The sequence below is a fragment of the Suncus etruscus genome, chromosome 5 (genome assembly GCF_024139225.1).
Source record: "Suncus etruscus isolate mSunEtr1 chromosome 5, mSunEtr1.pri.cur, whole genome shotgun sequence".
Lineage (NCBI taxonomy): Eukaryota > Metazoa > Chordata > Mammalia > Eulipotyphla > Soricidae > Suncus > Suncus etruscus.
This window is the reverse complement of record NC_064852.1, coordinates 43635899-43780077: the sequence shown is the minus strand read 5'-3', so window position 1 is coordinate 43780077 and position 144179 is coordinate 43635899. Positions and strand designations below refer to the sequence as shown.

At 33.2% G+C, this 144179-nt stretch overlaps 1 non-coding gene and 1 pseudogene across 1 annotated transcript; one reads left to right on the top strand and one right to left on the bottom strand.

The window, feature by feature from the left end:
- Nucleotides 1–29938: 29938 nt before the first annotated feature.
- LOC126008573 (zinc finger protein 462-like) lies at nt 29939–123599 on the top strand (annotated as a pseudogene).
- On the bottom strand, nt 63770–63876 carry LOC126009765 (U6 spliceosomal RNA). The gene has a single exon (XR_007495976.1). It is a non-coding gene; the product is annotated as a U6 spliceosomal RNA (small nuclear RNA).
- Nucleotides 123600–144179: the final 20580 nt, after the last annotated feature.

Below are 144179 nucleotides of genomic sequence, written 5' to 3'. Positions count from 1 at the left end.
AAGGCTTAAGAAAAGATATGCTTCATAGTCTCAATTGTGAAGGCAACAATGTCTAACAAGAAATCTGTCTACTGATGTTTGTCATTTGTAACAGTATCCCTGTTCAGAGCAGTGTATTAACAATTCCAGATAGTATTAATTACTCCTTTCAGTTTAAGAAGAAAATGAGAAGTGCTTAATAATCAATCTCAAGTTTATTAGGACCGAAATTCCATTGGAAGTGATAGACAGTTACACATTAAGAATGCCGGAGGAGCACATCTAGTGACCCAGAGTCCCACTGAAATTAAAATCATTAGAAAACAATTAACGTATGTAGACTAAGCAGACTAGATGACTAACTGACTGAATTTGGCTGTGAAAATCCCACACCTGTCAATGGTTATCACCGGCAAAGTAGTACATATAGCTTTAAAAGAAAAAAAAAAACCTTTAAATTTCTGTCCAGTCAAATCTAAGTGTATTACACTCAATTTTCCTTCCTTAGTAATCTAAATAATTTCCCACCTTACTCATGATGAATGTCTTGCCAGTTCCTACTCAGTTCCTCCACTTTACACGACCTAATTAAAGAAAACATTTCATGATTGCCTATTTTTTCTCATGCATGACAACCTATTATTTTTTCTACCACCTGATTAGGGCTTTATTACCCTTGGATTTAGATTGATTTGCTGAGCACTTTAATAAAACACTACTTAGTTTGATTTAAAGGACTACAGGTTTCTTTCATTCAAACAATTATTCTTATAACCATTTCACATTCTAAGTGCACTAGTCCCTCAGAATAGAATTTTTAAATTGCCTCTGAACAAGATTACATACTTGGAATCACAGGTGCCATTCCTGTTGAATATAGGAATGCAGACTTTATTTGGGAAGTCATGATATGGCAGTTTGCAATATAATTTGTCAAGAGTGATAAATCTATTTTATCATATCTGTTAGGAATGGCTCCTGTGTTAAAATAACTATAACATTTGCTCAAGAAATACTAAAGTTTTTATATGATTAAATAATCATACATTTATGATGACAAATTACATTTACTATTATCTCAAATGTGAGACAAAATTAGATAGAGTTTAAATGGATGAAGATGCATTTTTTTATATCTAGTGAATATTTATTAAATGAGATGTGCCACATTGATAAAACTCTCTTTTATTGGGGGCTGTTTTAATTTAAAATTCATACCCAATTTACAAAAAACAATAAGAAATATAATTACATTAAATTATTTACTAATTTGAATAAATTTACAAAAAATAGAAAAAATATTTAAATATTGTTTGGTAAATAATGTTTATGGTGCTGGAACAGTACCACACATTGCTGATGTATTCAATATTTATTTTTTCTTTATTTTTAAATATCCATTTGTTTTTGTAAGTTTGCAATCCAGTGTCTCATGTAGTGCACTTGCAATCTCTTTATCATTGCCATTTAAGTTTATTTAGTTGTCAATTTCTGCCAACCTTTGATTTAGGATTCTCAAGAGTTTTGTATTTATCTTTTCGGTCTACAGTACCACTTTCTGTAATACTTTTCTATGACACTAAATAATATCTCTATGCCATTTAAATAAACATGTTGCTATCTATAGTTCTCATCTAAACTTAGACATTTTTCTGTAAATTGCCTAGTTGATATTGTACTTGTTTTTTTATTATGCATCCAAGTAATTTATTTCTGATTTTTGTGCCAAATTATTGTTCTTTTCTTGGATCTTCAAACAAATTAGAATATTATTTAAATAAACACTAATGCCAGCAAACTTTAAGATTATACTCCATGTAAATTTTACCTTTCAAATCTAAAAATGTACATAATCTAAAACTTTTATTTTAAATATGATTTTTTTTTCATGTTTCCTTGTCACCATTTAAATGCAAGCTATGATTTAATAGACTCCACATTTGTTAACACACTCTTATCCAGATCATGGAAAATAAATCAGTGTACTTATATCATCATAAAGAATAGAGCCTCAAGGCCAATGTTTTAAGTTGTAATTCCCCGAAAAGAGATTATGGTATCATGGCAAACTAAAAATCCTGTTACTACATTCTCATTCACTATGTTTGGGCCTATTTCTCCTCCCAAAAAACTAATCTACTGGTTTCAATACCTTTTCTGGTAGTGTATCATAGCGTTTCATATATGACTCTTACCTCTTATAAGTCTCTTCCGTGTTATAAGTAATTATTGTGGTTGTCTATTATTATCACTTAGCATAGAAATAGCAGAGATCCTTCAGTGAATACTGTGGGTATTAAAAACATTACTCCCTATTCTTGTTTTGTACTCGCTACCAGATCCTCCTGATGAACACCATTAATTACATCAACAAATACAATTGCGCTTCCTTTATTTTGCCTGACGTTTCATGAGTAAGGCTCAAAGTATAAAGTTACAGCTCACAGCTTATCTTGTCTCTCAATAGAAGTGCTCATTCACTTTGTCTAATCTCTGGAGACTTGAACTTTTAGCACTGCAGAGCAAGTTTCAAACTGTTATCTTTAAAAATCTCACATCTGTCTGACAGTAACTTACTTTGGTTTTTATTTCCCTCCTCTTAGAAGAAAGACTACTTAGGCATTTGTTTCCCAGGGGGTGGGGTGGGGTGTCTCATTTATTGAATTTTTTTTCTCATTGGTGGTTTAATCCAGCAACTTTCCTTCACAAGTAGTTGATCAGAAGCTCTCCACCCCTCTTTTATACATGCCTTGTATCAGTACTTGAAGAATCAGCATTCACTTTCACATTATGTGAAAAGTAAGGATATTCTTGTTATTTGTACTGTGGCAGCAATCATCTTTCCAGTGACCTAGGGCAATACCAGGAACCAAAACTAGAGAATTAAATAAGTATGCCTGCCTTCTACGCTGAACCACATCTTTGGGTCCTAAATAAAAGAGCTTGAAAAATTTAAACCATCCAGAGGTGGAAGTACTTCCAGAATAACGTACTTAAAAATTTTCCCCATATGGAATTAGTATTTTAATAATACAAGAGGGATACACTTATGTGTCTGATGTTCAATTCAACTTATTGAATATTTTTTCCATATTTGATAAAGGCTGTTTTGAAAGTTTAGCTAATCTCACTGTTTACAATGAAGCAGATCCTTTAACTGTTTGTATCACATTATTTCATGTTCTTCATCATAGTAAGTTATATGATGGATGTACATGCCTGATAACTACCTTTAGCCTTAACTAATTTTCTACTTATGTAGTACCCAGTAGCTTTTCAATTTTTCCCAGGTCAGTCACTTGGCAAAGCTGGTAAAATTATCAGAAGATTTTGTACATTTATTGCGCATAACAAACAACAGGTGTTACATCAAGCTCAAGAAAAACAGCAGTCTGTGTATCAACAGAAATATGAATAAGAGATGTATTAGGCTGCAAACTTTACAACAACAGTAATACTAAGCATTAAAAGTTTTGAAATAATCATGATAAATGTAGCTGGTAGTAAGTAATCAAAATGTCATAATGGGGTGCATAACTATACATTGTTGTATTATAATGGTGAATGGACTACTGGCCAATACACAAGAGAAGAAACTATCAAGTAGGTTAAAGAGTACTTATAAATAGTTGCCCAATGATATTACTTGAATACATAAATTTTATCTAATACTTCTGGCTTATTTTATTTCTCAAGTTGTATAAGCTTTGATTTGTGTTATTTGAAATGAGTGATACTGACTTAAAATTTAAATCACAAAAAGTTTTTTTATTTTTTTTTTACTTAAATGACTGTGGAAAACAGTGGTAAGTGCAATATTTTAGCTGTGTTTCTGTATCCATGTATATTAAAACAGGAGTGATAAAGAACTCTTCTTTTTCACAATTAGAACAAATTAGTATGATTTTTGATAACTTCAAAAGTCATTTTATTAAAAAAAATTACTCCAGAGAAAAAGAACAGAAATTACCTTATTCCCTGCCTCGAAACCACACTACAAAGGAATAGTAAGAAAAGCAAATTTGTATACATATTTGAGTATATGTATATATACTCAAATTTGAGTATACATAAATAAAACAATACATATATGATATGAATATTTAGAACAAAAGAACTAAGTTCTTTTAATAGAACAAGAGAATAGGCTTCAACATAAGCTATTAGAACTGGAAAACTACATGCAAATAGTAAAACATTATATAGTTTTCTTTCTTTAGTATTAAGACTCCATATCTTATTCATGATTAAATTTTGGTGCTAAATGTGTCAACACCAACCTCTTAATTAGTGTTCATTTTCCTCTACCATTGTATTCAGTTTTCCACCAATTTGCATTCGATCATTATGCTAGGCACCATCTGATTTTTTTCTAAAATTTGAAGCATAAACTTCCAATTAAATGCTAGTTCTCATGTTATTTTTATTGCCTTATGTTGTTTTTATTTCTATTCTCCTCCTATGTTTCTTTATACCTTTCCTATGAAAGAGAACATTCCTATGAAAGAGATAATTTCTTATGAAAGAAATCATGTCTGCCATCTCCCTCTGACAAACTTTACTCCAGTTGATTCTCTCGAATTATCCACATAGGAGAAATTTTACATGATTTTATCTTATGATTGTGTAGTATTTCACTATTTATATAACTAGTTTATTATTCAGTCATCTGTCCTTAGGTACTTATGTTATTCCCAGATTTTGTCTATTATGAATAGTCAGGCAATCAACATAGAATGCAAATGTATTTTCTGCACTAAGCTTTGGAAACCTTGGGATATATTTTAAGAAATGAATTTGCTGGATAATATATAAAGTTAATTCCAAGGATTATTTTATTTGTGTAATTCTTGCGCCACAAACTACAGTGCTCTGGGAATATTGTTGGTTGGCTTAGGGGACATATAGTAGGTGGGGGATTGAACCTGTGCTGGTTTCCTGCAAAGCATGTGCCCAAACCACTGTACTGTCCTTTGGACCCTGATTCTTAGATTTTAAGTAATGTTCAATGTTTTCTATAAAGGATATACCAGTAAATTTGAAGTGGTAGTGGCATTTGCCTTGCATGCTTCTGACCTAGGACAGACCACGGTTCAATCCCCCAGCATCCCATACGGTCCCCCAAGCCAGAATCGTATTTTTGAGCGCATAAGCCAAGAGTAACTCCTGAACGTCATCGCGTGTGGCCCAAATACAAAAATAAAATCAAAGAACAGAAAAATAAAGATGTTCAATAAGCATATAAAATATAACATTATCCTTTATTATGAATTAAAATTAATTCTAAACAGTAATGTAATACCAGTTCACATCATTGAAATTACTCTTATGCAAAACAAAAGTGCTGTTGGAGAGGATGTAGAGAAAACAAGTAAATAGATATACACTGTTGATGGCAATTTAAATTATTTTAGTCATTACAGAATATTGAGTATTCCCCCCAAATTTTAGATAGCAATTTAATCAATTCCAATTATCTCAACTCGTATGATTGAACAAGAATATACAAAATACATGATATTTTCATAGAAATATATACCTCCATGTTTATTCCAAGATTATTTACAGTAGTCAAGACCAAGAAATAACCTAGGTGTCTATCAAATTGTGACTGGATAAAGAATGGCATATATACTGAATGGAATGTCTAACAATAAACAATGATGAAATACTGCTGTTTATAATATATATCATGGCTATATATAAGGAGTAGCATGCTTATTGGATAAGTCAGGTACATAAAGTTGAGCACTGCCAGGTAATATGGTAATATTTTATTAATGTTGAGATAAAAATGATAAATTAACCAACAAAAGTGCACTTTGAAAATAAGACCAATTAGTGGATTTCATAAACAATGGGGGAAAATAAGAGAAGAGACAAATAATGAAGTGTAGAATTGGACTTTTCAGTGACTCACAACTGAAATACATAGTATACTGTGCTTAAAATAATAAATTAAAAAAATTATTAGAAATTACAAAATTCAAAGCCTTTGATACTTAGAATTCTAAAATATTCTAACTTTGTAATATGTACTATATAGAGAACATTTATTTTCAAACTTAAAATTTAAATAATGGAGGGTAGCAAGACCCAACAGTTACATGAACATTTAGTAGAAATAAAAAAAGGATCAAACTTAAGCACCTAATTGAAAGCCAACGACAACAGAATTGATACCAATTTACAACATTCTAGACACAGAGAGAACCACCTATACTAGCAGCCTGGGGGGGCGGTTAATAGGGGGTAATGGGATGCATGCTGGGAACAGGAGTGGAGGGAGGACAATATTGGTGGTGGGAATGCCCCTGATTCACTATCACTATGTACCTAAACTATTTTTGTGAAAGATTTGTAATCCACTTTTTTAATTTTTTTTCTTTATTTAAACATCTTGATTACACATATGATTCTGGTTAGGTTTCAGTTATGTAAAGAACACCCCCTTTCACCAGTGCAACATTCCCACCACCAATGTCCAAAATCTCCCTCCATCCCACCCCACCCCCCACCTGTACTCCAGACAGGCTTTCCAGTTCCCTCACTCATTCACATGATTATGGTAGTTCTCTGTGTAGTTATTTCTGTAACTGCACTCACTACTCTTTGTGGTGAGCTTCGTGAAGTGAGCTGGAAGTTCCAGACCTCCTCTCATTGTCTCTGAGGATTGTTGCAAAAATGACTTTTATTTTTCTTAAAACCCATAGATGAGTGAGACTATTCTGCGTCTCTCTCTCTCTCTCTGACTTATTTCACTCAGCATGATAGATTCCATGTACATCCATGTATAGAAAATTTCATGACTTCATCTCTCCTGACGGCTGCATACTATTCCATTGTGTATATGTACCACAGTTTCTTTGGCCATTCGTCTGTTGAAGGGCATCTTGGTTGTTTCCAGAGCCTGGCTATTGTGAATAGTGCTGCAATAAATATAGGTGTGAGGAAGGAGTTTTTGTATTGCATTCTTGTGTTCTTAGGGTATATCCCTAGGAGTGGAATAGCTGGGTCAAATGGGAGCTCAATTTCCAGATTTTGAAGGAATCTCCATATCACTTTCCATAGAGGCTGTACTAGACGGCATTCCCACCAGCAGTGGATAAGAGTTCCTTTCTCTCCACATCCCCGCCAGCACTGATTGTTCTCATTCTTTGTGATGTGTGCCAATCTCTGTGGTTTGAGATGGTATCTCATCATTGGTTTGATTTGCATCTCCCTGATGATTAGTGACGAGGAGCATTTTTTCATGTGCCTTTTGGCCATTTGTATTTCTTTTTTATCAAAGTGTCTATTCATTTCTTCTCCCCATTTTCTTATGGGATTAGATATCTTTTTCTTGTAAAGTTCTGTCAGTGCCCTGTATATTTTGGATATTAGCCCCTTATCTGATGGGTATTGGGTGAATAGTTTCTCCCACATGGTGGGTGGCTCTTGTATCCTGGTCGCTATTTCTTTTGAGGTGAAGTTTCTCAGCTTAATGTATTCCCATCTGTTGATCTCTGCTTCCACTTGTTTGGAAAGTGCAGTTTCCTCCTTGAAGATGCCTTTAGTCTCAATGTCATGGAGCATTTTACTGACGTGTTGCTCTATATGGTATCAGGTTTGATATCAAGGTCTTTAGTTCATTTGGATTTTACCTTCATACATGATGTTAACTGGGGGTCTATGTTTGCTTTTTTTGCAAGTGGCTAACCAGTTCTGCCAGCACCACTTGTTGAAGAGGTTTTCCCTGCTTCACTTAGGATTTCTTTCTCCTTTGCCAAAATTAGGTGATTGTATGTCTGAGGAACATTTTCTGAGTATTCAAGCCTATTCCACTGATCTGAGCGTCTTCCTTTATTCCAATACCATGCTGTTTTGATAACTATTGCTTTGTAGTACAGTTTAAAGTTGGGGAAAGTAATGCCTCCTATTTTCCTTTTCCCTAGGAGTGTTTTAGCTATTCCAGGGTGTTTATTGTTCCAGATGAACTTCATAAGTGTTTGATCCACTTCTTTGAAGAATATCATGGGTATTTTTCAGGGGATCACATTAAATCTGTATAATGCTTCGGGGAGTATTGCTATTTTAATGATGTTAATCCTGCCAATCTATGAGCAGGGTATGTGATTCCATTTCTGTGTGCCCTCTCCTATTTCTTGGAGCAGGACTTTATAGTTTTCTTTGTATAGGTCCTTCGCATCTTTGGTTAAGTTGACTCCAAGGTATTTGAATTTGTGTAACACTAATCACTTTTATTAAAATTTGAAAAAAATTTAAATACATTGCAAAGTAAATACAATTTAACTATTATAGCAGTAGCACAAAAATAAACCAGCATTTTTCTCATATTATAATTTTCTTGTGTATTAAATTTATTTTTTGTATATAGCCTTATATTGAGGATAAGACACAGAAATCCTTAGAAAGGTAGCACAGATATTTTAACTAAATATATTATAGCACATTCATATGTACAGAAGTATTAATTCAACAATAGTGTACTTTTTATTTTAATAGTTAACAAATTAATTATAATTTAAACAAAGCTTGTGTATCTTAGGTCAGAAATCAATTTTGCCAATTAATCGTTTCATGCCTTAATTTCCTTTTTCCTCCCATATTCTGGGTTTAATAAGGATTTGTTTATTTTGACATTAAGGTCCCAAAGTCGATTCATAGTATCAACTTTAGAAAACAAATCTTAAGACTATTACATTATTTTCTTTATGGAGAAATTAACTTTTAAGAATGATTTATGGATGACGTGTTTATAGTTTTAAATAGTTCTATTAATTTGTGACTTAAGTGAAGCTTACCATTATACTTTATTTTGTTCTGTATTCATCAACTAGAGGTGCAAAAAATGACAAGTGGGAAAACTATCATTCTCATTCTAGACACACTGACATGTTTTAAACCTTAATTGATGATGTTATTCAAATACAAAACAACTCTGTTCAAGTAAGTACATAAAATATTGCAATTTTTATTTTATAAAATATAAAGCAAGGTCTGTGTACATAAAAAACAATTATTTGCTGTAGATAAACATCAAATATATTTTTCTGCATTTGTTGATATTAAAATTAGGTTCTTTATCAGTGTAATAGTTGAAAATGATATGCTCTAGTAGTATTTTGATGAATTACATGATTATAGTTAAAATGAACAATTTTATCATGCTTCAATTAATAACAGTACTATGATTTGGCAAGTACTCACTCTTGCTACATTCTCTAACTCATCACTTTAGAAGACAGACAACTACAGTTTATACAGTGTTTTTTAAAGTAAACTGATTCTCAGTTTCAGAGAGCGAAAGAAAGCACACGAAAAACATGTCAGCTATAGAAAGGAATACATTCACAGATTTTCATAACATCATTGCTTGATTACATTACCTCTTATTGCTCATTTTAATCTCTTGTGTAGCTAACAGTAAATCAAAAAATAAAGAGCCATTTCAGAATGTTTCATTGTTTACCAAATTTAATTAAAAATATTATACACCCCAAGGTACTTCTGAAATACAGAAATTGAATGTATGCATGTTTTATTTTACAGTTAGACTTAAAAGGATTATGAAGGATAATATATAATCAATGTAACATTCATTTGGGTATCAATCAAGTAAAACACACATCAAGAGCCGAACATTATATAATTTCAGATCTAAATAGTACAAATTGTGAATTGATTTAATATATTCATAACTAAGTACTCTGTTAGTGAAACTTGTAATTTGTCTTACAAAATTATTCTGTTCATTTCCTTAATACTTTGTATGCCTGATACGTTTTTTAAAAAAATATCTGTATAGTAGTATTCCTTTTAGGATTTATACTTATAATTTACATTGCAGATCAGAGAAGCAAAATTAACATTTTTAACATCTTTTGTTACAGAGTTATTTTAACATAACATTACATCACAAATGACTATTCTTAAAGGTGCATATATTTTAATACAGATTATTGTAATGTATGTACACAGTGAAATTTCTAAAACAATGTACATTCACCATTGTATGTGGTTTATATGAATATATTTTATATATTTAATTTCAGGAGATAGAAATAGCATAAGATTGCATGTTTATTTTTAACATTTTAGTGTTGCTTATTTGAAATTTGGTATATTTTATTCTAGTTCATGTGGTATTTTTATATATAACCTTTAATACTAATATTTCTAAATTTTGATTATAAGCAAAATAAAAAATTATTTCAGTTTTATTTTATTTAAAGCATTTAAATTTAAGTTTGTGAGGTTTTTTTGGGGGGGGGTTGGGTTTTGAGCCAAAACCAGTGATGCTCAGGGGTTACTCCTGGCTCTGCACTCAGGAATTGCTCCTGGCTGAAGGGAATATATGGGACACCGGGGATTGAACCACGGTCCATCCCCAGGCTAGTGCACTCAAGGCAGATACTTTACCACTTGCACCACCGCTCCGGCCCCAAGTTTGTGTTTTTATATCAGAATATATATAGTAGTTTGGGGTTCCATTGTTAGAAGTCTGCCTGTATGAAGTAAAAAGATAAAAGATTGATAATCATCTGGTCACTTATTTTTGTCTTACACTAATCAATACTTTATTGTAGAACTTTATGTTCAGTTTCTCATAATGTGTTTGTTGACACTAGATAGGAGCTATCCCAAATTAGATTAAAATTCTTTTGAAGTTAGGAAAATAAACAATATAGTGTCATATTTTTGGAATCATCTGTTTTTAATTAAATATATATATATATATATATATATATATATATATATATATATAATTTTGCTTCTTAGAGTTTGGGCCAGAGAGATAGTACAATGGTTAAGGTTCTCCTGAAAGCAATTGACTCCCTGATACTACAGGCAGTGTTAGATATGATTCCAGAACACAGAGCCAGAATTAAGTCTTAAAAACTGATATATGTGACCCTAAAATTGAGCTAAATCAAATAAAAAACACACATAAAGTTTTTATTCATGTACAAATTTAACTATTACAAACTATATTTGACTTTTAGAAAGTTGTCTGGATCATTCATTCATAATTGCAGAGAATATATTATACAAATATATAGTAAGGTCATGAATGACTGGAATAATTTTTGTGTCTTTGAAATTCTGTAGAATAATAATAACATTCTGTTTCTAACAAGAACATATTACTTTGCTAGGAAGAAATTATATTTCTATTAAAGTTGAAGTCTGGGTGTAATTTATTTAATTGTTGGGGTAAGAAAAATCGTACAAGGATTTAGGTGCTTGCCTTTCATGTTTTTAGTGCCAGGCCACTCACTGGCACTGCATAAGACCCCTGAACAGAGAGTCTGGAGTGACACAAGCCCAGAATTAGTAGAACCACTGAGTACCCCAAGATGTGAAAACCCTAATTCCGTTTAGAAAATTTATTCTATATTTAAATATTTAAGAACAGATAAGAATGTTCATAAAAATTTTGAAGCAGATTAAATGTGAGTAAACAATAACTGAAAATATATAAAAATAAGAATGAAATTCCAAGAGAATATGGATTATGAAGAGACAAACAGAAAATTTTAGGAAACAAAATAGTAAGTAAAGAAGACACATTTATATTTAGAGTCCATATTTCTAATGATACTAACTTAAAATTTTTTAGAACTTATGAAAAGATATTTATAGAGTCAACAAACCATGAAAATCGTATGTAAGCTGTATATAAAACAATAACTGTTGTTGGGACTTGGTTTCTGATTAAGGAGGGACCCCGTTTTGTAAAGGCCACTTGGAAGGTTTTTACTCAGATTCTGAGCAAGGAGAGATGTCATTTCCAAGGACCACATGGTGTAAGCCACATGCTAGGTTTCCACAAGTCTATTTGCATTAACATAGCCTATCAGGGAAGGATGTAAGGGAGCAGTAGGAAGGTACCCCTAGACAATAGCTAATCATTTTAAAGATTATCAGAAAGCTAGAACCTCCCTATATCCTTTCCTATATAATCCACTTCATGATCTTGAGCGGGGTTCATCTACCTCTGGAGATGAACCTGGCTGCCAGTGTGGGAGCTTTTTGGCAAGTATTCAGCTTTATTCCAGTTGTGTGGTCTCACACTTCTCACTTACAAATTTTATAAAATCTCACAAAATTTACAGTAAATTGTTAAAAAAATAAACACAAGGATGCCTTAAGGGAATTCAGAGATAGAAAGGTATATAGCAAAACAGAGACTAAGAGGCCAGAAAAGAGTTTCTTGAGGAAATAATCCTATATTTATCTTACCCAGGTCTTTAGAGAATGGCAATAGAGTCTTTTTCACTTCTAAACTCAATGTTTATTTTCTTCTTTAATAATTATCAACTCCACATTTCCTGCTACTGCAATCATCAGAAAGAATGAAAAAAATTAGCCACAGCCTAAAAAATTATGTTAGGGAAATGATTTCAAGAAGCTTTAGAGTTTTGGCACTCGCTTTTGTTTCTAGATTTTCTCAGATACAGAATTATTTCTCAGGCAAACTTCTGTTTAGTCCCTTTGAGCAATTGTATGATTGGTTCTTTCTAAAGACAGCTTGGTAGTTCTTTCTAAAACCTGGAAAATACATCCTGTATGATAAATAGCTGCCTAAATGGAAGGGATAATATCAAGTATCTTAAGCACCCCCACTGCTGTAAAAATGGAATTCCTAGTCGGGTTCATCTTTCCAAGATAAACCCCACTCATCTATGATGTCAGATGATCAGACTTTGGCGGAGAAAATCAAACTGTAAATAAAGGACTTGAAACTTCTCTTTAAGGAAACCAAATACAGAACGTTAATGTTTCTTTGTTAACTTTGGACATCTCATTACAGGTGCTCAATAAGACAGAAATTCACCATTTCCTTTTACATCAAGCATATTAAATTACAAAACATGCTATGACTTGTTTTCTTGTTCTCTAAAACACTGTCCTCCTTGGACCATAAAAAGCCTTTTTCCTTCATGGCCTGTTACCACACACATACACACACACACACACACACACACACACACACACACACACACACACACACACACATTTTAACACTGTGATATAATCTGTGTTCTCTCTCTCTCTCTCTCTCTCTTTCTCGCATTTTTGGGTCTCACTCCATGATCATCAAGATTTACTCCTGTACCTCCTGTATCTGCAGTGATCAGGGATCACTCCTGGCAGGACTTAAAGGATAATATGAGATAATATGAGATGCCAGAGATTGAACCTGGGATGGCTATGTGAAAAGTCAACATTGTAATATTGCCCTGACATTGAACTATCTGACTGAAAACTCTGAGACTCAATAAAGCCATTGCCTAGGCCTAATTATTACAATGTTAATTATGTTATTAAGTAGTTCTATAAGACAGACATTCACCAAATTCTCCTTAAAGATTTATGGTGTAAAGGTAGAAAATGTTGCAAGCAAATATATAAGAGAACATTGTAAGCAGCTTGTAGGGAAAAGTAGAATTTAAGAAATTTCTCTTAAGTACCCCAAAGGCACAAGAAAGAAGTCCCTTTAAAATGTAAACCCTCAGCTCTTAGAAATGAAGACAATAGGCCTCCAACCAGAAACAGAAACCTGGACACCCAGTCTCAAAGTTTTAGGGGTCTCAAACTCGTGGCCTGAGGGCCGCAAACAGCCCCTCCGTACAACATTTTGTGGCCCTGCCCTAGAGGAATCCTTTTTTGTTTTGTTTTGTTTTAGTTATTTGGGCCACACCCCCCTCCAATGTTCAAGGCTTACTATTGACTTTGCACTCAAGGATCACCCCGACTTTGCCTCCTGCGGCCCTCAGGTAAATTGAGTTTGAGACCCCAAAAGGCCCCTCAAAAACGGAGAAACTAACGGAATATGAAAGAACCATCAAAGGTCCAGGTTTTCCTATATTTACATAAAGCACAAGGTCAAGACATTTAGAGAAATTGTAGACAACTTTTTCAAGAAAACCTTTCTCTTAACTTTTTCTCCTTGGGAGAAGTTGAGTTCTCCTTCGAACACGTATTCCCCTCTTTCTTTCTGCTAACATTTCTCTAAGTAAATTTCTTTAAATCAAACTTTTTTTTTCAATGAAAGACAGGCCAAAACAACCATATAGATTATCTAAATCCAATGAGAAATGAGAGTAAAGTCTTTCATTTGAAATAGACAATTTAATTTCAATATTAAGGCCACTGAATATTTACATTCACAATGAAGTTAAAAGATATTCTATACAAATATTCTCTTGAAAAGTGAAGAACAGGTGGCGCTAGAGGTAAGGTGTCAGAACAATCATTTGAATACTTCTCTCCTTTATTAACAATGAAAATATTTAAATGGTTAATAGATAGTATTGGAGTTGGTATTATTATAGGCAGACAAGTTATGAAGTGTATGTGGGGGTGGGTTGACATGTATTCTTTTGTCTTTGTTTTTGTTTAGGGATCTTACCTGCAGCTCTCAGGGTCTCTTGGCTCTGGGCTCAGAAGTTACTCCTGGCAGGCTCAGAGGACCATTTTGGGATTTGGGGTATGGAACCTGGGGCTGCTGTGTGCAAAGCAAATGTCCTGTCCCTTGTGCTTTGGCTCTGTCACCCTGTAGAGTACTTCTGAAAAATAAAACTAAAGAAGAGATTCCAGCACTAGGTAGCCCAAAGGCATGAAACCAAATCTCTTTGAAATACAAATACTGAGCAAAGCAAGGAATAAGATTAAAGAAAGATTATCAGTTGTGCAAGTCTTTCTCTCACAATGACTATATTGTCTTCCATATTTGTAGTAACTGCAGGTCATATCTCAAGATCTTTAATACATTTTGAGTGAATCCTTTATTTTTCCTACTTTTTTTTCTGGGCTGATAGCAGGCAGGACACTCATCTTGCACACAGCTTACCTGGATTCCATCTGGGAAAATCACTTAGTTTGCTACAGGAGTGATTCCTCAATACAGAGCCAGAATACAGAACACAGAACACCACTGGGTATGGCCCCAAAACATACAAGCAAAAACAAAAACAACTTTCTTCCTTTCATTTTTATCAAAATTATTTCAGAAAGTAAAACTATTCTTTAAAATGTATAAGAAAACAAACAAAATAAGCAATAACCCACTAAATACAATGTTAATTAGAATCTATAACCTTAGCTATTTATAACAGTACAATGAAATTATAATTTATTAAAATACCTTAAAAATAAGAGCTATATTCAAACTATAACTATAAATTAAGGCCAGTTTTATACCAAAGTTATAAATTAAAGAAGACATAAGGAACAATCTCCATGACAACAGACATTAGAAATCTATTTATAACTTGTTGGAGGCCTGACCCCCACATGATGGGTCTGAGCACTTAAGAAATAATCGAATTAACAAAAGATAAATAAATAACTGAGATATAGATTTGGGGAGAAAGAAAAAACATGAGAAAAAAATAAAGAAGAAATAAGTAAAAAAAAAATTGGGCTGGAGTCTCAGGATGGGAAGGTTTTCCAATTTCTAGGCGTTTTATAGATGAGAGGAGTGAACTTTGCTAAATGAAGCTTCCCGGGTTAGATGGTGGCTGGAGCATTTTAGGATAAGCATCATTTTCACGTCTAGAGTACTAAGTGATATGGTAGTGAGCACTATAATAGGTGTCTAGTCTACCCTATGTAATCTCATCCACCTGTCTTGTGCATCCAGTTTCCTTTCCTAAAAAGAAACTGTCAGCATGGGCTTTAAGATATTGGTGATGGAAATGCCGAATTGGTGAAGGGGGGGGGTGTTGTTTATATGACTGAAATCTAACTACAATTACATTTGTAATAAAAATTGTATAAATAAAGACATTAATAAAGAAATAAAAAAGATCAGACAGACTTAGGTACCAAATCCAAAGTCGATGACAACAGAATCGATACCCAATCTAAACAAGCTAGACACAGTGGGGACCACTTATACTAGCAGCCCAGGGGTCAAAGGAGGGAGATATGGGATGTATGCTGGGAACAAGGTGAAAGGAGGACAACATTGGTGGTGGGAATGCCCCTTACTCAACATCACTATGTACCTAAAATATTACAGTGAAAGCTTTGTAATCCCTTTTGGTCAAAATAAAAATTATTTTAACAAAAGTTATAATAGAAACATGTTGAATTGAAGAAGAAGGAAAGAAGTAAAAAAGAAAGGAAGAAAAAAAGGAAAAGGGGTAATAGTTTGCATAAATGTACTCAATGAGTGAGACCTATAACATAAATCTGAGGCTTGCAGTTGTCTGTTCCAGTAGTCTCAATGGTCGTATACTTTAGATCCTAATAGAAAACATAATCAAAAGGGAACACATAAAATGGAGAATTGTATCAAACATTGTCATAACATGCACTGTAAATGGTGTAAAATTAGGTGTCCACCCAATATCTCCAAGAACCAATGTGGACAAAGAAACTGAAGAATTATTTTATATCTAATTAAATTAAAGCATTAGAACATATTGATAATAAGCACTGCAGCGGGAGTCCCTGGCTTTCAGTCATATTCAGCACCTGGTTTTGTAGAACATTATTACAGGCCTTGTATTGAAAGGTTGATTGAACAGCTGTTCGCTCTAAACCACTGTTTCCATTGTTGCCGGTTTCTTTATGGTATAAAGATAGTCAAGGTTTTGTGTTTTCCCTTTTCTGCTTGATTTGATCGCTTCTCCTTACTATACCCTGGTACTTACGGTCTTTGGAGTCTCTACCATTTAGACGGTTGTGTTTCTTCAGGGAGTATTGTATGCAAATATGGTATATATTCTAGATACCTCAAATAAGTGCTATCATTCTATATTTATCCTTCTTCTGTCTTACTTCATTTAACATAATATTTTCTAGTTCCATCCACGTTGCTGCAAATTGCATTATTGTATTGTTTCTTACTGCTATGAAGTATTCCATTGTCTATATGTAGCATCTTCGTGTTCCACTCACCTGTTATTGGATAGCTATCTTGATTCCAACTCTTGGCTATTGTGCTGAGTACTGCAATGAATAGTGGTGTGCATTGGAAGAATGTTTTTTTTTGTCTTGGAGATAGATACCCAGGAATGCTATTGCTGGGTGACTGGGTTATATGGCACCCTCTGCGTTCAATGAGCACCCTCCATACTGTTTTCCATAGGCAGCAAAATCAAAAATTAAAAACATGTATTGCATTCAAAATAAAAGCTTCAGCATGGCATAGGTAGCACACCATCAACAAAATTAAAAGACAACTTACCCATGGACTTGGTAATCCTATTTGGGAAGATGTTAAAGTACGAAAAGTATGTGAGGGAAACAAAAATCATACGAATTAATAGTAAAATAAAATAATCTCCTGGAAATGAGCAAATGTTTCTGCCATCTTAGCAAATTTGCACCTTTTACTGCTAGTTTCATCTCAGACCTTTTTGTTTGTTTCTATAACTTTCCAGACAAACAAATACATAGTCAATCACACTACAACATGGTCCTCAAAAAATCACTGAGAGTGAACCCCAGGCACAGAGCAATATGAGTCACTGATGAGACCTACTATGTGTGTCCCCTTCAAAATCAACAAATAAAAAAAAAAGCCCACAAAAGCTCATTTTTCTTATAAGACACCATTTTTATTCTCACACAATAGTCAGTGTTTATAGATTTATTTATTTTATATTCACTAATTCATCTAAAACCTTTGATTTTTCAAGCATATTATTAGGTGTGTGAGAATGAGAGAAGATAATATAGATCTTAGTAAAATATTAGTTAATTTTGCATCATAGTTCTCTGCTCCTTTTGATTAATACTGCACTCATTTAAATAAAAAGTCTATCTTTTGTGAATAAAAATTCATGTCATTTTTTCTTGTTTTCAGATATAATACATGTCCTATAGTTTCAAACATGGATTAACTGCACAAACCACCTGTGGACACCTTCTGTCCATGTATCTAAATGAAAAGATCAAGCTATGAGACCTTAATTAATCCCTTGAAAGTGATGTTTGTAGTTATCAGAGTCAATGTAATTGGAGAAAACTTACTGTTGTTAATGATAGAGGCATGATAAAAAGCTAAATCTTCTACATTGGTTCCTGCTTCATTCTACAAATTAATCAAAATATCTGAAAATTATATTAACTACTGCATTAAACAATGCACAGTCTTATAATAATCATGCATATGTTTTTAATTTATAAATTAATTTCTCAGTGTCTGAGATAAATAATTGCTGATTGCACATTTTATATTCTAAATGCTTAGTTAATTTATTTTTATAAATTCTCAGAAAGCTAATATATGTTCACTGTAGGAAGAAATAAAAAGTATTCAAAGCAAACAGAAACTAATTTAAAAAATATTGTTTATCCAAACAGCAAGAGATAAATTTAGTATATGTTTTGTACCAATATATGTATGAGTACATTTTTGAAAATGAGATTATAACTGTAAAGAATATAATTCTTCATGGCTGCCAGTAGAATTAAATGAGAGAAGTAGCAGTGTTTTTGTTGTGCTGTGAGTCCTCAATAACATAATTATTATAATGTAATATTTATAGTTTTTAAACCAGCCTTTATCATTATAATAAAAACAATGAATATTTGGTGTGTCTCTTCATCAATTTACAACTACTGGTTTTAAATGATTATGCTATACTCAATGTACAGATTAATTTTTACTATTCCTAAAATATTTGATTTTTTATAGTAGCAGATAATATCTAACAAACATGCGTTCTTTTAGTTTATCTTTAAAAATTTTCTCTAAGTTAAATATACTTTATTTAGTTTCTCTAAGAGATACCTTTTTAGATAGCCTTGAGTCTGAAACATACTATGTTGTTACATTTAATTTCATTTAAAATTTTATGATTTTACAAACAAAAGCAATTACTCATAAACATTTAAATGTATTCTTCCTCCAAACACGAGGGAAAGATTTATTTTTCAGTTTTGATACCCAAGCATCGTTTATGATTCCCCAAGCATTTTTAATGTGGTCCCCTGACTTCCAAGTACTGAAAATTTAAAACGGTGTATATTTTCTATTTATTATATATTTATTATATTTATTAATTCTTTCTAAAATGAGGTTTTGCGTTTCCCTATAAAGTCATGTTCCTTTAATGTGATTAAAACTACTTAATATTCTTCTGTCTTTCTTTTTTGAAAGTTTTTATTGAACAAAACTTGCTAAGAATGATACAAGGTGGATAAGTCTTCAAGTAGTGTGTGATCTTGAAGGAAAAATAAACAAGCAAGCAAAAAGACATAGAGCCAAATAAGTAAGATACATGTAAAGGAAGATCATAAGATTGAAGAGCAAGCCAATATGTTTAATGTTTCTTATAGTGGAAATATAAGGTATATAAGTATTCCAGTTTTTTCTTTGGCGTAGAAAGTTCCTTTATGCTGTCATCACTAAAATTATAATTTTGTGGATAAACTTCTAGCTGAATATACATTTTCTAATTAAGCACTTTAAATATTCACTATACTATCTTTGAGCTATAAAAACTTGGTATGTAACTTCAATGAAAGTAATATATTGCTTCTGGCTACTACATATATAATTTTGTTACTTTTAATTTTATTTCATATTGGCCTCTAGTTGCTCATATTGGGGCCTCTACCAGGGGAGGCATGCACTTTTTTTCTCTTTGAGATATTTTATGGCCCCCAAATATAGTTTTCTTTGTATATTTATATTTCATAATTCATCAGATTTTTTTAATATCTATGTTTAATCTACTCACTGAATTGTTTCCAATTTTTCTGTTTAATTGTCTATCTCCTCTCTTAACATCTAATTCAAGTTTGTTTGACTTTTCACAAGGGTTCCAGCTACTCCTTTGTAATTTTCCCCCATTATATTTTCTCTTTATATTTTAAACTATGGTGTTCCAAATCTTTAAGCATAGTGAATTGTGTAAAAATATTACTCTAACTTTTTCTCTATTTTTCTTGGTTTCTTTGAACCATAGTACAAAGTTACAGAGCTATTATTATAGAACTACCAACATTTTTTATATGTTACTATTTTCTTAAACATTTTTGTTTACTTATTTTCCAATTTTATGAAATGTAACTTGACTGTTACATTTCTATACCCATTATTTTGTTTTCATTCTACTTTCTAATCTTTAAAAATGAGCAGACTTCCTTTTTATAGTGAGTTCTTGTGATAATTTTACAAGCAGATCCTTTAGTTTTTATAATTATTATATTTAATATTTTTGGTATTGTTGTTTACCATATTCTTCCTTGCCTATCTGAAATAATTTATTATGTTCGTTTAAATATTTATTAAATAATTGTTGTCCCAATTGCAATTTATTGCAATTTATTACCTTTCTGTTATACCTGTTGAATTGTCAGGTTACATTTTTAACTTTTTTATGTCTCTTACCTTTGAATATCAGTCATCTTTACTGGTTGATTACTTGGAGATGTTGCTCAGACCATTATCCCTCCTGATGACTTTAGGTGATCAGAGATATACCAATACACAGAAAAAGTGAGTTAATTTATACATTTACTTAGACATTGTTGTTTTTAAATAAATAGTTTTCCCTCTTCCTCCCTATACAACACTATTGCTTTAAGTATACACAAAACCACTGTATAAAAAACTAAATCTCAACTCCTTCAAGAATTTGACTATTTTAATCAAGAAGTAGTCTTATTATTATTATTATTACCTTTTAATTACCACATCTTGATCAACCTACAACACTGACTCCTCATTCTCAAACACACATTAATATCTTTTCACATCATAGATCAAGATATAATTCCATCTATAATTTTTATTTGATGACAGATTTATCAGTTTCTGAAAATACTTTGTCTTTTTTAGGAGCTTGAACTTATGAGATTCTAAAATATAAGTATAGAGGTATATAAACTAATATCTTTAATTAGTTTCACCACTGAGGAATTATAGAAATTAAGTAGCATTTGAAGATCAAACAATCAAAAACTTTCCCATATGATTTGAATATAAATAATAGACCATATATATTCATTGTATTTTCCTAGATTGTGACTTTGCTAAAGGTAGGGAAGTCAATAAAGGTCTAGGCATCTGTAAAACTTTTCTCAGGAAATTGTATATTTCCCCCTCCACAAAAAATAAACAAAAACTTTTTAAAGCATTTTTTAAAATATCATTGCATTCTTTTTTATATTCAATTTCTATATTTTAAACACCATGAGTTTGAGTTGCTAACAATACAGTTAATTATAGCATTCAATGTTCTAACACCTCCAGTTTAACATTCTCTCCAGTATTGTCCCGTTTTCCAACCTCTGTGAAATCTTTGATCATAATAATAGTCATATCTTGGTAGATATGAATAATTTACTTAATATTACTTGGAATAACTAAATGGTAGTAGAATTATAAAAAGAATTTCATTAAAAGAAAAGTATGAAATTGTTATATCTTACAATGAAGTCTTTATGTCAATGTCTCAGGTATTTAGTACTATTGAGAATTTTGTTATTGATTTTACTTGTTGAGCTTATGTGTCTTTTTTTAATAATTTAACATTAATTTGGTGTAGTCTCACTGGGGAATCAGTATTAATATTATAGAGGACTTTCAGGATCTGTGAACCTGGGCTCATATGGTGACAGGGGTGATACATATGCTTGACTGCCAGGACTTCTGGAAATACAAAGGTAGAGTAGATGGCAAAGGGGTTAGAGAGGGTCCTTCCACTGCTCCAAAGAGTGCTGAGTTGTCAGCCACAATACTGGCATACCTGAAAAAAATCTATTTGCTTTTGAAGTTAAACAGAAAAAGTAAGCCATTCAAAATAAATTAGTATAAAATTAGCCTACTATAGTCTACACTACATATTATTCTTTGATTAATATATTGTTTTGCAAAGATTTGGACATGTTCTACAACACATGTAAAATTACTATAATATCTATGTAATTATTAGTATTTTTACTTATTTATCTAAAGCTACTCTATAAGTTCTCATATGCTATTATAAGTCACTTAAAATATTTATTTTATTTTTATCATTTTAAATGTTTAGAAAAGGAGGAAATCAAGCGAGAAAATATGGTATTCTCCTAACCATTTAAAATGATTGATAGATTTCCAAAGACTAAAAGCAATTTTTTTCTTTGATTTTTTTTTTCTCCTTTTCCACTTCTTTGTATTTCATTAGTCAACCTTGGGAAAGTGGGATTACTTTACTCGTTCAACATCAGACTCTGAATGAGAGCAAAGACCAGTGGTAAGAGAAATAAGACTGCTGCAAAAATGCAAACATTGATTGTTAAGAAAAGGTGTATCCAATAACTTGCCCTTAAATTTAAAGAGAATTAAATGAGGAACTTCTGGACAATTTATCTTGCTGTTTACTGATAACAAGTCACTTTGTTTTTATGTGCTCAGTCTAGTATTCCATAATTTATTTGAAAGAAGATGAGAAATAATGTAGATAAATGATGAAGTGTCAGGGTTTGACGCTCTTAAATGAAGCTATTATGGTCAAAGAGAAAACGTAAAACCTGCGGCTCATTATGAGAGTGTTCTACTTGTCAGTTAAGTGAAAAGGCCTGGAATGATTTCCAGTTTATTTGTCATTGCAGTTATTAAAGCTGTCTTTTTGGTGCCATGAAAATGAATTGAAGACTTTATTCGAAATAAATTTGTACCAAAGCTTTCAGATGTATCTTATGTGAACTCAGTGAGGCAGGGAAGCAGCTTAAAAGCTAAAATATTACAAGGAGACAACTACTCAAGTCTGTGAAACATACCAGAGTATAGAAATGCCAATACATAGTGTTTTCTTGAAGGAACAAACTTTTCAACTGACACAGAAAATGAGAATAGTAAAAAAATAGAGCATTACTAATTTTGAAAAGTAGTTTTTTTCTTTGAGGAATAAATTGACTACATATTTAGCTCAAATATGTACTTCCAATCTACAGCAGAAGTTAATATTTAGAAGAAAATTATCTTGAGTAAACCTAAATTGCATAAGCGGTTTCTTTCTTTTTTTTCTTTTCTTTTTTTTTTTTTTTTTTTTTTTTGGTTGTTTGTTTTTGGGCCACACTCGATGGACGCTCAGGAGTTACTCCTGGCTATGCCCTCAGAAATTGCTCCTAGCTTGGGAGACCATTGGGACGCCTGGGGAGGAGGGGCGGATGGAACCACAGTCCACTCTAAGCTAGTGCTGGCAAGGCAAAAGCCTTACCACTCTGTGCCACTGCTCTGGCCCCTCACAAGCTGTTTCTTAAGAGAATTAATGGATTATTACAGGTTGTCTCTCTTGAGAAGGAAGGTTGTATTGACATATTTATCTTACATGAATGTTCTTAAAATACTTAATTTTCTTTCTTAAGTATGAAAATAACTTATGCTTTAGCTAACATTAGAAGACCAAATAAGAAAGTAAATTGATAGGATTACCAATAAAACTGACATTTTTAAGTCACCTTAATTTTTCTGTAGTCCTTATTTTGTGTCCAAACATGATACTGTTGTGGCATGCTGGCAGTTACAAATAGCTTTTCCTCAGGACCTGAACTATAGGTAGCACAGTGATAGGGCATTTGCATTGCACGGGGCTGACCCAGGATGGACCTGGGTTTGATTCCCAGGGTCTAAGATGGTCTCTGAAGCCAGAGTGCATAGCCAGGAGTATCCCTTGAGTGTCACTGGGTGTGGCCTCAAAAACAAAACAAAACAAAAAAATCTTTGCCTAGTTTAACTATATTTTACTTTTTAAAAATAATTTAGAAATGTTATTAGTAGCTTAAAATAATAAAATTGAAAGACCCTTTCTCAACATCAATTTATTAACCCAACAAATGAAATAGGTAGAATTATTAGAGATATTTTGTTTTTAGCTTAACACTTTATCTAGTTCTTATTTCTTTTTAACTTTGTATTGTATATATTAAACATTTTTGACACATTTCAGTGTCATCTTAAAAACAAAAGGCATTCTGTACCCCACTCAGAGGTTATCTTTCAGTGTTTCTTACAATTTTTGTTTTAGATAATTTCAATGTAACAGGTCTATCATATTCTTTGTTGTATGTATTATTTTTAGGCATTTGTATAACAAAAACTTTAATTGTAATCATTTGATGTTATATTTGAGATATTTTAAATATTTCTATAACTCTAAGTGCTGATGATTACAAAACAATGCTTTAAAAATAAATGCTTTACAAATTTATAAGTATGATAGAACACTATATCAAAACAATTGTTAGTTAAGGTGTAGACTTAGATTCAGCCTGTTTCAGATTCAGACTGTGTTTATACTCTCAATAAAATTTTGCCGGGCAGTGGCACTAGAGGTAAGGTGCCTGCCTTGCCTGCTCTAGCCTTGGACAGACAGCGGTTCGATCCCCCGGTGTCCCATATGGTCCCCCAAGCCAGGAGCGATTTCTGAGCGCATAGCCAGGAGTAACCCCTGAGTGTCACCGGTGTGGCCCAAAAACAAAACAAAAAAATTTTAAAACAAACAATTGGTTTAATTCTGTTGGATAAGCAGTTATTTAGATATAGAGAAAGAAAAAATTTAATGATCTGTGTATTACTATTTTCCATATATATAAACTTTTGTGAGTAGACATAACAATAAATTCTGTATATTTTTGAGCATACCAAATTTTAAATCATTGTATTTATTTTACTTATTAACATATAGGTGCATATTAATCTAATTCGTTAATTATAAATGCAGCAAATTCTTATTTTTCTGAATTTGTGAAATAAAGTAGGTAGAATCATAAAATAAGATGCATGCACAAGTCTATGATAAATTAGATCTAATAAATGAAAGCATTGGGATTGAATGCCATAAAATTTACCCATAGATAAAAAGAAGTCCCCAGTTAAGATTCCTATTCTTAAATATTGAAAAGATAGAAAATTTATGTGGACAGATTATGTTCATGGTTATATGATCTTTAAAATTTATCTAGCTAATTTTTTTCACAGTATTAATTCTTTAGTTTAAAACTCATATTGTTTGCCATGATATTTTATCTTCAGATAAAAAAATACATTAGTTAAAATTTTTGCTTTTTTCTTATCTTAAAGCTACTTAGAGTGGGCCAGAGAGATAGTGAGAGTGGGTAAGGCACTTATTTACCTTTCATGAGGTAACCACGTTGACCAGGGCTTTGATTTCCTAGCATTCCATATGATCTCCTGAGCACCACCAGAATAATTTCTGAGTGTAGGTCCAGAAGTTATCCCTGAGACTCACCGGTTGTGGCCCCCAAACTAAAAGCAAAACAAACCAAAACAAGAACAACAAAAACTACTTAAAGAGGCTGGAGAGTTAGTACAGCTAGTCAGTCTCTTGGCTTGCATATAGCGAACCTGCATTTAATCCCTGACACTATTTATCCCCCCACCCCAAGTCTTGCAAAGTGTCAGTAGTAAGCCCTGAGAACTCATGAGTGTGCCCCTTCCCCCAATTACTTAATTTTTGACAAGGGTGTGACTCAAAGGTGAAAGCCCATATCTTACATAGTGTTTAATACCCACAACACTGGATCTGATACTAGAGCTATTAAGTATGGTTTACCAGCATTCCAGAAATAATAAAATAGCAACAAAACCACTTATAGTCAATGTGAGACATGAACTGAATTAATAATCAGGACTTTTTTCTAGGTTTGCCACTGATTTTCTCTACTATAAATATCATAAATTAAAATTACATTCACTCCTCAACTTTATCACTATAAATATAAATTCATGCAGTATGCATAAAAATAAATCAACATTTATATTAAGTACGTATGATAGTAACAAATGAAGAAATTTAGAACCATACATAAGCTTTGCTATATAAATTTATGGTCAAAAAGCTTAACATAAAAGAAAATAATTTTTAATGCTCCAGCTGTATTTTTAAATTTTTAATTCTCTATTTTATTCTATTTTAATTCTACTTTACTCTAAAAGCACAGCAAGTAGTTTTAAAATTAAACTATAAATCTATGGTATTATAATATCTACTTTATTTTCAATTTTCAGGTCAGAATGTTTATTATAACAAGTAAGTTAGAAGGTAATGAATGCATACTTATTGTTATGCATTATTTTCAATATGGCAAATATATGCTTCCAAGAAAATAAGGAAACAATTGTCTCTTTAAACCTTCAATCAATGAGTGAAATCCTAAAGCTAAATCAATTCAAAGGACACATGATGAGGCTAATGTAGAAGTACTTTTAAAAATTAATAATAGGATAATATTGGTCCTATATAGAAGATATAGAAGTGGTTTATTTCTTTTTAAAATATTTTTTATTAATTAAAGAATCAAGATTTACAAAGTGATGACAATTGAGTTTTAGGCATATAATATTTCAGTATGATCACCAGTGTCAATTCCCTCCACTAATGTTTCCATACTCCATATTCCTAATTCCCCACCCCTATTTTCCCACCCCACCCCTTGACAGGCACATTACAAATTTCAGTTGTTGCAGCTTAGGTCCCATGTTTTTTAGTGTTGTTGAATCTGTACTTTGAATATACCATACACTCTAATCACCAATATAATTGAAATTTTCACCCCATTACTTACCTTTTTCAGATTCTTTCCCACCTTGATGTTTTTCTTTCTAAGTCCATCTTTTGCCTAAGCTCTTGGTTCAAGGGTGATCTGGGCATTCCCCTCTATATTATAGTACATTTCTCATCCTAAGCTGATTAATTTATTATGGCTAATACTTTTTGGTGTCATCTCTTCCTTTGAATAGAAATTATTTTCACTTAAAGGGGCCAGATCAGTGGTGCAGGTGTAGGGCGTTTGCCTTGCATGTGCCTGACCTAGGACATACCATGGTTTGATCCCTCAGTATCTCATAAGGTTCCCTGAGCCAGGAGCGATTTCTGACCCCAGAGCCAGGAATAACCCCTGAGTGTCATGGAGTGTAGCCCCCCCAAAACAAAAGAAAACAAAAAAATTATTTTTACTTCTATCTGACAAAATACAAGGGATTCTCATTTCCTACAGAATTGTAAAACTGAATAACAAGTAAATTCAAGTAAATCCATACTAAACAAGTAAATTCAAACTAAAACAAGTAAATCCATACTAAAGCAATAAAGATGTTATCCAGTAATCTATTGTGTATTTTTCAACTTTTGATTTTAGAGAATTATTTTAATATATGTTCTGGTTATCTGTACATTTTCAAAAATACAATTCTAAAAAGAGATCACTGCTTTAGTGATTGTGATTGCATAACAAATAATTCCCATAGTAAATCACAAAAGTAAATATTGTTGGCTTCCAGATCATATTAGTTACCTAGACTAGTGGTTTGCTCTAACTTACATTTGATATTTAAAAAATTTTTGATATTTATTATTTAAAAATAATTTATATACTTTTAGGATGAGCAATATCATATTATTTAATTAAATCACTTAAAAGTATATGTTTTCATGACTTATTATTATTTTCATTTTCTTCATATTTTGGGACCATACCTGGCAGTGTTCATGACTTTCCCATGGCTCTGTGCTTGGGATTCTACCTGGAAGTGCATCATGTGGTTTTAGAAACTAAAATTGAGTCGATCACAATGTAAATCCCTTACCAACTGCACTTTTTCTCTAACTCTATTCGTTTTTCCATAATTGAATTAGTGTTTCTGGGGTTGGAACTAATTTGAACCACACTGGCTGGTGGAACTCAGGTGATATTGGAGTATGGGGATCAAATCTGAGTCTTACACGTGCAAGGCAAGCCCATCCTGTAGTATTATCATTTGACCCAGGCATTAGTTTTATATATGTACAGAAATGCACCACTAATGTGCCTGGATCCCTTTCTCATAATTAAAGCTCTGATTTTTTTCCTTTTATTTTAAATTGTGGGGCCACTCTTCACAGTGCTCAAGGATTTAACATAACTCTGTAATCAGGTATCACTTCTGTGAAACTTTGGGGACCATATATTGTGCTGGAAATGGAATTAAGGTCTGCCATGTCCCTTTTGTACTAACACTTTGGTTTTCTATTTTTAATATATTTTCTAAAATGTCTTGACGAATCTAGTTACATATCATTGGTGATAATGATATTGCTGTGATGACAGAAATTACAGACATGCTTGGTTGTAGTAGTACTAATAAATTTAATTGTGGGAATTGCAACATATTTGGGTGCTTGTACATTTAGCTGCAGCACTCATTTGACTGTTTACTCCTGACACTGTACTCACGAATCATGCTAGCACACATGGGGGAATCCTATGGGATGCTGAGTATTGAGCCGAGTCAGCCACATGGAAGACACGTGCCCTGCCAACTCTGCTACTGCTAAGGTGGTTATTTATAATGGTGATGGTTTACACATATTCTTGAGGAGTTTTGCTCCTTTGGCTGTGTTTTCATGCACATTTTGGTTATAGTGTTCTTCAGGGGTTAACTAATGCTCATTTCATTGCTTGTGAGGGGTCACAATTACTGGTCATAGTGCTTGCATGTTTTTAGTGGTGCTCACAAACTAGGAGGTCACATCCCTTAGTTGTGCTCATACATTTCTTGTGGCAGTTAGGACATAAATTCTTTGAAGCACTTGGCAGGAAAGACCTCATCCTTCATGGATAGGATGCAGTTGCTGCCCAATACTGCGATGCCCAGCTCTGGATGCCACATGTAGAAACGCCTTGTACCTCTCATGGATGACCATTGGGGTTTAGGGTTACCTGTAGGATGACCAGCAGACTCCCACTGTTGCTTGACCACTTGCAACCTGTCCAGCACTGCCTGTAGCCTCTCCTAGTACTGCTGGCATAGCATTGTACAACATATGAGCCAGAAGAACTGATTATCAAGTACTAGGCACTGCCCCTAGTTAGAATGTAGGTCAGGTCCAGGTAGATTGGACAGCTTCTTTGGCCTGAACAGTAAGGCCACTACTGAGCCAAATGGGGTCCAGAGTAGGCATTTTCCTTGGGCACAGGAGACTTTTTTGACAAAGCCACCTGAAACCCCATTTGCTAGACTCTTTCTGACTACCCTTGCCTACACGCTGGTCCCTTGCTTTGGACTGTAGACACTGGAGCAATATTCAGGGCATCTGATCCAGAGTGGGGGAACCATCAGGGACTTGTGGTGTGGGCACAGCCTTCTGGCAGGCTGGTCTGGCAGGCCACCATGCAGATGGTGGGTGGGCACCGGCAGGAAGAACTTGAGTGTAGTTTTGCTCTGTTCAGACGAAAGAGTTACTGGGCTCTTGGTTTAACCAGAAATTGAACAGTTCAGCTTGTTTTTTTGTTTGTTTGATTTGGTTTGAGTTTTGGACTTTGAAAACACAAGGTTTACTCAGGGCTTACTCAAAGTTTTATAAGAGATTACTCCTTTCCCTCCCTCCCTCCCTCCCTCCCTCCCTCCCTCCCTCCCTCCCTCCCTCCCTCCCTCCCTCCCTCCCTCCCTCCCTCCCTCCTCCTTCCTTCCTTCCTTCCTTCCTTCCTTCCTTCCTTCCTTCCTTCCTTCCTTCCTTCCTTCCTTCCTTCCTTCCTTCCTTCCTTCCTTCCTTCCTGTTGTATGTGAAAATATTTCCATAAGATTATCCTTTGCCTATTGTCCCAGTGGGGGCGCTGTTGAGAGCCAAATATATAGCTTAGGTTCCTGGTGTTGGGGGGGTCTTTTGCCAGAGTTGGCTGGCTGGCTTGAGGTGTTTTGGAGCTAGCAGCAAGCTGACAAAGGACTCTTCTCACCCAACCTTTTAACCCTTGACCCTCCTGTCTGTGTGGATTATTTGCTGCGGATAAATACCAAGATCTCCCTCCAAAAGAGGACAAGGGAATGGGAATCAATTTCTCATTCTGGGAACTATTTGTGGATTCACAAACATCCAACAAAGGATTTAATTGCACACCATTACCACACCTTCCATCCTTTCTTCTGATCTTCTTTCTTTCCTTTCCTCATTCCTGCCCTCCATCCTTTTGCTGCTCCCTCCCTCCTTCCTTCCTTCCTTCCAAAATGTGCAATGAGGTGGAAAATAACAAAACAGATGTGCAGTGGGCCAAGGTGCTGGAGCTCCTGAGCAGGGATGAAGAGAAGGCTGTGGTGAAGAGCAGTAGCACAAAGGCTCTGTGTTTCGGGGTCAAACCCTCTAAACTTTTGATTTCTCTTCCTCTATTTCTTCTCAACCGCTACTTCACACATGGGCCCACCTACACCTCCATGACTCAACATGTACATTGTTCGATGCCTGGGAGGGACTGTCCTTCCTAAGGTCACTTGACCAACAAATTCCTGACTGCCACTTTCCCCAGGTGGAATTCACCCCCTGTGAAAAATAAACACATTCAAACCTGCATGTTACAGTGTCAAAGAATGAAGCACTTGAGCTTTAGACAGGTAGAAATTCTTGATATTTTAGGGGTGCATATAAATGATAGTTATTATTGTTGGATATGAATAATTTATAAACTTAGTCTTGTAAAAATATAATTTATTTTTCTTTTTGGGTCACGCCTGGAGGCACTGAAGGTTTTTTTCCTTCTCTGCACTTAGAAATCACTACTGGCAGGCTCTGGGGACCATATGGGATGCACTGAGTCAAACAAGGGTCTGTCCTGAGTGGGCCCCATGCAAGGTAATCATTCTCCCGCTGTGCTATCTCTCGGGCCTCTGTAAAGTAGAATTTGGGATTTTAAGATTTGTAAAGATAGATCAGGGCTAGAAAAAATAGTTCAAAAAAGATGGAAGCCCCACTTTGTATTTGGGCCCCATTTTGAATCTCTTGTGTACAGTGGCCGTCCTTGTATTTTCTTTAGAGGCCCCAGAAATAGGGTGCATTCCACAACTATTATTTATAGTTCAGAATAATTTTTGTAATGGCATTACCAGAGGGGTTACAGGGATTATAACACTTTTGATACATCATGTTCAATCCCCCAATCTCATTCCTCCCTGAGCTCTCCTAGAACTATTTCCTGAGTCTGATGTTGGGAGTAGCTCCCACTTCCCACCTATATGGCCCAATTAAAATTTAAATATTTGAATAGAAATTTTAGCAAATCATATCTATGATTAGATGAAAATAAATGCTTAATACTATATTTATCTATGGGGTAAAAGAAATTGATCCACAATAAGATAATCTGTGATAGTCATTCAATTATTTTAAAAGAACACACAAGTAAAGAAGAGAGTATGGTGAGGATGTGTAGGACCTGAAATCTTCATATGAAGTACAAACATCACAATGCTCAAAGATTTTAAGTATGAATTTAAATTATTAGTTGCCTGAAAGCTCAACTTCTAGGAATATATAAAAGCAAATGGGACACATACTTTCACAAATTTGTATTTAATATTCATAGCTTTGTTCCTCATAGAAAAGAACCAAGAGACTACTTACTGGTAAAGGAAAACTACAACGTTGTGGGTGCCTATGATAATTTAATAGAATCTTCCAATCCATGTTACAAACTTGGACTAACCCAAGCAAAGTCCTGTTACTTGTTTTTAGAGTATTTGCTAGCATCTCCTTGAGAGGTTCATGAAAACATATTAGAGACACAAAGATTTGTGGGGTACATAGAATGGTGGAATAATGAATGGGTTGGTAACTGAATAATACTGGCATGAAGGATCTTGTTAGGAGGACACATATCATATTGAATTTTGTTGATGTTCACTTATTTCATCAAATTATTATAAGTTGAGGAATTATATCTATATAGGTGATTCTAGATATATGCTATACATCTTACAGGCATTTGAAATACCTGGATGCATAGAAGTATAATATCCTATTTCATTTTGTGATAGTATTCGATGGGATGCTCCACAATGATGGAAGAAGACTTTATGTCTCTTCTGTTGTCTGTCATTTCATTTCTCTTTCCACTGTTGGGGGCCACAACTCGTAGTGCTCACAGATGCCCATAAAAGAGCCCGGGCCTCTTAGCGGTGGCAATAATTAAACCTGTATTAAATTTGTGCAATACAAACATGGATGTATTTGTTTTGAAACCATCACAATCTACACTAAGAAGAGAATCTAAATTAGAAAAACTGGTATTTTCTTCTTTATATATGGTTGCACTTTTGGTTTGTATCACAATATTAACAAATGTAGTGTCTATCACACATACATAAACAATATCCTTGCAGTGGCATATTTGACAAGCAATTAAAGGCTGTTATGCAGTTTATAAATAGGTATAAAACTACAAGATATAAAAGAACTCAATAGCCAATGAGTTCCTCATGTCTCTGGAACACAAGATGGAAGAAGTGGCAGACGATTTAAAGAAGCAGTTATCACCTGAAATATCTGGCAGTGAATTATTTGAAACTAGAGAAGCTAATTTAGGAGGCAGAGATTATCCAGGAAGCTCAGTGGAATGAGTATCAGATGGTTAAATGTTAGAAGCAGATGGGACAACTTCTATGTAAATATACAAAATGCAATGGACAGACACTATAACCACTGGGCTAGATCCCAGATCTAATTTCATCTGTTTAATGTGTTTACTGGGAGCCACTTTTGTCTGCACTTAGGGCTTCTTTCTGGCTCTGCTGAGGAATCACTTCAGAAGTGTTTGGATGATCATATATCGAGTAAGGAATGAAACCCAGATCAGCCACCTGGCAAGACAATTAACATGCTGTGGTAACTTTCTGAACCTTTCTATTTTTGGTTTTATTTTATTTTTTAATTTAATTTAATTTTATTTTATTTTGGTTGTTGGGCCATCCCCGGTGACAATCAGGGTGACTCCTGGCTTTGTGCTCAGAAATCGCTCCTGGCTTTGGGAGACCATATGGGATACTAGGGATTGAACCCCGGTCTGTCCTGGGTCAGCCGTGTGCAAATCAAATGCCATACCACTGCGCTATCACTCAGGCCAGATGAACCTTTATGTTTAAAACACAGTTGATTTACCATTCTGCATCCCATCAGGAACTACACTCCCACCCACTCATTTCTTTTTCCTTGCTTCATTGTGGCATATAGACAATATACGTAGCCCTGAAGCAGGGGTTAGAGAGAAAACAATCCAATTGAAACATATAAATTTTATTTTTAGAGCCAAAGAGTGCTATCTAAAACTGAACACCCATAATCATCAGTAATGTTTTCTCCCTCCGAAACAGAAAAGATCATTTTAAGAGCTCTCATTTCCCAAAGTTGAGAAGGTCTCCTAGAGAGTAGTAGGGATGTTTCTTGTGTCTTGGGAGGGTACACAGGCCCCAATAGGGACTGAGAAGTATGCAGAAACCCCCTTTGTTGCAAAAGAGTAATTATCACTCTATCAATCAATTATCTATCTAATATCGATCTATCCATTTTATCTACAAATAAATAAATATAGGTACATATATATGTGTATGTGTGTGATGGTGTTGGCATATATTTAAAAATTCTTCATGCTCGGGCAAAAGCGGTGGCACAAGCAGTAGAGCATTTGTCTTGCATGCATGTTTTAACTTAGGACAGACCGCAATTCAATCCCCAGTGTCTCATATGGTCCCCCAAGTCAGGAGCAATTTCTAAGCACATAGTAAAGAGTAACCCCTGAGTGATACCAGGTGAGGCTGGCCAATAAAAACAAAAGAATAAAAAAATAAAGATGTGAGGAAGGCTGGGGTAACACCTAATGATGTTAATGCTTGGGCTTAAACCTGGCTCTTCACTCTACAATTATGCTCAGGAGAACTGATGGGATGCTAGGGATCAAGACCTTGTTGTCATCCTGGAATGCAAACACCCTACCAGACTATCACTCTGGCCCCTAAAATAAAGATTATTTTATCTTAACAAAACCTTCAATACTATAGAGTTCTTAGTACTTATATATGTCTTTTTTGGATTCTCATAGTTGGGCTCAAACTCACCTTCCTTCCTTTCTTCCTTCCTTCCTTCCTTCCTTTCTTCCTTCCTTCCTTCCTTCCTTCCTTCCTTCCTTCCTTCCTTCCTTCCTTCCTTCCTTTCTTCCTTCCTTTTTCTTTCCTCCTCTCCCTCTCTCCCTCCCTCCCTCCCTCCCTCCCTCCCTCCCTCCAGTCCTTCCTTCCTTCCTTTCCTTCCTTCCTCCCTCAATCCCTTCAGTCCTTCCTTCTATCCTTCCTTCCTCCCTCTCTCCTACCTTCCCTCCCTACTTTTCTTCCTTCCTTCCCTCCCTTCTTCCTTCCTTGTTTTCTTCCTCCCTCTCCTCTCCCTCCCTCCCCTCCTTCCTTTCTTCCTACTTTCCTTCCTTTCTCCCTTCCTTCCTCTCTCTCTCCCATGCTCCCTCCCCTCTCCTTCCTTCCTTCCCTCCTCTCCTTTCTTCCTTTCCTCTTTCTGTCCTTCCTTCCCTCCTTCTGTCCTTCCTTCTTTTCCTTCTCTCCTTTCTTCCTTCCCTCTTTCTGACCTTCCTCCCTTCCCTCCTGTCCTTTATTCCTTTGTCCCTCCCTGCCAACCTTCTACCATCCCTACCCTTCCTCTCTCTTTCTGAAACCTCCTTCCTTTCTTCCTCCTTTCTTTCTTTCTTTCTTTCTTTCTTTCTTTCTTTCTTTCTTTCTTTCTTTCTTTCTTTCTTTCTTTCTTTCTTTCTTTCTTTCTTTCTTTCTTTCTTTCTTTCTTTCTTTCTTTCTTTCTTTCTTTCTTTCTTTCTCTTTCTTTCTTTCTTTCTTTCTTTCTTTCTTTCTTTCTTTCTTTCTTTCTTTCTTTCTTTCTTTCTTTCTTTCTTTCTTTCTTTCTTTCTTTCTTTCTTTCTTTCTTTCTTTCTTTCTTTCTTTCCTTTCTCCCTTCCCTCCTTCCCTCCTTTCTTCCCTCCTTCCTTCCCTCCTTCCTCCCCTCCTCCCTTCCTTCCTTCCTACCTCCCTTCCTTTACTCCTTTCTTCTTTCCCTCCTTCTTTCCTTCCCTCCTCCTTACTTTTCCTTTCTTCCCTTCTTTCTTCCTTTTTTTCTTCCTCCTTCATTTTCTTTCCTTCCCTATTTTCTTCCCTCCTTCCTCTTTCCTTATCCTCCCTCCTTACCTTCCTTCCTTCTTTCCTTCCTTCCTTTCTTCTTTTTTCTTCCCCCTTTCCCTCCCTCCCTTCAGTCCTTTCTTCCTTCTATCCTTCCTCTCTCCCTCCCTCCCTCCCTCCCTCCCTCCCTCCCTTCCTTCCTTCCTTCCTTCTTCCTTCCCTTCTCCCTCCCTCCAGTCATTCCTTCCTTCTATCCTTCCTCCCTCCCTCCCTCACTTCAGTCCTTCCTTCCTTCTATCCTTCCTCCCTCTCTCCCTCCCTTCCTTTCTTCTTTTCTTCCTCCCCCTCTCCTACCTTCCTTACCTCCCTTTTCTTCCTTCCTCCCTTCTCTCTCTCCCTCCTTCCTTCCTTGTTTTCTTCCCCCCTCTCTTCTCCCTCCCTCTCTCCCTTCCTTCCTTCCTACTTTTCTTCCTTCCTCCCTTCCTTCCTCTCTCTCCCACACTCCTCCCTCTCCTTCCTTCCTTCCCTCCTCTCCTTTCTTCCTTCCCTTTTTCTGTCCTTCCTTCCCTCCTGTCCTTCCTTCTTTCCCTCCTTTTATCCTTTCTTCTTTCCCTCTTTCTGACCTTCCTCCCTTCCCTCCTGTCCTTTCTTCCTTTGTCCCTCCCTGCCAACCTTCTACCCTCCCTACCCTTCCCCTACCTTTCTCCCTCCTTACTTTCTTCCTCCTTCCTTTCTTTCATTTCTCCCTTCCCTCCTTCCCTCCTTTCTTACCTCCTTCCTTCCCTCCTCCCTTTCTTTCTTCCTACCTTCCTTCCTTCCTTTCTTCCTGCTTACTTTTCCTTTCTTCCCTACTTCCTTCCTTTTTCTTCTTCCTCCTTCCTTTCCTTTCCTCTTTCCCTCCTTCCTTATCGTCCCTTCCTTCCTTTTCCTTCCTCCCTCCCTCCCTCCCTCCCTCCCTCCTTCCCTTCCTTCCTTCCTTCCTTCCTTCCTCCCTCCCTCCCTCCCTCCCTCCCTCCCTCCCTCCCTCCCTCCCTCCCTCCCTCCCTTCCTTCCTTCCTTCCTTCCTTCCTTCCTTCCTTCCTTCCTTCCTTCCTTCCTTCCTTCCTTCCTTCCTTCCTTCCTTCCTTGACATTCTTGGGGCTCCTGACTCAGTAATTATTCCTGGTGGGTTTGGAGGACCACATGTGCTGCCAACAATGAAACCCAGGTCAGTCATATCCAAAGCAAATGCCTTCCTTCTGTACTATCCCTCCAGTCCTGTCTTACTATTATATTTTTTCCAAGAAAGATGTTAAATTAATGCTGAGTAAGACAAATATATAGAATTCCTCACATATCAGACATGCTACAGGAGAACTAGAATTATGTTATATGTGTTGGGTTTTTTTACCTTTTTTTTTAATTTCCATGTACTCTCTTTGAAAAACAAGAGTATTAGTCTACTTATAAAAATTTATTCTTTGCATTTGCAAATATATTTGCAATAAAGACTCTGTGGCTATTGGGGCCAAACTGATAGTACAGTGAATAAGTTGGTTGCTTTACACACTCACCAACATGGGTTGGATTCCAGCATCCCATCTGGTTCCCAAGCACAGTCAGTATTAATTCCTGAATGCAAAACAAGGAGTAACCCTTGAACACCAGGTATTGCTTTAAAGCAAAAACATAAAACTAAAAATAAATTTCAATAAGCAAACTAAAAAATTACCTTATGGCCATAATGTACATATTTTTGTTTGTGGCCCAAATTGTCAGCTACCACCAAAATCATTTCTGTTACATAAAATACAACATGAATTTATAATTCACTTATAATTTGTCATCTCTTTAAGTCCCACCTTCACTTCCAAACTATCAAAGCCAATCCACATGTAAATTAAATCATTCCAATAATTAAGAATTTTATTTTGCCTATCCCGTATATTGGATGCATATACTGAGCCTAGATGAATTTATATGATTTCTCAAGATCACCCAGTAGACACTTAATAGGTCTTGTAGATTTTTTTAACATGGCTACAGAAAACACATACCTAATATTTTGTATATTTTTCTAAATAAAATGTAATCAGTGGTCAGACCTGTGGTGAATATATTAGACTGCTGCTGTTACTCTGGTGTGCTATTATTTGCAAGTTATGAATAAGAATTTAAAGCAATCTCCAAAGGAATTTTATTTTAATGTTCTTTCAAAGAATGAACGATTTTTTAAAGAAGGGCTTTAGGATGACAAAATCCTAAGATTATGGGAAACCTGGTATTATATCTTTACTTGGCAAGAATGGAGTAAATTATTACCGGTGAGTGGTAAACAGAGTTCATTTATTTTCTTTTGTAGTTGAACTACAGAGAAACTGTTGCCAAAGGCATTGTGGCAGAACATTACATCAAAATCTTTGTACTGAAAGAAAGATGGCGTCTTTCTATTCTTTTTTTTTATCTTCAACTAGTATCTGCACTTACACCAAGAATTATATGTTTTGATTGTTAACATTCTAATATTTGCCTATGTTGCTAGAGAAATTTAAAGCTTTTCAATTTTCATCATGTTGCTGAATGGTGAATTATTTTCTATGAAAGTATTTAGCTTAAAGTACAACTTCTACATAATATCATAATATTATAGAACATTATAAAACTTATACATAGCCATTATCAAGCATTTTCTCATGTATTTTCTATCCCCAGTAATTATATATGCAGTCTGTCTTTCTACTTCTTAATCCCAACCAGAGTAATTTTATTTAAGATGACAAATGATAAGGGTTTAAATATATACTCTAATCTTCCTGGCTTCATTCTGAATGAAGTATTTCACTTCTGAATAGATTTTCAGTGTTTCTCTCTCACATATACAAATGTCTGTCTTCTGAAAGATGCTCTCTCTTAATGTACCTTTGTTCCTTGAGTTCACAAAGTTATCATTTGACTGACTTATTTTCCCCCTCTCACTAATAGGATAACCAAATTAATATTCTAAGATATCCTTTTAATACATTTTGGCACATTGATGTTTCATAATCCAAATACATTTCATAATATATCATAGAAAAATATAATGAAGAATTTAGGATAGATTAAACCAATCCCTACACATAGTTTATTTTAATGTTTGTGAGAATTCCTAGGAAACACTATGAAAAAAACTTGACTAAGTTAGAGATAAAAAAAAATGAGGACATAGTTATGAATGGAATGTGTCACATTCATTTTAATTAGGCTAAATAATTTAGTTAAATATATATTAAAATGTTATGATATTCATTAAAGTTAATTTTCTCTTCTGTTGATATATCTTGGTCTTAGATGTTTATATAGAGCAAAGTGAATATTTTATTTCATTTATCTCAAAATTGGTTGTAAAGTTCATCTCAAAATTATAACTTATCCCAATAAATATAGCATTATATATAATATAGTATTTTGTATGATAATATAATTATATATCATATATATCAAACTTATTAAAAATGTTATTAAAATGTATTTAAATGAAATAAAATTAAAAATAATTCTAGTAAAGATTTAAAGTTCAAGGAGGCATCAAACAAAAATTCATAGCCAGATAATTCATATAAATTTCTCAATCTTAGTGTTCTCGTATATAGAAATATTTTTTAAAAATGACTCCTTAATTATGAATGTTCAATTTAAGTGGAAAAATCATTTTTTGATCATGAATATAGTACCTGCTTAAGCAAGATAGTTAGTTTTATATATTACAATATACATGACATTGGTTAAGGTACAACTTTTGACAGACATGTCTAGATCATAAAAGACTCAACATAAGTTTGAAAGTGCTTTAAAATGCTGGAAAAATTAGATTCATACAAGCCACCTTAGGGACTATGTTAAATACCAAGAAGTGTAAGAGCACAGAAGTTTGAGATCTTGTCATTCAAGAGTTTATATATAGTTGGTGGCATAGTAATCGTGATGAAAATGGAACTTAACAAAAATTGAATAAGTCTTTAAAAATAAAATATTATAAAAGAGATACTACTTTGTTGCTTTATAAATTATAAAGTTTAAAGTAAGAGGGAAATATCACTCTAAATATTATGGCTGATAAAGTTTTTTGTAGTTGCCATTTTTTATTTACAATTGCTTTTTGTTTAAACCATAAATTTGTTCAAAAATAAACTGCTTGTATAGTTACAATTGTCAAGTGGGATATCATTTTTCCTGCAAAATATGATGATAATATAATTAGGTGGAATAATAGTAGTTTTAGGTGGATAATAATATAAGGTGGAATATATTAGGCTAGAAGACTTAACATTATATTCATTAATAAATAATTCCAAATTTTATTTTGGTTTTGATTTTGGGTCACAAACTACTGTGCTCATGAGTTACTCCTGGGTCTGCATTCAGGAATTACTCCTGGCAGTTCCAGAACCATAAGGGATGGCAGGGAGCAAATCTACTTTGGTTGAGCAGCCTGCACAGCAAGCATCCTATCCACTGTATTGTTATTCCAGCCCACTACATTTTATTATGTCTCATCTTCCAAGAGTATAAAGTAGTATATATGTTCTTTTTATTTTTGTTTATGGAAATGTAATTTGAAAATATCTATTCAGGAATCATTTTACTGCCTTGAATTGTTGTGAAAAATAGAAACAAAAACAAAAAACAAAAACAAAAGCACAACAACAACTTTCTGGGGCCAGAGAGATAGCAGAGCGGTAGGGCATTTGCCTTGCATGCATCCAACCTAGGTCTGACTGTGGTTAGATTCTCAGCATCCTATATGGTCCTTAGAGACTACCAGGGGTGATTTCTGAATTCAAAGCCAGGAGTAACCCCTTAGCACTTCCTGGGTGTGACCCCAAAACCAACCAAACAACCAACCAAATAAACAAACAAACCTTTCTAAGTTTTACTTACTACATGTCTATTTAGTGAATATTAAAATAAAGTGAAATAAAGTGGTAATAAAAATATGATTAATTCCTGGGGCCAGAGCAGTGGCACTGAGTTATAAGGCTTCTGCCCTAGGAGGGACCACAGTTTGAACTCCTGGTGTCCCACATGGTCCTCCAAGCCAGGAATGATTTCGAGCGCCTAGCCAGGAATAACCCCTGAGCGTCACCAGGTGTGGCCCCCAAAAAACAAAAAAAAAATATGATTAATTCCTAAACACTAGCTTTAATTGTTTAACTTATGCTTTTTTAATAATAAAATATATTTTTATCAACTTTTGGATTTTTGATCAAGTAAGATGACCCTTTCTTCATATGTGTTTGTTTGTGTGGATGTCTTAAAGAGGTCTCTTAAAATGACATATTAACACGTTTGTTGAACATAGATAGCTAAAGTTTTTATTCATCAATGGCATTATGATTAGTCAAGGATGGGTAATTTAAGTGCAGTACTAAACTGGTGGCCACAAATTTAGAAAACCTATATGTCACAAATCACGTATTTGTGTAGAAACTTAATCTTACTTGTAGAAAATGCTGTAAATTCTCAGATAAAATATTTAATGGCTTTTACAAGTAGCCTTAAGGCATTCAAATGAACCATGAATATTCAATAGATATTGTCTCTATGAATAAAGTTAATGATAAATTAATAAAGTGTTTTAGAAACAATTTGATTCTGAAAATCAGAAAATAAAAAACATTTAAATTTCTAAGTTGTTTACTTCTAAAAATTTTATAAAAAATGTTACTTATAGGCCTCAGTACATACTTCACATGCAGAAGCCCTTGATCCCTTTCATTTCATGATTCCTTGAGCATCACTGGAAGCAACCATTGAGTCACCAAACAAAACCAACCAAACAAAACAATATAGGATATGGGAAATAAAGTCTGTGAATTTCTAAAGTAATTTTTGAGACATTTAACATATATTAAAACGTTGTCAGAAAATAAAATAATGAAGAAAAAAAGAGTCACTAATATGGGCATTTTCAAGTTTGGACAATTAATTATATAGTGGAGAAAACCCAGATTGTCATTCTAGAACCATGCTTAGATATTACTAACCAAGAAGAGAAATGCAGTCAATTTTGCCTCATCCATTCTAATAAAAATATTTACCAATTGGCCATTAAGTTGTTCATCATGTGATATTTACAACATCTGAATGGATATATTATTTTTTATACATTGGCTAAAATCCCTGAAAATTTATGACCCTTATGCAAACAAATGGCAGTTGTAGTCTGTTCCCTCTCTCCCCTTTGAGAATTCTGCCTGAATGCTTATTATCAGGTTTCATTAGCTTTTCACTAAGGCATTCTAATGTCAAATCTTCAGTCCCTTTAGTTATGGAGTCATCAAATACTTAAACTATTGCACTGCTGCACTACCATTTCCACTCTGAATAAATAGCTATTGTTCTTTATTACTCTTCCAAACAATAAACACCTGAGAGGCAAATTTATCCTAGTAAGTTGATGCTATAGCCCTCAGCAGTCTGATTCTGCCTCTTTGTCCTTCTCTTTCCTTAGCCTGAGTTCTCATTAATGTCCTCCTAGCAGTTCTCAATGGTCACCTTATCAAAGTATAGAAAATCTTTCTAATAACAGTAAATAACTTAGTAAATTTAGGTACTGTCTGGCACTACTTTAATTTTACTAGAATAGCCATTAAAGTCTTAAGTTTAAAATTGGGATTTGACATTTTTTGTTAGTGTAATTACTAAATCAGGTATTATTTTTTAATTATTTGTTTGTTTTGGAGCCATACTTAGCTGTGCTGAGAGCTCACTTATGGTCGTGTGTTCAAGATCACTCTTGATGGGGTTCAAGAGACCTTATGGCATGCTTTAGGTTAAATTTGCATTCATGATCTCCAAATACAGAATTCCAAGGTGGTTTTGCTTCTTGAGGTGCCAGGTGATATTGTAAAACACTGCTTCCCAAATTTCAAACAACATTTACTTTTTAAAGTATAAATTAAATTTTAAGTGTTAAATTTATTCTGCAAACCAAGTAAATTTTCTTTTATATTTAAGCAAAAATTCAATTTCTCCAAATATATGTCTATAACTATTAGTAGTTCCATGTGAAAAATGATATTTTCAATTGTCAGCTATTGAATAACAAATTTTATTAAAATGTAAATATAATATATATAAAACTACAGGCCCATTTTGACTTAACATTGGACTTTCATTTCTTCATAGTTTTGTATCATGTGTAAGTAACTTCATCATATTTAGTTCTATGACAATAAGATTTTTCTAAGGTATCCTTACATATAATTTCACTGTAATCAGCAAAAACAATTTTACAGGGAACTAATATTTCTAAAGTTATACATAAATTAAAAAAATACTGCATTAATTTCACTACTATTTTGTTTCTATTCTGATCTCTCTTTAATTCAGATTGCCTAACTAAACATAAATACTGATATGAGAGTTGGGTTTTTGCAAAGAGTAAGCTGACAATTAGTGAGTTCTGACTATTATTTCTATTTAGAAGTGAGAGATTTGAGCTATTCATTTTGAATCTGACAGTCATCACTACAATTCCTTGAAATCCCAAGACTTCTCATACAGCTTCCTCAAGGACGGCTATCATGTCTTAGTTACTGAAATGACAGATGGGATATAACATGTCATGTGATGGATAACTCTGGAGCCATAGTACTTAATCCTTCTAATACTAATAGCTGCATTATCATAGAGATTTATGGGAATGTCAGTTTCAAGTTCCCAGTTCCATTCATGGTTTTTTAAAACTTCAGCTGCAAAAAATATGCATCCATCCCATTAATTCTAATTATCATGGTTCATCTTCTCAGCAGTTTTGCACTCCGGAACCTTTCAGTGCAAATTAACGTACCAAAAAAGTGTATTAATTAATATTTGTAGCTTTTAATTTCTGCAAGAGTGTTGTCTGGAAGCAGCTGGCAGTACATGGCCGCTGCTATTGAATCTTTGCCAAACAAGTGCAGATGTAATTTTGTTATCTCTTGCTTAGTCATTTACGCAAATTAATTTGAACAATTAGCCTTTTACTGGTCCTTCATGAATCATGCAAAAGGGACCTGCCAAAAATTGCTAGTTGACAGAAAAGAATTGGTTAATGCTGTGCATTTTGTGGGAAGGTAATGCAGAGTGAAGTTCAGCATTATTTTAGACTTGACATTTACCTAAATATTAGATTTTAAGATTTATTTAGCACTTCTAAACTTTAGAATTTCTTTGTGAAGACTGTTTATTATGAAATTTCAATCCATATTATATTTTTCCTAAGAAATAAAATTTTAATAAATTTTAATAAAATTTTAATATATCTTATATATATGCAGAATTAAATTACTTTTTATGAAGAAATAATGAACTAAAAGTTACTATTTTTTCAGGTCATAAATCCTTACCTATATTAATGTTTATATGTACATGTAATGATCTATTTAACAATTTATGACATTTTAAAGTTATGGCATAATAGAACAACAGTTTTAGTTCATTTCATAATTTTTCATATTCTTCTAATTAAAGAAACTTGCAGTAGAGAGTATTTTTAATAGTTAAAACACCTAATAATTAAATTTAAAGGTCTTAAAAAAAGATCTTAAGTAAATATATCGAATAAAATCAATACTCATGTATATGTATATGTATAGATAGTTTAAACAACTTACCAGTATCTTAAAAAAAAAAGAAAATAGTAACAGTTAATTTTGCAATTCTTCTCTTGCAAGTATTTTGAACTACAATAATTTTATGTTTTAATTTGAATTCCAATATCTCTCACTTGACAATTTTAATCACTGAACAGAATATCTTATTCAGTATTTTATACAAGTAGTTCTACATTGTTATAATGTCAAATTAGAGCTCACACACAAAAAATACTTTCTTTGTTAAAAAAAAAGCTAGTTTAGAAAGGACAAGACTTTATAATAATTATAAATGCAGACCAAAAGTTATGCATTTATATATTTCAAATATTTGTGTATATATTTACCAAAAGAAAACATTCTATATTTAGTTAATATGTGCCATCTATCTTTTTGATATTTAATTAAGTCTTAAGGTAGCAACTTAAGAATACAGCTTTTAAAAAAAATTGCTTTCTTCCTAGAATAAATACATTTTAAAGATGATTCTTTGAAATAGTACTAATAAAATCTCTACTAAAAATATTTTAAAATCTAAATTACTGATCACTAGGTAGGTAATAAGTCACTGAAATCATATAGACTTAATTTTCTCAAGTATAACTTCTATAACTGTAATTATAATGAAAATGTCATATTAAATGAACAAAATCTTTTAAAGTTTCATTTTTAGAAAATATATTATTGCCTATTTAGTGTTCTCAATAATTGTAATTATTTGTCTTGAGGACTTCAAGTAAATAAATTATGCCAAAGAAAATTTAATGTTAATGTATATCTATTTTGTATTTAATGAATGAATTTTTACATAAGTTTATTTTGCAATAAACAACAAATAGCTTACTGTTGAAAATATAAAAATCACAATAAAGAAATACTTTTAAATTTTCTTAATACTATTTTGTAAAATAACTGCATTTGACATTTGATGTATTTACTCTCATTTTGTTCTATGTTTGAAAATATCGGATTGTAAATCTATAAATATGTCACAATATAAAATTTTCATATTTGAAACAATTATTAATATGATTTTAATAAATGTTATTTTAATTTTGCTGCACAAGTTTAATTTTATCTTCAAATAATATAAAAGACATTTTGATTATAAACTCTTCCCTATTTCAGTCAAATTCTTTTGGTCCAATTATCTAAAATAGAATGATATTCTCAAAAATAATTAAGTTTATTAAAATTGCTTGAATTTCCATAAAAATAAAAATATGTGTCGTCTGTATTTCTAATATCAAATGTTTCTAGATAAAAATTTCTTTTAAAAATTGCTTCAATTTCCAAAAAAATAAGAAATATGTATCATCTGTATTTTGAATATGAAATTTAAGCAATACCAAAGTAATCTTTAATGTTATAGAGTAAAATTTAAAGTTGCATTTTATTATTAGTGAAAGCAAACATTTCTCCATTTCTCATCTGCTAAATACTTAGTAATATAAAAGTCAGTGACTTTATTTTAGAAGTATTTGCAATATATTATTGGTATAATACTCAATAAAAACAATTATCAATATCACACTAATTTATAATCTTTACCTAAAAGCAGCTGATACTGAAACTATACTACTGTTTAATTCAAGTTAGTGTTTGATAATAGGACTGTGTGCTTTTCAAGAGAGGATTTGTCTATATTTTTATAGAACCTTTAAAATTAATTGTATCTATATATCAGATATCAGTCAATAGACTTAATATCTTAAATTACTTATAACAATATATAAAATAATTATATAATAACAATATTTTATGCTATGGAGTTTTATTTTAAATATCTTCACTGCAAATATCAATATATTTACTTAATATATAAAGTCTCTTGTAATTTATATGAGACATACAGTTAACGCCTTAATGTTAATTATGTTATAAAGTAACTCTTTTAAAACAAAAATTAAAATATGGCAAATATTTAAACAAAAAATTACTTTTAATTCAATTATTCTAGGTTACTGCAATTACTTTCATTATTCACTAAACTATATGCACACAGACTCTATGTTATTGTCACAAGCATAAATGGTATACAATAGCTATTCAGGTAATATATTTTAAAGACTGATATGGTTGGTATAACATAACTGTAAATATCTAGGGAGACAAAATAAGGTAGCAAAATATTCCATTGAATCTTGACTATAAAGATTTATGCATTAAAATTTCAATAACATGAATTAATTTTTATCTGATTAGAAAGCAAGGCAGATGGTAGAAAAGCAGATTTAAAAAATAAATGTTTAAATTATCAAAAGCTATTCATTCACTGGTCATAATTAGATGATTTTGTATTGAATACATTTTGTTTTTGTTTTTTCTTGTATTTGTATGTATTTTGAGGAAAACAGACTTTGCAGGGTTTCTTTTAATTTTTGCCCCTTGTTTTCACTTTCTTGTACTGGACAAAAAACTGAATTTTTCACTTTTCAGTTAAGAATCTTTACATTATTAAACCTTGTTGTGTAAATTATTATAATACTTATTTTGTGGAATGACTCATGGATGTAAAATCATTTTAATTGAGTACTCATGTTACTCTAAATATTTGCTATTATGAATGACACTAAATCAACCTAATTATTGATAAATCTCTAAAGATGTCTAACATTATTTTCTTAAAATTAACCCCCTTGCTAATTTTAGTACTGCAAAACTTATTTCACCATGTGTCTTAACAAATGCATATTATGTATCACAGTCACTCATTCTCTTATTTTTTTTAGCAATGAGCATCAGTACATAAAGTTTTGGAATCATTCTTAGAAATCATGGTTTAAATAATTTATGTTTTGCTTTGTTGCCATCAAATCTACAATTACTATAGTAGCCAATGCAAGTGTAAAACATTTTTTGTGGCTTATAGAGTAACTGACTCATCAGGTGAAAAATATCTTCATCTGTACATATTGAGAAAGATGAAGCTAGTCTCTCTATCACTGAAAGTTCCAGGAGTAAACTTGGCTGGAGCTTGATTAATAGTATATTAAAATCAGAATCTTCTTGGTGAGTGCTGGATAAGAAGTCTGGGGCAAATTACTTGGTTACTAGGAAGCCTTTAAATTTTAATCATAGAAGTACTTCAGTGTCATTAGAAACAAAAGAGGATGGGATCTGCAGGCAAGTTCTCTGAATTATTGTTTTTCAGGCTTTGTGCAGTGCTTTTGAGAGCCAAGCATGAGCTGCAATCGAAAACCCTTTTACTCCCCATGACTTTGATTGCTATTATTATAATTTAATATTACATAGTATCATAGAATAAAATAGTTAATGAAAATGGAGGAAATAATGTTGAGGTAGGGGCAGGGAACATATAATGGAAACGGAATTTGAAATTAGTCCTTCAAATAAATTGAACTTTATAAATCTTTCCTCAATATATTGCAGTTACAGCAAGGAAAAAAAAAAAGATAATAATGAAGTTTTATGATAACCAAGAAAAAGGTATAAAAGAAAGAAACTGTTTCATTCATAAACTTTTCAAACAGTATCAGTGAGTTAACTGCAAGATGAGAAATGTATAGGAAATAAAAAGGTTATTTCAGCCTCAGCATATTCACATATTCAGCATATTCACAGCTTTTTAGTTTAAACTTAGAATCACTTATAGTTTTGTACAATTAAGCACACGAAGTGTGTAACACCCGGTGATGTTCAAGGCTTACTCCTGACTATTGGCTCGGAAATCACTCCTGGCTGAGGGGACCATATGGGACTCTGGGGATTGAACGAAGGTCTGTCCTGGATCAGCTGAGTGCAAGGCTGTGCTATATAGCTGGGCTATATAGCTCCGGCCCCAAGACTTATCTGTATTATATTAAGTTAATATAATGTCGAACAGGTAAAGTGAAGCATCTTTCTTGAATACATGGATTCTTTGAATTGTGAAGTAGTAATCTTAGAAACCCAATAAAATATATTTTTTCTTTTTAAGAAAATAAAAAAAATGTATAAGAGTAGACACATTTCAGATCAGTGATGCATATTAAATAAGCTTCTTACAATTTTTTTCTTTCTTTCAGGGGCATTCTCTGGCAGTGCTCAGCGGGCCCTAAGGTAACTTCCCATGATGCTTCCTTGGAACCAGCAGTGATAGGCTACCGAAGCCTCATCCCTTTCTCCTAGGGTAAGAGAATTGTCTGGTCAGGGGTCCAATTTAGGTACTTGAATAATCAAATCATTGAGCCCCTACACCCTTTACTATCTTGCTTAAAGTATTTTATTTTATAAAATTATGTATTTTATTTATTTGTAAGTTGTACATTATTTTATTATGTTTCACTATTTTAAGAAACACTGTCTCTTGATGATTTCTTGTTTTTGTTTTTGTTTTTGGGCCACACCCGGCGTTGCTCAGGGGTTACTCCTGGCTATCTGCTCAGAAACAGCTCCTGGTAGGCACGGGGGACCATATGGGACACCGGGATTCGAACCAACCACCTTTGGTCCTGGATCAGCTGCTTGCAAGGCAAACGCTGCTGTGCTATCTCTCCGGGCCCTCTTGATGATTTCTTATGATGATTTATTTTCTAAAAAATTGACACCAATATTCTTGCAACATTTGAAATACTTCAGTGAATGATCGTAAGGCACCGAGTCTTTTACTTCTTAGTTTGATGAAGTACACATGCGTAATGTTCTGCACCAAGTTTCTCTAATTTCATCACCTATGTCTAAAATTCTCATTTTAGTATAAAGATGACAAAACAAGGAAGAGTATATACGACCAATTTATGAAAATAATCACTGTTTAAGCATAGATATTAGCTCATTCAATGAGTGAGACTATAATCTACATATCATAACTATACTACTGAACAATAGTCAACATTTTCAATATAATTTACTAAACAGTGGTTCTAAAAAGGATTGAAAAGAGCTGGGAAATCGATGTTCTCGAGTCACATAAAGTCACTTGGTTTAAAATAAAAGCAAAACCTTACAGAAAAGTTGTTAATATGGAACACATAAAATTTTGGGACTCTTTTCTATATTGATTATACTTTATTGCCCTCAATTCCTTTCACCATTAAATATGTCGTTCTCTATTACCTATAATGCTTTAATATAAATATCAAAATAAATAATTTAATATTATCTTATCATTTCTGTTCTATCCTTAGAGGATCCAGGTCTGAGTCAAATGGTATAATTAGTTACATGTATATAGTTTCATTTAGTAAAAATTTCCCTTTATTTTACCACTTTGATTTTTTTTCAAGCTGATTATTTCATAAAATATTTTGTAGTTTGGATTGCCTCCTTTAATATTAGATCTAGATAATATGTTCTCACAAAATACTGATACTGTGATAAATTGCTTGCAGTATTTTTGTCTGTTTCATTATGTATATCACTTATTGCTTGTCTAAAGTATTTATTGCCAGATTTTAGTAGTAGATATCTGTCATTCATCCATCATTCATCAAAATTTTGCATACATACTCAGGGTATCTTGTTGTTTTTTTTTTTTTTTAAGTTTTGGCACTATAACTGGCAATGTTCAGGGGTTACTCCTAGTTCTGCGCTCAGGAATTACTCCTGGTGATGCTTTTAGAGTCAAAGTGGATACTGGATATCAAACCTATATAGGCTGCATGTGAATCAAGTCACCATTTACACAATCTTTCAGGCGTCTCAGAGGAGTTTTTAATAAGTGAACAAAATCACTGCACAATTTTTGTTTTAAAATTAATGATGTTTTTTTTTTTTTATTTTGGTGTTTGGGCCACACCCAGCATTGCTCAGAGATTACTCCTGGCTGTCTGCTCAGAAATAGCTCCTGGCAGGCACATGGGAACATATGGGACACCGGGATTCGAACCAACCACGTTTGGTCCTGGATCGGCTGCTTGCAAGGCAAACGCTGCTGTGCTATCTCTCCGGGCCCTAATGATGTTTTTTAATTAGGTACTTTGTAGCTATGGAATATTCTCCTCGTAATATTTTTATTATTTTGCATATATCTACTCACATTTTTATGAACTTGTGATTTTTAGTCAACAATTTCTAATTCATTAATATCACTTATTTTGACATGTCTGATGGATTTCTTCAAAGTAATTTCTGTGTTCCTTCATTCTTTGAACTTTTCAATCCTTTTGGTGTGGGATAAAATATTGGATTCAAGATGATTTATTTAGCTCTTACTTGCTCCATTCCAATCCTCTAAAATAGCCATTTATCCAAATGATTCCTTTTTTTTAGTATATGATATTCTTTCAGAGCCAATATTCCATTTTTCATTGATATTTGTAAATAATTGCATCATTGTCCTTAGTCTCTGTTAGTGGAAATAATATCTATATAGGAAAATATATACATATATGATGTACATATATGTACATGTGTAAACATGTAAATTTCTGAGTATCAATTGTTTCATTGCTTTCTGTAACTTTTAGTTTTTGGATGTTTGTTTTTATGAAGAGCCTAAATCAATACATTTATTTATGGGTAAAAAAAATAAAAAATTTATTTTTTATTATATAAAGTACCATTCCACATTTGTTTTATATAAAGTTTTATATAAAGAGATGGATGCCACGATGAAAACAGTTATCTCCAAGCTCTTTCCCAAAAGACTACGTTATAAAGAATATTTATGTATCATATCACTACTCTACATGTGTATATATACTATATACTTTATTTTGGACCACACCTAGTGATGCTCTGTGCTGAGGAATCACTCCTGGTGAACTCAGGGGACCATATGGGATACTGAGGATCAAACCCAGGTCAGCCACATGCAAGGCAAATGCTCTTCCTGCTGTACTATTGCTCTAGCCTCAGTATTTCCTATTTTTATTTTATGCTTTATATACTATTTTGTATGATTTGGAAGGCTTTTAGGTAATCTTATAATACAATTGTTTTTCTGTGTTACTTAATCATAACTGACTTCCATTTTATACCACTTCAGATTATGTAAGATTTCATAAGAGCTCTGTACTTTCTGATAGTAAATAGCAAAAACAAACAAACAAAACAAAACAAAAAAAACAAGACTGCATTGTAAATAGTACAACTAAATTTGGGAATATATATATATATATATATATATATATATATATATATATATACTATAGAGCAAGCTTCAAAGATAGAAGAAAGGGTTTTGTTTATATTTTAGAGTAAGCACATCTCTCTAGTTTTCCAAGAAAACTTGAAAACTTGTACATATTTTTGAGCAGGAATAGTTAGTATGAACAGTTAAGAGACATAAAATGAAAATGTATATATGATGCATTGATTGAAAAACAGAAAATTGCGGCCCGGAGAGATAGCACAGCGGCGTTTGCCTTACAAGCAGCTGATCCAGGACCAAAGGTGGTTGGTTCAAATCCCGGTGTCCCATATGGTCCCCCGTGCCTGCCAGGAGCTATTTCTGAGCAGACAGCCAGGAGTAACCCCTTAACAACGCCGGGTGTGGCCCAAAAACAAAAAAAAAATTGAATGCGAATATTTTATTTATTGTAATGAGAAGAACATGACTGTACTTCAAAGATAAAACACATTATGCATTTGTGCATTCTGCATTAATCAATGTACTTCAGAGAGTGATGTGAGGTAATTAGTGAAAAGATATTGGAAAGACTGTCTTGGTCAAATAAATATCAAAAATAGATAATATGGTTTATCCCATATAAGGATTCTTATTATCTGTAAGTGATGATTCTAAATAGTTTATATTTTCTTTATTAATCCAAAGTGTCAAATTTGTGAGAGATAAAGAACAAGCAAAATGTTATTGAAAAATAAGTAGGTTATTTTATATTACCAGTATATATGGTTATTGTTACTAGTCCATATCTAATACAAGTCTACTTGACTTGCATCTATATTTTAATATATAAATAGATATATATGACATTTATGCATGTGCAAATTATATATACATTCCTACCAATGCTGTCATTCAAAATCTATTATCACAGGGTTTATTTTAGTTAATTTTTTATGTTTTAAATTTATCCTTATAAAATTATAACATCTATTTTCTTAATGAACATATTTATTTGTTTGAATATCTGTGTAAATATAATATAAATAACTACCTCACTTCATATAGTATGTATTATTTTTGTTAACGGAATTTAAAATTTGTCTTGTTAAACCCAGTCACCTGTATTTTATTCTTTTTCGTGCTACATTCTGAATCATTTATCTTACCTAGCTTTATTATTATATAACACTACTCATGATTTATCAGGATCTTAGGAAAAATATCAAAGAATTGTGCATTGTAACTTCATTAGTGTGTGAATATTATATGTATGCAAGCTAATTGTATATTACTACAAAGGACAAAAATAAATTTAAATATAACATAACATTTTGATATTAAGAATGTAGTAAAAAGCAATATGATGGTACAAATTTAAGAGAGACCTGGGGGTATTGGATCCTCATATTATCTAAGAGTTTGGGTCTCATGCTTTATTAGTGTGGGACTCAATTTGAGTTTCATCACTCTATGCCCCCCTAGGAATATCATCAAGAATAGCACTGAACACCCTGAGTAGCACACAGGATTTGATCAGAGATGCATTCTGAAATTCTATAATTGAACCATTTTCTTTTTTTTTCAATAAAAATTGAATTTACTTTTATAATATTTTTTATTTAAACACCTTGGTTACAAACATGATTGTGGTTGGGTTTCAGTCATATAAGAGAACACTCTCCATGACCAATGCAAAATTCCCACCACCGATGTCTCAAATATCCCTCCTCCCCTCCCCACCCCCACCTGTACTCTAGACAGGCTTTCTATTTCCCTCATACATTCTCAGTGTTAGGATAGTTCGCAATGTAGTTATTTCTCTAACTAAACTCATTACTCTTTGTGGTGAGGTTCATGAGGTGGGCTGTAACATCCAGCCCTCCTCTCTTTTGTCTCTGAAAATTATTGCAAGGATGTCTTTCATTTTTCTTAAAAAACCCATATATGAGTGAGACCATTCTGCATCTTTCTCTCTCTCTGACTTATTTTACTCAGCATAATAGACTCCATGTTTTAATTGAACCATTTTCTTTGCTGGGTTAGTGTCATTAAGACTGAACACTGCTAGCGACCACACCCCATGAAATGTTCCAGACAAATGCCCAGCATGCTGACATATGATTGAAATTTGAGATAAATTCCACAAACACTAATTTTAAGCTATTTTGTACTGAAGACATAAGTAGTTCTCTATTTAAAAAAAAAAGTAATGTCTTATACTGTAATTCTACACCCCTAGATAAATTTAATTTGGTTACTTTGAAATATTCGCTTTGCTTATGTGTTTAATTGCACAATGTAAAAATGACAAAGTTTTCTTATACTTGATACTTATACTTGCAGCTTCAAAGTTTTGGGCATAATTGACCATGAGTAGTTGCAAATGTATTACAGTTATTTCAGTTAAAGGATGAAGAATAATCCACATTCAAAATAAAAAATCATTTAGATTAGATTGAAAGATTCGCCTTGAATAAAGAAATATGTCTAAAGATAGTATTTTTTTTGTCAATGCAGTCATTAAAATCATGAAGTAGAACTATAAAGATAAACAAGTTCGGATTATTTGTAAGGCTCTGTTCTGTACATGTAAGAATCAATTTGGCTGATAGGCAATGAGTGTCTTGTATTTGATGTCTGAAATTTTCAATCAGCATTTTCTGAACATGGTTTCTCATTACAACAATAACCACAGGATTAATTATCAGCATGAGAATTGTGACAAGGATATTTTGAATTGTACTTGTAACCCTGTGGCACAAACCTTTTTGTGTGTGTGTGGGATTTTTTTGTTGTTGTTGTTGTTTTGTTTTTTTTTTTTTGTTTTTGTATTTTCAGAAAGTTATTTGCATTTGGAAACATTGGATTCACTTGAAGAAAGAGATACTATTAAGTTATTGGAGTTAAATGATGGGGAGAAACATTTTAAAAACATTACGTTCACCACTGGCCATCCTTTTTACAGTTTTAATTGACCAGTTAGAGCCGAGAATAATTAACGGTATCACTGTGGATGCTTATGTCAAATAGATAGTTCAATTAGAGTATTCGCTGGTTTCTTCTAAAACTCTCTACTCTAGCAGATAGAATGTTGTAAGGAATAATACTGCTAATTACCTTTCCAAAACAATATCCTTCACTAGCTCAAGTGCAACAGATTAGATGTAAGGCATTTAATGAGAATGGCACAGCATACTGGATTTTAATTTTAGTTTATTTGATACATGCATGGTAGGCAATAATATAATTGAGAAATGACTGTGTTGCTAATTGATACTAATGGAGGAAAAGTATAGATGTTTGGGTATCATTATTTTTATAGGAATTAGAAACAATGTTTACAAAAATGATTAACATGCAATTCCTTATATTGTATTAAATTTTTAGAGTACCTCCTGCTTATCATAATATAGAAGATTGTTTAAATGAAAATATTAGAGTTCTGAAATGCCAGGTACATTTATTACAGGTAGTTAGTTTTTGATTTTATAATGCACATCATGGGAGCATGATTTAGGAAATTATTAAAATGTTGTAAGTGAATACTATTCTACATCTAACACTGCTGATTTTAGTGAATATTAGAAAAAGTCACTTTACTTTAATATTTTGTATGCTGTTGGGCAGAAAGTTACATACCGTACTTCTACCACTACCAATTTGCCAGAAAGAGAAAGCAATCATTTTGTTTGTTTGTTTGTTTTTGTTTTTGTTTTTGGGCCACACCCGGCGTTGCTCAGGGGTTACTCCTGGCTGTCTTCTCAGAAATAGCTCCTGGCAGGCACGGGGGACCATATGGGACACCGGGATTCAAACCAACCACATTAGGTCCTAGATCGGCTGCTTGCAAGGCAAAGGCCGCTGTGCTATCTCTCCAGGCCCGAGAAAGCAATCTTAATTAATTTATGCTTCTTAATTATTTTATGCTGTTTTATTATGTTTCTAAATAACTATCAGAGCAATAGTTTTCAAAGTCTTCTGACCTACTCCAAAAATAATATTTAACATGCAACTAGCATATTTTAACATAATTACATATACAAAATATATTTTGCTACAACATATTATACACTGAAACATGTATTTAATGTATATTTATAGACAATGCTGGTTATGCTCATTAAATATATCTGTTAGAAATATATTAGTTTACATACCTGTTGATGGGCAGGTATGAAATAAGAGATGATTCACATATTGCATTAATTAACTACAATTATAACACAAAGCAAATTATAGAGCATTTGAGAACTTGTTGTTTTCTTTCGAGAATATTTCTTAAGGGGCCGGAGTGATAGCAAAGCATTAGGACGTTTGTTTGCATGCGGCCGATTTAGGACGGACCTTGTTTCGATCCCCGAGCATCCCATCTGGTCCCCCGAGCCAGGTGCAATTTCTGAGCGCATAGCCAGGAGTAACCCCTGAGCATCACAGAGTGTAGCCCATAAAGCAAAAAAAAATTTTTGTTACAATATTATATACATAATTAAAATATTTTAAATAGTAAAAGATTTAAGTGAAAATAAGTCATTATAGGTTTGATATAAATATAATTTTTAATATTTAGCATACTAGATTTTGTTATTTTGTAATTTTATGTGTTTATGTTTATATTTTATTGATAAAATACAAGAATCTATATTGCTTTATAGTATACTTTTAATAACATATTATAACATTATTTTAATACTTTTATATTATGAATAAATTTGGGGTATTTCAAGTTTATACTTAGGTTTGGTTAGAATGTTTATAAGCCCTACCTGAAGCTAAAGGTAGACTACAGAGATCAATACAAAAATCAATAGATTATCTTCCAAATCATAAATGAATTAATTCTAAATATTCAATGTTTGACGAAATTAAAGGTAGTCAATGGAAATTAAATGTCAAATAAACTAAAAGTGGTTCAAGATAAAATATGAAAAATGCACAAAAGAAGCAAAATATTCAAACATAAAGTTGTATCTAACTTTTAGAGGGAATAAAAGACTAAATGATTGTTGATCTTTTATTGCAATAAAAACATCTATAACAACTCTGCTGCCAAACAGCTATGAACACAGAATGCAATAATAATACCTGCTGTAAGGCAATAGAATCAATTAATGTGTATCTTCAATATAATTATTTTGTGACATATAATGAACTCATACTGTGAATGTATCTGATAATGCTGTTAAATTAATATGTGATGACTATAATATTAAGTTGAAGTTTAACATAAGGCTTTTATGATTTATTCATTACATATGACTAATGATCAATTTATATGTCCTTGGATTGTGACAAACTGTCTTTTAAACATACCTCAGTGCCTAACAAGGTATGATGAGTATGCTTCCTAAATATGGATGTATTTAACTATTCATTTTGTTTAAGTCTAGAAAGTTTATTTGACTATGTTCAGTCCCATTTGGTTCTGTCATTGGTGAAGGATAATTTCTTTTTTCTTTTTTCTTTTTTTTTTTTTTTTGTTTCTGGGCCACACCAGTTGACGCTCAGGGGTTACTCCTGGCTATGCGCTCAGAAGTCGCTTCTGGCTTGGGGGACCATATGAGACGCCAGGGGATGGAACTGCGGTTCGTCCTAGGCTATCGCAGGTAAGGCAGACATCTTACCTCTAGCGCCACTGTGCTGGCCCCAAAAGATAATTTCTAAACCATAATGTCTTCTACTAAATTTGAGGATTTTTTTTTTAATTGTTGTGAACATCCAACAGTTCACACACACACACACACACACACACACACACACAAAGGTTTGTGCCACAGGGTTACAAGTACAATTCAAAATACCCTTGTCACAATTCTCATGGTGATAATTAATCCTGTGGTTATTGTTGTAATGAGAAACCATGTTCAGAAGTTCATTCTACAGAAATTCCTGTATTCGAGGCTTATTCCTGGCTGTGTTTAGAAGATCATATGTGCTCCTGGGTATGGGCCATATGAGCCAGCTGTATACAAGGCAAGTACTATTCTGTAATTCTGTAGTATCTATATTCTGTAATCTCTTTGACCTCTGAGAATATATTTGACCTTTCACATTAAACATTTAGATATGGCTTTCTGTAAGATTTTACTTCTGGAAATAATGTTTAAACCCTGAAAGGAATGTATGAGTCATCTGCTCTCTTTATTTCTGTTGTGTTCATATTATGAAGCTTCTCACTTTTTTATTACATACATTCTTTAATTTTATGATAACATGATACATGCTTACAAGATTGTTACTGATTGAGTTTCAGTCAAACAATGTATTATACCCTTTACCAATGCATATTTCCCAGCACCAATGCCCCAGTTTCCTTCTAACTCTGACCCCTGCTTTTTCTACTGCCTGCTTCTGTGGCAGGCCTACCCGTCCCCAACTTTCCTTTACTACAAACTATTTGCAGTATTGCAACTGAAGAAGTATTATACATATGACTTTATCTTTTTTCAGCACCCAGTTCTTGTCTAGAGTTATAATTTCCAGATAATATTGTAATAATGATCACTCTCTGCCCTAACTGCATTCCCCTACAATTGGTTGTAAAGTTCCTAACATGGTCTTCCTAGTCCTCATCTCTATTGTCTCTGAATATTATTACCAAACTGTATTTTTATATATCCCACAAATAAGTACAATTATTCTATGTCTACTCCTCTTTCTGATACTCTACATATCCAACCATGTTTAAGAAAATTTCATGGGGCCGGAGAGATAGGACAGAGGCGTTTACTTTGCAAGCAGACAATCCAGGACCTAAGGTGGTTGGTTCGAATCCTGGCATCCCACATAGTTCCCCGTGCCTGCCAGGAGCTATATCTGAGCCGATAGATAGGAGTAATCCCTGACCACAGCTGGGTGTGGCCCAAAAACCAAAAAAAAAAAAAAAAAAAAAAAAGAAAAAGAAAAAAAAAGAAAATTTCATGAATTCACTATTCCTAACAGCTGCATAGTATTCCATTGTGTAAATGTACCATGGTTTCTCTTTTTAGCTTTTGGGTCACACCTGGTGGTGCTCAGGTGTTACTCCTGGCTCTGTGCTCAGAAATGGCTCTAGTGACCATATGGGATGCTGGGAATCGAACCTAGGTAGGTGACATGAAAAGCAAATATGCCCTACTGCTGTGCTATCTCTCTGGCCCCATACCATTTTTGTTCGTCTTGTTTTGTTTTTTTTTGTTTGTTTGTTTTGTTTTGGGTCCACCCATTGACACTCAGGGGTTACTCTTAGCTATGTGCTCAGAAATCGCTCCTGGCATGGGGGAACCATATGGGGCGCCAGGAGATCGAACCTCAATCCTTCCTAGGCTAGCGCTTGCAAGGTGGATGCCTTACTTCTAGAGCCACTGTTCCATCCCCATACCATGATTTCTTAATTCACGCATTTGTTCTTGGACACAAAGATTCTGGCTATTGGGAATAGTGCTGCTATGAACATAAGAAAGCAAATTGATATTCTGCATTGTGTTTTTTAGGCTCCTATGTTATATACCTAGGAGTGGTATTGCTGGGTCATATGGAAGCTCAGTTTCAAAAAAAGATAGAATAGAGAATGAAGAGCCCCTTTATCCCCATATCCATACCAGCACTGGCTGTTCTTATCCTTTTGATGTATGCTAGTCTCTGTAGTGTGAGATATTCTCTCATTGTGTTGATTTATATCTCCCTGATGATTAGTGATGTGGGACATTTTCTTGTGTCTATACTTCTTCCTTGAGGAAATGTATTTTCATCTTCTTTTCCCATTTTTGGATAAGTTTGAGTGTCTTATACTTGTTAAGCACTACCTGAGCCTTATATATTTTAGATATTAATACCTTATCAAATGAGTATTGGATGAATAGTTTCTTCTAGTCTGTTTGCAGTCTTTGTATCCTAGTCACCAATTTCTTTGAGGTAAAATTGCTTACTATCTCTCCAGTAACATGAGCTCATTTAAATCTGCTAATTAGAGAATTTAACTAGGTTTTAAATGAAAAAAAAAATGGAAACAGAGAAGAACATATACAAACTAAAGATTTGAAGTATCTAAAAGGTATTTTGAGTTTAACTTTTGTTTGTTTTAGCAGTACTAGTAGCTTACTCCTGACTCTGCACTCATCTGTCACTTCTGGTGGTGCTCAGTGCAGAGTAGAGATTATTACATGTGATGGCAATGATTGAGCACTGGTCAGTACATGTAAGGCAAATGCTCTACCTGATTGTCAAACTATTATTCCTGCCCTCACCTTGAATTTAATTCTGAGCTCCATTATTTTCTGATTAGATGATTCATTCTACAGAAATTTGCACATAGTTTGCTACCTGAAAATATATTTGGGGGCGGGGGGCTTTGGACCACACCCATTTGACACTCAGGGGTGACTCCTGGCTATGCGCTTAGAAATCACCCCTGGCTTGGAGGACCATATGGGACACTGGGGGATCGAACTGCAGTCTGTCCTAGGCTAGTGCTTCCAAGGCAGACCTCTTACCTCTAGTGCCACCTCTCCGGCCAAGCTAACTGAAAATATTAAATATATTAATATTTTATAATTTTATAATTTTATAATTAATAATTACTGGCTATTGTGAGAACTACATTAATCACATGCTATAAGTGCTCATGGTCAAATTTAGTTATATATTACTAATTTTTTTATTTTCCAAACTATCTGAGAGAAAATGAAAGATTTTTCACAAGTGAGTACATTTTACTTGGATGAATAAATACAAATAGCTGTACAAAATACAGAATAATTATTAATTCAATTACTTTTTGTAAAATTCAAATAAAAATTTTATTTTATATTTCCAAATCACCTAGTTCCTAATTTTGCAACCAATGCTTAATGAGTAGGTGTTAAGAATCAAATTAGTAATAAATGTAGTTAGTAATAAAAACAAAATGTACTATTTCTAGAATGAAAGTAATTCATCAAAACGTATTACATGTAGATTTAATAAAAAGTATATCTTGATAAAACATCAAAATTAGTTCCCCTAGAAGTGATTTAAAATGTATATAAGCATATGTATCCATGCATAGAAAATAAGCACATGGTATTTTCCTACATGTAAATCTATAGATATATGTTTTGTGCACATTTGATCAGTAATTGGGGGCTATTTATTTCTCCATGCTAAGAAGATTTTCTTAATAATGTTTCAGTGAAGACAGAGTATCAGAGATCAATCTGGGAGAGCTGCATGCAAAGCTATATTACATATGTTTTAAAAGTAAATTAGAACTATTTGACTCCTATGGACTTTGCAACTATTCACAGAACAATACTATTAAAAATATCACCAAGACTGTTCCCAGAATAAATTATTATAGCAATGGATTAGAATCCAGAATTAAGATCTTTATATTCAAAGTAATTAGCAGTATTTAGTAGTATTGCTAACATGACCTTGAATTCTCTGGTCTCTTCCCTAGACTATGTATAGATGTTTGTGTCAAGCAGTGTCTAACCAGTGCACAATAGATATTAAATTATAGGGAACACATAATAGAGGCCGTGGAGCAGCTTTGGCAGCAGAATGTGCATCTGAAAGTTGATGTGGTGGTGGAAGCTAAGAGTATACTGAACTTGATGCACAAGCTTGTCATAATGTGGCAGGCAAGTTATAACTTTGTTCTGATTCTTCTTGAAATTTTTAAAGAGAAAATAAAGCCTATGTTACATAATCTTTTTATTTTGCGTAGTAGAGATATATTTCTCACAGTTCAATAAAAATGTATATACAATATGGAAGGTCACATTTTTTGTTTGAACCTGCATTTTTTAGAAGGTAGAAAAATATATAGAAAATAGAGAAGAAAAGAAGGGGGCCGGAGAGATAGCATGGAGGTAAAGCGTTTGCCTTTCATGCAGGAGGTCATCGGTTCGAATCCCGGCGTCCCATATGGTCCCCCGTGCCTGCCAGGAGCAATTTCTGAGCCTGGAGCCAGGAATAACCCCTGAGCACTGCCTGGTGTGACCCAAAAACAAAAAAAAAAAAAAAAAAAAAAACAAAAAAAAAAAAAAAAAGAAAATAGAGAAGAAAAGAAAAGGAAGGACTCCTTGGCCCCAAATTAGGGAAGAATTTAGCATTTGATATAACTGCTTATTCATTTCAATCTAAGAAGAAAATAATTATATTTATGACACAGAACACAGAAACAATTGCTTTTAGTGAAAGTCTAGAATCTATTGATGAAAGCTGAAAAAATATGTTTTCACAAACTTCTTTTAAAATAAAATGTAACAAAAAGATAATTTTCCACAAATATAAATGTGACATGATAGATTCAATAAAAGATAATTTAGTATATAAAAATATAATCTGATTAAACTGAGGTATATAAATGTGATATTATCTTCTAAATTTCTATTTCATTTACCTTTTCAGTGAAAATAGATTGTGGCCTTTTAAGTTACCTTTTATAATTTGATTAGTATTATTTCAAAAAAGTATGAACAAATTTTATATTCTTTATAGTTGATTTTCTATTCAAAATGTGTAAAACTTTATTAACCTTCTTTTAAATCTTATTCTCTTGCTAAATTACTGTGAGTTTGACTAATTTGGAGCTAGAAGAAAATGGAACACTATTCACTGAAATATATTTAATTGAACTTCTGATTCTACAGCTATATTTCATTTTCTCCTACATTCCTTTTTTCATTTTCTTATCTCCCTCATGGCTATATTTTATCATTGTCTTTCTAGCTATAATTTATTTATTCCATTACTCCTTTCAATTCCTTCCTTAGCATTGGCTTTTCCTTTCCTCCTCTCTTCACTTTCTTCAAGAAGACTGATTTCCTATGGCCTTAATGCTGCATTTCATCCGTTCCCACATACAAGAATTCAAGCAAAACTTAAGAAAAAGCTAGGAGAGCAAAAATCATATTAGTAATTTTTTGTGAGTATTCTGTTAATTAGTTAAGTAAGTTGTAACCTGGGTCTCCATCTAAGTGTGTGAATTCTCATATAACCAATAGGTAAAGTATCACAAGAGGATTATTTCCAGAGCAGAATGTTCCCAACCTCTCTTAAACCTAATTATAAACTAATAATTACAAACTATCAGTTTGAAACTTGACAGGTCTCATTTTTTAGGTAACCCAAGAAGTACAGACCTTGATATTATACAAATATTTTCAAGAATATCTGGAATATTCAATGACAAAATTTTAAAGTATTTAAACATTGAAAGCCAGAGAATAGTACAGAGGTTATGATAAAAAGCTTTGCATGCATGCAGTCACAATTCACTACTAGGTATCACATGCCTCCTAACTATACACTCCTGAGCATATCAGGGTATATCCCTGGAAGTCTTCAGGCATCAACTATAAAGATTATAAAATTTACTCATACTTTTTTGAAATAGTTCTAATCAAATTTAAGAAGGCAACTTAAAAGACCACTGTTACTAATTTTACCAGAAAGGTGACTGAGAGAAATTTAGAAGATAATTAAAATGAGGGGCCTGAGTAATCGCACAGCAGGTAGGGCATTTGTCATGCATGTAGCCAACCTGGGTTTGATCCCTGGCATCCCATCTGGTCCACATTTACTTTCAGGAGTAATTTCTGAGCACAAAGCCAGGAGTAATCCCTGAGTACTGCTAGGAATGGTATAAAACCCAAAAAAGGCAACCAAAATAAACAAAAACAATGTAGATATGAAATATATTAGCTTAGCATTTTTGTTTGTGGTTTCTGAGATATGCACATGGGCTATCATCAACCTCAAGGTATTTAAATAAATAATAATGATAATTTTCAAATAATTTTTTGGGGGGTCACACTTGGTGACGCTCAGGGGTTACTTCTGGCTGTACGCTCAGAAATCACTCCTGGTTTGGGGGACCATATAGAGGTACATCCTAGGCTACCATAGGCTACCATTTGCACCACTGCTCCAATCCCATCAATTAAAACTTCTTAATATGTAAAAAAAGTTTATTAATTTTTTCCTCACTCCTACTAAAATGCTCTTTGTAATGGTAAGAATACTTGATGTTTGGTATTTTTCTATTAAAATTTTAAGAGCTTTTCTGTCACATATTTATTATATATGTATATCTATATATAAAGTTTTATTTTAGTTTGTTTTATTTGGAGGCCATATGCAATGATAGTCAGGGCTTATATCTGACTCTAATTTCCAGGATCACTACTGCTGGAAGTTAGAGAACCATAGCCAATGCCAGAATGGAGTTTGGTTTGACAGCATGCAAGCCAAGTACTACCTCTTTGTTGCCAGATTTATAAAGTTTTAAAGAAGCTATGAAATTATAATTTATACCAATAAAAGACAGAATAAAAAATGAGGCTAGAGAAATAGTACTGTAGGTAGGATGCTTACTTAGTGCTTGGTCAATCTAGATTTAATCCCCTGCACCCCAAATGGTACCTGGAGCCTGCCAGTATTGATCCCTGAGTGTTGAGTCAGGAACAAGGCCTAAGTAATGTTAGGTGTGCACCTCCCAATATCACCAAATAGAATAATTCTAGGGTGCATATTGATATGGTTATATATATTAACTTTAATCCAACACTGTAATTTATAAAATTATTCATATTTGAGTTTTAATAATTCCCAACACTAGTGTAACTAGTCTTCATCCACCATCTCTATCTGCCTCTTTGACAGGCACATTTTTAAGTTTGGTTGTTGTAGTTAGAATCTCCTGCTTTCAAGTATTATTTGTTTCCTTTAATAAAATTTAGCTAAAGTTACAATCTTTTTAAGTAGTAGCTAATTTAGACAGTATTTTAATTTTTAATGGTGTCTTTTAATTGACAGTGTTTAAGCTTCTCTAATTTGTCTTTTCATCTTTCTACTGCTTTTACTTTTCATGAAAATAATTTTCAAATTGTGTATTTTCTGTGATTAAACCTAGGGAATTATACATGTGAAGCATGTGTTCCACCAGAGAGTCATATTCACAGCCTGTATAATTGGAAAAGTTTAAAGTGAAGTCACATTGTAATGGCATGTTTTATTACTTTCTTTCAACATTTATTAAGTAAATATAAAATAACTTTTTTTAAAAAAGCTACCACCAACAGCTTTTTTTTTATTAATATATATATGTATATATATGTATATATATATATATATTTTTTGGAGCCACACCTGGCAGCGCCCAGAGGTTACTCCTGGCTCTATGCTCAGAAATTACATCTACCAGGCATGGGAGACTATGGGAATGCCGAGAATAGAACCTAGGTTGACTGTGTGCAAGGCAACTACCCTCTGAGCTATTATTGCTCAACACCCCCCCACAACCACTTTTTTTAAAAGGGTATTTTATCAAAAAAAAATATGGAACGGTTCACGAATTTGCATGTCATCCTTTCGCAGGGGCCATGGCTAATCTTTTTGTATGGTTCCAATTTTAGTATATGTGTTGCCGAAGCGAGCACTCCACAAGCACTTTTTTTTTTTTTTTTTTTTTTGGTTTTTGGGCCACACCCGGTGACGCTCAGGGGTTACTCCTGGCTATGCGCTCAGAAGTCGCTCCTGGCTTGGGGGACCATATGGGATGCCAGGGGATCGAACCGCGGTCCGTCCTAGGCTAGCGCAGGTAAGGCAGGCACCTTACCTTTAGCGCCACCGCCCGGCCCCTCCACAAGCACTTTTAACTCAGTAACATTGCAATATTTTTAAAGAATCTAAAAATTCAGAGGTATTCTACCTGAAGTCACTATTCTCATTTATTATGTAAAGAGTGTGAAAGTTCTCACAAAGTTGTTACCAGGTTAAAATAGTTATACTTCTTCATCCTTTCATTATTATTATAATCAGTAATGTGTAGCTAAGAAAAATCTTGCAATTATAATCTTTCTTGGACAAATCCTTTTCTCTCTTCACAGTTTAAGAATTTTTGTTGGGAAGCAATGGGACACACACCCAGTGGTTCAGAGGCCTTACTCTTGGCTCTGTAATTAAGGATCATTGCTGGCAAGGATTAAGCGATGTTTAGACTGCAAAGGATTGAACCCACGTCAGACATGTTGAATCAAATGTCTTACCTGTTGTACTATCACTCCAGCCTCTTATATTAGCATTCTTGGTTTTCTTCATGTTCTTTCCATCTTCACAGTCTTTATACATTATGTTCTTCTATATGAAGTAAATTTTGAACTTCTTATTTTCATCAATTGCTGCTATATCTTTGATTATCAGTCTAAACATGAGATTATTGATAGTCTTCCTTATATTTATATATGAATAAATATTCTTTTAAGTGAATGTATTTCTTTCTGGCTTTTATCATAAGAGCAATAAAAATATAAATTTTTATATTGCTCACAAATATAAATTTTTCTATTATTACCATGGCAGTAAGAACTAAGTGTCTTTATTATTGACTCTGTTGCTGACATGTACTCCAGTACCTGAACTCTAAATTATAAAGTAATGATTTAGTGACAGAAAATGAAGGAGAGATTTATTAAGAAATAATAACTTCAGTTTCTTTGGTCTACTTATGAGAACATAAGTGCAACTAAATTCTTTCAAAAATATCTACTATCTATTTGACTTTTATAAAGCAGCTGAAGGGGGTGACAAAGTTATTAGTTTGTGGAAAAGGAGAGTAGTTACTATCCTGAGATTCACTAATGTCTCAACAGCTAATTCGAAGGAAGTTACTCCCTTGGAACCAAGATGTCATACATATGAAATATCTTAAAAATAGCATTCAATATACATATTTGAACAGAATTTTAAGTTCAGCCCACAACTAGCCTTATTTCTATTCAACAATTAATGAAAGCACACTATAAGGGAAGCACTGTGGCAAACTCCTGCTGAGATGTGGAACTGAGGAATGTTCTGTACTGGCCTGTAATCAAAAAGGCCAAACAGCAAAAGGAGGGGGAAATTGCAAAATAAAGGAGTACAGTATTAGAATAGTCATAATTTCCTATTATTTCCTGAGAAAGATTAGTGAAGAAAAGATGTAAACTTGTTCTAGCATTGTACATACCTTTACAAAACAAAAGCAACAAAACAATGATGAAGTCAGTTTAGACTTCTTCTGAATGACCTTAAATATTATGCTGAGATACTTTGAGGGTGGTAAATATATACACTTTTAAAAATATTTTTCTGCGGAAGTATGAAGAATAAACAAAAGAGGAAATGAAACAATGGCAAAGGTAAGAAACTATTGAAAAAATTTCAGTAAGATGATCAATTTATGCCTTTTCTATTAGTTAGTAGATCAATTATTTAAAATAGAAAATAACTTTAGATTGAAATAAACACGTCTAAATAGTATTCTGGGTAGTATATGGAATATACAACCTGAGCAGTGTTGAATATAATGATAATAATGAAAATTGATCAACTTTAGGTGATTATAATATCCAACTTTATTGTAGTTATAGTAAACCTTGAACATATTCTTCCATCTTTTAGTTCATAAGATAAATAGAGGCATTCAGAGGAACTTTATGAAACTAAATTCATTTCTTTACTTTTGGGATTGGGTGTCTGGAAAAGGCACCTTAGAGATGCTTTGTGAATTAAAGCACCACTCCTGGGGATACTCATGAAATCCGGCCAGAGATTTTAATGATAGGATTCAATAAAGAAGTCCTTCTTGGACCTTAGTATTTGGGAGCTACTCCAACTCTAGCCTTTTGAATGAACTCTTTGACCCACACACATGCTTTCCATTTCTCTTCTGAAAAATCAGATTATTATGCTTAGCTTCTTCTCTCTGATGATTATACATCTTTCAGCTTAAGTTTAATCAGGGCTTTAAGGACTAATCATCTCACAAGCTCAAAAAGACCAATTTATAGTACAAGTGCAAAATTTCATTTTGAATTCCTTGATTTTTTCATACTAGAATTTCAGTTACCAATATACTGGTTAAGAAATTTTTTTCTAAAACACCAGTTAGTAATTTTTTGAACTACATTCAGAGTTTTTATATTTCTCTATAGTTAAAGGTCATATATCTCCTGGAAACACATAGTCTATCTGACATACTATATATTTATAGTACTATATATAAAATATACATAATAATTTATATTATAGGAACCATGGGAATTATACACGGTTTAATGTACCTGTCATTCATGTGTGTACCAGTTTGATAGCTACCAATCCAGGCCCCTTTTGCATTGCTGGTTGCAATCCTTGAGGCCCCTAAACACTACCTGAGTAGCACCAGTGAAAAGATACTTTATTTTATTTATGTTTTGTATAATTTTTATAGTATTAGTTTTTAAATTTGTTTGTTTGTTTGTTTGGGGTCATAGCTGGTTGTCTTTAGGGCTTACTTCTAGGTTTGTGATTGGGAATCTCTCCTGATAGAATGCAGAGAATCATATGATATACCAGAAATCAGACCTAGACTGGCTGTTTGCAGAGCAAATTCTCTACTTGCTGTACTATTTGATCTGGTACTTGATATACTAATTTGATGCAGAATCTCTCAGATTCTATCATTTGGATGTTTTAAAATAAAGACAAAGAGTGTTCAAAAGGTTTAAGGCATCCATAATTACTTGAAAATTGGGAAATATATAAATAAAAATACTATATTAATTATAATCATGTACATAAATACTCTTTATATTAATGTTTATGTTAATATATTTTCTTTCAGTCATGTATATGGATAATAATATAGTTAAATTATACTGTATTGTTTCATTTTTGTTATTATAGTGTGCACCAGAAATTATATAAATCTATGTTAACAAATAATTAAAATTTAAATTAAAAATATGAGGATATAATTTGATTAATCATTTTATAGGTAGTTATTGACATATTTCCAAAGATGTCAGATATAAAATAAATTTAAAACAATTTCTAGAAGTAGTTCCTTCTGTTTGAATATTTAGTTAAATCTTAAATTTCCTTAAAATAATTTTCTATAAATAGACTACCTACATCAAGTTAAAGTTTTGAATGTCTTATTACATTTTCCCCTGGAATATTTCTAGAAGACTTTATAAATATATACATTAACTAAAAATTTTAATGAATAGTAATATATTTTATTTTATACTATTTGATTATTAGTGTGTTGATAATTTTATATGGTATTGTTTTGTTTGGTTGGTTTTAGTTTGTTTTTTGGTCACACCTGGTGACAGCAAGGGGTTACTCTTGGCTCTGTGCTCAGAAATTGATCCTGGCAGGCTCAGTGAACAACATGGGATGCCTGAATTTAAATCACCATCTGTCCCAGATAGTCTGAGTGCCAGGCAAATTCCTTACCGTTGTGCTATCTCTCTGGCCCCTGTGCTTATTGTTTAATTGAGTATATTCTCTGGATTTTTATTATTCTGTTGCCAATGATTCTTTGAACTTGTGTTTTAATTGATGATTAAATGAAATTTTACATTAAAGCATCATCACTTAAAACAAAAGTTCAAATATAAGTTTTCAAAATTATTGGTTTGAAAGATTTGAACAAAATTTATTTACCTAGAAAACTATGATTATACTTTCTTGTTCATTTTAGTAACTTTATTAAAATCATTTTCATCTTTGGTTCAAAGTATCAAGTGCATGCCTAAGTACATTTAGTTGCATCCAAATATTAGATAAAAATGTGATTCATTTAAATTCCTAGAAAATATTAGAATAAATTACATTGAAATACTTTTATATTTGATACACATTCTTTACATAAATATAGAATCCACAGCATTTCACTCTAATTTGCATTTTATCATATATCTTCTAGAAATTGGTTCTAGGGAGTCTGGATCTAGACAACATGTAGAGGAGCTGCAATTTTTTACAATCTGCATATAGGAAGAATGATTAGAAATAAAACTAAGCATTTAAGTTAATATAATTTAGTGCTTCCATAAAAGACACAGTGTTTTCTTTAATCCTCTAAACACGAGAACTCACACCCTGCTTTCCCCTAAACACACAGAGCTCACTCGTTACTTTCCCCTAGTCTGATTGGCTAATGCACATTAAAAGTATTCCACACTAGTTTTTTTTTTTTTCGTTTTCTGTTTTGTTTTGTTTTGTTTTGTTTTGCTTTGAGCAGAGTTGGAGTGCCTTCATCCAAAAACGACCACTTTTCATATAGGCTCTTTGGGGGGGCTGGCTCCTGATACCTACTTCAACCTACCCCTGCAATAGGAAAGAAGACGTCGAAAACAAACAATGTTGTTGCTGTGTTGAATGACAAAAAAAAAATAAACAGTTCAAGCAAAGCACAAGGAATAAGTTGGGAAAAAAAAAAAGTATTCCACTCTCACCTAAAATAAACCAAGAAATCTCCCCGAAACTGCTCCCAGATGGTTTGAATCCTTATGGACTCTTCTGTCCCGCCCCATGCTAAGTTATCCAGTTACAAATTCATCTGGGATCCAACATCACTGGCATCCTCTAAAATTAATAGAATTTATAAGTCTCTAACTCTACCTTATTCAACTTACTTTCATATTCAATTCATATTCACCATATACAAATGACTCATATTTCTGCAATTCCCACAATTCAATCAAATAACTAAATTGCAATATTTTATTGTCGTGTAGGATTGTTCCTTTTATAAGGGATACTCAATTTCTTTTTATTTTGACACTGACATTTATTTGCTATTTGTTACCATATATTCACTGTCTATCATTTTTTTGCTTAGGAATTTCCCTTAGAGTTATGGCATTGGGGTTTTTAATCCTCTGACTTGCATTTGATTTCTGAAATGGAAAGGAAAAAAGAGAAAGCTATAAAGAAAATCATTAACCCTGTTGAATTAATGTGACGATTCCTAACTAGCTATTTGAGTCTTGCTTGCTTCTAATTTCAGTTTTTTCCCTCTGTTATCTAATTTCTTTAATCTTTGGTCTGGTCACAATACTATTCCTGGAGTCCTTGAATATTGTGTAGCAATGTTTTAATAATTATAGATTTTGGAGTTCAATTTTTTTGTTTGTAACTAAATTATAACTGGACTGATTTGGGATATATTTTCCCATAATTCATTCTTAATTTATTATTTATTTTGAGAATTTATTCTGGTTGTCTCTGTGCTTGGCTACAGAATATTTGTATGATGTAAGCAGGGGTCTCAAACTCGCGGCCTGCGGGCCGTTTGCGGCCCTCCATACAACATTGTGTGGCCCGTGGCCGACCTTCAAATATCGCAGTACTCACGATTATTCACTTACTGTATAATCGCAATAAAAATCGCATTAGTAAGAAAAAAATCGCATTAAACATTCGCATACCCCGCGAGCAGTTCCGTTCGGGGTATGCAAATGTTTAATGCAATTTTTTGTGATTTTTTTCTTACTAATGCGACTTTTTGTTGCGAATATTCGGTAAGCGAAATCCCTTATGCGGCCCTGCCTCACCCGACTTTGCTTCCTGCGGCCCCCAGGTAAATTGAGTTTGAGACCCCTGATGTAGAGTATTTCTACGATGACCTTCTTTGGAAGATAATCTCTCACCTTAGCAAAATATAGTTATCCTTAGTGTTTATTATACAATACTTGGATTTCTGAAGCTCAGGACCTCTCATAAAATTCAATACAATGGCTCATACTCATACATGAAAAATGACATTGATTTATAATTGACTTATTTGCCTTTGACCAAAGAATATTGTATATACTAACATCAGGTTTATGTTTTACCTGACTTTTAGCATAAAACTTAAAATCTCCCCAAAACATAATAGACATTTCTGACTTAAATCTACTTTAATGTTACCTAGGATTATATTCATCAGAAAGCTTAGTTAAAGCTTAAAGATTTGCTTTTAAGGAGCTCATTCACACAGCTGGCATTTGATGCTGACCTTGCCAATATGTTGTTGAAATCTGCAGAATCTGGTTTGAATGTCTTCCCAATATGACCTCTGTTTTCCCAAGATATAATTATCCAAAGAGTATAAAGTAGAAGACAGGAAGTCTTATGGTGTCTTATGATATCCATAAAGAGATGATATTATGAGGTAAAGACAATTGAAGACCAGCTTGGATCTGGCTACCACATACTCTTTCTCAAAATATCCCTATTTTATAACTGAACATTTTGCATTTGGTTTTCCCCGTGGTCTCTACAGTGATGTTTGTATCCATTATATTAATCCATATAAGAAGTACTTGTGAGGTCAGTAATTCTGTTTATGATAAAGTACCATTTAATTTTTTTTGGTAAGTTGGCCAAAATGTTGTGATTAGTATGAAAGTAAAGAAACAGAATATTCAATAAGCTTTCAATACTCAACATATTTTTGGTAATAGATATAAACATATTGGAGAGTAATGATATTGAAATTAACCTTTAACTATATTAACACATAGGTCATGCAGACAAAAATAAGTGGCATAAATTAAGGATTCAGTCTTTGGAACTATGTTTTTATGTTTCTACAGGATATCTCAAAAATATTGTAAAACTTTCAGATGAAAAGTTATTGAAAAATTATGAATTTTGTTTTATAATGAATTATATTTTATCAGAAGGTCTATGTATAATTTTGTCATGTGGTCATGATTTAATGTGTTGCTTTAAAGCATATACAAGAAGAATATTTATTTGAAGAGAGGGTGTAAAAAGTTTGAGAAAAGTAGATTTTTAGGCCTGAACAATAGGTAGGGGTGCTTAACTTGCACACAACCAACCTAGTTTCTATCCCAGGCACTCAGATAGTTTCCTGAGCCTGCCAGGAGTAATTCTTGAGTCTAGAACCAGGATCCTGAACACTGCCAGGTTTGCTCCAAAAACTAAAAAAAAAAAAAAAATTATTACTTTACTCTTCAGAAATTGAACTTTATTTGACTTTCATAGAAGAAATGCTGTTGTAATTCACTTCCTGTAGTAATTTACTTTTTTCTTGTTTTCTTTTTGTTTTGTTCTGTTTGGTCACACCAGAAATACTTTGGAATTCCTCTTGGCTATGCATTCAGGACTCACATCTAATGATGTTCTGGAACAATATAGAATGCTGGCAATCAAACCTAAGTCTAAAGCATACCAAGCAAGTGCCCTATCATTGTAATATTTCTCCAATCTCATTAATTTAATTTTAATAAAATATTTATTATTTATATATTATTAAAATAATATGTTTTATAAATAATCTTAAAGAACTTAAAGTTCCTCTTGTTTGCTTTGTTAAAATAAAGTATTATTTGCTCCACTAATGTTACATTATTGTTAGGGATATTTTGATAATAGAACATTTATATATATATAAATAGAACATTTATATATATATATATATATATATATATATATATATAAAGACTTCTCTTCAACTTTTTATTGAAGGTATATTTAGTTTTCTTGGAAAAGTTTGTTTACAATTTTCAATTTTATTTCCAACATTTTTTTCTTTTAAAAATCTTATAACATGATTCCTGTCTATAGCTTCTGAAGCAATAAAATTATTCTAATTGTCCTCTTATATGACTGAAACCCCACCACAATCATGTTTGTAACCAAGGTGTTAAAAAAAAAAGAGGGAAAAAAAAGACCGAAAAAAAAAGAAAAATATCTGCAGAGAGACAGGTTGGAGAGGAGGACAGAAGGGAAACTGAAGATAATGGATGTGAGAAATATGTAGTGGTCAAGAGATGGGTGCTAGAAAATTGTATGACTGAAAACCAATTATGAAAAACTTTGTAATTATGCACTTCAAGGTAATTTTATTAAAAATTAAGAAAAAATAAACACAATTAGGATAAAAATGAAAAAATCCTTCAACCAACGTTCCACCAGAGACATCAAATCTTTGAAGTATCTGAGCTTTTTGAAGCTACCATACTAACCTGATAAAATAGCTGACAGCTTGGAGTACTTTTAGAGATGCCTCGGGTAAGTGGTAGGTTTTAATATAAAACAACTCAGCATTCTGAAGATTCACCAGTTCTTTAGTGTGTGGGTCAAAGTGTAAGTGTACTCTTTCAGGATATCTAAGGAGTTGAGAGTGAATTAAACTCAAGTGCACATTGCATTTTTACATTCTTGCATCTGACACTAAAACCCACTTTTGGATACTGCTTGGCATGCTCTCATAAAGCTCTCTCTGAGGCAGAAACAAAATAGGCAGGCTAATTTCTTATCTGCTGTCAGAGGTGCTGCTCCTGTTCAATATTAACCCTCTTCGAATGCTTTTGTTGGCCAATGATCAGGGATTATTATATCATCAGTAGAAGGATGTGGAGGGTTTACATTTAGTAAAGGTAGACTCAGAGAAATTCTCTGATTTTCCTTCCTTTTCAGAAAAGTGATGTTTGGCCTTCCCTTCAAATGGGTAATTTTTCTAATTTTAAGACAATTGGTTTAATAAGACTTATTTTTCACTTAGAGTCTGGATTTCTCCTTTTCCTATTCTACTCATTTTACACCCTCTTCATCCTCTATTCTCTTATTGTTCTTGCTTTTTATCTCTCTTTCTTACTTTTTCTCTTTTCTTTTTCACATCACATAAGATATATGCACTAAACAGATCCCAATTATTTTTGGTGGCTGTTTTAAGAGTACTGCTAGTGCAAAGATAAGAAAATAGAACAGATATAATAGAATTAGGCCCATTGTTGACACCTTCAAACCTTTCTGCTTAAACCTATCAGATTTACATTTAGGCAAGAATGAGAAATTTACTCATCTTAAAAGTCACCTTGATTAAATTTTTTTCTCGTGATTGTAATTAAAAATCATCTACTCAATTATAGATGGCACTGCAAAATCGATTGAGAAATCTGATGAGTGGAATAACTTCTTTTTGTCCATATTTAGGCTAGGAAGGAGGGAAGAATTATCTGCAAAGTGTTTTTAAATATAAGCATTCATATATATGTATATATATTAGAGAGATGATATTTTCAGTGATTAAAATTTTAAAATGTGTTGAAATCATCCTTTTAAAAATATGTCTATTTCATGGTTTTGTAAACATGTAGCAACAGATTTAATGTCACTCTCTAGGAAGAAATATTAGCCCACTCAAGAGATTTTTCTTTTAGTTTGATATTATGGTTCAGCTGATGATTTTTTATTACATTTAAATATTATACTTGAAATTAATATTTAGCAAATAGATATTCATTCTGTCATTGTTCTATAGTGAGCACAATGTGTGCTTGTCACCACTAATTTTATGTCATCTTATTTTTTTTCTCTTTTGGACCACAACTGGTGGTGCTCAGGGGATACTCCTAGTTATGTGCTCAGAAATTGCTCTTGGCTTGGGGGACCATATGGGACACTGGGAAATCGAACCAAGGTCAGTTCTAGATTGGCCATGTGCAAGGCCTACTGCATGTGCCACTGCTCAAGCCCCATTATCTCATCTTGCTTATAATCTAACTGGCTTCTGGCTGCTGTGGCCTCTGATTCTTTGTTTTGTTTTGTTTGTTTGTGTGTCATACACTATTGTGCTCGGGACTTTTTCCTGGTTCTGTGTTCACATGTCACCTCTGTAGCATCTCAGAAGACTATATAAGGTACCTAATCCTGTTTGGTTGCATGCAAGGCAAGCACAATTGCACTATCTTGCTGGTCTGTTTCTGCTGGTCTGATATGCTATTTTTATAGCATATCCATGTGAAAGAAAAAAGATTATTATTGTATATCTCTTTTTTTTGTCTTCCTCTTATGGAACATGCAATTTAATCAACATTCTAAAGCTCTTCACCCTAGGCATAGTCAATCCACATCTTCTTGCAAGTATAAGTTTGTCTTTAATATATATTTGCACTATAATATTAGGGACAAAAATATTTGTAGAAATAGTAAATGTATGATATGTTGACTTCTGAAAGTTATTTTGAGTCTAAGAAGTCTGAAATTATATATGCACACATATATATACATGTGCAATTATGAAATTAGAAGTTGAATTTGTTCATTGAAAACAATACTCTGTTAAAGTTCAAAACAATAGATACTGAATAATTATCAACAACAGTCTACTGAAAAAGAATAAAAATAAATAACTGCCTTTACTCCACAATTTTTATGTGTAACTCAAGCTCTTTGGTAAAATATCAACTGGTAAAGCTGAACTAAAATGGTATATCAGATGAAACCTAAACAGCTTGCTTGAATACTAAGGAAGATTCTGCTTAGATAATTTCTGAAATCTATATTTTATTTTGTCTTGGGAAAAGATTAAAGAACAGAATTATATTAGAACTGTTGCAGGCATGATCCATGCCCCCTTGATTATATTGAAACATTAAAATGTCATCAGCATGTTAATTTTGTCATCTCAACTGCATGAGATTTATTCAGCACTTCTATCTATTACATTACTCTGAAAACACAATTTATTCTGATTGTGGAAATGTCATAGGCAGCAACTAAAAACATCTGGAATTCTTAGTTTAGAAATAATGCCTGGTTTCAATAATGCCATCTCTAAATTAATTTTATTGATGAAGAAGGCAGTAACCAAACATTTTTGAATTATTTAAATTGATATTTTCATTTGGCTCACCAATTTAACCCAGAGGTTAAACATTTCAGAAAGAAAAATTGTGAATAAAAAGTGTTAGTTTTAATACTTACATTAATAAGTGATTTCTAAAGAAAGTTTAATATCAGGAACACAAAGAAGTCTGCCTTTTTTATTTGTTTCTCTTCATTATTTCAAGAAAGTGTGACAAAATTCACATAGAAGCAAAGGAAGGAGACATATAATTAATCCCAAGTAGACTAAAAGAAATGTCAGAATAGCACAGGAAAATATGAATTTTAACATTTATGTTTTATTTTTCCTTCACAAAAATCGTAAATAGATTATGATCCCTTTCTGTTTTTGACGTTAAGTGAATTCTTGTGCTAATTATTTGTTATGTAAGTTTGTGGGAAAAGAAAGAAGCAAATTCAAGACAATCATAATTTAGACATTTTCTTAATATGCATGCTAATAATTTGATATTTGAATTGTTTAAACCCTAAAACTGTGAAAACTGAATCTTGGTGGCAAAATTTGACCTAAACTATGTTGAGACTACATATACTTTCACTAATTTATCTGACATTTATAATTACTATACAACCATAAATATAGATAATAACAGAATGGTATTCCATGTACTTTGCTGAATGTTTTATAATTCATTTTTAATATTTGAAAGCTTTAGAGTTTCAGAAAACCTTTGGTCAAAAAAGGTTTAGAGAGGATATTTTGAATATATAGTACATTCTAGAAAACCCTTTTATTCTATTCCATTATGTAGAAAGTTTTTTTTTTCTTTTGCCTGGGTGTTACTTAGAAACCTACCAGTTTGTAAGGTATTATCTGAAATCCTTGACTTAAGTATTAACTAAATTTTAGCTTCAAATTGCACATATATCAAAAAATCAATTTGGTACACTATATAAAATATTGTTTTTTTTAATAAATACACAAAGTTGTCACATTCTTTTGTTTTCAACATTTAATGTTTGGAATATTTTTATATTTTCATAAAATGCATGGATGTAGAAAATGAGATTCCTATGTACTAGTATATGTTTTATTTGTTTTATGCTTCCTTAATTAAAAAGCTGACTTTTAGATATATAAATTGATCAAAAATAACTTTGTTTGCCTAACCAACTTGATCTTTACTAGTGCTTCTCTTAGTGGTATACATACACTAATTATATTTATTATTTTTAAAGTCATCACGTCTATGAAGAGGCTCTGATTTTCACACAGTTTAAAGAGATCGATTGAGTCCAAAAGAGTGCATGTTGCTTTGCATGTTGACAGCTTTGGTTTAATTCCTGCACCTGAGCAGTACCAGGAATAACCCTTAGCACTGTCTGCCACATCCCCCAATCAACCTCCAGAAAAGAAAGAAAGAAAGAAAGAAAATGAAAGAAAGAAAGAAAGAAAGAAAGAAAGAAAGAAAGAAAGAAAGAAAGAAAGAAAGAAAGAAAGAAAGAAAGAAAGAAAGAAAGAAAGAAAGAAAGAAAGAAAGAAAGAAAGAAAGAAAGAAAGAAAGAAAGAAAGAAAAAGAAAGAAAGAAAGAAAGAAAGAAAGAAAGAAGAAAGAAAGAAGAAAGAAAATAAGAAAGAAGAAAGAAGGAAGAAGGAGGGGCCGGGCGGTGGCGCTCGAGGTAAGGTGCCTGCCTTACCTGCGCTAGCCTAGGAGACGGACCGCGGTTCGATCCCCCGGCGTCCCATATGGTCCCCCAAGCCAGGAGCGACTTCTGAGCGCATAGCCAGGAGTAACCCCTGAGCGTCACCGGGTGTGGCCCAAAAACCAAAAAAAAAAAAAAAAAAAAAAAAAAAAGAAGGAAGAAGGAAGGAAGGAAGAATGAAGAAACGAAGAAAAAAGAAGGAAGAAACAAAAAGAAAAAAGGAAGAAGGAAGAAGGAAAGAAAAAGAAGGAAGTATAAAAAGAATAAAAAGAAAGCAAAAGAAAAACTGAAAAGGTTTATCTTTGTAAAAAATAGAACTAAATATGTAACTTGATTTAGAGAAGCTTCAAAGCACACATTCTTTAAAAAATAATTACCATTGTTTTTACTATTTCAAAATTAAAAAATTCCTAATCAGAAGAGAAAAAATTAAAAATAATTAAATTGATGACCATAAGACCAACCTCCCTCATCTTCAGGGCTGTTCCTCAGGACACAATGAAGGCTCTGAGGGACAGTTAGCAGGAAGCTGTTTATTAAGATGCATATGTAAAAGCTTACATTACATTTCTGAGGTTAAAAAGCAAGGATTTTCTCTGCATTCTCTGTTTATGAAAAAGCACTCTATTACCATTGACATCCATTGATTGTCTTCTAAGTGAAAAACAAGAAAGTCGGAACCTTAGAGGCTGCTTTTTAGACGTTGGCTTTTATGTGGAGAAAAAAACTGTAAAATACCCTTATAATATTTAGAAAGTTAAAAGGAATGCTTGTGAGACGATTAAAGTGTTGCATTTTGCTTTTGTTTTTTAAAAGATGTAACTTTGTGTAATCAAAGACATTGTGAAAACAGAAAAGAAGAAAATCTATATTCTGAGCATTGAGGAGAGGAGCTGAGTTAAGTTTTTCTAAGAACGTAAAATTCGAAATTTCATCTCAGGCTATTACAACTAAGGTCCCACCCCGGTTAGATAGATGCCTAAGAGGCTGGAGCTGTGCTCAGATTTTGTAACCATTTGTTAATAAATATGTCATAATACTTGATTTAAAAGCTTATGATCTGGGGGCTAAAAAGAGTGTAAGACTTGCTACCAACCTGGGTTAGTTTCTCCATTATTCCAAATAAATCTCCTGAGCCCTGCCGAGTGATTTTTAAAAGCAGATCCAGTAGTTAGTCTGTAAGTGCTGGTTTGGCTTAAACACCTAACTAAAGGAATAAATAAGTAAATAAGAATAATAAAACCCAAGTTCATCATTAAAATTACTCGTTAAATATATAAGTTCATATGAAAATATCATAGAGAGTTTTCAAAATCAGTTGTGAGTTATTATAATATGCATAAATATGCTGTTTATATTATATAATTGTTTTATTTTATGATTATTAATATAAGTATACCAATATATTTATATTTCTTTTTGTATTTAAAACATTAATCATTGGATCAGAGCATTGTTACAGTGGGTAAAGTGCTTGCTTTGCACACAGTTGGCTCACATACAATTTGCAACATATATAATATACTGTGACCAGACAGAAGTTATTCCTTAAGCACAGAAATAGGAGGAACCCCTGAATACTGAGATATGTGATCCCAAACAAACAGAAATTAATATGAAACAGCAATAATGTTTCTGATCTATGAGTGACTCTGAAGCTCTTTCCATTGTTTTGGCTTCAACACACTTCAACGAAAGATTTCAAACTTAACAAGTACAAGGGATATAGAATTGCATTTGATGGGGGACAGCATGAAGATTGCAATTTATAGTTCACTTTTGGATGTAGCTTATATAATATCTTCACAGGTTACTTAGTCAGATACAACTGTCATTCATTCACGTATTCAGAAGTAAAAGTAATTAAAATGGTAAAAAATGTTCCATTTATCAATTTAAAATAACCCTATTTTATTAGAAATTTCATCAGCAAAAGTTCATTATCTCTTAATTCCATTAAATAGTAACTCCATTATCCTTTTCAAACAATCCCCTTTATTTTTCATTTCAATTTCTTTTTATCTAGTTTGGTTTCAGTTTTCTTCCTTGTTATAGTCAGGTCACTGGGCAAGTCACCCTATTTCTGCTATGTACAGTGACTCCATATCCTAGTTCTGTCACAACTGTCATGTCTTGGTCTTCTGCTTTCTTTACCTTTGTTCCACATGTAAAACAACAACACTGTCATCAACACCAGAAAAAAGATTAGTCCTTATAAAGATTGTTTCTGATCCTAAGTCCAAAGTTGTTTAGCTGTCATTGACGTGTTCTAATAACAATTATTTTACTCTCAAAACAATCAATTACTTTTTTCTTTTATACTTATTTTTCTTAACATTGCATAACTGAGAAGAAAATCACATGTTAAATTCCCTATATGCACCCTCTAAACAAGTCTACTTACAAAATCCTTTTTTGATTCCCGGAAGTCTTTTAATCACATTGATCCTGGTCTTGGTATATACTTTATCTATCTTCCACTCTTCACTCTCCTTTCTATCCATTCTTTGGATTCTAATCCATATGGGTGTTTTGGGGGGCAGACGGGGAACTACACCCAGTGACTCTCAGGGCTTATTCCTGGCTATGTGCTCAGAAATTGCTCTAGGCTCAGGGGACCACCTGGGACCCCGATGATAGAACCCAGGTCCTTCCTGGGTCAGCTGCATGTAAGGCAAATGCACTACCACTGTGCTATTGCTCCAGCCCCTCATATGATGTTTTTAGTACAGTGTAAAGGTGATCTGTCCCTCAATTTGCACCTGAAGTATCATTGTTTTATTTCTTTGGATAATAAAACAAAGTAATAGATTGGGAAGGTTTGACAACAAAAATAGTTTTCTTACCTTATATTTTTTCTCAAAAAACAACTTCAAAGAAGAAAAGAACATCTATTTTCTCCTTTTATCTTCCTTTCCTTCTTTCCTTCTTTCTTTCTTTCTTTCTTTCTTTCTTTCTTTCTTTCTTTCTTTCTTTCTTTCTTTCTTTCTTTCTTTCTTTCTTTCTTTCTTTCTTTCTTTCTTTCTTCTTTCTTCTTTCTTTCTTTTTCTTTCTTTCTTTCTTTCTTTCTTTCTTTCTTTCTTTCTTTCTTTCTTTCTTTCTTTCTTTCTTTCTTTCTTTCTTTCTTCTTTCTCTCTCTTTCTTTCTTTTTTCTTTATCTCTCTTTCTTTCTCTTTCTCTCTTTCTTTCTTTTTTCTTTCTTTTTTCTTTCTTTCTTTCTTTCTTTCTTTCTTTCTTCTTTCTCTCTCTTTCTTTCTTTTTTCTTTATCTCTCTTTCTTTCTGTTTCTCTCTTTCTTTCTATTTTCTTTCTTTTTTCTTTCTTTCTTTCTTTCTTTCTTTCTTTCTTTCTTTCTTTCTTTCTTTCTTTCTTCTTTCTCTCTTCTTTCTTTCTTTCCTTTCTTTTTCTTTCTTTATCTCTCTTTCTTTCTCTCTTTCTCTCTTTCTTTCTTTCTTTTTTCTTTCTTTTTTCTTTCTTTCTTTCTTTCTTTCTTTCTTTCTTTCTTTCTTTCTTTCTTTCTTTCTCTTTCTTCTTTCTTTCTTTCCTTTCTTTCTTTCTTTCTTTCTTTCTTTCTTTCTTTCTTTCTTTCTTTCTTCTTTCTTTCTTTCTTTCTTTCTTTCTTTCTTTCTTTCTTTCTTTCTTTCTTTCTTTCTTTCTTTCTTTCTTTCTTTCTTCTTTCTCTTTCTTTCTTTCTTTCCTTTCTTTCTTTCTTTCTTTCTTTCTTTCTTTCTTTCTTTCTTTCTTTCTTTCTTTCTTTCTTTCTTTCTTTCTTTCTTTCTTCTTTCTCTCTTTCTTCTTTCTTTCTTTCCTTTCTTTCTTTCTTTATCTCTCTTTCTCTCTTTCTCTCTTTCTTTCTTTCTTTCTTTCTTTCTTTCTTTCTTTCTTTCTTCTTTCTCTCTTTCTTCTTTCTTTCTTTCCTTTCTTTCTTTCTTTCTTTCTTTCTTTCTTTCTTTCTTTCTTTCTTTCTTTCTTCTTTCTCTCTTTCTTCTTTCTTTCTTTCCTTTCTTTCCTTTCTTTCTTTCTTTCCTTTCTTTCCTTTCTTTCTTTCTTTCTTTCTTTCTTTCTTTCTTTCTTTCTTTCTTTCTTTCTTCTTTCTCTCTTTCTTTCTTTCCTTTCTTTCTTTCTTTCTTTCTTTCTTTCTTTCTTTCTTTCTTTCTTTCTTTCTTTCTTTCTTTCTCTCTCTCTCTCTCTCTCTCTCTCTTTCTTTCTTTCTTTCTTTCTTTCTTTCTTTCTTTCTTTCTTTCTTTCTTTCTTTCTTTCTTTCTTTCTTTCTTTCTTTCTTTCTTTCTTTCTTTCTTTCTTTCTTTCTTTCTTTCTTTCTTTCTTTCTTTCTTTTCTTTCTTTCTTTCTCCACTTTCCCCCATCTACCTCCTGTTTGTCTTCAGGTCAGGCATTCTATCTTTCTTTTTGACTGTTGTCATGGTAGTTGTGAGTGCAGTTAGTGCTCTATGTGGTGAGCTTATCATGGGCTAATCCTTCCAGTTCCCATCTCTATTTTATCTGGATATTACTACCATCCTCTCATTTTTTTCTTCTATCCCATGGGTGAGTGAGACTATTCTGTGTCTATCTCTCTCCCTTTAATTCATTTCACTCAACATAATAGTCTTCAGGTATAACAATTTATAGGCAAATTTCATGACTTCATTTTTCCTAAGAGATGCATAGCATTGCATTGTTACTATGTACCACATTGTCTTTAGGCTACTCATCTTTTGTCAGGGCTGCTTCCAAGTACTAGCTGTTATAAATAGTGCTGCAATAAACAAGGGAGTATAGAGGGCATTTTCATATTGTATTTTTGTTTGTGTTCTTTGGGTGTATCACTAGGAGTAATAATGCTGGACCATATGGGAGCTCAATTTCCAGTTTTATTGAGGAATATCTATATTGCTTTTCAGAAAGGCTGGACTAGACAGCATCCCACCATCAATAAGTGAGAATTCATTTCTACCCACATTATGCCACCACTAGTTGTTCTGGTTCTTTGTAATATGTGCCAGTTTCTGTGGCAAGAAATGATAATGTATTATTGTTTTTATTTGCATCTCCCTGAAGATTAGTGATATGAAACATTTTATCATGTGCCTGTTGGCCATCTTTTTTTTTTAAGAAGAAAAGATGCTCAGAAGCTCCGCCTCCAAATTCTTTATATTAGAGGATTGTTTTATTCTTATTTATAAATTTGGTTTAAGAATGCATTAAATCTAGTTATGTGAATGTGGCATTTAAAAAAAGTTGGCAAGTTTTAGGGTATGTTATGTTGAATTTCAAGTTAAATATTTTTGACGAACACATATAATCACTTCATAAAATGTTTCTTTTCAAAGTGAAGGATATTTTGATATGAATCAGTGACTCTGGCAATCTAATGCTGCATTATATGTTTATTAAATATAATTGTTATATTATTTATATTGTGTTGTGTTGCATTGTATCATGTTATGCTATATTATATTGCATTATACAATATAACATATGATATGACATGATACAATATTATTTATTCTATTCTATATGATCTTTACAGCATATATGGCAGTGCTTAGGGGATATTTCTGGCTCTGTGCTCAGAAGTTACTCCTGGCAGTCTTTGGGTACCATATGGGATGTCAGGGATCAAACTCAGGGCAGCTTCCTGCAAAGCAAACATCCTATCCACTGTACTATCACACTAGCCCCTTCATGATAATTTTTACAATAACATTATTTATTTTATAGACTCCTGCTTTTGGTCATCTTTGCATAGACATTGTGCTTAGTAGTTTACAACTGTGTAGTTATTTAATAGCTCTTTTTTGATTGAGCCAAATATTATGGAAGATCAACTAAATCATCAAATATAGACAAAATAATGGCTCGTTCACATTAATGAGATATATTTTTCTTTTCAATTGAGGATATTTTGAAATTTATTCACTCTACAAGGCATTTATTCATTTGCAACAGAAGACTTAATTTAACTCAGTTCTATGATCATTTGGAGACAATGTCAACTTGAGTACATATATAAATTGCTCCAGAACTGGAACGCCAAGATTAAAGCATCATTGAATACGTTTATTACAGAAGATTCATTGTAGAAAGCTTCAGCTAGAATGAGCTTATCATGAATAAAATGGGTATCTGGAGTTTTAGTTATTTGTTTTCAAGGTATTTGGGTGCAAGCATATGTTTTAAGAACTTAAAACTTCATTTGCTCATTGTCATCATTTTAGTTCTGTCTTGATTCAAATATTTTTTTCACCAATTAAATCTTGGAATTGTTGATTAAACTTTTTTAGCTTGCTGTTTGTGATTATTCTTACTAGTTCATCAACTCCATTGTCAGAAAAGCATTTTTGCATGAAATTTAATTTCTACAATGAAAGTTGAAAAATTTTGTCTCATCAATGAAAAAACTCTACCACATTTCCTCACTCTCCTTGTTTTCTGTCAGAGCAAAATAATTTCTTGAATTTTCTGTATAAAATATTTTGCATTGTTCTGGCAATCATCTGGCTCAATCCCTTGATAGAAAATTGGGCATGTGTGGCTATGCATTTAGAGGAATATGTTTACCAATGAATTATTTTCCAAGGTTTTGACACCACCATCAGTTATGCCAGATACAAATCATTTACTCTCTGTCAGTTCAAATACACAGTCTTGTTTGGATGGCTTAAATCTATGCTGGCACCAAAATCTAGCAGGCGATATTGCTAAACTTTTGAGTTGAAAGAAAGGGTATGTACATACAGTACCAAAACATGAAAATATTATAATAATGTAGTCTGGATTTTACTAAGTGTAACTTAATGCTAGTATTGCATGGGTTTGTCAGAGGTATTGTGATATTTCCAGCAAAGAACATAAATTTTCTTCCACAATCATAGAAATTCTTTTTTAGGATATAGTTTTAAAATGACCATCATGGCCCACAAGATTGCTGAATTTTATGGAGTAAAAAATAATCTTCTGATCATTTACATTAGAGAACTACCATATTCAATTCTTAAATTTGGAGATTTAAGATTCCTGACTTCTTATTGTAACATTTCATATAGATTATAGTCTTGCTTATGGACCATAAACTGGTGAATTAAAAAAATCAAGAATTTAAAAAAAAACACCAATTTTTCTTAATTTTTCTACTTATGATCAAAAGTATATTGTGGCATATAAAATTTTAGATTATGCAATAATTTATTTATTGACTTTTGAAATAAGAGAGCAGAATCAAATATACTTTTACTTGCTAGATTATTTTTACTTACTAAAAAAGTATAGGCTTAAAAATATAATGAAAGTATTAATTTAAACCACTTTTCTGAGGACAGTGGGCTGATCATAGAACTTTGTGCTAGAAAACTAAGGTTTCAATATTAGTTTTGACATTAATTGTAGGATTAGCCTTATTAATCCCATGATTGTTTATTTATAATATAGGAAAGATAATTTTCAGTTTATAAAGCCATTGTATTTATACAAATCTTATGACACTTAAATATGTACTCAGGAAAAACATAGCAACTGGTTATTGTTCTGAACAATATGTCAAGTCATAAAGACCTTATAGGGTTGCAATATAATCATAAACAATTGAGTTAAATAAAAAGTTCCATATTTTTCATAGACAGAACAAATCTAGCTTATTTAGTGTTCTCCTGGCTTCTTCAACTTACAGATTTCATTCTGGTTAGGTTTATATTAGGTTAAAGAATCATACCTAGTTCAAAATTTTCTCAGAACTACAGAGTTACAGAATATCCTCAGCTCCAGCAACAGAAAACATATATTCAAGCCAGAAAGATGTGTTAATTAAATCTTTCTGTATGTATTAATATAAAGTAGGCAAGAAAAAATGATAGTGGAATTATTTCAAAGTATATGCATTATGGTCATATATATTTTCCTATTGCTTATTAGTCTATAAGACGATTAGCAACCAGGGTAAGTCTGCTTTCTAGAGGAAATCTGGCAACATCTAGATGAATTTTTAAACTTTTCTGATTATACATATGTATGTGTGCATGTGCATAGATGCAGTTACTATAAATATTTTTGGGTACAGTCAATGTAGGTTTAAAGTATCCTGTAAAAGAGACCCAATATTAAAGATTTATCTGGTTTGAAATGTATTACTCTTGAAAATATCTTTAGTAGTTCAATATTATATGTAGAAAATTTTTCTCTTTTCCTATCTAGTAGAAGGCATATTTGAAGATGCTACAATATAGTTGATTACATTTCTAGCATCATGCATAGGTGACACATTTCAGGAAGAAATTACATACATACAAATAATCACTTCGTTCAGACAATGAACTCATAACAAGGGATGTTAAAGCATTCTAATCGGAGCACAAGAGGGTATAATATTTTGTAACAATTATTTTGTAGGGAAAGGAAAGTCACATACCTGCTAACATATTATTTTCTGCAAAAGCAATATTAATATCTTTGGTTAAACATAATTGACTTTTCTTTTAATGTCTATTTGATATTTATATGAAGTAATAATAAGGCAAATATTTTCTAAATTGAGCCAAGACTTTTATCTCTATATTAGTAATAGTTATTAGTTGTCCCTTTACGACTAATTCATCCACGTCATTTTACTACAGAAACAATTGTGAAATAAAGTGACTGAGAAATGTTCCTAAGGTTATAAACCTGTGTCATAATTATCAATGTTTTAATTTATTATATATGCATACATACCTTCAAGTTTTTTACATATTTTCCCACTATTCCTATCCAGACAAATGTCACACTTAGCATTTCTTTTTGTATAAATTTTTCCTACCTAACTCAACAGAGCAATAGTACAAAATATTTAATTTGATACCTTGCCCAAAAGTCTTTCTGAGGGGTTTTATGCCAAATTGGACTCCGCAGATGTAAGGCTGTGGAAAAGCTAGATTAAGCTGGCTCAAGTTAACTAATGTTCTACTTGGTCAAAGTTTTAAGTGGTCTATGCTGCAGTTCTTCATCATCAGAGAAAAAGCTCTTCTCACTCATGCTTGTTTAACTTACAGAAATTTTAGTGATCCACAAAACAAGTGAAATTTAAGATACACATCTTAAGCTCAGTTTGTGAAGGCCTGCTCTTTCAATAACAAAACTCACAGTGACAGTGATGTATGGTATTCTTTATGAGACCTGAAAACTGATGGATATGTGATCTTATAAATGCTTAGAGAAACTAATGCACATAATTATATTTTCCATTTGAAGTCTATTGCTAGGCATTCTAATACAATATCATTAGTTGAAATGGCCACGATGATACAGCTTGGGCAGTTTGTCACAGTAATTACAGGGTGATTATTTTTGACTGGAATAAAGATTTCAGTTTTAGTATGGTGGAAAGCATCATCACAAATTACAAACAGTCTTGGAAAATACTAATAAGAACTTTAAGATTTTAATGCATTTTGAAGCATTATTCTAAAATAATTTCTCATTAAGGAAAAGGCCCATAAATTGGCTAAATAAATTATTTTAAAGTGATTAAAATATGGCTTTTCCCAGAGGAACCCACTTATCTCATTAATGGTTCCTATGTATAAAAATGTCAACATTAGATAAAATTTGAGTGTGGTAAATAAGGCTTATGTCATAATTAACAACCTTTAAACAAAGGATTTTTTAAGCAGACACAAAAGTGTAGCATTTATCTTCACTATTTTCAGAATGGTTGATTAAAGTAGACAGTGTCCTAACATTGCTATTGAAAACTATATTAATCAATTGATTAATCATGCAACATTAATCAAAAGCCTCCCTAAGTGTTTTAGTATCTGAGCAGCTCTTAGTATTTTTCTATTAGATCCCTTTTAAGGTGTCCATTAAAAAGATTAAATTTGGGTGGTAAATATTGAGGGGTTGTGGAACTTGTGGCTTCTCACTGGAAGGTCATAGCCACCACTCATTAGTGCTACTTTTAATGGGATAAGAAGCAAAAGTTTTGAATATGTAACTAAATCAATTAATCAGTCCAGCAGTTGACCTGTTCCAGTAAGCAGTTCAGTATTTGCCGAATCGGCACCCTGGCCATCTGGCTTATCTGTTTTCAGTAGATTGACTTAAACCAAAGAGTACTTGTTTGAGTTTAAATTGAATGGCCAATAAATGGATGCAACAATTGCTATCCATATATTGGCTTATAGAAAATAGTTAAAACTCAGCCTTTATTATTAAGAATATAGTTAAGTGATCTAACTTGCCCTGTACAATTAACATAAAAATTATTTTTACTGGCGTGGATCATTCAAAACTAAGTAAATATTTCTGTGTTTAGTGAGATTCTATTGGAGTTCAGAATACACTTTAAAGCTACTGTAAATTTAAAGATTGGTGACATAAGAACTTTTTAAAGTTATTTTACATGTAAAATTAATTAAGAGAATTTCATGCAGAAAATGTGCAGAATGATAGTATCAAATTTCTCAACATAATTCATAGAAAGGTATTAGCATATATAACTATTGAACAATGAACAAATATATATAGAAGGCATTAATGTATTTTCTTTTGTGTACTTTCCAGTACTGAAAGAAAATGTATTTCAATATATAATATGTTTTGATAATCATATTAAATGAAAAGAATTATATGCACTGTTTCATGTAATGGAGAATAGTTAAGTTTTGCTCTTACTGAAAAGTGGCATTCAAATAAGTTAAATCTTGTCTTTTTTCTGTAAGTAATTTTAAATTGTGCTAGCTTTTTTTTAACAAAATCCAAACCTGTAGGTATTTTAAAAACATGATATAACTCAATCTGCTTATTACTGCTGTTGCATAAAAAATATTCTCAAATCAAGATAATTTACAGAATTTGTATAAAGACATTTATGATTTGGGAATGTCTAGTTTCTGGTTTACAATACTTTTTTTCTTTTCAGAAATTTAAAAATATATAAACATGTTGTTGAAACTTTTGAAAAGAAGCCCATATTGTGATAATTAAACCAAAAGATACTGATTATTTTTTGATTTGCATAAATAATATTTATTCATCCATTTAATAGAATAAAATAGCTTAATAAGTATAGTTCAATGTTGCTCATCTACAGAAGGTTGATTGAGAAAAAATGTTTTCTCTGCACTACTTTTTGGGTAAATACAAGAAGGCATCTATTTTAAAGGTTTGCTTTGTTCAGTCAAAAAATTCTATAAATCTAATATAAAATGAATTTTCATTTTTTTCCTCATACAGAGAAAATATTTAAAAAATGAGCAAATGAGCAACTTAGTTATTATTTTTTTTCTTCTGAGTTTTTTATTGTTACTAGAACAGTGCTTTAAAGAAAGTTGCAGTCCAATTCTAATTATGGCATGGTATTATAAAAAAAATGGTTTCTGTTAGCATGCAAATTCCACATCATAATTCTGAGTGTGTGTTTCTTATTGAGTATCTGAATAATATTCCTAGTTGATTAATACTTAGAGCTATGCAGGTGCCCACCAAATGTTATAATCCTTTATTTAAGTTCTTTATTGCCACATAATTACATGAAAAAGAAACATGACTAAAAATAATCAGAAATAGATTTGGTTATAGTCTCTGTGTATATATTGTTTCATATTTGAGTTATATTTTCATTTTGCTATTGATGTGAAGCTTGGTTGCCTTCAGCAGGGAAAGAAATATAATCTGCATAATTCCCATTAGTTCTTCATTGGGCAAATGCATTTTGATATTTGATAGTAGGTTGGCTTGTGGCTAATCATTTTTGTACTTATCAGGTGTTACTGCTACACTGAAAAAAATAGTACACATTTAATATATGGGTATAATTTATTCAAAAATAGCCCATTTCAATAACCATAAATCCATTAGGTGCTAATAAGATTATCGTTTCATGATATTATTCCCCATTTGTACTTTTCAGAAACCACTTGAGAGAGATTTACTTTTGAGGTTGCTCTTGTGGTATGAAAGAACTCATGATAAACCTATACACAGACAATGTATTTGCTGTGTCTTTCTTTGGATCAACCTTGTATAAAAAGCCTTACTATGAATAAATGAAAGTGTTATATATTGGAAAACTTGGTTTTGCTAGCTTTGACAATGATTTTTAATTTTAAAGCTTCTTATTTGAAAATTTATAGAAGTAAACTTCATTTGAACACAAATGTCAGGGTCCCAAGGAGCAGGGTGCTTGGCTTTGCATGTGGCTTACCCAGCTCTGATCTGCACAACACCACATACAGTTCCTTGAGCCTTTCCTTGACTATCCTGAGTAGAGAGCAAGAAATAAGCCTAAAACATTGTCAAGTATAGCCCCAGAAACACACACAAAAACTGTATTTAAAAGTTATGACCCCTGAATATATATCATAATTATTAATTTTTATGATTCTAGCATTAACTATGACTTATCATAAGTGGTAAATAATAGATTGTGCTTATCATATGTTATGTCATTTTTCCTCTGTCCTACCTTTCAAATATTTAGGAGTACTAGGAAAGTCACAAAACCACTTTTGTTTTCTAACTTTTAACAAAAATGTTATGATGGATTTATTTTATTTTGTACAGATAACATGTAATAGTTATTGTTACTGAAAAAATGTGTTAAAATGAGTTATAAGATGTATACATCTCTATTGATTGTTTTTATCAAATTTTGTAATTATATTTAGAACGCAGTATTATTTCAGTTACAAATTTTAGGAGTTACCTTGACTATATTCGTCTACAACTTTTTTCCACCTACTAACTGTAGACTAACTAGATCAAGTGACTTGACTGTGCCTTCTTTTACTTAGTTTTGAAATATTTAAATTGTTAGGTCATTAGGAGAGCTAAATTGGTTACAGAGAGAACACCTATCTTTGCTGCTGTTTCTATCAACATTATTCATGACTCGTCATGAATAAATGACCATTTTCTATTTCCTTCGTTCCTATGATTAAGCCTGGGCAAGTAGTAAACAAGTGGGAAACTGTGAAAAAAGAATCACCAAATAAATTTAGAACAAAATTCTTATTTATTTGCGTATTACTTAACTCTTTTTCATTTTTTTTGATTTGAACACTCTGCAGTGTTCAAGACTTGGGGGGTATCGTATGTGATGCTGTGCTCGAAACCTACTTGGCCAAGTGCTAGATAAAAGCACAGTTGCTATAGTATCTCTGGCTAACTTAACCCTTTAAAATAAAGAGAAAGAAAAAATATTGCTTTGTGTGTGTGTGTTTTGTATTGGTAGCACACCTGGAGATGATCAAGGCTTTGCACTCAGTAATTACTCCTGGTGGTATTCAGGGAACCATATAAATAGACAAGAATTACACCCAGTCTCCTGTTTGCAAGGCAAGTACTGTACCTTATGTACTATCTCTCCAGCGCAGAAAATTGAAAATATGATGTTAAATGCATCTTTCTTGTTAAACAAAATAATCAATTATAATCAATTTTTCTTTGTAAATCCTGAGTGAATTTGTCACAGACAACAAAAGTGCTTAATTAGACTACATGCCCAACTTTAAATGAAGGTGAGGCTTTTTTAAAAAATTTCTGAGCGACTAACTTTTCTAAAGAGCTTTTTTTTTTGGAAATTTTTGGAGGGCCCCATCTGACTACTCAGGCAGATTACATAGCTCTTTTTTTCAGGTGCCACAGATAGAACTTTGATCTGATGTGCAAGGCAACTTTTATTATGATATTATCTTTGCAGCCTAGAGTTAGTTTATACTTCTTTAAAGGTTTTGGATATATTAAGACACACATTTTCACACACACACACACACACACACACACACACAGAGAGAATTCTGCTAACATCCTCAGACCACATGTCCAGTCCTCTTTTTATGGTTATTTGCATTATCTATATTATATATATATATATGTATGTATATATATATATACAGTATCAGTGTTCTAAACTTTATAGACAAACAAAAAATAGAAATTCTGGTCTTTTAAGTTAAAGATATATTTTCCTCTTAATTCTTTTGTTTTAGGAATTTGCATATTTTATATACTTGAGCATGGAGAGAGTTGCCAGTTTGTCTCTGAGAATTATTTAAATTTCCCAGGAGTATAAAATATTTCAATGTCCCATTGGAAAATAAACCTAGTTTTTATAGGCTGTCGATTCTAAATAAGAAAGATATCTTTAATATTTTATACTTAATTCCTCTATTATTAACTCCATGAATCTATATAACTAAAAGGGGAGAAAGCACTTATCACAGGAGTTAATGGTAATTGATATTAACAGTTATTGTTATATGTAAATGAAGTGAGAAAGTTTCTCAAAATAAGAACTACCTGTTTAGTTCTTTAAAGTAACAAGAAATACAAACCTTGGGGGACTTTTACATGTTTCTTTCAGTAGGAAAGATGAATCATACAATAGCATTGTATAAGCTCAGAAAATTTTAGATTTAAATTTAAAATTTAGATTTAAATCTTGCAATTATGTAGCTTCTCTACTTTTATCTTTGAAAAAATATTGCTTATATTTTTTTTTGTGATTTTTTTGGGGGGATCACACCCGGTGGGCGCTCAGAGGTTACTCTTGACTCTGTGCTCAGAAATCACACCTGGCAGGCACCGGGGACAATATGGGATGCTGGGATTTGAACTACTATCCGCCCTGGATTGGCTGTGATAAGTCAAACACCCTACTGCTATGCTGTCTCTTTGGCCCCTTGCTTATATTTTCATATTAAAATGTCCTAGTTGTTCAAAGAAGATATTTCATTAAAAACTTTTAGACACAAAAATTTTTATTGGAAAAAAACTAAGTAAAATTTAAATGCTCATAAATTTATGAAGCTGGAAATAAATTTATCTTGTAGTGACTATAAATATAAACATAAATCAATTAAAATTTATTTTTATTTTGAACCTATTTTAATTGTCAATATATTAGAAAATTTATTCAGTATTGTAGAGATACAGTCCAGAACATAAATTCTTGCCTTGCTTATGTCTAACACAGGTTCAATTCCTGACACCCTGAATAGACCCCTAGCATCACTAGAAATGAGCCCTGAGAGAAGAGCCAGGAGTAAGGTCCATTTTAGTGTGGTTCATAAACAACAACAATATACAATAGAAAGGTATAATGTTCTACTTCTTGGTTATACTTTACTTGTTATATTTTTCTATAATTTTGATGCCAACTCTATTATTGAAAGTGGTATCTGTCTTTTTAGAGACAGCATTGGCTTCTCTCAATTAGAATAATAGCATATGATTTTAAAATTCTGATACTTCTATCAGTTTTTATAACATATTACAAAATAAATGAGATATACGTAGTTGCAAAATAACTCAATTTTCTTAAAATTTTTTAATTACAATTATTTCACTGAATAAAATTTTGTTTCTCTCTATATATATGTACATTCAATAGAATATATTTTGCCTACTGAAAATTATGTATATAGCTTTCAACTAGAATTAAAAATCTCAGTTTTATACTTCATTCTCAAAGAAACCCTAAGAAAATATAGGATGTCAGTAAATAATTTTAAGTTATATATTTTAGTGAGGATAATGTAAGAAACACTCATACTCTGCTCTGTACTCCACTATAATTATAATTCAAATTTTATCACTGCTGCTTTTGATGGAAATATTAAGTTGTCTATCTTCTTAGATTTTATAACTTGTTTATGCAATAGACACAAGTTACATGTAATTTTTATAGCTACATAATTGAAGTGGAAAAACTCATCCCATTGCAATTAATTGCAATTTTTATTTTAAGTAAACTTTGCTTTTAATACAACTTCTTGTGTATATTTTGCAAAATAATATCATTTCAATGAGTCATAAACAGACATTCAACAGTACCATCAGTTGAATCATATTCAGTTATGATCCCAAATTTAACCTGAAAAACACTTGAAAGTTTAGATGTTAATTATTTGCCAAGTGAAATTTTAATTTACTCCAAAATTGCATGTTGAATATGGTTATTACAATTAAGTTTATATTAAAAATTGGCACTAGAGGGAGCTAAGTAATTGTAACATTTATGTGTTTAGGAGAAAATTGAAACGTTCATTTAAAATCCTGAATTTTTTTTTTGCAGAACCTGCTGATTTTACAAATATGGCTGCAATAATAATTGCTTATAATCAGCAAATTATAAGCAATAATGAATTAGTTAATTTTCTTTAGTGAAAACTGCTATGGTACAATTATTAAATTACTATATTTCTACTTAGTGAAAATAGGTACCAGTCAGTAAATTAGGATTTCTAGGACTCTTTGGGGAAAGTGATTATTATTATTATCCTTGTTTATCATTATTTTGGCTCTAGCAAATCCACAGTACTCATACTACCATGTTAAATGCAATATTTATTCCCAAATTTAATTTGATAAGAAAATAGTTATTGAATAAGATCTCAGTGCAGGTTAGGAAACAATTATGCAATATTCTAGGAATTTAGTCAGTTTGATTACCTTATTTAGAGTTGATTCAATTTAACATCAGTATTTTTTCTCATCAAGCAGATCCTTTTATAAGGTGAGTAAATTTTGTCATCTCAATTATTTTTGGGGAGTGTTTGGGCAACACCGAGCTGCACTCAGAGATTACTCATAACTCTGCACTCAGAAATCACCCCTGGCAGCCTTGAGGGACCATATGGGATGCTGGGAATCGATTCAGGGTCTGTCCAGGGTCAGCTGCTTGCAAGGCAAATGTTCTACAGCTGTGTTATCGCTCTGGGCCCCGTCATCTCTATTTTTTTATATACAATGAACACAGTTATGCTTAGGTATAAATCAAAAGGTATAAATCAAATTTTCATAGGTATAATTATAAACTATAGTTAAATATATAGTTGATTTAGCACAGTTAAAAACAACAGTTACAACTTAATTTTATATATATCACATACTGAAACCCAAGGAATGTTCAAATAATATATTGTCAATAGTGTACAACATCAATATTATAGTGGAGTTTTATTCCCCATAACATCACTTAGGCAGAGTCAAAAAGGGACATATTTTTATACCTCCTTATAAGTGAAAATGTACTCATCAGGAATTTTTCTGTTTTCACAGGTCTTAGAAGAGAGAAATTATGGTTTATAGGTTGAAATAAAATGAAATTTTTCATATACCAGTCTTCTTTAATGCAACCATGACCTAAAGAATAAAATTGAATATTTCATGGTGAAATTCTTTTAGGTTAATTTTAGCTATTTATTTGAATTGATATAACAATATTCCAGAAGAATAGTCTTGCCTTTATTTCTAATGGTTCTAACATGAAGAAAACTCTATTTTTAAATGTTAAAGTTTAATATAAAGGTTTCAATATAAAGTTAAAGTTAATATAGGCATATAATTCAGAAATAGTAAAATTAGGTCATATATTATCTAGTAAGTAACAGAAAATAGAGCACTTCCTAAATTCTATTATTTATGAAATTTGAGTATAGCATATTTAGCATGAAAATATGACTTGTATTCAATATATTATTAGAATATCTTTCAAAAATTAGTATTCACAGACTGGAGCAGTGGTGCAAGCAATAGGGCATTTTCCTTGCATATGCTAACCTAGGATGGATTGTGTTTGATCCCCCAACATCCCATATGGTCCCCCAAGTCAGGAGCGATTTCTGAGCAGGAGTAACCCTTGTTGAGCAATATGGACATAATAATGACCTGAGGATTTGTTAAAATTCAGATTCCATGAGGCTGAGACTTGATAACACAGTGAGTGGGTAGGGTGCTTGCTTTGCAGGAGTCAGTCCTTATTTAATTTCTGTAACCCATATATTTTTCTAAGTCCAGCTAGGAGAAATTCTGGAACTTAGAACAGGAGTAAGTCCTGTGACAGAGTCAGGAGTTTGTCCTGAGCACTGCTGAATGTGGCCCCCCAAGAAAACAAACAATAACAAAACAAATTAGAATCCATTTCAGAAGATCTGGCTTCTTCACTGGGTGATGATGGGGACAAGATTGTTGAGATAACACCAAATAGTTCTTATTACTTACTCTTGGTTCTTTATTCAAAATTCATTTCTAGAAATGCTATGGAGACCATATGAAATGTCAGCTTAAGCACTACAAATGCCTTATCGTATATCATGTCTCTAGCCTCAAGGGTTCTGCAATTTTGACAGTTCTGTTATGTTGTCTCTGGATCATACTTTGGATAGATTTTATTTGACTAACAGTGATAACTGTTCTGTTTGGGATATAAATTGAGGGAATGGACCTGGAAATTTAGAACTAGAATGAAGGATCAATTTTTTTTTTTTTTTTTTTTTTGGTTTTTGGGCCACACCCTGTGACGCTCAGGGGTTACTCCTGGCTATGCGCTCAGAAGTTGCTCCTGGCTTCTTGGGGGACCATATGGGACACCGGGGGATCGAACCGCGGTCCATCCTAGGCTAGCGCAGGCAAGGCAGGCACCTTACCTCCAGCGCCACTGCCCGGCCCCTCAATTTTTTTTTATGTGGAAAATCAGAGTACCATTCTACCATCATATTGTCTCCTGAGCATATCCCGGTGTAGGCCTTAGGTACTTTAGCACTTCTTTAAAAAAGATTACTATTTTTAGCACTGCTTTGGAAGCACTTCTCCAAAATATAAAATTGTAAAAATTAAAATAAAAAATAAAAGTTAAAATAAATTTATATCCCAATGGTAGAATTCTGAGATGCCAACAATTGTTTATCTTAATAGTCATGAACATTTTAGATGCCCATATTTGCCACAGATCAGCATTGAAGTAGTTCTGTGGCTATGGCCATCTTTAAATAATTTACATTGTCTACATGCAGATCTGTAATTTTATAACATGTAGGATATTGCCACAATTCTTTCAACATTTTAATTGTTTAAATATATTTTTGAGTAAATTAATCCACTTCAAAGGCAAATGTGGTCAAGGTGAGGGGACAGTGTGACAATCTATGTTTTGGAACTCAGATTAATCTCTGTTCATATTCAGTTTATTATTGCTAATCACCATAAGCACACATTCTGTTTTAACACCCAAACACACCCGATTTCCCTAATCCCTTTACCCTATATTCCCTAACACAAAAGCACACACCTTGTTTTAATCCCCTCTCACATTGGCTGAAACAGCCAAGTGGCTGACATACCGTATTTTCCAGCGTATAAGACGACTTTTGAAACAAAAAAGAGTCAACCGAAAATCGAGGGTCGTCTTATAAGCCGAGTATATCCCGAAAAAATGTTTCAATATACCACTAAACAAAAATTGTCTGAATATTGTCACAAAACAAATTTTCCAACTTGATTCTGCACCAATCACTGCCAGGCTGCTCAGACCGCCTCTCTAACTCAACCAATCTAAGCAGGCTTTTTATGCATGCAAATTATACAGTGTTCCGTACCTGAATCTACACTGTAATAAGCCTGCTCAGATTGGCCAGAATCAGAGAGAACATCTATTACAGTATAACCTTTGGACCTTTGCTTGTTTTGATTGGCTCACTGTGAAAGATACAGTTGCAGCACAGGAACATTCTGTCTTATACAGCAAATATAGGCCTAAACCTATGTTTTATCTGTAAAATTAGGGGTCGTCCTATATGCCCGGTCATCTTACATGCTGGAAAATATGGTATAGTCATTACTCTATTCTCTCCTAATATAAATATCCATTTTCCTCTTAAAATAAAGTGAGTTACTCTCCAAGTGGCCTGTGGATGCTTCTTTGTGAGTGCTCTACTCACCAGTAGCTTCTATATCTTGGGACATGAATTCACCAGTGTCATTTTCAACTGGCACCCAAATAGGGACTTTGTACAGGAATCTTAGAAAACCCTAAGGATTATGAGTAAAATGATCCTTTTATGGGCCAGGGCCATGGTCCTTGGTGGATCAGAAAGAATTCCCTAGATAATCGAAGCTATACTAATTTTTGGTTTTTGACTTATGCTACTTAATGGGGTGGTTATAAACATATTGTGTGGCCTGATGTTATTTTTGATGTTATTTTGGTGCATCAACATGAATTTCTCTCCATTATATAAAATACTCTGAGGAATGTGAATAACAAGCTCTCTGAAGTATCTTCTATACTAGTAAATAAAAGTGCCTTCTCAGTGGTGATGCATTCTTGAGATGAAGCATTTCCAGGGCCAATAATTTGACACTCACAAATTAAACCAGAGAAATCACCATATGCTAGTTCTAGTTACTCAGGCAAGGGAGAAATTAATAATGAAGTGGCCTACTGCCCCTTTAGATGCAGAGGCTGGAAGTGTCTTAGAAAAAACATCTAGGCTTCATGAATCCAGCCATTCCTCGCCCGCCCATCAGGAAAATATTCAGCCTTCATTTTCAATTAGACATTTCATAAAGGCCTGAACAATAACATATAGACCAATACCCCCATACTGTGTTGAGTTTCTTGTTCTTTCTTTCTTTCTTTCTTTCTTTTCTTTCTTTCTTTCTTTCTTTCTTTCTTTCTTTCTTTCTTTCTTTCTTTCTTTCTTTCTTTCTTTCTTTCTTTCTTTCTTTCTTTCTTTCTTTCTTTCTTCCTTTCTTCCTTTCTTCCTTCTTCCTTCCTTCCTTCTCTTCCTTCCTTCTTCCTTTCCTTCTTCCTCCTTCCTTCCTTCTTTCTTTTTTCTTTCTTTCTTTCTTTCTTTCTTTTCTTTCTTTCTCTTTCTTTCTTTCTTTCTTTCTTTCTTTCTTTTCTTTCTTTCTTTCTTTCTTTCTTTCTTCCTTCCTTCCTTTCTCTTTCTTCCTTTCTTCCTTCCTTTCTTCCTTCTTTCTTTCTTTCTTTCTTTCTCTTTCTTTCTTTTTTCTTTCTTTCTTTCTTTCTTTTTCTTTCTTTCTCTCTTTCTTTCTTTCTTTCTTTCTTTCTTTCTTTCTTTCTTTCTTTCTTTCCTTTTCTTTTCTTTCTTTTTTTTTTGGTTTTAAGCCACACCCAGTGACACTCAGGGGTTACTCCTCACTATATGCTCAGAAATGGCTCCTGGCTTGAGGGACTATATGGGACACCTGGGGCATGCAAGACAAATCCCCTACCACTTGCACCACCCCTCCAGCCCTCCTGTGTTGAGTTTTTTAGTGGCAGGAGTTAGTGTGTGCTTTAGACTCCTCAGTATTTTCACATAATAGCTGGACTTGCCTGAACCCTTCACAATTTTGGCAGTGGAAGATGTGGCTTAGAGATGAGGTTAGGACTAAACTCCATAGCCTACGTCGTTCTGGTAGGATAATTTCAAGGTTTCATATGACTTATGAGATGCTAATTTGGGAAGAACAGTATTCTGATGTAAAATGTAAGCCGGCACAAGTCTGTGAGATAGTGTTGTGGGCTTGAGGGAAAAGTGATTTTGATGCCAAATTTAAGGATAGCTACACAAAAATTTCCTAGGGAGTGTCAAGCCATGTACAGAAGAATTTCTGGGGAAGCAGAAAGATGCTACCAGAAACAGATTAAGTGGCTAGAGAGATGGCACAAGTGATAAAGCATCTGCCTTGTGATCACTAGCCTAGGGTGGACTGTGGTTCGATTCCCCAGTGTCCCATATGGCCCCCAAGCCAGGTGTGATTTCTGAGCACATAGCCAGGAGTAACCCCCGAGTGTCACTGTGTGTGGCCAAAAAACCAAAAAAAAAAAAAAAAAAAAAAAAAAGAAAAGAAAAAGGAAAAAGCACCAAACAGGTAAAACAATGCAGCAGCATCTTAGAAAGCAACTAGCATTTGAAAATGATAATAAAGATTGCCAGGTGATTTTTTTTCTCTATGAGAGAGAGAGAGAGGGAGAGAGAGAGACAGAGAGAATGTTATGGGGTGCCTAAATGTGTATTGAAAATTTGGTTCAATAAAACATCAAGAATGCATTCATGCTGCTGAGGTTTATTCAGCTCAGAGATGAACTCAGGTTAATCGGGATGGACAGGCTATTTCCATAGGGAATACAAGCATCTTTTGACACTACCATTGGATGTCACCACTTGGATCTTATTCAATGTATGACAAGGAAAACCACTGGACTATACATTGCCATGTGACTTGAATCCTGTCCTGAATAACTGGAAAAGAGTCAAGCCCCAGAGTTACATGTTGAGAGTAGTTGTTTTAACTGTGTCAAACTAGGGCTTTTTCTAGAAAATGCAGAATTCTTCTCAATCCTGCCTTCTTGAGACCACTATTTAATTATCCTATCTCACAAAACTGGGTACAGAGGCTAGTTCCAGGCCCCACATAATCAGGGTACATTCTCATTGGTGCACCATTCCCTCAGCCAGGACCAAAAGAGCTGCAATCAATAAATTCACTATAATCTGCTACTGCAGGGAAGTTGTGCCTTAGAAATCCCCTGTACTGAGATTGTAACCATAACACCAGCCTACATAAAGGGGCCAATTCTGTCAGAATCAGTAGGCTTGCTCTGGAGAAAAAGCAGTCTATTAAAGGACTCACCATTCATATGTGGGAGGAAAATAGATGTGTATCATGTTTGAGAAAAGATAATTGTCATTTCTTTGCCAACTGTTTGAACTTTTGAGAAGAGAGTGCATTGTCCAGCTTCAGTTGCTCTCCTTTGTCATTAGTCACTCTAATCTTTCTAGGACTGAGAAAGTACCAACTCTCATATCTCTGCTAATCCCATAATAGAATTTACTGCTAAGCTTAGCCATACAGAGCACCCACTATTAACCCTTGGCAAAAATTTAAAAGTATGTTTGACACAGGTGAAGAGGTTTCTGTTTTCTCCTTACAACACAGGCACATAATTGGACCTTGTAAGTTATTCCTTATGGCATGGAGGTAATTTATAAATACCTTTCTTCTCTGTCTGACAGATTGCAAGGTGACTGAAATGTATTGGACCTGAAGGACAGATAGCCAGTTTTCTGTCATACATAGCTCCCATATCCCTGAATCTATGGGTTCAAGATCTACACAATCAGTGGGGTGTTGCATATTACATTTTTAGTCCAGTCCCCTCTCTTGTCACTAATTCAAAAGCCATTCCATTTTAATTGGGGCCACTGCAGTCTAGTGCCTGTCTCACTTCCACATTCAGTGGAAATCTCACAATACTGTGTAGATGCTGCAGTGGCCCTTTAACAAAATTAAAGGCGCTAATATACTTGCTAATAAAACCATTTAAACTGGGACATATTGTAACCTAATTTTCCTATTTGAACTCTCCTGTCTTTGTTATACAAAAGAAGTTGGGCAAATAGTGATTGTTAATTGATTGAAGGAATTTTAGTTCTACTATGGTCCACATGGTCTCATTACAACCTAGACTCTCTTTTCCAGTAGCTATTCCTAGAATCTGGCTTTTGATTGTGGTATACCTAAAAGACTTTTTATAACATACCCATACACAAAGAAGTCTGCAAATATTTTGCATTTTTAATTTATTTTCTTAACAACAGGGCCTCCGTGCATAGATTTCAGAGAATTGTTTAAACTCAAGAAATGACCCACTCACCTACTATATGCCAATAATTTGTTGTTGTAGTTTTAGGCCCTGCTCATGCATGTTTCTCCATCCTTGTATTGTTCACTATATGGATGACATCTTGTTTGCATGTGCTAATGGCAGGCAGCTTTAGCGATTATGTGAGAATGTGATGACAACTTGCCAGCAACTGGTTTTACAGGTTACCACAGAGAAAAATCAAATGCTGCCCCTCTAGGAATATTTGGGGAATGTTCTCCATTTATCAGAAAGATCTAAAAACTTTTAATGACTTTCAAAAACTGCTGGGAAATCAATTTAAACTTAAATTAATATTAATTGGTTCTTCCCCTCCCTTGAAATTTCCAACTCTGAGCTCAATAACCTATTTCTCACACTGGAGGAGGAATCTGTACTGGAAATCCCGAAACAGCTAACATCTAGGCTAAAAGGAATTAGAATTTTTATGAACTGGCTCAAATGTCTTATCTTTCCAGTTTTACCCTAGAGAAAATGTATGGTTGCTGCTCTTTGCTATCTTTGTTAACTTGGCACTACCCCAATCACCAACCATTTCTATAGCTCAATTATGTGGCCCATTTGAATGGTTCTATCTAAACAGTAAACAGCCTTGTATCCTTGTACTGTATTTGGAATTGATAGCTGCTCTGGTAATTAAAGGGAGACTATGGATACCTGATATACTGTGTTACATTTTACCCTTCAGTAAGGCTCTTCAAAAAGCATTAGATAGGAGAAATTTTCTTCTATTATCCAAATGGAATTTGATGGTATTTTTTTTTCCAGAAAGATATGTTTTATATTTTCTTTTATAATCTGTTTCTTTCCCTTCACTAATGCTCTACTTTTTATATAAATGTCTCTCTTCAAGAAAATGTGGTATCACTACATTGTCTACAAATTACAAATATACACAAGTGGAACTCGTCACATTGATTTACTTACGTTCTCGAGTGCCAGGCCCATGAAATATGGATTATTACTGCTTTCCTAAATGCTTATAAATATGTGGTTCAGGAATTACTTTAGCAACTTGAAACCTTTTTTAAAACTCTGAACCCATTTTTATCAGTCACATAAATATTCTGGCCTCCCTAGGCCAATGGATCAAGGAAACATTATTATTAAAATATAGGAAAATGGGCATGCCACCAACTGACCTATATTAACACTATTTTTATTAAACTTCTTGAATTTACCCTAAAGAGAGCCCCGTAGAGCTACAGAAAGACACTTTCTGATACACAGGGTCAAAAATCAGTTAACTCATGTATTGGGTAAGAATTGATAAAGAATGTATAGCTGGTAATCTCCTCATTTAAGAAAAAGGTTATATTTATATTTCTACAAATGTCAGCCCCACCAAGAATTCTGGATCCCACTATGCCTTGTCAGAAGCACAATTCTCACATGTGATGAAACAAGGTACAAACTCCTGCTGAACTATATAAGGAATCCTCAAAGCTGACGCATTCCTGCTACTCCCCAAATCCCACATAGACTACCCAAGAGAAAGAAAAAAGGAAACAAGTTGCAACCCAACAGGTAATCAGGAAAGGAAGACAATATATCACATTAAGACAAAGTTTATGGGAACTAAAGTGGTCAGATTAAGGATTCTAGTTTCTTTTTTGAGGAAATTGGTCTAGCTGACTGAATTTTGTAATTTAGGTAATACTTTTTAATATGAACTCAATATTACAGTGCCTGTGTAAGACTCCATATTTGGCTTATTATTTTAACTGGAACCATTATGAGAATGATCTTAATAGGTCATATCATGTAATGTAAAGGAAAAGCTGTACAAGAATTTGGTAAAAGTATGCAAATTCTGTGTGACAGGACAGCACAGAAATATCAACCCCAAAATTTAATATAACCATTGGGATGATGAACCACTAATTTGAAGAGAACAGCAAATGAAATTCAAATGAACTACTTCTATTTCTGATAAATGAAAAACTGAATATAAACAGCTCTACCAGTTTGTTATTGTTAATTAATATGACAATTAATTAGTTATATCCGGTTATTATCCACAGTCCAATGCCTCACCTGTCACAAAAAGTCACAAAAATTTGGGAATTTCATGTACCTATCTTTGCTATTAGCATCCTCAATAAATGTACACTACAGAATTGCTTCAAGTTATTTTCCAAAGAAGAAAAATGACAGATCATGACAAGTTTTATTGCATTCACTATGGAGCACAGCAGGATTCTATAAAAAAATAGAATTTGGAAATTACCACCAGTGCTTTTAATAAATCGTATATGCTTTACTTATGAGAGCAGGCAGAAGCAAAAATTACATATTTATGTAGATTTCCATTTGAAAATTTTGATGGATCACAGTATGTTATTAATTCTAAGAACTCTGAGAAATATCTTATTTTTATTTCAAATCATTATGTGAAAAGTCAAAGGGGAAGAGACAAACACTGACAACAGTTAAAAGTGCAGTGAGACATGCTCATTAAGATCAGTGATCATGAAGTTTTGGATATCCCCACCTCTTACATTAAAATCTACAGTTTATATTTTCTTTTATTTTTCAAAGGGTCCTATAGCAATGAATACAACCATATAAATTAAAGCTGAAGTCTATAGAGAAAGAAGCTGGATGCTCCAGACTTGCATTCTAGTACTCAGTGCTCTTAGTCATATTAGAGTCATCATTATAGGATGCTTAGCAACTTATTTAAAAAGTTTTTGTGATATGCTTAAAACAGGTTATGAAAAAACCAATTGGTTTACATATGATGTATTCATAATCTAACCTATGACACGTTTATAGCCAAGTCTTAAATTTCCTTACTACCTTACTTGTTGACTTTATTAAGCAATTTGACAAATCTCCACCCTAGATGGGTCAGTTTTATAGCTATAACATATTTATTAATCAATTATGTATGGATGTATGGATGTGGTGACCACCTTTATGTTAGCTTAATGTTCATCTGTGTTATACACAATGTTTGTGATGTATATAGCTCTCCTACCTTCCAACTTTCTCACCTACCATTCAACAAAATCTTATCTATTACTTATCTATGCTCCCTTATCCTGAACTTGTTGTTTTCCCTAATTACCCCATACCTCTATAGCTCAATACATCTTGTGCCTTGAAACACCAGCCTACTCCCTACTTGCACCACCCTAATCACTATGGATTCCCACTTTTCAAATTGATTCTGTGCAAAGACTGATCTTTGCCTGTGACTTCACCCAGGATATACAGGAAATAATTAATACTGCTACTGTCTCCCTAATTACTCTCAGCCAACAGATTACTTTGTTAGCTAAAATAGTCCTCCTGAGTAATCCTATCTTGGACTTGCTCTAACCAGACTAGAGGGAATATCTCCCCTTTATTGAATCAAGCCCAAAATAATAATAATAATATCTTTCCCCAAGAAATAACAAAATCCCCGTGTGTGTGTGAGTGTGTGTGTGTGTGTGTGTGTGTGTGTGTGTGTGTGTGTATCAGGGAGAGTTGACTACAACCTAGCCATACTCCCCTACTGCCACAATCTTGCCTTGTGACAATATCCTTTGCTTCTTTTTGCATAGACACAGTAAAATATGGAAAATCTTAAAAAAAAAAAAAGAGGAGTTCCCATCTATTAGGCATAGAAACTCCAAAAGAAATGACTATAATGGGCCTTTAACCCTGAAAATTTGTTATAATTGCTTGAGGTAAGCTTCAGTTGCTCTGACATTGAACTTATACCCCTAAATGTGGGGTCCCATAAAGGGAACCAGGGCAGAGATTTTTAGCCATTTGTTGATGAGGAAACCAGAAACAAACTTTCCACCACCCTAGCAATGAATTGATACCATGGCATGCTTAATGACACCTTGGCAATGACTTTTTTTTGGGGGGGTGGTTTGGGTCACACTCGGCAGCTCTCAGAGATTACTCCTGTCTCCACTCTCAGAAATAGCCCCTGACAGGCTCAGGGACCATATGAGATGCCGGGATTAGAACCATCGACCTTCTGCATGCCTTACCTCCAAGCTATCTCTCTGGTCCCGGCAATGACTTTTAAACTAGGGTATGCTTCATGATGTCCTGGACATGACTTAAGGCTTGTGAGAGCCCAAAAGGACTTTAGTACAATGCCTGTCAATGGCAGCCACCAAAGAGAAGATGGAGAGAGAAGCTTTTACTTTTCTGTGGACCTAAAAGAAGAACCCTCTGGGGTCAGGCAAACTAAAGACTGGCCTGAAACCTGCAGTTGAAATGACAAGATATTTTATAAGGAAAAGCTACCCTGCTCTAAATCTAATATAGATTAGAAGTTTGTATCTTAGATTTTATTCTGCCTATGCAAAATAATAGTTATTTTTTTAACATTTTTTTTGTAAGCTCTGATGTGGGGTTCCCACTTCTAGAGGAAGACAATCTAGTATGAATTATCTCACCCTTTTCTGTTTTTTTGTGTTTAACAAACCATCTCATTTCTTGTTTATCAAACAGAAAAGGGAGAGATGTTGCTAATCATCTTAAGTACACACCCTGTTTTAACACCCAGAGCACACCCTGCTATCCCCTTTTCTCTTATCCTGTCTTCCCTAACACAAAAGCACACACCTATTTTAATCTCCTCTTACCTCCTACCTGATTGACTGACACAGAGTCGATACCCTATTCTATACTAATGTAAATATCCATTTCCCACCCACAATAAAATGAGTTATTCTCCCAAAGTGGGTAGTGGATGCTTCTTTGTGAGTGCTCTACTCACCTGGCATCTGACCTCACCAGTGACTCTGACCTCACCAGTGACTTCAACTTTTTGAGAATTGACTTCACCAGCATCATAAAGAGGATATGGGGGCCTGAGCTATATAGCATTATTAGTAGAGTGTTTGCTTTACACATGGCTGGCCCAGGTTCAATCCCCAGTAACCCATATAGAGCCCAAGACTGCCAGGAGTAATTTCTGAGTGCAAGATCCAGGAGTAACCCCTGACCCTTGTCAGGTGTGACCCCCAAATAAAAACCAAACCAATATATTCAGGATATGCCATTTATTTATATATGTAATATTTTCTAGTAAAATACAAATATAATATGCATCTCCTAGGCTTGGCATTTTCTTAAATTTTATTAGATCAGATTTATTGTCTTTGACAACTGAACACATGAAATTTTATTTATTTTATTAACATTAGGATTTTTGCAGTAAGAACTGCTCTTCTAGGGTGTAGTTTACTCAAAAAATAGAAAATGTTGACAACAGTAGTTGAGTTCAGACAAACTGAGTAGTTTGTAAACAGAAAGAGGAGCAAAAAATTTTAAAAAGGAAAAATTGAGGTAGGGTGGCAGGAGTGAATGCCCATAGATTAAGTCACTTGCTTCGTTTACAGTTGGCTTTGGTTTGATACCAATAATCACCTATGAGCCCCCAGAGCACAGATAGGTGTGATTCCCTCAGTGCCAAGTCAAGCCAAGAGTAGACCCTGAGAACTATTGGGTTTGACCCAAAAGTTAAAAAATATAAGAAAGGAAAATTGGAGCAAATGATCACAAATTTAGTACTTCATTAAATGTTTAGAAATTATTATAATTATTAGTCACTACGTCATTGTGAGCTGGCAATAGAGACAAAAATATTTACTTTTTATTGTAGAATGGTTTATATGGAACTCCAAATTTGTGCTGTAATCCATATTAAGAAAGTGTGTGAAGACAATTTTTGGAGACAAGTGTATATATTAAATATTTTTATTGGAATCACATTTGTATGGGTCAATTACCATCTCATCATGGAGCTATTTGTGGTTTCATTATTTCATACTTTATATTTCTCTGCCAGTGCAGCCCACTCTCCCTGAAGTGGATTCAACAAAATCCCACTGATAGCTATAGGACAGAAGCAGCCTACAGCAGCTATGATTTAGGATGTTTAAAACAATCAAATATTCAAAGTATGTGTAAGGTTAATTTCTTTTTTATTTTGTTGTTATTGTTCAATTTATAGGTCACTGAACTTTTAGACATGTCTATCTATAGGGATGGCATAAAAATATATAACAAAGATATACTACATCTTCTTGTATTGCTTCCTAAGTAAGAATTTTTCATAGTTCAGTCAAGTTTCCTTTAATTGTATTCTTTGCAGCATCTTAAACTAATTATTGGTGAAGGAAGGAGACTACTAGAGCTGTATGTGTGCATAATGACTCTGTTCCTGGTATATGGATTTTAACATAAGAATCTTTTCCAAGGAGTGATGGATTGCTATGACAGATGGCTCCAAACAAAGGTTGGTAGTGTAAGGGTTATAGGGTATGAGTGAAGATGTGGGAAGAGAATCTGTGTGTGCATGTGTGTGTGTGTATGCAAAACTGCATAAAAATGCTAGAGCAGTTGTAATTAACATTGTTAACTTTGGGGTAAAAATTAAATTTTAATTTAAAATTTAAATTTAATTAATTTTTTTAATTTTTAAAAGTACATTTCTAATTATAAATAATCATGAATTCTGACCAGTTTTATGTATCTCTAGAGTGTTCAATAAATATTATAAGATCGAGGATCATATAAAATGATTAATTTTTGTTTGGGAGTCCTACTCTCAGATTACTACTGGCTCTATACTTAGGAATCACTATTAAAAGGGATTTAGGGACCATATGTGATACCAGGGATTGAACCTTGGTCTGCTGCATGCAAGCAAGTATTCTGCCCTTAAGCCATTTATATTTATCTGATTTAATTTTTAAATGTATTATTCTTATCACTATTATAACAATGCCAATAGATATTAGTACTTTTCAAAGAATATTTCATAAACTATTCTAGAAAACTCTCTAATTCACTAAGCAACCAGCTGTTATGAGCATTTGAAATCCATCAGTTCTACTGAAGATTTTCCCAAACTGAGATTATCGTTACAAACCAAGTTTTTTTTAGTCCTTTAATTTTCCATTCACATTTTTCCTCCCCTGGTAAAAATATAGGAATTATAGTACAGTGTTAAGTAACTTATACATTACCTTTAAAATTAAAATTAAGTAGTTCACAGTAGTGTATGTAGGCATCTGTAACTCTTACTAGCTATTTTATATTTTGAATAATCCCTTGAAAGTTAGAATTTTAATAGAATGTCAAAATAGTTGTATAGTCATCTGAATTATTAATAGCAATATACCTGCAAAATCTAGTAGAATGTACCACACATATGTACCACAAATATTTTCTCAGTTGACTGAGGTATTTATTTTAAAGATAGGATGACTTGGAGAATATTCTCTTTTTTTCTGTTTTTTGTTTTTTTTGTGCTCAGGGGTAACTACTGGCTGTCTGCTCAGAAATAGCTCCTGGCAGGCACGGGGGATCATATGGGACACCGGGATTCGAACCAACCACCTTTGGTCCTGGATCGGCTGCTTGCAAGGCAAAGGCCACTGTGCTATCTCTCCGGGCCCTGGAGAATATTCTCAATTAATCTAAAAATACTTTTTAAAGTAACTTTTACTGTGATTTATTAATGAATTAGAATGATTATATAGTAAAAGTTCAAAAATGAGTTTTAATGAATATGGTAAAATGCTTAGCACACTCCAACATATTATTTAAATGTATTTAGAATCAAAAGACTTCAAAACTTTAACAATCTAATTCAAAAACTTATTAATAGATCATTGTCTTTTATTGATTGATTTTGTGGCCATACCCTGCTGTATACAGGGCTTATTTGGATCTGAATTCTTGATGGAACTCAGGAGTTAATAAATTATTTTAGTTAAAATATTTTTGGGGGGTTGGGCCACACCCAGTGATACTCAGGTGTTACTTCTGGTTATACACTCAGAAATCACTCTTGGCTTGGGGAGCATATGGGACGCTGGGGGATCAAACCATGCAGTCCACCCTAGGTCATCTGCATGCAAGGCAAATGCCCTACCACTGTGCCACCGCTCCGACCCCTATTTTAGTGAATTTTTATTGTCACACTGACATAGTTCTGATACAAATAATTTGTTTCATTTCATAGATATGATAAAAGCTTTAAGGTAAAAATGACTGTGTAGACAAAAGCAAAGAGGTTTAAAAAGATTGAATAGTTTAAGAATATTTCTAAATCATTAAATAGTAGTGTGGGTATTTGACCCAGGACTCTAATTGAATCTTTAGTGAAATCTCTAACTTAACTTAACTTTATATAGTTATTTTTTCTGAATCTAAAGAGATGGTATATGAGTTAAAGTATTCACTTGGCAGAGAACAGACACTGTTTTTATCCCCAGTACAGTCAGGAGATATCCCTGAGCAAATCAAAGGTGAACTGATCACTTTATCCTAAGTAATTTTAGACAATTTCCAATGGAAAGTATTATTGTTCATACTACATTATTTAGGAAAATAAAGGATAAATAAATGTTCATAAATGTCCATCAATACCAATATCTATCTTTGTACCTAACCCAGTCATGATCTATCATGATTATTATTCTTGGTCAACACTTGAGAGTGTACAAATTAAGTTTTAGTTTTAGTTACAGTTATATATTAAAATTTTTTAAATTTTAAATTTACAAAGGCTGTGAATATGGGTCTGTAGTATATGTAAAGGCTACATTTTATTACTAGCCCAACACACAATATACACACATATACATATACATATTTACACTACAAAATTAAGTCTTTATTTTATTGGAATTTAAAACCGTGCTCTCCGATTTGTCTGTGTCCTTAATATGAAACTCAGAGACTGTTTTTAACCTCTGACAATATTCCTGTGAAGTTACCTTCACAGCTTCTATATCTAGCAGCTAACCATGTTTTTGGATGTGAATGCCACTTTTGATATAGGAAATAAACAGAACTAGTACATATATTGATCTTCAGCTTTTCTCTTTGCATCTTTTTGTGCTATTATTTTCTCTAGCATATTTGAATGGTTATATCAGTATTCATATCTTCTACTACAAAAATATATTCAAAAATTTGGTAGAATATCTTTACAGTAGTACAACTAAAGTTTCCAAAAGAATGTATAAGCAGAATCATATGTGTTAAAATAAATATCACAATGTAGTGTAATATACTTTTAAAACAATTTTATATTTAGAAGACTGAAAAATCTACTTCCTTATTTACAGTTGATCTTATATTTCTGTTTTATCATAAAAGTGACAATCTCAGGAAAGCTATAGTCTTATTTTTTTGTTTTTTGTTTGTTTTGGGACTGCACCTGGTAACTCTAAGGGGTTACTCCTGGCTATGTGCTCAGAAATCGCTCCTGGTTTGGGGACCATATGGGATACCGGGGAATTGAACAATGGTCCATCCTAGGTTAGCATATGCAAGGCAAATGCCCTACCACTTGCACCACCTCTCTGGCCCCTATAGTCTTATTTTAAAATATATATCTAAATATAAAACAGTACTTGTCACATGAATATCTTAATATTTAACATCAATATCTTAATATCTTAATAATAGTATGTACTGAGAAAAGCCTAATGAGACTTCTGTTTTTTACAATATGATGACTCACACCAAACTTAAATTTTCATTTATTTGGAGGAAGAAGGTTGGGTCTTACCAGTTATGTTCAGTGTCTACTCTTAGTTATGTATTTAAATGTGATCATTTGTCAGTGTAGGGGACTGACTATAGATTGCCTGCAGATTTAAATGAGGATCAAAATAATTCAATATGAGCACATTAATCTCTATACTAGTTGAGTATCAGAAATTAAAACTTGTGGGGCCGGACAGGTGGTGCAGGGAATAAAGAGTCTGCCTTGTGTATGCTAGCCTAGGATAGACTTCAGTTCTATCTCCCAGCATATAAATATGGCTATCCCAGCTCTGCCCCGCCCCCTCCAGTGGATGTATAACTGATTTCCTTCCTGTTACTCTCAGCCTGTGTCTATCTAAACCTATAAGTGTGTTTCCTGCATAAAGCCTATTTCTAGGTTTTGTTTCCTGATCCAACACTTTATTCTGTGCTTTTTTAATAGGAGATTTTAGTCTATTGACATTTTAGGAAATTATTGATTTGAGGGTTGTTGTATTGTTATATTGAGTAGTGTTGTTGTTGTTGTTGTTACAATTAGGTGTTCGGTTTGTGTAATTGATCTCTGAGTAGTTCAGTTAGAGTTAGTTTGGTTAGCACAAATATTGTGAGTCTTTTTTGTCTGAGAATCCCTTCCTCAGATGTAAATGAGAGTTTTGCTGGGTTTTGGACTTGAGATTGGACGTTTTTTTCATTTAGTAGTTTAAATGTGTCATTACACTGTCTTCTTGCCTGAATTGTTTCAAATGGATGGACTGGTTTGATTCTTTTGTTCCTTCCTTTGTACTTGAATTTTTTTCTCCTTTATTGCTTTGAAGAATTCATTTCTCTCTTTGGTGTTGCCATTTGGATTACTATATATATTGGTGTTGATATGTTAGGGTCTATTTTCTTTGGTACTCTATTTTCCTCTTGAAATTTTACAGCAGACTCCTTCAAAGGGTGGGAGATTTCTCTGTCATTATTTCCCTCACTACTTGTTCTTCTCCTTTACATTTTTCCTTCCCTTATTGTATTTCTATAAGGCATAAATTATTTCTTTTGTTTTTGTTCATTAAGTACCTTACATTTTCTTCCAATGTCTTATCTCTCATTTTTTATTGCCTTCTTTTTTGCTGCTGGCTTGCATTTTGGTTTCATGTTTATCTATGCAATTTTATGTGTGTAATTCTGCTATTATGTCCTGTATCATGTTTTTTAGTTCTTATTTTCATTTGTATGAATTATCTCATCTTCTGATAGAGTTCTTCTCTGAGTGTTTGAATTATTTGTATATGGATTTTTTAATTTCTTTAGTTAGTGATTTCTTAAATTCCATTGCTAAGACATTAATTGCTGATTTTAGGTCCTCATCTACAGGGTTATTTCACTTTGGAGGATTTGGAAATTTGCTAGAATTTCTCTATATATCCCCAACTGCTAGTGTCTTCCATAGTTTCCCAATTGTTCTTTCTCCTTGGGTGGGTTAGAGTGATGGAGTTTCAGGGTATTTTTTAAAAAAAAATAGTCTGTTTAATTGTATAAGAAGTGGTTGAAGTTTTGGGTTTTATATATACTAGTAAGGGAAGTTACCCAGTTATAATAGAAATGTTCCAAACTAGCATGTCTGGTTGGTCTTCTGGTTTGGGAATTGTATATTTTCTAAGGGAAAAAAAGTTAGGCCCAATATGATTAGAACCATCTTATATGAGCTGAAACGTCTGTGGGTTTTGTGAGGCAGTGGAAATATAGCTTTTCTTTCTTGTGCTGAGTGAGGGCTTTTTTTAAAGACTGGGAGGCCTACAGGTGGAAGGTTTTGAGAAGAACTATTCTGTGAATGCTCCAAATTTAAGAGGTGACTCGGTGTTCCCTAACCCTGCCAAGTTAGGAAAGGTTGGGGTGTATTTTGTTTTCTAACCAACCTTTCTTTTCTATGTGGGATGTGGGGCTTTGGTGTGGGCAGCTGGGAATCATTTATACATTTGTATATATGTATGTATGTATGTATGTATGTATGTATGTATGTATGTATGTATGTATGTATGTAGCTTTAAAACATTACCTGAATGTGTTTGTAAACTGTAGAAGATGATAATTTTTTCACTAGTGGAAACATTTAAGTATGCTATAATAAATGTAAATATTAATTTACACTATATTTATTTTCCTTAGAATTAAAACCTACAATGCTCATAATTTATTTCAGGTTTTTCAGTCAAGGATTATACCTGGAAGGGCAAGGCACCCATATGGAATACCTGGATCAAACCTACGTAGGTGACTTGCAGTCAAATACCATATGTGCTGTACTATCTCTCCATTCCCTTTTTGTAGTTAACTCATAATAATAATAATAATAATAATAATAATTTGACTCTACCAAAATTATAAACAGGGCTGGAGAGATAGTGCCCCGGATAGGGTGTTTTCTTTGCATGAGTCAGATCAAGGTTCAATCTTTGGCATTCCCTGTGCACCTCCAAGTGTAATTCTTGTGTGAAGAACCAAGAGTAATCTCTGAAGATCACTGGGTGTGTCCTCTGCATAAACAAACACAAAACCAAACATTTATAAAGTTTTTCAATTTAATGTTATTCAGCAGAAGTTTATAGAATATAATGCCATAGTTCATTGTATAGTTAGAAGAGTATAGTCTAAATCAAAGTTGAATGTATTGATGTTAGTTTAATTTGCTATGATGAACACTTACTATTTTCATTGAATGATTTTGTAGTACTTATAAGTATAAAACAGTTTAGAGACATTTTGTGTATGATTCTTCTAAAAGTTAGAAGATCTGAAAATGACCAATATTTTACTTATCACAGTTGGCTAAAATTTGTTAATGTATAATCACTTTGTATATAGTCCCAAAAGACCCGTTTGTTTCATTTCCCAATCTTTTACACATCACTTATTTGTCATATCATATAAGTATGTACCTCCTGATCTATGTGTTAATATTTAAAATGATATACCAGCTATACTCTATATTTTCAAAATTGACTAGAATCTACAGTATATTTCTTTAAGAGAATTATGTAATGAGAAGTCTGTCTCTTTAAGAAGAATAAAAATGAGACATAGTGTTCAAAAATTTGTCTATGTCAATTTCAAGTAAAAAGAGACATTATAAGATAGGAATTAGATCATGGTAACCAGTAGATGATCGTAATATATTTCAAAAGTTTATTCAGTTATAAAATGCCCTTGTTTCTTTTACTTCCTTCATATAGCTGGTTAAGTAAATAAAGAAACTGTTTTTTGTTTTTTTCTTGAAATGTGGGATAGTATCCCAGACATGATATCACTGGGAAGACTAATAATAAAATAATATATCTTTACATTTTGACTATGAATTTTATGTGTGTATTACTAATAGACAATTTCATTAAGGATTAATTACAGAAAAAATACCCCAAGGCTTCTTGAATCATCTATGCAAACACCATTGAGTGCATTTTCTAATCTCATCATGATTCTTTGCAACTTGTGAGATTCTGTATGATGTGTGTGTTATCTATGTGATTATCCCAATCATTGCATGAAAATCCTGGCTATAACAATAAGTTTTTATACAATAAATCTATATGATCAAATAATATCTATAACATTGGACTCTGAATTGACAAAATTTGGCCTCAAACTCTTTATATATATATACATGCATACATATTCATACATGTGTGCACAGAACAGGAATAAGTATTGTCTATTACATAATATACATAATAAATCGATATGTATTTAATATATCACAATATATAATATATATTGTGTTCATTTTTCTGTTATGAATTTCTAATTACTGAAGAAAGATCTTGTTAAACTACAATAAACAAGTATATCAAGATATTCACTAAAACACATTTTGTTTATTCCAATAGTTCTGTTGCATCTACTCTGTGTGACTGCTTCCTGCTTTAAGCATTTTATTGCTAATTGTGCACAAGTCCTAGGCTTTGCTTACTTACTTGTTCAAGGAATGATAATTCACTATTAGGTCTTTAATAGATAGATTTTTGTGCTGATTTTGCTTTCATTTGATATTCTCTGTCGAAATATGACTCCCCCCATTACTAATGAAAGAAAATTGAGGAAAGCTGGCTCATTATCTCTTTCTCCTAGGACGTATTCCTAGTCTATTTGTTTCTATATTCACTTTGCCATTTATCAGAACTCTCCTCTGAGCTGTGGCAAACCAAAGGTCATTTAAAAATCATCCTTATAAAAAATGAACTGCTGCTTGAGCATTGGTAGGACACTTACTTTCCCTATGAAAAATTATAAATCTCACAAGCAATAATTTACAAAAGCTCATGGATATTATCATATGCAATATTGTGAAAGGTAACTGATCTAATAAGTGCTTATTAAATGATTTAATGAATATGGTTGCTTGATATGACAATTTTCTTTTTATATGTAAATAATGCCATTTAATGCAAATACATTGAAAACATAGACTTCAAAATTTGCTTTGTAGTTAAAACAGTGACTTAGAAAAAGCAAAATTAGCAGTTTACCCCATTATTTTAAGACAGACCACTGCATTTTAATTTGAGTTAATGAATAGTTTTATATATTAAATAATTAAATGTTACCACAAATTAAAAAGAATAATTCAAAATATTCCCATACTTTCTCAATTTACAAACAAAACAAAAATTTTCAACTTCTAAATAGTATTCTTTAGTGCTGCTAGGAGTTTCATATTTATTTTAAAACCTTTTTAAAAAATGTCAGAAATAATTAAGAAAAAAATCTTATGTAAAGTTGTTTATAACAAGTATTTTTGTACATTAGTTAAAATTTGAATAACCTAGGAAAGTTGGCTTAATTATAAGAACTTAAAGTTATTTTACTTGTAATAACATAAGTAATTTCATTAGTGGCAGTGATATAAATGTTCTTCTAAGACTAAATTTTATTATTAAGCCAAATCATTTTAATTGATATTGAAAATTATAAAGGGCACCTAATTTCTGTCCTTATTCACTGATAATCTCTAATAATCACCAATAAAATGTTTTTAAAATTTATATTTTAATTAAAACTATGTTTTCATATACTGCCCTAATTTTCAATGTGAAAATAGTCTTTTATTTCTGTTATATAATGTAATACAAAAAGGGTTTGAGTTAATGATAGTTTTCAGCACCTTAGTTTTTCTTTTATGATTACATTACTGATCATTTTTGTGCTACATTCAATAACCAGTTCTGGAGATACGTATTATTTTTATTTTAAAAAATCACAAATAAAACAATCAAAGTAATCTCAAAAGTCATTTACTCCAAAGCTGCATTTTACATAGAGGGTATTTGAGGGTCAGAGAAGTTCAATGATTTGTGTAATGTGACAAATTTAGTTGATTACAGAGTTGAGAACAGACTATACCAAATGATTTTAATTTTATGATTATCTTATGATTTTTAGAATTAGATTATAAATAATTGTAAATATTACTTATATTTAATTTTTATTTAGTAGAAACTTGTCATTTATTGCAACATCAATGAAAATTCTATGAATATACAGAGTCAAAACAAGAATAAATTTATTTATATTTTCTTATGAAGTAAATTGAAAGTTATATTAAAGAAGGATTACTGTTGTTAGCTAATTTTGTAACTGTATTGGCCAAAGAAATCTATAATGACAACTTTGAAGCATGAATGATGTGGAAGAGTTATGGATATTAATTCAGTTTTTCCATGTGGTGTTCAGTGAAATATTATGCTTTGGAGTCTGTGTGGGAGTGTATCTAAATATAGTTGTTATTTTGCATTTTTATTCTGCAGTATCTCAGACATATTCATGGCAGAGAGAAAAAGAAATGTCTTCACAAAGGCATTATTTTTAATAGAAAGCTGAGAGGTCATTTCTTCAACAGCCAAAGCACAGTATGGCTAAAAACAAAAAGTCTACTTAGTTCTGTTCTTATTTCAACTTCTCAACTCTGTTCTTCCTCTAAGAATATCTACATAGCCTCATCTGTACTTTTATTTTTCCACATAGATACTAGATTTTTTGAAAAATCTTACAATAGAACCTAGCTAATTATTTAACTTAAAAATTACAATTGATCAGTCTCGTACAACCCTGTGAAGATACTAGATGCTGATGGGTTGATGAAGATCAATATCTAAGTCTTGGGGCCAGAGCTGTTGCGCAGGCAGTTGGCATCTGCCTTGCCAGCGCTAGCCTAGGGCAGACCACGGTTCTATCCCCCGGCTTCTTATATGGTCCCCCTAGCCAGGAGCGATTTCTGAGTACATAGCCAGAAGTAACCCCTGAGGGTCAACGGGTGTGGCCCCAAAACAAAACAAAACAAAACAAAAGTCTTGAGTAGAAATTGTAAACTTTTAAATTAATAATATAAACTTGAGCCAGTGCTATAGCACAAGCATTTGACTTGCACACAGCTGAACCAGGTTTGATCCCTGAAATCCCATATGATCCCCTGAGCCTGCCAGAAGTTATTTCTGAGCTCAGAGCAAGGAGTAAACCCTGAACACTGCACAACATATACTTGACTCATTTTGCAGGGTGTATGTTTTGTGGGTTTATTGTTGTTGTTGTTGTTGTTATTATTATTATTATTATTTTGGTTTTGGGTCATACCCGGCAATTTTCAGGGGTTACTCCTAGCTCTACACTCAAAAATCGCTCCTGGAAGGCAAAGGGCGACCATTTGGGATTTCGGGATTTGAACCATCTGTCTTGGATTGGCTGCATGCATGGCAAATGACCTACCACTGTGCTATCTCTCCAGCCTCGTTTTGTGTGTTTGTTTTTTTTTAATAAATTATTTTTTAAATAATAATTTCTTTAAGCACGATAGCTACAGAAACATTCATAGTTCAATTTCACTGATCGAATTTACACCACCCTTCACCAGTGTAACTTTCCTTCCCTACACTTGCCTGTCTTCGAGATAGGCATTCTATTCTCTCTCACACAATCAATGCCATGATAATTATTGATTCAGTTATTTATCAAACAGTCCTCACCACTCTTTGTTGTAAGCTTCATATCATGGGCAGATCTTTCTAAATCTTATCTCTATTTTCTCTGGGTATTATTATATTGTTTTTAATTAATATCTTTATTTAAGCACCAGGATTACAAACATGTTTGTAGTTGTAATTTAGTTATAAAAAATTGCTCCAGAGTGATAGTACAGTGATAGGTATTTTTCTTGCATGCTACTGATCCAGAACAGGCTTGGGTTTGATCCCTGTTGTCCCAAGTGGTCCCACAAGCAGGAGCAATTTCTGAGCACAGAGTCAGGAGTAACCCCTGAAAGCATCACCGAATATAGCCCAAAAAGAAAAAAATCGCAAAAGTACAACACAAAAATGCCTTCCACACAGCTATATTCATTTCAAGGTTATTTACAATAGCCAGAATCTGGAAACAATCCAGATTCTCAACAACAAATGAGTGACAAAGAAATTATGTATATACAATGGAATACTATGCAACCATCAAAGAAAATGAAGTCATGAAATTTACCTATACATGGATGGTCATGGAAACTGTTATGCTAGTTAAATGAGAGGGAGATAGATAGACACAAAATAGTCTTACTCATCTATGACTTTTAAATAAAATAAAAGACATTGTTGTAATAATACCAGAGACAATAGAGATGAGGACTGGAAGGACCGGCCCATGATATGAAGCGTACCACAGTGTGGTGATTTTAGCTAGAGAAATGGCTACCCTGACAATTATCATGGCTGGTGCATGTTTTAAGAAATAACTACACTAATAGCTATTATGAAAATGTTTATAAGTGAGAGAAGTAGAATGCCTCTCTTGAATACAGACAGGGAGTGAAGGAGGAGGGAGATGGTGGCACTGGTGGTGGAATGTTGTACTGGTGAAAGGAATGTTCTTTTAATGACTGAAACCCAACTACAAGCATGTTTGAAATCATGGTGCTTAATAAAGATATTGTTAAAATTATCATGTGAATCTTTCTTTTCTTTTTCTTGGGGGGGGTCACACCCGGCGATGCTCAGGGGTTACTCCTGGCTGTCTGCTCAGAAATAGCTCCTGGCAGGCACGGGGGACCATATGGGACACCGGGATTCGAACCAACCACCTTAGGTCCTGGATCGGCTGCTTGCAAGGCAAACGCCGCTGTGCTATCTCTCCAGGCCATGTGAATTTTTCTATATATTTTTAATTCCTCGTTACCTTTCATATCCCAAATTTGTATGTTGATTATATTTGCATGCTTTAATCATTGTTTAGATGGTACATTCAGCTGGTGTTATGTATTAAAGAACCATCATAATTCAGATAAGGGTTTACCACTCTTTTAAGTTTTGTTGGAAATATTAAACCTGATCATGAAGGTTCTTTAAGGTGATGACTTTGAGCACCATCATAAGAAGATCTCATGGCACACATTCAGAATTTCTACAAGGCATTTCTGCACCCCACTGCTGTTGCTGAAGACAATGCAAATGAACAATGATCTGGGTCTATAAATGCCAGTAGTTAGACAGAGGTAAAATTTCCTTTTATAAAGGATGAATTTACTTTTTCAGAGGATTTATCAGGTAATATGCTACTGCACTAGGGATCAGAAGATACTGAGGCCACAGTCTTTGTGCCTTTTGTTCACTTAAAAGAGGTGCCAAAGATCAAGGAGAGAAGAGTGGTGGGTTACAAATATAAATTCTGTGTGAAATATACCGGACCCTCCAAGCCATCTGCAACCACTTCCACAAACAGGTCGAGTAGGGCAGAGTCCCTGATAATCAGAAGGTCAGAGACGCTTCCCACTTGTTCTGGAAGCTGCCCAAAAAAGAGCTCTGGCACCCTGGTAGACTTGGTGGATGGTGAACACGGCTTGTTTTATGAAATGTTGGAGGATGAAACTCACTGAGGGGTTACTGGAGTCAATGTAACAGAGTCCTGATGTCCATGCAGAGTCTCTGTTCTCACAAGAGGATCCATCTGGTCTTGGCTATGTTCACCAGTGAGGACAAGTTCAGCCATGAGTATTGCTCCTTTGTTTCTGCTTTCAGGCACAATTTATATTGCCATTTACAAACCCACCATGGACACCATAAACCATTCAGATGCAAACTGTTTCTTCAAGTCCTACTAAAACAGCCAGCTAAAAAATTTACGTACTCAAAACTCATGGTGAAAACATGCCATCATGTGTTTTGGTGCTCCTTCTCCATAACAATCAGCCAGTCGAAGGAGAAGTCCCTCAAGGTTCACAGAAAAGCTCTGTCCATCCCCAAGCCACAGTTTGTTAGCCTCCTCTCCTAATATGCCATTAGTCCTCCAAAAAGGCTTCTCCAACTGAAAAAGTGGAAAACTCCAAGATATCCTACTCTGATCTTTCAGATATTCAGCGTCATTTGAATCATTCAGTTGCTCTGGCAAGAAATCACAGCTGGATTAGCCTTGTGCCTCATTTGAGGGTTGCTTGTGGCACTGAACAGAAAACAAGCTGTTATTCACTGAAAATTCTGTGAATTTTCTTCTTGCTACATCTATAGCATTAGGTATCATTAAAGGCACAAAAAAAAAAAAGGAAAGAAGCTCTTTCAGAGCAAAGACTGCTCCCTTTACATTGGTGTTAAATCTGCTTTTACTATGCACATGGAAATCAATAACTCATTTGTACCACAGGAAGGTCCCAAATACCTTAACTATACTCTCTGCCTCTATCATACCAAATACAAATGCAACATGTTTGGTCATATCATGCTTCACCAAGAAAAATGAGTGACTCCCTATTGAATTATGCCATTCAAAACTGTTCAAAATACTTGAAGGGAATATTTTTCCACTGTCATAAGTGTGCCTTCTTCTTCAGAGATGAAGGTTTCCAGCAACACAGAAAAGTATAATGAACTGAAACCTTATAAAAGCAGTTATCTACTATCAGACCAAGCAAACAGAGGAATTGGACATCTGCCTTCAGGATGAACATAAAGTAAGCTGTAACATCGAGTTGGTTGGATTGATAAACTTGAGCTAGTTGGAACAGATGAAGGAAAATATTGAGAGCACCAGTAGTGAGGATGAGGAAAAAGAAGAGAAAAACTTCAAAGGAAACAGTGACTAGGATACAAAGGCTAGCCATGTAATGGGAGAAACTATTTACAATATACCCCTGTAATGAAGGGTTAATATTTAAGATTTACAAGGTACTGACATAATAAGAAAAATACATAATCCCCATCAAAAAATAGAGATCAAAAACAAACTTAAGAAAATTTCTTCAAGGAAGACTACAGAAAAAATTCAAGTGCTTGACAACAGATGAGTGGTTAAAGAAACTGTGGTATAGGTACACAATGAAATACTGTGCATCTGTTAGGAAAAATGAAGTCATGAAATTACCTATACATGGATGGACATGGATATTATTATTCTGAATTAAATTAGTCAGAGGGAGAGGAATAGACATAGAATAGTCTAACTCATCTGTGGGATTTAATAAAACTAAAAGGCATTATTGTAATACTGTCCAGAAACAATAGAGAGCTGGGAAAACCAGCTTGCCACAAAGAGTAGTGAGTGCAGTTAGAATAATAACTGTACTGACAATTGCCATAATAATGATAGTTAAAATTAATCACTCTGGATAAGAATGGGGTGCTGAAAGGGGATAAAGTTATATGTATGGCAAGCCATGACATGAGAATAATGCAAACCACAATGTTATAAAGGAAAAAGAGAGAATGTGTGTGTGAAAGAGAAGCAGAATACCAGTCCCAGAGACAGAGTGTGGAGACAGAGTGTGGAGTATGGGTGGAAATGGGGTAATTGAAGGCAGGAAAATGGCATTGGGGGAGGGTGGTGTACATTCTATGACTGAAACCCAACTATGAAAATTTCTGTAACCACGGTGCTTAAATAAATAAATTTTAAATCATTTTTATTGTGATCAAAAGTGAATAACAAATCTTTCACAGTAATATTTGAGGTATATAGTGACAATTTATCATTCCCACCACCAGAGTTTTCCTCCCTCCACCCCTTTTCTTAACATGTGTCCCATATCTCCCTCCTCCCCCCTTCCCCCCAGAGTGCTAGCTTAACTGTTTCCCTCTGTGTATAACTTGTTGTAGATGGGGTACCAATTTTGTTGTTGTTGATTTTGGGTTTGGTATTAAGTGTGATCATTTTTTATTTCCACTCAATGTTCATATAGCTGTTTGTTCCTGGTACCATTTGTTTTTATTTTCCCCCTCAATTCATGAGACAGAACAAGATGATTCAAGTCATGTGGTTTTGCTCTAAGAATAAATAAATTATGTTTTAAAAAAGAGATAAACAGCAAGGATGAGGTAGATCTAATGTGGTTTTCTGACGAAAGGGTCCCTCTGAACACCAAGAAATGTATACCCTGTAAATTTTGTAAATAGGTGTTTTCCCAGGACTCTGAGTAGGAGAGACACGTGCTAAGACATGACATGCCATTTAATGACATCAAGGTGGTGAGAAGGGTTTAGATCCTGCTGAATGAAAGTGTAGAAGACAACATTCTGATGTCCTCTGTAGAGAAGGGAAATAAACAGGCCTTAAGAATAAACTCTTCCCTCAGGGATGAAGTCATTACTATCTGTGTAGTAGTTTGTGACAAATCTCTCCTGGAATATGCAGAGGCCAAAAAAATCAATAAGGAGTTAAAATTGGGGTCGAGGATTGGGTCCAAACCCGGTGGCTCTCAGGGTAACTCCTGGCTCTCTGCTCAGAAATCGCTCCTGTCAAGCATATAGGGACCATATAGGATGCTGGGATTCCAACCACTATTGGTCGTGGGTAGGCTGCTTGCAAGGCAAACAAACGCCCTACCATTGTGCTGTCTCTCTGGCCCAGGAGATGAAATTCTTAATCAAACCTTACTTGAACATGATAAAAAAAAATGTGGGGCCAGAGAAATAGCATGGAGGTAGGGCGTTTGCCTCTCATGCAGAAAGACGGTGGTTAGAATCCCGGCATTCCACATGGTCCCTGAGTCTGCCAGGAGCTATTTCTGAGCAGAGAGCCAGGAGTAACCCCTGAGAGCTTCCAGGTGTGACCCAAAAACAAAAAAAATAAAAAAAAAAAAACAAAAAAACAAAAAAAAAAAGAAAAAAACAAAAAAAAAAAAAGAAAAACCAAAAAAAAAAAATGTTGGGATTGGGGGGCTGGCTTGAGCTTCAAAGTGAGGAGAGGGAGAGAAAGGCAAAAGAAAAAATATAGAAAAAGTGTTTTTTAGGACTGAACCATCTATTTTCAATGCACTAATACCTGTGTGAGTTAGTTATGAAAATTAAAGTTATTTGAATGATTGGATTATGTGGCTCTTAGTATCTTCCAGACCTTCAGTGAGAATGTTTCATTGGTGGTGCATTTGGGAGGCCTCAGGAGCATGGTGGTCCAGGGCAGTGTTGGATAATCTATGTGTAAACAGAGGTTCTGTGACATAAAAGAATTGTCTTCAGGAAACAAAATTTTTGTTTCTTTGTTTTTGGCTACACCAAGTGGCGCTCAGGGGTTACTCCTGGCTCTGTGCTAAGAAATTTCTCCTGGCAGGCTTGGGGGACCATATAGAATGCTGGGAATGGAACCTGATCTGTCCTGGGTCAGTGTCCTAGGTCACAAATGCCATATCACTGTGATATCACTCCAGCCACAGGAAAAAAACTTTTGGACACACACCTTTCAGTGTTTTTTTCTATTTTAATTCTTTAAAAATTTTCAAGACCTAACTGCAGCTGCAGTAAGAGAAAAATAACAACAATAGCAAAACTATAAATAAACGATTAAAAACAAAGAAATTTGCATGTTATGACAGACAAGGTCTCTAGTTCCAGAAAAATCATTGAATTTGAATAAAACTTCAAGCCTTATTGATGAGGAATTTAAATCAATTTTTCATGGAATGACCAAGGAAATTAAGTAATAATTGAAAGAGCAATTCTATTAATTAAATATGAACTGACCAAGGTATCAAAGTACATACTAAAGAAATTGAATGCATTAAAAATACAATAGCAATAGCAATTCATATAAACAGAATTCAACATGTGGAAGAATTGTAATCAATGATATTGAAGACAAAACACCATTCATAACCAATAATGAAATGACAAAAGAGAAATAAAGAAATGGAACATATAAAAGATCAGTGATAGATAATAGCAAGTGGCACAATATTTGACTACCAGAAGACAGAAAGGAGAATTGGGTGAATAGTTGGCAGAAGAAATAAATACAGAGAACTTTCCTAATTTCTGGAGAGAAATACCTACAGATACAAGAGGCACAAAGATAAAAACACACACAGAGCCAGAAGGAAAAAGTACACCCTCAAATAAAGGGAAACAAACAAGAATTGCAGCAAGCCTTTTATATACCTTTTATAAAAAACTTTTATCAGGGCCAGAGAGATAGCATGCCTTCCATGCAGAAGGTCATTGGTTCGAATTCCGGCATCCCATATGGTCCCCCGAGCCTGCTAGGAGCTATTTCTGAGCCTGGAGCCAGGAGTAACCCCTGAGTGCTGCCGAGTGTGACCCAAAAACCAAAAAACTAAAATAAAATAAAACAAAACTTTTATCATTTGATACTCGCTCATTTATTTATTTTTGATAAAATTAATTCTTTAACTGAAACACCATGAAAACAGTCATACATATCCAACATCATTCCTTCACCAATCTACATTTCAATCACCAATGTCAGTATAACCTTTACACAATCCCTCCTACCCTCTCCCCTGCCTGCCTCTGTGGCAAACATTTTTTGGGGGGCCAACACGGCAGTGCTCAGGGGCTACTCCTGGCTCTACACTCAGAAATCGCCTTTGGCAGGCTCAGGGGACCATACAGGATGCCGGGATTCGAACCACCATCCTTCTGCATTCAAGGCAAATGCCCTACCGCTGTGATATCTCTCCTGCTCCAGTGTGGCAAACATTTTTAATGACTATCTTTTTCTCTTTCTGATCCTATCTTCACTGTAGTAGAAGCTTGTAGAACTGTGGTTTACACTATTATTACTGAAGTGGTATAATACTTATCACTTTATCTCTTTCAGCATTAGTTCTTGTCCAGAGAACAACTCTCATTGTCAATGTGGTCATTTCTCTGCCCTAACTGCACTCCCCTGCTCTTTGTGTCAAATCCTATCATGGTCTGGTTTTCCTGGCCTTCATATCTGTATCTTAGTATTATTACCATACTATGTTCTTTTCTAATATCCTGATAATAAATGTTATCAATCTATGTCTATCCCTTTCCCTCTGACTTGTTTTTCTCAGTGTACTACTTTCCATGACCAAATATTTCTTTTAGGCAAGAGAATGCTGGATTCAATCCACTTTGACATGTTACCTCTAATTGGTACATTTAGTCCATTGACATAGAGAGAGATTATTGTTGTAGAAATTTGTTCCATTTTTTTGTGGAATTTTGTTTTTGTGGGATTTTCATTATCTTAAATTAGCCCCTTAAGTTCTTTAAAAGTTGGTTTTGAGATTGAAAAGTTCACATATGAACAAATGTTTATATGTATAAATATATTTTATATAACATATATAATATATTAAAGTTATAATACATATAAACTATTGAGTTTTTCAAATTTGTCATTTCTATTTAAGTCTCCTCATTTCTACTCTCATAAAGTCTTTAGTCTTATTGACTATCTGTCCCAATTTTTCTTTGAGTTCCTTTAACATTCACAACATTTCTTCTCTAAAATCCTTATCAGAAGCTATATAGGTGGTGGGTTTTCAGAATTACTATCTCCATTTGCTAAGTGCGGTGTGTTTCTGCATTGTTTTCCCATTGTGACCTTTGCAGTAGGTGGTGCCTTTTATAATGCCGTGTGGTATGGCTTAATGACTGAAATAAAAGTGTGGCCACATAGTAAAAAGTGTTGTGTATGTAAATATTTTAGAGGATTACTATGTTACTCACCCTAAACTGATTGGTGATTGTGCCCTACCCTAGGGTGTGACCTGGCATTCTGCCCCCACCCTAGGGTAGTACCTGATTCTGCTTCCACCATTGGTTGGTATCAGATCCCACCATTGGGTGGTACCTGACTCTGGGGGATAAAAACAAGGGTCTGTGGAAGGCCGAGGCTTTTTTGCTGGAACTGAGGCTGAGTCTTTGGACTTCAGTCTTGTCCACCAAATAAAGCTAATATTTCCACGAGCCTGACTGTCTGCGAGCTGTTTACCCGCCGTTTCACCTCAGAACTGTCGGCTAGACAGGGTGGCAGACGCGTGCTCCGAGCTGGAGGAGAAAGGCCTCATCCTCCATCCCTCCATCAGTCAACCTCTTCAGGGGCTGACTTGCAACAGTAAAAAGAAGCAATCATGTTCTTATTTTTGTTCACTAGATATGATAATGCCACTTCTAAGTCACAAAAAAAGACCTCTCTGCCTGTCTGTCTCTCTTCCTTAGGTTCTTGTGATTATGCTTTTTGTTTGTTTGTTTGTTTTGGTGGATCCTAGCTGGGACGACTAGAAGATCTCTCTCCTCTTCCTGATGCTTCACTTTCCCTTGGGGTTCAAAGACCTGGGTGTGAAAATACTCCTTCTGAATCACAAATATCTCTTCACAAAGAGAACACAAAGAGGACCATGATGGAAGTCTGTCTGTCTGTTCAGTTTCTTGAGACAGTGTGTCCATATGATACCTTATAACCCAGGGAAGTGTAAAAATACCATATTCAAAAGATTAAATGAAATAAAGCCTGACAAGCCTAGAGTCTACTAGCCAACAAAGAACCTTTTCAGCAAACTAGAACTGGCACATTTGTGGCAACTAAAACAATCTTTGAAAAATTTATTAAAAGTCACTCTGAAAACAGAATTTTACAAAAGTTATTCCTATTAAAAGGCACAGCTTAGATGAATGAATCAGTTCAAAATCTAATAACCTGCTGCCTAAAAGAAGCAAACCTAAATTCTCAAGATAATTAAATATTCAGAGTGAAAGGATGTAATACAATCATTAAGGCAAATGGAAGAAAAAACAAGCTGAGATGGCTATATTTATCTCAAAACAAATAGCATTCAATATAAGAAATATAATTAGGTCATTGTCGGGCACTATTTATTGGTTAAGGAAACAAGAGATCAGGAAATACTATCATCAACATTTATTTATTTATTTATACACCAAATGAAGGCCTAGGAAATTTCATAAATCTTCTGCTAACGAACTTAAAGAAACACATTGACAAAAACACAATAGTAGTAGTAGTGCTCCAATTTCACCACTAGACATATCAACCACATGGAATATAAAGAGAAAACGATTCAAATGAGGAGCTAAAATAATTGGGATTGTTGAACATATTCTCCAGGATTGATCACATATTAGGGTACAACCCAAAAGTATGTAAATTATAAATATAAAAATTTTAGAGAGTACATTCTCAGATCATAACACCTTGAAAGTAGAAATTAAGCACAGAAAGAATATTAAGAAAACATACAGCACATGGATGCTAACATAACACTACTAAAGAGCTATTGAATCAAATTAAAAATCAAGAGGTAAAAGGTTTCCTTAAAACTAGTCACAATGAAAAGAAAGCTCTCAAAATTATGGGATAGTGCAAAAGGTGTACTACAGGAAAAATCATAGAAAACATTAAAAAATAAGAAAAAGTTCAAATTACCATCTCAATAATATGGATAACAAGCTTGGAAAATAGACAAAGAAGAGAAATAGCACAAATAGGAGCCAAAATCAACAAAATATAAATAAAGATTGTAATTTAAAAAAATCAATGAAATCAGGTTATTTGAAATAGTAAACTAGGTAAACAAAACTTTAGCAAGACTTACGACAAAAAAAAGAGAAAATTTTCAAAATATTGGATTATAGTGAAGAGATAAATTACAATAGATCAGTAATTCAAAATGTAAATACATTTTGAACAACTTTATGCTATTAAATTGAAGAAGTTAGAAGAAATGATATATTGTCATAATCATGTTATCTCCCAAAGTTAAATGAAGAGAAATTGTAAGGCCTGTTCTGGCCAATCACAAGTAAGAAAAAAAAAGTAATTAAAACAAAAGTCCTGATCTAGATGAGTGTACAAATAAGTTTTATCAAAATTTTAGAGAAAATTTATTGAATTTACTATGCAAACTTGTTTAAAACAAAGAAATAAGTCTCCTTCCTAATACCTTCTATAAAACTAATATTTTACATAGACCCAAAGCATACAGATATTTCCAGAAAAAATTTCAAACCAAAATCTCAGAAGAACATAATGTAAAAATACTTATCAAAATTAGTAGCCAGAGAGATAGCAAAGTGGTAGGGCATTTGCTTTTACACCCTGCTGACCCAGGACGAACTTGGGTTGATTCCTGGTATTCCATATGGTCTCCCGAGCCTGCCAGGAGGGATTTCTGAGTGCAGAACCAGGAGTAACCCCTGAGTACTGCCAAGTGTGTCCCCCCAAAAAAAAAAAAAAAAAAAACAACTAAAAAACACAAACAAAAACAAAACAAAAAATTAGAATACTGAATCTAACAACGTATCAAAAAATACACCTCAATCAAGTGGCATTTATCCCAGTAATATAAAGATGGTGCAACCCTTGGTGGGGGACCCCCGGCCCTCGGGGGTGTGGGACTGAGGGTTGCTAGTAATTTGTGGGTTTACTTGAGCAGGTCCGATCTGTAAAGAAAACTTAAGAAGTTAGTAAGAAAAATCCTCAAGACAACTCTTGCTGTTCAAAAGGGGTTTATTGCCCGGGGGAGATCAACTTTTAAAGGCAAAATATGTCAGGGGGGCGTATTACAAGTTTCCACCAATTACAATTGCAAGCACTCATTAGCATAAGCTGGGGGCAGGTAATAGGGAGGGGTAAAGAGCACGTTTGTACTGAAAGCACAAGTTTACACTGAAAGTACAAGATTCAAACAGGGTCTTATAAATTTTACTCAGCAAGCATAAATAAAACATCAGCTGTAAACGTATTAATCTTTTGCTAACACAAAGTCAAGTTGCTCTATAATTTTCTTTCTGGCTGGATGTATTGGGCTGCTTTGAATTTACTTTAGTGTTTGTCTATTTCCTTTGTCCTCAGGGCATGGGTGCCTCTGTTCACGTGGGTAACAAGGTCAGGGATTTCTGAGGCACCTTTGTTCTAGGTTGCAATGGTTCGGCTCCCCACAAATCAAGTGGCATTTATCCCAGTAATATAAAGATGGTTCACACATGCAAATAAATTAACAAAATACAACAATAAAGGGGAAGTTAATCACAATAAATTGATGCAGATTAAACTTTTGACAAGCTCATGATAAAAAACTTCAACAAAATAATGGGTGGATAGAACATACTTTAGGATGAAAATGACAATCTAAAATATAGAGGCAAAGATCCTCAACAAAATACTAGAAAATAGAATATAATAGCTCATCAAGAAGATTATACACACCACTTCAAACTAGGATTTATCCAGAAATGAAATGATGGTCTAATATACACAACTTAGTCAACATAATACACCATATCAATAAAAGGAAAAAATAAAATCATATGATAATATTAATAGGTGCAGAGAAAGCATTTGATAAGGACAGTACCCATTCATGATAAAACACTCAAGATGAAAATTGAAAGGACATTTCTCAATATACTCAAGGCCATTTACCATAAGCCTTTTGTCAAAATTATAATCAATGGGAAAAAATCTAAAAATATTTCCTCTAAGATTTAATATAAGGCAAATATCAACCTCTTGCCACTATTAGTCAATATAGTATTGGAACATTTGCCATAGAAATCAACCAAAAAAAAAAAAAAGATACCAAGGGCATCCAGATAGAAAAGGAAGAGGCCAAGCTCTCACTCTTTGGGATGATATATTATATATAGAAAATCCTAAAGACTCTACAAAAAAGTTTCTAAAAACAATAAATTTGTGTAGTGATATGGCAATCTACAAAATTAAAAAAAAATCCATGGCTTTTCTATACATAGATTATAAAAAGAGAAGAGACATTAAAAATAATACCATTCACAATTGTATATTAGAAAATCAAATACTTCAGAGCCAACTTAACTAAATAGGTGAAAAATTTATTTAAAAAACTACATTTCACTACTTCAAATAATAAACTAGAACAAATGAAATAGAAACATATGTTCTGTTCATGGATTTGGTGGATTAACATAAATAATATGCAATACTTTCCAAAGTTCTGTACAATTGTAATGAAATCTCTATAAGAATACCTATGACATTTGGCAAAGAAGTGTATCAAAAAATCCTTAAAATTCATTTGTAACAAAAAACACCCATAATTAGCTAACGAAATGCTTGGTGAATGAAATGGAAGGCATCACTTTTCCTAATTTTAAATTATACTATAAATCAGTTGTCATTCAACTAACATTGTACTGGAATAAGGACAGATCCTCAGATCAGTGGAAAAGACTTCAGCATTCTGAAACTGACCCCCCAAGTAGAGATCAGTAAATACTTTAGAAGGGCAAGAAATACAAATGGAGCAAAGAAAGCCTCTTTAACAAGTGGTCAACTACATGCCAAAAAAAAAAACAAAAACTCAGAACTCTTTTTAACATTACACAGAAATGTTAAATAAAAAAATGAATTAAGGGAATTAAGGACCTTTATATAAAACCTAAAACCATGTGAGACACAGAGGAAAATTTAGGCAGAACACTTCATGAGATTGAAGCTATAGGCTTCTTCAAAAATAGAACACCACTGTCCAAGGAAGTGGAAGCAAAGATATACCAATGAGATTATATTAAACTGAGAAGCTTATGTGTTTTAAAGGAAACAGTAACTAAGATAAAAAAAGACTACCATGTTATGGGAGAAATTATTTACCAAGTGCCCATCAAATAAAGAGTTAATATCTAAAATATATAAGGCACTGATAGAACTTAGCAAGAAGGAAAAATTGAAACATCTAAGCTGATCCAAATATCGGGAGAATATATGAGCAGACATTTCGTCAAATTAGAAATAGATGTGGCCAAAAAGCACCTGGAAAAATTCCCTACTTCTCTAAGAACCAGGGAAATGCAAATAAAACAACAATGAGAAATCATTTTACACCATAGAGACTGGCACATATCACAAAGGACAAGAACATCTAGTGCTGGAGTGGATGCAGGGAGAAAGAAATGCATTCAATGCTGGTTTGAATGTAGACTGGTCCAGCCTTTTTGGAAAACAATCTGATAATACTCAAAACCTAGGAAGAAAGATTTTCTTTTCATAACAGTGAAGCAAAATCTAAAAAATGTTCAAATCACGTCGGGGTCACCAAAAAAAAAAAATCTAAAAATTGAGCTTTCATATGATCAAGCAATAAGACTCCTAGATATATTCTGTAGGAACACAAAAAACACTGAGTAGAAAATCCTTCTGCTCTCCTGCATCAGTATAGCACTGTCTATAGCACAGTGGTCCTCAAACTATGGCCCGTGGGCCACATACTGTATTTGTATCTGTTTTGTTTCTTCATTGCAAAATAAGAGATATGCAGTGTGCATAAGAATTCATTCATAAGTTTTGTTTTTACTATAGTCAGACCCTCCAATGGTCTGAGGGACAGTGAACTGGCCCCCTGTTTAAAAAGTTTGAGAACCCCTGACTGGGCCTGAGATTAGCTAAGTGGCTAAAGAAACTGGTTTAGCTACACAATGAAATACTATGCAGATGGTAAGAAAAATGAAGTCATAAAATTTGCTTATTCATGGAATATATGAAGATTATTATGCTTAGTGAAATGAGTCACAGGGAGAGGGATAGACATAGAAAAATCTCACTCACTTGTGGTATATAAGAAAATTAAATGATACTAATGAATAATATCCAGAGACAATAGAGATAATGATCAGCAAGTCCATTCAATTGTAGGAGCTTGTGATAAAGAATAGTAAATGCAGTTAAGGCAGTGAAGAATCCATTGTGACAAGGACAGTTGGAACTGTTCATTCTGGGAAAGAAATGGGAGCTGGTAGGAGATAAAATGTTATTGATGATACCCCTTCATTAGCTATCGTGAAAACCACAGTGTCAAAAAGAAAAGAGTGAGATTGACAGATGATGATAGATAGATAGATAGATAGATAGATAGATGATAGATAGATAGATAGATAGATGATAGATAGATAGATAGATGATAGATAGATAGATAGATAGATAGATAGATAGATAGATAGATGATAGAAAGAAATGTAAAATGCTTTTTCCAAAGGGTGAATGGGAAGGAAACTGGGGACATTTGTAGCAGAAAATGTGGATTGGTGAAGGATGGTATACATTCTCTGACTGAAACTCAACCATAATAATTTTGTAATCACAATGTTTAAATATAGAAATTATATATAAATATATTTAGGAGTGCATATATAAGAATAAATGACCATGTATAATAAATACAGAACTGGTATTAATAATTATGAGAAATCAAAAGCATTTTATCAATAGCCACAAAGCAAGGATGTCCACTATCTACACTTTTATTAAATATAGTATTAGAAATCCTAACTACTTAAAAATAAGACAAGAAAATTAAACGGGTCCAAATTGGAAAAGGAGAAGTAAAGGTATATACATTGAAGCATCATAGAAAAAAATCAGAAATATAACTCCTAGAAACAAAACAAAACAAAAAATATGACAAACAAGTTGGCTACAAAGACAGTGTAAAAGTAACAGTTGTATTCTTATATATGAATTTAAATGCAAAGAAATTAATGAGTCTATTCTATATAAGACTGTATTCATACAAATCAAGTATTTAGGAATGAGCTTAATAAAATACATGGTATATCATACTATAATAAATTTAAATAAGTTAATAAAAAGTGGACCTCGGGATTTGGAAAAATATTCAATGCTCAAAGATTGGAAGAACCAATATTGTTAAAAACAACTAATCTACCTAAGCTATTATATAGATTCAATGAAAGTCACATCCAAATTTGGATGACATTCTTCAAGGACTTAGAAAAATTATTTACAAAGTTAGAATGGAATCATAAGTGATCATAAAGAGCCAAAGTCAAATATTGAAATGTTCCTGTCAAAGTGGCAAGCAGGAAGGAATGTGAGGGATGTAGAGAAAGGTGAGTGGGTGGGAGCACAGGAACTTGTGGAGGAAAGTTGACACTGGTGGTGGGATTGGTGTTTGAATTCTGTATATCTAAGACTCATCTATCAGTATTTTTATAAATCATAGATTTTTAAATAAATAAAAATTAAGAGATTCTAATAAAATCACAAATAATACTTGTAGAAGAGGTTTGGAAACATAAGAAAGGTATTATTGGTATGCTGTTTCAGGGATCAAACCTAAGGTAGCAGAAATGCCAAACAAGTCTCTTACGTCTTGTATTAATGCTCTGGAACTCCAATTCTTTCTTACTTCTCTACAGTTAGACAGCCTGACATTGTCAACATTTTACGAACTGTCCTGTCATCATATTGTACTTATCTGTCTTTATGGGTACTGACCTATTTTCTTTTTTTTTTCTATTGATGTTTTAAAATACTCCACCTCTCTTATTTTAATTTATTTTTGTTTTGCTGGGGGGGCACAGTGATTCCTAAAGCTGATTCCTATTTCCAAACTCAGGGATCACTTTTGGTAGGCTCAGGGGACCATGTGACTTTCAGGGAATCAAGCCTACAGACCTTTTAGACAATAGCTTTTCTGAAATTCCCTTATATATCTCAAATGCTGTTTTCCTTCTCTAAAGATCTTGCAACAGGATTTTATAGGTCTCCGATGGAAATTAGTTCTTTTTCCTCTATTGCTTGTGTGTATTTTACTTATCTAACCTACACAATTGTAAGCTACTTAAAGACTTTAAGGTAAGGACTTTAAATATGGCATATTTGCATAACATTTTATCTTAATCTGCCTTCTCTGAAATTTTCAACTGTGTGAAATCTTTGATATTTAACCTTTTGCGAATTAAAGATGATGTCAATATTATGAGAAGTGTAAAGAACACAATATACGGGCCCAAGAGGGAAACAAAGAAAAGTTAACTGTTATAATAATAGCAAAGCCCCCAAATGATGAAATTTTTCTTGTAAACATTTACAAATTCCCATTTCCATAAAAATATGTGAACTAAAAGGCAAACACATGGAATATAATACAGGAGATGGAGTTTGAAGTTAGAGAAACCTGTTTCTTATATTGAAGAATAAGCACATCAGATACTTCTTCTAAGAAGCCATTATCTCTTTTTTCAAGGAAGGCAGATCACCATGCAGAGAATTTGGAGCAAAGATATTCAGAGACATCTATTCAAAGGGCACTTAAAATGAGAAAAGTTCAAGTATGACTTAGTTAATCATTCAATAGGTGTCTGTATTCTATATTTCAATATGCCATGGTTCCTATCAGTGGTCAATAACAAGACTTGTTCCAAAGTTTTAAGTGGAAAAATAATAAATTCATAAAAATTTTAGGATAATACATTAGCAGCACATTGCATGCTTCTAAATGTGGAAATAACTTTCTATATTGTAAAGATGTTCTTATCTTAACTCAGAGTGTTCTATAAGTATTAAAATATAATAATATGAGCAAATAATATTTTGCACTTTACTATCAACAAGAATATATGATTAAAAAGTGTCATATATAGTGCTGGAGTGGTAGCACAGTAGTAGGGCATTTGCCTTACACGTGACTGAACCAGGAAAGATGTGGGTTCTATTCCTGACAGCCCATATGGTCCTGAGAACCAGGAGTGATTTTTGAGTGCGAAGCCAGGAGTAACCCTGAGTGCTGCCGGGTGTGGCCCAAAACACTAAAAAAAAGTCATATAGTTTGATTATAGAATTTATATTGCAAGATTTTAGAACATGTACGATGTAAAATTTACTTAAGGTATAAGCAGACTTAAGATATTTGATATTTAATGAGCACATTATATATTATATATGAAAATGCTTCTCATTGCTAAACTAACTAGATGAAAAAATATCTAGAATAATGGCCAGAGTGATAGAACAGCAGCTAGTTCATTTGCCTTGCACATAGTCTTCCTGGATCCCAACTTCGCATATGGTTCTTTAATCATTACCCCAGTAATTCCTGAGTAAAGAGCCAGGAGTAGCCATTGAATATCACCATGTTTGATTCTCCAGATATCTAGAAGTTCTCCATATTTCAGTAGAATACCGATCTTTTTAGTACTATTAGGTCTTTTTATATTACTATAATTGTTGTTAGTGATCATAATTATATTAAAATAAAAATAAAAGGTATTTGTAAAAGATAATTGTGTATTATTACAAAATACTTTATTTTTATTTTAAATTATCCATATAATAGCTCCATGTCAGAATTGATGTATTGTCAGAAAAATCTGGAAAATTCCACTGTCATCAATAATTTATTGTGTAAATCTGAGATGCTGTAGATTGAATTTATTTCTGTGACCTGTCTTTATTTATTTGATTCATTGAGTATTTATAGTTAAAGAGAATATGATTGTCCTCCAGGAAGACAATAATGCTTCTTTAACAGAAGCATGATACTGTCAGTGTTTCAATAGATGAAAAAACATTTACTCTGCTTATCCTCATATAGGCTGTTCTTTGCTCTTTAAAAGTTTTGCAGGAAGTGAATTAATGTAATAGGTTTTTACAGTCTGTATAGTATAAAATAGATTCATATTAAGCTAGCAGACTTGTTATTTGACAGTTTATAAAATATTTTAGTATCTTTTTGGCAGTAGCAGTTTGAATGTTGGCAAATGTACACATCACTTGCAGTTTCAAACCCTTGTAATGAGTATTTTCCACTGTAATAGCAGAGAGCTGAAATTTGGATAAACCACTTAGACTTCTGAACTCTGACATGCATGGTAACAATGTCTTTGTAAAAGAATTTTGTCAAGTATTGGAGCTCCTACTAATAGCACATCCATCTTTCTGCACACCATAAATCTTAAGAAAATTTCTATTACTCTGCAATTTGTCTGGCTTATGCTATTTATTAGCCATTTTATTCTGCTGCTTTAAGAAGTAATGTGATGTTCATTTTATTGCTGGTTCAATAAATTGTTAATTATAATGCAGTGATTGCAGCTGACGTGATTTAAAAGCCACATTAGCACTATAGCATTAAGTTTTAACTATTTTACCCTTCAATTCCCTATTTATATGCAGTAAAAGGAAAATAGCCTTAGACTAATTTTAAAAATGAAGTACTTATATCTATTGATCACATGACACATTAGAAACTTTTTTTAAATGAACGTTACACTTTTTTGCCTTCATATAAAGGGTGGAATGGGTGAACAGTACACAAAAGAATACTTAAGGCAACACTGTATTTAAGACAGAACACAAATGGGTTAGCTCTATTAAATCCACATCTATTGGTGTTATAGTCCCTTATAAACTATTAGACATAAAATAAAATAGGTCAAGTTAATTTTATAAATATTTTTCTTCTGGAATTTAAAACATAAGTAAATGTGTGATAGTATGACCATGTAGAGAATATTTTCCATTTATATACTAATTGTTAAGCATGGATCACCATGAACATGCCCCTACTTTTCAACTTTCTTCTCTAAATCACATAGATCTCAGCCATATATTATACATTCCTTTTTGCAGTTTATTGATTTATTGATTGATTAGTTCTTGAGCCAAGCTCGGCGAAGCTTAGGGGTTACTCCTGGCTTTGTGCTCAGAAATCACTCCTGGCAAGCTCAAAGGACCAAATGGGACACCAGGAATGACCCAGGGGTCATCCTGGGTCAGCACATGCAAGGCAAATACCTTACTGCTGTGCTATCTCTTTGACCCCTTTTATTCTTGGTATTTCTTTTTGATTTGTTTATTTTTGTTTGGGGCACATTTGGATATTTCCAAGGCTTAGCCCAGGCTCTGTCTTTAGAGATCACTCCTGTGAGGACCTCAATTTTTGAATTAAATTTGCTGAATAAGAAAAGAAACAATTATTAAGGAACTGAAGGATTTGGGTTTCTTTGGATTATACCCCCAATTCTACTTCACTGACAATTTGTACATGATTTTAATTCATCACTACATTATAGAGATATTATCTATATAAATAAGCATACACATATAGATATAAACGTAAGTGATATATATTTGGTTTGGCAGATCTGCTCAGCTCTTCTCAACAACTTCTTGGCTAACACATAAGACAAAGTTCAGTATTATATGTGGTACTGGGCTCAAACTCGATTCACTGCTTTACTTGATGAACTATGTCTCTCACCCAAGTACTGGGATATTTAATTGAAATGTTTACTGCCATGGTAATGAGAGCTTACATCTTCACCTAATATATTATATATATATATATATAGAATATATATATTTCTATTCTATATTTCCTTTACATTCTGGCTGGATATTCTCAGTCTTGGTAACTTGTCTACAACTCTAATTAGAATGCATACTTGGCTTTCTCCACTATGAGAAACCTGTATTATCTCTTGAGTAGATCATTCTTTCTTTTTTTTTATATTTACCAAATAAACTTATCTTATTTTACTATTCACCTTTTTATCTATGTGTATATGTATATATATATTTACATAGACATATATATTTATACTATATATATTTACAAAGGCAGGATGATAAATGGACAGAGGTCAGGCCTAGTTTTCCCCTTTCTAAAAAATGTGAAACTGAGTCCACAGATTTCTGAGAAATTGCCTTGTGGAAGCTATAAATTCCTGTGAAAATCAAATGAGACTTGTGCTCAGTGTGATTACTGCCATGAAGAGCTGGTGAGACTTGAGATTTGTGCTGTGTAGGTGCTCATCATAGTCTTTATCAGTCCGAAACCTTCCAGAAATGTTCAAAATGATTGAAGTGATAAAGAGGTGGTAACTACTGTCTCACAGTTGCACCCCCTTTTCTCACCACCTCATATAAGTCACCTGCAACATAATGATAGATGCTTTCTCTTAGAAGCATATTAGCACTCCAATGAAATAGCTTGATACTTTTTTTGCACTCTATGATTCATTTTGTGTAATATCCAAAAAAAAAGGGGGGTCATATAAAGACCCAGGCAAGTAGACACATGACTTACTTTTTTTTTTCTAAAATAGACTACTTTGTGGCAAATGTTTTATTACAAATATTAGAAATACCAGATTGGATTTCAGCTGGCCCAAGAGGTTTATAGCCTCAGGCTTAAACTAAAGCCAAGAAGGAAAAAGCTTTCACCCATTTCATTCTTCCACTCACTATAAAGCAAACAAGTAAGAAGAAAAAATTCTATTTGTAGCTGTTATTTTTAAAACACCAAAAAATTCTCATAGATGGAACATGAAAAGATGACAATGGAGAAAATAATAATTTCCCAAATGGAAAATTATCTTTTATCTCAAAATCATTAAACCAAAGCAAGTAAAATAGAAACTAATAGTAGTGAGTAATCTTTTAAAGAGAAAAGTATACATTCATGTATTTACTTATTCAGTACTAATTTATCATCTGTGCTGGTTTATGTGGGTAGTATGGATGGTAGTGGATACCATTTTGTCTCTCCTCAAAGAACTTCTAGAAGAAAATTGTATGAGTCCTGATTTTGAATTTAACATCAATATTACTGCCCCATGATAAATAATTTATACATTTTTTCTTGTTTTATGACCAACAGGAATTAATTGCACTAGTGTAAAAAGTACTTTATGTTTTTAGAAAAGTTGGTTCTAACCACAGTACAGGTGTTCCCCCAAAATTGCCATTGTTGACAGAAATAATTTCAGAAGAAAAAATAATGCAATAATATAATTTTATTTAAATAAGTTTATTAAGACTAATGTGAGAAAGACAGAAAGGAAAGCATAAAATGAAAAAATTGTGTTCAAGAGAGAATTGGAGATTCTCCACAATTGTAAAGGCAGAGTGGCCTTTAAAGAAGTTTATATACCCTTTCTGAAAATTTCCTGACATTCTATGCATATAAAAAATTAATCTGGGTACTGTTGACAGGGAAAAATTTTGGACTCATTATGGTCCATTCATATTCTTAAGAGTAGCTTTATATTCTCCTATAACTTTTCCTTCTCTGGATGGTGGAGTCACATTTCTCTGGATGTTGTTTCATTTAATATATCTGTATAGTGGCCCCTATTTTTTCAGCTCCATAGAGCTAAGTATTTTCACTTCAAAAGCTATGTGCTCTTTATATCTTTGGACTACTTCAGGGTTAAGATATTACTCCTTAGTTTTAGAATTTCCCCCAAACAATTCATTACCAGTTTGACTATGTCCCCTTTGGCTGCAACACAATCAAAGTGATCTTTCATAATATTACTTTGAAATGATTTACAAATTACAAGAGTAGAGGTAAAATAGAAAAGTATTACAAATGGCAATACTTTATATACTGTTGACATAAGAAGTTCTGTATTTTATAAACTAGAATTTATCTAAAGGTTTAATCACATATTTACTTTCTCAATTATATTTTATATTTTGGCTGAGGGACATCTTAAGTATTTGAAATTTTATAAATTGATGCATATATCCATTTACTATAGAAAGAACTTATATTTAATCAAATTTTCAAACAAATTATTACCTTTCCTATAGGCAAAATTTAGAATTTTTTATATAAATTTGGATAGCTTTTTATACAAAACTTTATTATAAAGATTATATCATTTTAATTTAAGCCAATTGTTAGAGTGGCTGTTATCCTATAAAACAGTCTCTCTTCAACAGAAAATTTAAATAATTTCTTAAGATCAGTGATTAGTACACATATAGGAGGCATTTGTCTTTTTTAAACTGCTTAATTTAAGGTTCTAATATTTTAACAAAAGTATTAATGAACTATTGAGTTAATTTGCCTTGCATCCTTATGGATGACATGCAGAATTTGTATGGTATTTTCATTTTATAGAAAGCAAGGATATTTATAAGTTTTTGCTAAATTTGATTTTTTAACTTATCTAGGGTGAAATTATTTAAGGGATGTCTTACTATTGTTATTCAAACTAGAATGCCTCCAATGCTCATGTAAAAAAAATCAACTTTAATATTCAGAGGTTAAAGTTTATGGCTGTCCAAGTGAAGAAGGTACCATGAAATTGTTTAGCAGATTTCCCTAGCCACCACATAATAGCAGTCATAGTATATCCATATTACAATTATTAGTCACTCATAGTAAAGAGTAAAAATTTTATGCTAAAAGTAGTCATTAAAGGGAGACAATACATCTTGATGGGTGTAGGTTAATTTTAACAGCCTGTTTGAACCACAACTATAATATAAAGTTAATTTATTCTAGGTATTAAGACATGCAAAGTAAGCTATAACAAAAACATTATGAATTATTTTAATATTATTTACATGGCTTTTGAACCAGTGTTAGAATTGTTCCTCTTACAGTAGGTTCAACCACATCCTGATGTGGGGTTCTACTTCTTAAAGACTGCTCATGTTCCGCAAATGGATTCTGTATTTCAAAGACCTTTATTCCTTTGAGCTGATTCAGTTCCAGTCTGTAGCTGGGCTTAGGAAAGCAGAATAAGGATCTCACCAAGGAAGACCAGCAAAGGTACTCCTAAAGTGTATTCTCACCAGACCCCCGAAAGGAGCCTCAATAGGCAACTGTGTAAGAAAGGCCAACCTAACATGAGGGGCATATGAGAGCTTATCTGAAAGGCACAAATTGGCCTCCTGAAATTAGAGCCCACACCCTTCTTTCCCCTAAACACACAGAGCCCTGATTTCCCCTAAACCACTAAAATCCTGCACGTATACAAATGTCAGCTGAAGGTTTTGTGATCAGTAATGACCTTCACCTCCCAATAATTTGAAACTGATTGGATGAAAACCTTTGAACCTGATTGGCTAAACACATTATAATTATCCCACCCACACTTAAAATAAACAAATAATCTTCCAGAAGTTACTCCCCAGTTTTATGTATAGTGTTCTTACTATGCTGTTTCAACCAATACTAAGCCTTTCTTCCCAGACTAGATCACAAACTCTTGCAGGAATCACCATCACTGGCTTCATCTTCACAGACTATAATATCTTACACTAGACCTTATTTCCCATCCCTTAATTTTTTTTTTTAATTTTTGGGCCACACCCCGTGATACTCAGGGGTTACTCCTGCCTATATGCTAAGAAATCGCTCCTGGCTTAGGGGACCATTTGTGAAGCCGGGGGTGGGGGGTGAGGGGGTCGTAGGGGGGTGGAGGAGAGGGTATCAAACGCCTTACTGCTGCACCATCTCTCCGGCCCCTTCATCCCTCTCTTGACACAAAGTCTCCACCCAAAACCCTCTAAGTAAGTTTTGTTGATAACCTTTGCTCTTAATATAACATAAATATTTGCCTACAGGATTTTTCTTCTTAATAAAAATCGCTACTTATCCTACTAGCCAAGAAGTTTGAAACTGTCTATTTCTTTCTCTCCCAAATATAATTTTCTTTTATTTAAATAATTTTTATTGTGACCAAAAGTGAATTACAAATCTTTCACAGTAATATTTAGGGTACATAGTGACAATTGATCAGGGCCATTCCCACCACCAGGGGTGTCCTCCCTCCACCCCTTTTCCCAGAATGTGTCCCATATCGCCCTTCTTTGCCCCCGGGGAGTGCTAGTGTAACTGTTCCCCTCTGTGTATAGCTTATTGTAGATAGGGTATTGATTCTGTTGTTGTTGACTTTGGGTTTGGTGTTTAAGTCTGATTATTTTTTATTTCCATTCAATGTTCATATTGCTTTTTGGTCCTGGTACCGTTCATTTTTATCTTTCCCCTCAATTCATGAGGGAGAACAAAATGTTTCAAGTTGTGTGGTTCTGCTGGAAGAAGACAAAAAAAAAAAAAAAAGAAGAAGAAGAAAAACATAACAAAAAACTAACAAACAACAGTAAAAAAAATATATAGACAGTAACTACCAAAAAAATAAAAAGCACCCAGCAACAACAACAAAATCACAAAATAATAACCACAAGAGTGGAGAAGAAAGAAAAGAAGAAAAAAGATAAAAATAAATAAATGAAAAAAAAAACAAAGGAAGGAGTGCTGGTGTGGCAAATTTTTGTGCCCCTCCCCCTTTTTTGCATAGGCACAGTAACTATTGGGGAATTAAGAAAGGGAATTCCCTTGGCCTATAAAATTCAGGGTTCTCTGCCCTTGAAGCATACTGTCATGGGAACAACTGCTGACTCTGTACATGTTCATTACCATATCCTAAGGTCTTTTTATGGTGCCAGGAAACTTTCCGCTCAGTTGTGGATAATAAATTCAGGTCTCTGTAGCTAGAGATCTTGGTATATTGCACAGGTCATAGGAAAAAGTCTAAGATAGAGTCTTTACTGTTCTAAAAGTTCTGGTCCTTCATTGTTGTTGTAATCATTCATCTGTAATAAGTGGTCTTGGTTTTTGCTCAGATCCTAGGCCGAAGCTTAAGATAGAGTCTTTATTATGGTTCCAGAAGTTCTGCTCAGTCTCAGTTGTCAAAGTTGGACCTCTGTAGTTAGAGATCTTGATTTTTGTACAAGTCCTAGGCTAAAGCCTAGGGTAGTCTTTCTTATTCGCCCCAGGATCTAAGTTCTGCCCAGTCATGGTTGTCAAAGTCAGTCTTCTGTAGTTAGCACTCTTGGTTTTTGCACAGATCAAAGAACGACATATCTTCTGATTTCATCTTACGGTTAGGTGATGAGATAGGACAACCTGCTCTTAGATCAAGTTGTTGCTGTTTCCTCGTTGCCAAAATGTCATATCAAAAACTGCTACAAGTTGGTGCCAAAGAGGTATTAGGAATTTCCCAAGGGGAATACCCAAATATAATTTTCTTTTAATTCCTAACTGCAATAGAATTTATTGTCAATCTACCCAGTTATTATTTTTCTATTTGTCAGCACCACTTTCAACCAGAAAACCATAGTTTTACCTTGTAAACTTTAACTTGAACATATAATCCATTCTAACTATAGCAATCCTCTTAAAAATTAACATTTAGTTATAGGAAGAGTATAAAGGAAAGCATACCAAGGAGAAGAGTTATCAATAGCAAGGAACCTAAAATGGTTAAGATTTTAATGTATTGGGGCCAGAGAGATAACCACCTGGATTTGATTTGCACCATCCCATATGGTCCCCAGAGCCTTCCAGGAAAGATTTCTGAATGTATAGTCAGGAGTAACCCCTGCATGCACCAGGTATGCCCCTTCCCAAAAAAAGAAACCTCTTTTTAAAATGATTTTAATGTATGTGTTAAATAGGAAAGACAGATATATGGAAATTAACAGAGAAAATTGAAGAAGGTAGCCAAGTGAGGAGAGTCATTGTGAATGAGTTTTAGGAAGTATTAAAATGAAGATATAATCAGAAAAGAGGCAACTTGGTTGCCATTTTAGAAATATGAAAGGTAAAATTTTTTTAAAGATGATATTATTTACATTAACTTAAAATAACATTCTTAGGGCCAAAATAATAGCTAAAGTAGCTTAAAGGCATCCTTTTTATGCAGGGATCTAGGAAATGCTTGGATGCCTGGTCACCATCAGTTGTGACCCTTTATAGGAGTAAAGAAGCTCAATCTAGGAGCCTGGTATATTACCAGAACCACTGGGTATTTCCTTCCTCAAATATCATTCTTGTTCCTAAACATAAATTGTTGGTGAATTAACAAAGACCAAGACTTTTAATGAAGATAGCGAAAAGTAAGAGATCACTTAAAATAAAATTAATTTAAAATAAAAACTTTAAAATAAAAAAATCTATAATTTAATCAGATTTTAAAAATTAAATGTTATAGGATAGATGGAAGCAAGACCTTGAGAGAAGGATAATGAATACAAACTATATTTTTTCTTGAAAATTAAGATATAAATCGAGATTGGGAAAATAGAGATGGGAAAGTTTTTTTAAAATAAGATTACCATTTAATATCTGAGGTTTGGAGGGGGTGAAGTATGCTACATAAAATAGGGTGCTTGCCTTTAACAAAGTCAAATTGGATTCAGTACCTGTCACCTCATATGATTATTCCAAGATCTTCAAGGATGGATTGATCCCTGAGAATAGAGCATAGGTCAAGAAGTAAGCCTGGAGCACTGCTAGATATGACCTCTCTCTCTCTCTCTCTCTCTCTCTCTATATATATATATATATATATCATATTATATATAATTGTATATTATATGTAATTATATATTATGTATATAGTTGTTGGTTTAAAGGATGCTACTAGGAAGAAGGGGTTAACTGTAAGTAACAGGTGATATTTCAATTATCAATGTAACCAAAAACTGAAGCAGAGCTTGGCCTTTCTTGATGTAGGTCCCCTCAGCCTGGCCCAACGGCAGCATCGTTTTTCCTCTTGTTCTACCTGTCAGACGGGTATAGGTTACCCCTTCACACAGCCTTCCCCAGCCGCGATAATGGCAGGGCGCTGGTTAGGGCCTGGGTCGGGTTTTCCTTCCCCTTCCACATCCCGTCAGTGTGCCTGCCACCTTCCCCAGCCAGAAATGGTGGAGCGCTGGTCCCAGCTAAGCCTTTCTTGAAAAGTAGATTGTTTGATTGAATAATGGTGATTGATAATACATCGTGTTTTTGATGAATGTTTTTAAGATACAAAGGTTATAGTGAAACTATGGTAGTTCATTATAAAGGCAGGCAAAATGATCATTCTAAAAGGCAGACTGATTTAAATGAGAAAAGTACAGTCTTATATGAGTAATGTGTATGTATCCAATATCATGATTTTCTGATATATTTTAGCTATGATAAAATTTCTGTGTGACTGACTGATAATGTTACAAAAGACTTTCCTCAAGGTTCTAATTTTGAAGGCTTAATTATGACAAATTAGTTATTTTTCTTATGTAGTTAAAAATTTTAAAAATACATCTATTTATTTAATTTAAGTTTTTTTGACGACACCCAGCTATGTCCTGGACTTAATCCTGACTCTAGGATCCATAATCACTCATTGCAGAATTCAGGGTTCCATATGCAATGCCAGGCACTGAATGTATGTCCTTGCTTTAAAAACTATAAGTACTTTCAAACTAAAGTGAAGAGTTACCTTGAGGGGTAAAATTGAAAAAGAAAACCTGTGGCACAGGTCATACCTCAGATAGAAAATGAAATGATAAAATGAAAGATACAGTTAAAACCCGAAATAGGGGCTGTAATAACAGAACAGTGAATAGGATGTTTGACTTGCATGAGGATCAACCTGGGTTAGATCCCCAATAACCCATATACTCTCCTGAGCTTTACAGGAATAATTTATTTTTAGAGAGAAACACTTGGCAACAGTCAAGCATTACTCCTGGTTCTGTGCTCACAAATCACTCCTGTAGGCTCTGGGGACCATATGCGATATTAAAAATGGAACCCTGGTCAGCTGGGTGCATGACAAATGCCCTACCTGCTATGCTATCTCTCCAGCCCAACAGGAATAATTTGTGAATGCAAAGCCATAAACAACACCTGAGTACTACTGAGTGTGGCTCCAAAACAAAACAAGCAAAAAACAAAGAACCTGAAATAAAATTTTAAAAATCTCAGAAATTAGAATGAATACCATATAAAAATAAAATGAATTGTAGTGAATTACTGGCATTTAATATGATCTGATGTAGGATTTATAATGCAAAAATCATTTATCAATAGTACATTTTATTTTCCAAATTGGTGATTA